This window comes from Copadichromis virginalis, linkage group LG17 (assembly GCF_057382275.1).
Source record: "Copadichromis virginalis isolate Kocher_CV1m ecotype Utaka linkage group LG17, C_Virginalis_male_GT1.1, whole genome shotgun sequence".
NCBI lineage: Eukaryota > Metazoa > Chordata > Actinopteri > Cichliformes > Cichlidae > Copadichromis > Copadichromis virginalis.
This window is the reverse complement of record NC_140634.1, coordinates 34,862,692-34,982,494: the sequence shown is the minus strand read 5'-3', so window position 1 is coordinate 34,982,494 and position 119,803 is coordinate 34,862,692. Positions and strand designations below refer to the sequence as shown.

The window sequence follows — 119,803 nt, the reverse complement described above, 5'->3', positions numbered from 1 at the left end:
CCTGATACCTGCAATTTTGTGGAATCCCTCTTTGATAAATCTTGTGGGTCTATGACCGGGGAACACCACAAACGAGTACAGGAGACGTTTCAGTGCAACTGTAACATTCCTGACTGCCCGACAGACGGTAGCCTTGGAAACGTGTTCAGCGTCACCAATATTATACAGAAAGCTCCCGTTTGCAAAAACGAAGTGCAATACAAATAATATGTACAGAACTGAGAGAATGTCCGCGATGTGTCACATGAGTAATATTAAGCCTGAGGATGTTATTCAAATGAATTATAGATTGTGCTGAAAAACGGTAACATTCACACAGGAAATCATCAGGAAATGATCAAATGTCCAAACGCGCTCTAATCACTCTCTCCCGGCGGAGAGCTCTGCGGAGAATTTGGGCTTCAACATCTACTGGCTCTTCAAGGAAGGGGCACGCCATGTCTGACACTTCCTACAGTCAGGTTTCCGACACAGAGGCGGAGAAAGTCAGGGTTAGTTGAAGTAAACCTGCTAGGGGGCAGGTTAGCTTCACTGAGTGTGTCGTCATAGTAACTCACTCAGAATTAATCTAAACTCGCTTTGTGAAACCGAAAACCCAGAGTTTTCGTTAACTCAGGGTTTACTTACTCAGAGTTTGCACTAAACCGGCTTCCTGAAATAGGGCCCAGTTCTTCAGGTGACACGGTGTTGAAAGCCAAAAGGTGAGAGGGAAATTAAAGGGTATTATCAATGGGACTATTCCACTCCACCCTCATAGTGGTACATCCCATCTGCCTAGTATTGAAAAGTCTTTCAAGATTCAAGATCTTTATTGTCAATACATGAGTATACACAGTTTACAGTGTACCGAAATGCTGTTTCACCCCAAGCCCCCTATGGTGCATTTATATAAGTATATAAAAGATATATCTCCAAGAGATATAAAACTAGGATTTACAACAAATAATATGCTAAATTTAGGGATAAAAGGGTACTAATTACTAACTATACAATACTATAATGACAACTGTACAAAAAAGTCTTTGATTTATGATTGACCTGGAAATTATATTAATTTATACTAATACTTATACTAATGTTTTTTTTTCCAATAAAAACAATAATAACATTAATAGAATACCTTTTTTTTCCTAAGCTTTATTTTCATTTTTAAATTAGAAACGAACAAAAAAAACAAACAAACACACAAAGCAAGAAAGAAAAAAACAAAACAAACAAAAAAACAAAAACAAAAAACAAACAAACAGAAAACTCACAACTATGGGACAGAGCAAGTATCATCAAATAACCACAGCATGGCAGGCCATTGTGACCACAAAAGCACTCCCAGGTGCACACTCTTGTATCTATGCCTTTCAAGGATAACCTCAAACATCTGTAATAGATTACCTTTGAATGTAACTTGCCATGTTAGCCCTCTACTGCATGACTTTTTAATTTTTGGGGAAAAAAATATTTCTCCCTATTTTGGGGGAGCTTTAGGGTCCCTAATAGCAGAGGTGGGACCAAGTCATTGTTTTGCAAGTCTCAAGTAAGTCTCAAGTCTTTATCCTCAAGTCTCAAGTAATGTCAGGCAAGTCAGAGTCGAGTCTCAAGTCACTGGTGTAAAAGTCCGAGTCAAGTCACAAGTCTGAAACTTTGAATTTCAAGTCCTTTCGAGTCTTTAAAAAAAAAAAAGAAAAAATAATGTTGCAGTTATATGCTAAATGTAAATATTAGACCATGTAATTTTAAAATCTGTGTTTTTCTCAACACATACAAAATAGTGAACTTAGAAAATATACACAAATTGTGAAATTGCACCTCTTTAAAATGCAGCTCAATTAAACCTAGCTCCAAGAATAATTTTCACCGACAGTTCTGAGATAAGCTGCATGTTATTCTTGGATGCGGTTGTAGGACCAGCTTTAAAATCGCATGACAAAAATATCATACACATTAAAAAAAACTGTATCACCAACGTAGCCTGGACAACATTTGCTAGTTAGATGAAGTCAGCTATCTCATCTTAGCATATTTATATGCATATTTATAATCATACGGTTCTTGGAGTGAGTGCATACACTCATGAAGTTTAGTAACTTCAGGTCACTGCAACAAGCCCAGGTACAGTTTACCGACGGATGGGTACAGGACCTTGAAATGCACCGTGTAGAAAGTAAAGACCATCGTACGTATCATAAGTTTACCAGTCTCACAAATCGTCGTCATAAATACACATTCCTTAACCGTTTATTAATAGGACCTTTGAGCTCAACGGTAATTAATTAGTAGTGGAAATAATTTCTGGTACCCATCACAGAAATGTAGCAGTGACAATAATATTGTATGCTGTAATCGTACTGGGCAATTAGTGATACAAAACAACTGTTTTATCCTGTGAATAAAAGTATATGTTTTTGTCAATGTACCATAATAACAGAAGCGAAACGCAATATTGTGTCAGGACAATTCACTATTTATGCACAATAAATAAAGGAGCATAGCGCGACAATTTCTGTTCAGCGCCAGACTTGCTTGTAACCTATATCACTAATTATGTTATGAAAATGACGTATTAACTACTAAAAAACACTGACCTTCGTGTAAATGCTTGGAGCAGACTAACCTGTGAGCTGGAGGGTTCTGGGACGTTATATTTGATCTTTGAATGGCTGCGATCCAGGCCATCCGTCGCCTCTTTGTTACTTCGGAAACATGGCTTGAACAATTTCTCTTCAACGACGTAATCCGATAACAACCGATCTCTTTACCCGTCGGCTTCTCGTGGCTGTCATGCGACCGGCTATTGCAGTTAATAATACAACGGCTTCTTGACATTTTTGTGTTTCTTTTTATCGCTGTATAACTGATTTCAATTGAAAGCCTGCGTGCGCTAGTACCGCTTGCCACGAGTTCCCAGAATCCTTTGCGGTTCTACCCGTGAATGACGTCACATTTTCAATCTCTATATATTATGCATGTTAAATTTTATATTTGGGGTAAAATATCAAGTCTTTTCAAGTAAACCGGTTCAAGTCCAATTCAAGTCCCAAGTCATTGGTGTAAAAGTCCAAGTCAAGTCACAAGTCTTAGAACATTTTTTCAAGTCAAGTCTAAAGTCATAAAATTAATGACTCGAGTCTGACTCGAGTCCAAGTCATGTGACTCGAGTCCACACCTCTGCCTAATAGTATATAAATCATAAAATTTGACACCCTGCCCCCCCCCCCTCCAAACAGATATTGGTTTGTTGCTTCAAGACAACACTGTGCGACAAGGGTAGTCAAACACCAAGTTATTCTATAATAATTTTTATAAGTACAACAAGGATGAACAAATAAATAAGCAACAAATAAACAATGTAAACATTTCACAGAACAATGAAACACCAAAATACATCCAACATTTGACCCTAACCCCATGCACATGCACGCACACACGTTGTGTTTCCATCACTTTTGGGGACAATTGAATTGAAATTGAATGATTTACCTTGCAATTTGTCCCCATAAAGTAGGCGAGACCTCACAATGTGAGTGTGTAAACAAATTTGTGTCCCCACAACAATAAGTAATACACGACCACACACACACACTAACACACACACAGACACAGTTACTTTACCAACTGACCCCTGAGCTCCTAAGTGTCCGTCAAACCTGATTCAAGGACCCACTCCTCTACTTCACTGTCACTCTATGATAGCTCACTGTCCTCACTTTCTGAGGACAGAAAGTGCACATTCCCTTGGTTTCCTTCCATAAAAGGTTTTTACGTCAATGTCCTGTAATTATGAGTAGATTGCAAAGTAAAACACATTGACTATGATCATATAAATGCACACAAACACATCTCTACACACATATGCTAATGCATTATATTGCCTGAAAAAAATTAGGCTAACTGCACAGTGTTGCCTTGAGGCAACAAATGAAAATTAACAGTTTTACTGTATAAATAATTTTTAAAAAGTAGAACAAACAATCAAATATGTTTCTTAACATATTCATGCACATACAAGTATTTTTATATACATTTATTTCACTATAAACATGTAAAATAGTTATCTTTATCTTGCCTCCTAATGGAGATGCCTCTCATGGAGTGCAGCTTGCAGAAAGGGGTCCTCCCCGCCCCAAAAATAAAGTCACACCACCTTCAACTCATCATTTTATTGGAAAGATATGTGCCTGGTAGCATTATTTGAGAAAAATTTAAAAAAAAAAGAAAGTTTTTTTTTGTTTGTTTGAAGGGCCAGTGTAAGGCATGAAAATGTGGTTTGTTGCCTCAGGGCAAAACTATGCAGTAGAGGGTTAATATAAGCCACATAAGCTTCGGCGCCTAATAAGCTCATCACTGGACCCACTTCAGTTTGCCTACCAGCCTGGCATTGGAGCGGATGATGCCGTCATTCACCTCCTACATCGTTCCCTCTCTCACCTGAAGATCGCTGGAAGCACTGTGAGAATCATGTTCTTTGATTTCTCCAGTGCCTTCAACACTATTCTTCCCTCGGTTCTAAAGGACAAGCTGGTGAACTCTGGAGTGGACCATCACCTCACTACCTGGATCCTGGACTACCTCACCGACCGACCACAGTATGTGAGGACTCAGGGCTGTGTGTCGGACAGGGTCGTCTGCAGTACGGGGGCCCCACAGGGAACGGTTCTGGCTCCGTTCCTCTTCACCATCTACACTGCAGACTTCTCCCACAATTCCACCCAGTGCTTCCTGCAGAAGTTCTCTGATGACTCTGCAATAGTCGGCCTCATCACTGATGGGGACGACAAGGAGTACAGAGGTCTGACCCAAGACTTTGTGGACTGGTGCCATCTGAACTACCTCCAGATCAACGCCAGTAAAACCAAGGAACTGGTGGTAGACTTCCGCAGGCACAAGCATTCTCCACTGCAACCACTGAACATCCAAGGTATGGACATTGAGGCTGTGGACAGCTACAGGTACCTTGGTGTTCATCTGAACAATAGACTGGATTGGACTCATAACTCAGACGCCCTCTACAGGAAAGGGCAGAGCAGGCTGTACCTGCTGCGGAGACTCAGGTCGTTTGGAGTGGAGGGCCCACTCCTGAAGACCTTCTATGACTCTGTTGTGGCTTCTGCTATCTTTTATGGCGTGGTCTGCTGGGGCGGCAGCATCCCTGCTGGGGACAGGAAGAGACTGAACAGGGTGATCCGAAGGGCCAGCTCTGTTCTAGGATGCCCTCTGGACCCAGTGGAGGTGGTGAGTGACAGGAGAACGGCGGCTAAGCTGTCATCCCTGATGGACAACATCTCCCACCCCATGCAGCAGACTGTGACAGCACTGAGCAGCTCCTTCAGTGGGAGACTGCGGCACCCACGGTGTGGGACGGAGAGATTTCGCAGGTCTTTCCTCCCCACTGCTGTCAGACTCCATAATAAAGACTTTAACTGATCAAGCACACACATCCATACATATGCAATAATACTAAGTGCAATAATCCTTTCTGTCATCGTTGTATTTTTACTCAGTTGTATATAGTATTTGTATTTGTATTCTATTTTTATCTTATTGTATATTTATTTTATTTTATTCTACTGTATATAGTATTTTATTTTATTCTATTCTGTACAGTTGTGTACTGTATTTATTCTTATTGTATTCAAATTTTTGCCTCATAACTTTTGCACTGTCCACTTCCTGCTGTGACAAAACAAATTTCCCACGTGTGGGACTAATAAAGGTTATCTTATCTTATCTTATAATATCTCGTCAAAATATCAAGTCGTTCCATGTGTAGTTTGTCCTCACCAGGACACCGTAAACGCGTTAAAATAACGCGGTGCCGTGTGGGTATTATATGGTATGTGTTTTTAGCTGCGAATACACAGACAGTCGACAATCCCTGCTAATATGTGAGCTTTAGAACACAGTATGTGTAGCCTTGTTTAAATCAATAATTTACTGTGTGCGGTTATCTTTCTGTTGTTTTGATAAGACCCGCCACAGACCATGGAGTGTTTTTTTACGCGTTTAGCATATGCACAGTAAAACTAGGCTACGATGCTAACGTAGCTTCCCTAAAGGACAGAAATGCACTTTAGTTAACTAAAGCTGCTGTACAGTTAAGCAATACTGCGTGAAGCATGAATGAACCTTGGTTTTAATGCAGTAATCGTTTAATATTTATCTTCTTTAAGTCAGAGGAATAAAAGCTGTTCTTTGTTTTCGACTGTAACGCTAAGTGTGTTGATTAACTGATTGAAAAGCTCGGGTAGCTGTAGCGACTGAGACAATGGACGAAAGTGCCGAAACTGCTGAAAACGACGACATTGTCATCATCGTGGAAAACGAGGCAGAAAGTTTACCAGCGGAAGAAGAGAGACTGAAACAGCAAGCCACATTCGGGCTCATGGATACGTGTCCTGTCTGCAAGTTGAGCTTTCACAACAGGGAGCCCAAACTCCTGCCGTGTCTCCACTCCTTCTGCAAGAGGTGCCTACCTGCCCCCTTCATGAGTGCCGAACCAAGACGCGACACCCAAGGCCAAGTTGACAACAGCAAGTCATGTGAGGAAAATTGGCTCACAGATAAAGTTTGTCTGTGATAAGCAAACCATGACGTTTTGATTATGTGTGGGCTATTCCACATCAATTCCCCCAAATTACTGTGTAGTCATGTAATGTTAGATTTATCGGGAGGCGCACAGTGGGTTAGGTGGAAGGTTACTGCGTGGAGTTAAAAGGGGTCTAGTCTAAATCGGGCATCAGTATGGAGTGGAACAGTCCATGTCCATAAAGGAGAGCAGTTTTCTATGATCTTTTGTCCCTTATTGACTCACGGCAGGAGTTTTTGACTCAACTCCTGCTGTCTCTCCACTCCAGCCTCTAGACTTTGGCCAATGATGTTGAAAGGTTTGTTGGTCCTGCTGTCATCTCTAGGACTGACAACTGTCCCCGCTCCCCCAAACATGCGCACACACACATACACTGAAATGGATAACAGCTACTACAGATTGATAGATAATCTCCAGCATTATGCTGCACACTTTAATATGTCTTAAAGATATGAGAGTTTGAAAATTGCAACAAAAAAGTTCCAAGTTTTAATAAATAAACACAATAAACAAGTGATATAAAAATATGAATTTTTAAAAATTAATTTTAGGAAAGTAGGGAAGAACATTATCACAATTTTTTTGAAATGTTACTACTAGAGACAAAGTCTATTTAGAAAAGTCTAATTGAAATTGTTATTTTTTTGAAGTATCACAATAAACTTCATGGTTTAAATACACCTCATGTGTTTTAACATATCTGATTTTTAAAATTCAGCCCCCTATATTTGAAATGGCTCTTTCTACAAGCCTTAAAAGATAAAAATGCAATCATTACTATTAAATTTTTAACACACACATACATGCTCTAAACACTCCATTTCAGACAGTCTGGTTCTACTCTTGATTTTCTCCCTTTAAGGACTTTATTTACAGGATAATGCAGAACTGCATGAGATCTATATGATGTCTAAATAATACTGTAATGAAGACTCTTTTAAATCAACTGATTGTAAAGGTCGTATTATCAGCGCTAATTAAGCCTGTTTCAAAAACAGAAAGAACAGTTTGAAACTGCTGCAGAGAAATTGAGATGACACAGTGGACTTCTAAGGAGTCAGAAATAAATCAAGCATAACTAAAACGAATTTATATATATATATATATATATATATATATAAATTCGTTTTAGTTATGCTTGATTTATATATATATATATATATATATATATATATATATATATATATATAGAGAGAGAGAGAGAGATAGTGCTTAACTCATTTATTAGCCCATCACCCAATGTAAAGTTTATGTAACAGCTGCCGTAAATTAACAGTAGTGATAATTACCAAAATCATTTTTTTATCTTTCTGTAATGGTTAATCCACCAGAATGCGTACGCTCTTTACTCAAAATTATATTGTTATTGCTGAAATATAATTTTTCTTGTTATGGATGAATTTTAAAATTTTACAAAAAACAGGCATTATTATTTTTTGATTTAGATCCCAAATCACAGCTATTTGCTTACGTTCCTGAGCAGAAAAATTCGTTTTAGTTATGCTTGATTTATTTCTGACTCCTTAGAAGTCCACTGTGTCATCTCAATTTCTCTGCAGCAGTTTCAAACTGTTCTTGCTGTTTTTGAAACAGGCTTAATTAGCGCTGATAATACGACCTTTACAATCAGTTGATTTAAAAGAGTCTTCATTACAGTATTATTTAGACATCATATAGATCTCATGCAGTTCTGCATTATCCTGTAAATAAAGTCCTTAAAGGGAGAAAATCAAGAGTAGAACCAGACTGTCTGAAATGGAGTGTTTAGAGCAGTCTGAGGGATGAGCTTTGTTTTAAGCGGCCGTGTTTCGTATGGTGTTTTTTGAGCTAATGTCTTTAGTAATGTCTGTGTTCACTCCAGTGGTGGGCATTCGATGTCCAGTATGCAGACAAGAGTGCTGGGAGATGGATGTGCTGGACAATTTCTTTGTAAAGGATTCTGCCGAGGTGCCAAGCAGCACTGTGGAGAAAACCACGCAGGTTAGTCGTTGAGCTTATAACCTGAGCTGTTCCTTTCCCTGAGCTTTGATTTTATTGTGATACCACATTCCTGTAACTACACAACTGATTTTATTTTTACCCTTCCATTGATTTTTGTCTTTAAAGGTGTGCATGAGCTGTGATGACAACACAGAGGCAACAGGTTACTGTGTGGAGTGCGTGGAGTTTCTGTGTGTCACGTGCATTGAGGCACACCAGAGGGTTAAGTTTACCAGGGACCACACCATACGCCAGAAGGAGGAGATGTCTCCAGGTATTTTCTTTCCAGGAAAGCCACCTGTTTTTCCTGTAATTGTTAACATGGTGATTCTTCTCCGTGACATTCCTGATCTGTGACGTTACGCTTCCCTCCTTGTTTATACACCAGATGCTGTCAGCCTATCCACACAGAGACCCGTCTTTTGTGACATCCACAAGCAGGAACCGCTGAAGCTGTTTTGTGAGACTTGTGACCGACTTACCTGCCGAGACTGTCAGCTCCTTAAGCACAAAGATCACAAGTATGGAGAATGTATTTCTCTATTCACAGTAGGTTTATAGCTGTTTAAGACAATGGTGTTGCAGCACAATTAAGTGCATTGTGGTTAAGCCTGCCACAGCTTTTAAACACACAATTTTTCCATGTTGTGTTGTTTGATAACAGGTGTCTATTTGTACCTGATTATTCATGCTTAAACATCTTTGTGTTTAGCTACCAGTTTTTAGAGGATGCATACAGAAACCACAGGCAGTGTCTCGAGACCATGACGCAGCAGCTGCAAGAGAAAAGAAAAGCCATCGAGGAAGTATCCAGCTGCATCAACGGCGGGTAAATTTACTCTGCACAGCTGGAGCTTGATCAGAGAACCTGTTTTAGCTCCACTGCAGATATAAAGCGTTTTGCCATAAAAAATATTGAAGTGGAAAATTGAGCTGTATGAATTTAGGATTTTGGTTTTAATTAAATTAAAAGGGATTTCCACTTGATTTATATTCTTGGATTCCACTCCAGTAGCTTTACGTGACTTGCTGTTTCAAGTCATCTTTATTTAACTTTTCCTGGGCCTCAATGCGGACTCTCAGTTGATCCGCTTTCTAAAATTAGCAGTTCCCCTTTAAACCATCCTTCCTTTGATTGGCTGCGCTTTGTAAACAGCAGTTGGGTGGGGCCGCTGTGCTCACGGCCAGCTCTGTGTGCTTGAGATGGCCATATTAACAACATCCACCTGCGTAGAGTCAAGAGTAGAAAACACTGTTTAAATCTGGAGCTTATGGCTACAGGGAATTCTGGCATACACGATGACCTGATCGTTTAAAATTAACATGTGGAAAAGAAAAAGCATAATAAAGTCCCTTAAAAATTAGACTGAAATAAAATCCAGATTAAAGTGAGCATTATATGAATTTCACTTCACAGACTGCAGCAAGTTGAGGAAAATCGGAAAGCTGTAACTAATGAAATAAAGAAGTCCATCTGTAACTTGATAATGGAGATCAACAGGAAGGGAAAGATTCTGGTTAACCAGCTTGAGGTACGTGTGACCTGATTTCTTTAGGTGTAGTGATGTTTGGGTTTCTTTTAATTTTAATTTTAATTTTTTTAAATAAACTTACACATTTCCCCCCAGGCTTTAACTAAGGACCATGAGTTGGGTTTGAAAAAGCAGCAGGAAGAAGTCAACTCTCTAGGCAGGCACCTAGACCACGTCATTAGCTTCACCAAATGGGCCACAGCTAGCCACAGCGGGACAGCTCTGCTCTACTGCAAGAGACTGGTGTGTAACTTTTAGCATCAAACAGCAATGTGGATTACTGTACACTATAAAGTACATTGTAGCTATTACTTGTTTTTGTCATTTTTCTAATATGTAATATTATCTGCAAAACTTGGTAATCTCAGTGACCTTAAAATGTCCCTGTCTTTTTCTCCTCCTCCTAGCTCCTTTACCAGATCCATTACCTGATGAGAGCACACTGCAGTCCCTCCATCGTCCCTCAGAGCTCAGTTCGATTCCAGTGTCGCTCCGGTTTCTGGGCTACAAATGTAGACCTCGGTAAGGCTGTCAGCTGCTCTCATGTATAAGAGGCAATGTATACTGATGGTAGCAAGAACAAAAGCTAACTGGCTGCAGAACAGCACATTTGAAAGGATCATGTGGGCCCTAAAAATTCAAATCCATTTTTATAGTGCCCGATTTCCACACTTTATAACATGAGGCAAAGACCCTACAGTAGAAAGGTTATGACTGGGTTGTTCTATGGTCAAGCATTTGATAACAGAAATAACTCCAAATTTTATGTGTACCTTTGCTCATTAGTGTTATTTATTCAACAAATTTACTGATGTTTTTTTTGTATGTTTTTAAAAGTTCAAATTCAATTATGCTTATCAGTGCTGAAAGTGATTGTTGTAAATTTTATGCATTTACAGCTATGGTCTAAAATGGTTTAAAACATGGTAGTCATAGAGCCTTCATCTCACATTTATTTTCATATTTGATGATGATGATCATGAATGAATGGTCCTAATTCTTGACAATCGTTTGCTCCCTTTCTTTAAAATCCAGATAACGTGCCAAATAAATTAAGATAGTTATAGTATGTCGTATTTAATTACTGTCAGCTGCCTGACAACAACAGAGCAACTAGTGTACAGATTCAACATTTTAGGATTTACTTACCTGGATGATTGAGCATACATCAAGACAACTGGTTAAAAAATAAATGTGGAGATGTGGCTGTAAATATATTTTATAAAAGTCTCTGCACAGCTTAAGCATATAAGGACAAAAACACAAACCTGCAACCCCCACACTCAAAACTGGAGAATTTTTAGGTTGGGTAAATGTTGCATAAGATTAACATTGTTGTATTGAGTCATTTGTTATCTTGCTGATGCACGTGCATGAACCTACATCAGTTGTAGTCAGAAGTTTACATGATTGATGATTAATGATGACTCACTATGGGCATGACTGTACTGGTAATTTTTGGTTTTGATGATTTCTTTGAACTGTTCTTTTTGCAGGATGCAATGATTCGTACAGCATCCGTCTTTAACGATTTAGGGAAAAAAAGAACTGGGCGCACAAGTTTGAATTTATTCCGGATTTTCTCTAATCTACACTGGGCATAGATACAGACTTAAATACATATAAACACCCCCCACTAACATCTGGTTAAATGTCCCTTAAGAAGTTGCACCTCAACCAGAAGCTTGAACAAGTTTCTGGCGTAATTCTGGCTGGATATTTGACAACTGTTTTTGGCAAAATTGTTATATGTCGTTTAAATTGGTTCATTTCATGGCACAGGGCCCGGCCTTTAAGCATAGTACACAAATTTTCAGTATAGTTGAGGCTTTGGGAAGCTTAAGGCTAGCCTGCTTTATCCATTTCAGATTTGGAATGGCTTGTTTGGGATGATTGTCCTGTTGGAGCACCCAGCTGATGATCAGAGTTGAAGTTGATGAATTTGTAGGAAAGTCCTACTCCTTTGGTATTCTAACCAATCTGTACAATAAACCAGTAACACTGACAGCAAAACAGTCCCAGAGCATCATGCTGCAGCCACCGTGCTTGACAAGTGCTGCAGTGTTCATTGCTATGAAAGCCTTATCTTTACTAGTCCAAACATACGCCTTGTTTTTGAGGCCAATTAGATAAAACTTTGTCTCGTCTGACCATAAAACTTCTCCCCAGAAAGCGTCCAAGTTGTCCACATGGACAGCTGCAAGTTTCAGTTGAGCCTGAAGGTGTCGATTTTGGAGGAGAGGTTTCTTTCTTGGTCATCACCCTCTCAGTCCATGGCAATGTTAAAGTTATTTCACTGTTTTCAGTTTACCTGACCATCAGCACATAAGAGCTGCCTCAGTCACTCCATCATCCAATCAGAGAAATGGTGACATTAGTCTGATGTTCAGACTGTTGTCATATTGAGTCATTTGGTATCCTACTGATTAATATTCGTGGACTTCTTTGGGTTATTTAGGTTCCATATATTGGGGATGGTGGCATAAACTGCATGAAGAAAAAAAAATAGTTCTGCGTCTTCAGTTTATGTAGTAGTTTGTCTTTTTTGGGGCAGGTTCCCTGGTAGTAGAAAGAGGCCCCAGTAGGCCACCGATCACCAACCACCAGACAGGTCCCAGAGCAGAAGCACCCACTGGAGCTCTTTCACTTTCAGCTCAGCAGCGACAGAGCACACTCGCACAGCTCCAGATGCAGGTAAAGGGATCTTTCAAGCTGTCCTTGGCTGCCTAAGAATGAAATGTAGTCATAGATATTCTTAAATATCGTGGACTTTTCTACATACTGTAGCCTTTTAATCTTGCCGAATACTCCTTTGATCAAGGTTGACAAGCTTTCCCAACAGCACCCCAGGGGGCCCCCTCCTAACTCGTGGTCATGGCACCAAAACGTCAGGCTACCTGGCCCCCCACCACCAACCAGACCTATCCATGGAGGTTCCTCTCCCTCTCAAGGTGTCCCCAACATGGTACAGCAAGGACGCAGGTATGGAAGTTTCCACCCCAACCCTCGAAGCCCCACATCATCTCTGCTTAACAACGTGAGCTTCCCAGCTGCTCAGGTACGTCAGGTTGTGAGGTTTTGTTAAATTTAAGTACATCAGTGTTTGTTTTTCCTTTACTAAATGAAACAGTGGGACAAATTGATGCATTTTTTCTTTCTTTTTTAAATCTTTAAGTCTTTTAAGTGTTCTTTGAACTTGTCTTTTCTACATATAGTCTTTGAGAGATCTGATCCATACCTCCAGCTTCCCCCCTAAACCTACAGATGGGTCACAGGGTGTTTCCCGCTTTCCACAGCCTCTCACGTCTGGAGCAGCTACACAGATGTCACTGCACCAGGTTTGTAGGACCGTTATCATAAAGATTTTCAGTCTGACACAACATGAGTCCAGAAAGTGAAAGCATTTGCTGATAACTGAACTTTGTTTGGCGTTGTTTCCTTTAGAGATGCCTACCAGAGTCATCTTTCCTCAAGAGGAGTGAACCTGGTGGATCGGTCCCCTCCATCACTGTCTCTGTACCCAAACCCAATTTCCCTCCTATTCTAGCTTCAGCAACTGCTGACAAAACAGCCATGCTTAATCACATGGCAGGTCATTATCTGTACATTGATCTTTTCATTTACAAAAAATGGCTTTTAAGGTCTGAAGTTGAGTTAAAAGCTCCATTTTGGGATTGGTTTTCAAATAAATAAAAAAATTTCCTCCTTTTAAAGGTCGAGGGAGGCAGAATTCCCCCATGGCAAAACCATCATCTTCAGACAGAAGCACAGGGTAAGAAGTGAGCAGAGCATCTGTCACAGTGCTACTTAATCCTGTAGTTTATTATTGTGATCATGGATTAACTGTGAATGTATAGCAGACTTTTTTTTTCTTTAAAAAAAAAATCAAACACTGCTCTGTGGGAATCTGTATTGAAGGACGACTTCTTGGAAGCAGACTGCCGAGACACCATCAGCTCCTGCATTAAAGCGACGAAGGAGAACCTCTCCGGGTCCTGTTATTGTCATAAAGGACGAACCTGAGGACGACGACGAAGTCCGTTTCGTAAGAGTGGCATTTATAAACTTAGGATATTTACAGATTTGCCATTTTGATCCAAATGTATCATTCCTAAAACGTATTAAAAATCGATCTTTGACATATTACCGGCCCATTTTCAAAAAAGGTGGTTATTCTTTTTGAAATATAAACCGTCTGTGGATAAGAGACAAAGTTGAGAATCAACACAGAATGCTTGTGACTACACAGTATTATAAATACAGTGTATAGTTATACAGTATACAAACAGGAAAATCTGTGGTGAAAATCACTGCATCTGATTGACAACTCACTGAAAACTATTGTTGGTATCCAGACAATGCAAAGGGTAAGTCTTGCATGCAAAGAAAATGTAAGTAAATAATATAGCATTCAGGCTATAATAACTCAAGCCTAACTGCTCAACACTGCTTTTACCTTTTGAAGTTCAGGCTCTGGCTGCCGGGCTGGGTTCAGCATATAATCAGATTTAACAAAGCTTTGTGTTAGCATGCCATTTGTGGAGCTGCTTGTAGAGACTGAGTTTTGTTAGCAGTATTAAACAGTTGTATCTGTTCTGCATGCAGCTTGCATTTCACCTTTCATACAGTAAAAATAAAAGTAATGCCCATATATCCGCTGTAGACCGTTGCACTTCATCTGACTTTAGCGCAAATGGGCAGGAAGGAAAAAGCTTTTTATTTGCCTAGAGTGCAGATAACTGGAGAACCTTTTGCAATGCCAGTAAGAAAATAATTGTAAATTTTGCATAATTACTGAATCTAGTACATTATTGCATTACTGAAAATGTAAAGTGATTACAATAACTTGTTACTTTGGTATGTGCAACACTCAACTCAACTGAGCAGTAACCTCGATCTCCTTGATGCCAGCTTATTCTGACAAAACTGATATACAGCAGCAGCGTTTAAGCTACCAGTTTATGCACACATCCCTGCTGGGAAACTTGTCATGTTTTAAAAGATCAAGAATTGAAATTCATTTCCAGGAGTCTTCTGTCCTGAATAGAGAAAGCATTCAGCTCACCATTGGAGAAAAGTTCAAATTCCAGAATGTGTGACAGTATAGAGAAGCATAATGCTCAGACATGTGAATGCACCAATGTGTTTTTTTTTTTTTTTTTTTAGGACTTCCTAATTTTAGCAAGACAATCCTAAAACACATTCTGCTCATATTACAACAGCATGGCTCCAAAGTAAACGTTGGAGGCGTTAAACTGGCCTATCAGCAGTCCAGACCTATCATCCATTGGAAAATCTTTGGCAAAAATGGCCTGAACTTATTGAGCATTTATCAAATAACTATGAGAAAACATTACTGCTCTCAAAAACACAGCTGGTGGTCTCACTTCCCAAACACAAAGGAGCAGGGATGCAGTATTAGTACAGTAGTAGTGGTGATTTTGGCAGCATGTTGCTTGCATCAAATTTAAAATGTTTTCATTTTTAACCCTTATCTGTAAAAGACTGAGCATCCAAGTTTGTGAATGCCAGAACTTGAGAAAAAGGCGACATAGGATTATTGCATCTGCTAGGAGGCTGAGGGATACGACTGGCTTCCGCTGCTATTTTACATTAGTTCAGCCTCAAAATCATTGCTCCTTTTTCACTCTCTCCCACCTACAGGTGCAGTCCAGCGTCGGCTCTAGCCTGCCAGATAGCAGCACTGGAGCACAGTCTAAGCCCCGGCAGCTGCAGAAGGTCTCCCCACCAGCACCACCCCCTGGATCAGACTCCAAAGACAGGCGTCCTCAGCCCCAATCGCAGCCAGAGTCTGAAAAGAGAGCCGAGCCCGAAGAAGATCCTAATGAGGACTGGTGCGCTGTCTGTCAGAACGGAGGAGAACTGCTCTGCTGCGACAAGTGTCCCAAAGTTTTTCATCTGGCCTGTCACATTCCCACTCTGAATGAATCCCCCAGGTGAGAGATGCCTTTTTGGGATCATGCATAGACACACATGAATAAACAAGAGGTGGACAGGGTGCATGAGGAGGAGTGCATTTCATCCCTAAAACCTCTGTTAGACTATTTTAGCTGGTCTGAACATTGTCAGAATCAGAATCAGAATACTTTATTGATCCCTGGGGGAAATTATTTTTTGTTACAGTGCTCCATTTTAAACCAACATTAAGACAAGACAGACAATACACTAACTAAGAATAGTACAATATATACATATATATACATACATACATACATAAGTCACTCATAAATAAATAGTTGGAAAAGAAACATGTGTAGTTGTAGCAGCAAACAGTGTGTTAAGTGGATGCGTTGTACAGGGAGATGGCCACAGGCCATGTGTAGTTGAAATGGTTATTGCCTGTAATAGTTGTTGTATATAAAGCATATTGGACCATCAACATCATAATAAAATACAGATTTTTTTTCTTCAACCATTCTGAAATAAAAAAAAATTCTGTACCTTCCACCTTTTTATCTTTATAGAATAAATGTAGAAATTGGTCTTAAATCCCTTCTCCGTTTGGCATTGATGAAGTCTAAAATCTCTCTGTTGAGCGCATGGTTATTATTCTTGCCCATAGTTAGCTTGTTAGTCTGTGCAGGCTGCTCTATGCAGATAAAATGTTAATCTTATTCAGCAACAGGTGTCCAATCATTGGGCGTTTCCTAACTGCTTTTCTTCACCGTACATCTTTCCTCAGCGGCGAGTGGTTCTGTTCATTCTGCCGAGACCTTGTCTCTCCCGAGATGGAGTACGACTGTGACAGCAAGGATGCCCCCATCTCTGAAAAGTTTCCACCTGTTGACAGAAGGGTATGCTAATCAAGCTGCCATTTACATTTATGTCCACGAATTAGTTTCAGTCCTTCAGCCTGCACCCTCTGTTTTACAACTGAAAAGATTTTAGTTTGAGTTTCTAGTGCATTGTATCATAGTTTCTTTTCTTTTTAGTACATAATGGAAAAACGAAAGGTCTGACTTGCCATGAAAAACATGTCTTACAACAGCGGTCTCCAACCTTTTTTGCACCACGGACTGGTTTATGTCCGACAATATTTTCACGGACCAGCCTTTAAGGTGTCGCGGATAAATAAAATGAAATAAAACCAGTACCGGTACCAAAAAAACAGAAGATGAATTCATAACACACGGGAAAAGACCCAGGGAAATTGAGTTAATGATAAAAATTATTAAAAAAAATAAAGATTAAAACCCTGAAAACCATAAATTTCACACCCAAGCCTAAATTCTTGCGGCCCAGTACCGAACGACGCACGGACCGGTACCAGTCCGTGACCCGGGGGTTGGGGACCGCTGTCTTACAACTATAATTTGGTTATTTAACAGCAGCAGGTCAGGTTGGATTTAAAAAGAGCATCAAAGAAGTCTGAGCCTGTTAAAAGTCTCATTGGAGATAGATTTCCTGCTCTGTGGGGGGAAAATGGTTAAATGACTTCAGAATAGCATTTCATAATGTTCTCATGTCCCTGAAGCAACATTGTTGCTGTTCATAGGGACAGCAACAATGTTGCTTCTAAACCCAAAGTTATGTAAGATCTCTCTGGTCACTATCATTTAAAATCAATGAAACTGCATTCCATAGAGGCTAAAGAGGAGAGGGGACAGGCCAGTGCACTGTTGGTGCAGCAGCTAATATCTGCAATGGTTTTGTGGTATATTAGTGCTAATGGCTCAGGTTAAAATCACAGACGTGAAAGCTGAACAACTTTATCAGGCAAACATCTCCAAACACAGCCAACCTAAATGGGTATCACTGTCAACATTGCCTTAAAAAAACATCTAGCACTGACCAAAGTGTGAACATAAAATAAAAAGCCATCCATCCTGGCCATCCAGCGTAGATGTTAGTGAAACTGTTGGGAAGACAACGTTGGAGAAACGTGAACATTTTATTTGTACTGTATAATCTGCAGATTCTGACAGAAATCTGCAACTATCCTTTGAAGCACCGTTCCTCTCTAAAGCAGCAATAAGGATCATTATTAGGTTATTTACATTGTTATGTAAATAACAAAATAACTTAAAGCAAAAATTGGGAAACGTAAAGTCCGAAGTCTTTATATTAAGGCCATCAGTCAAACAATATTGTTTGGTCTGGTTCTAAACAGAGAGACTTCTTGTGTGACGTCTTCTTTTGCGCATGCACTAGAGCACGTTTGCTGTCGCATTTTATTTGTAGTGTGAACAAGCAGACAAAAAATCAGAATTGAGCATTAAGACCTGCAGTGTGAACTTAGCCTTATTTAAACTGTGATGTGATGCAGAATTTTTCTTTAATCAATATTTGATGTGTTGTCTTTGTACTTTGTACATTTTTCAATTAAATTGTAAGATTTACATTTTTACACATTTTCACCGTTTTGTTTTTTAAACTTTACACAAAGTTTTACATTTTTTTAAATCTAGAAATGTGAGAGGCTGCTTCTTCGTCTTTTCTGCAACGACTTCAGCACCGACTTCCAGCAGCCAGCTTCTCCTTCAGTAAGATGCATTCAATGTTCAGTCAAAACTTCTGTAGAGCATTCTGATATGTTATTTATGTTATTTTATTTTAGATATGTTATTTTACGGTGCTATTATTTCAAGTAAAATGAGGCAAAAAAAAAATCTATAAATTTTTATTTACTATAATAAGTGGGGTTTTTATTCCCACTTTTGCCAATGTGTTACTTTTTTCTCGTGTACTTTTTAATTTTACTCATTCCACTCTCAGTAACTTTATATAAATTCTGTTGTAACTATCTTCTCATATGAAAGTGATTCATAACTTTTGAGAGAGTTTCACACAACACTTGGATTAGGTGCTCAACTTTTATTGTTCTTCTTCTAAACGTAGGAGACGAGACGGTACAAAGAACTTATAAAGACCCCGATGGATTTGTCAATAGTAAAGAGGAAGCTGGAGTCAAAGGCAAAAGACGGTGAAAGTTATGTCAGTCCTGAGGGCTTTGTTGCAGATGTCAGGCTCATATTTTTCAACTGTGCTAAGTATTACAAGGTTGGTCTGATTTATGTATTTTTTTTTTATTTTGTAAATGCCAGTCATGCTTTATTTAATTGATATTTCCTTTATTTTGCTTTAACTGAAATTTTGTTTTTTACCAGCCAACCTCAGAGGTCGGCAGTGCAGGTTTGTACCTGGAGGACTATTTCGAGGAGCAGCTGAAGCTCATTTACCCAGACAGGGTCTTCCCCGGTGGGAGGGAAGAACAGATGATCCCCCCTTTAGAGGACGAGATAGACGAGGAAGAGGAGATGATGGAGGACGGTGCGGCTGACGTTAAAGATAAGCCACAAAGCCCTGCAGAAAAGGGGATCCCCCCAGTAGAGGAAGACACATCTCCTCTAGAAGACAGAACAACACCAGCAGCAAAGGAAAAGTCGGACGCTGAAACGAGCGAGAAGATGACGGGCAAAGCGATAGCTGCCACAGAGGGAGACGCACCTCCTGCAGACGAAGTAAAGCAGGAAAATGTTGCTGCTGTAAAACAGGCGGAAAGCTCTCCAGCAACTCAGAGCGACACAAAAGACGGAGTAGCTTCCAGCTCCACAAAAGAGGTAAAACCTCGGATTACTACGGACACAACAACAGAGCCACCTGAAGCTCCGCAGGAGACGTCTGCTTCTGTGGACACAGCCAAGGAGAAGCGATAGATGGATGTACAGCAGATAGGAAGAGGAACTGTTGATAATGACGATGGATGAGTCCAGTCTTCCACAGAAGGGGCCCCAGTGGGGACCTACATTTGCTGCAATCATGCCTTTGTTTGTTTGTGTTTTGTAGTATGAATGTTGTTTTTACGATTGTATTTTTATTTATGTTTTATTTGATGGGAATGGTGCAGATTAGCATAGTTTATAGAGATTGCTCAGCTATTATTTATAGTTGGGATTTTAATAGGAAAAGAACTGCTGTACTAAATGGGCTTTAGTAGCAGTTATGCTTTAGATCCACAGCAAAGATCTAAAAAGCTCTGTGTTCTTCTCTGAATGGACATTTGATATCTTGTAAAAGATTATATTCAGTGATGATGCCACTGAAAAGCACATAAATGACATTTTGTTCAATATGTACAGGTTATCAGTCGTCACGTTGCTCGTCACCTGTACAAAATAATGATGTATTTTGAAAGCAGCCAAAAATAAAAGTTTAAATTGGTAATGCATGTAGAATGTGTTAATGCTAACATTTCTGTTTAGGCTTTTACCTTCATGATCAAATAATGTTAAAATGCAAAGGCTTTGTTTTAGTATGGTATTAACGCTACGTATGCAACAAATAAGTACTGTAGTTTCTGTACAGAAGGAAGTCCCACATTGATTGCAGTCAAACCATCTCTTGTGTTTCCACTTTCCACAGAGCAGTATTCTGTTGTTGGTATCGAGAAAAAAATGCTTCAGATTTCAGACGTCAGAATCTGTCGTCATTGTCATGTTTTACAAATTGTGCTCTACAAGATGAGAATGGCTCAAAAACTGACACAACATCATTAGCGTTAATATTCTCGCCTATATTGTTACTTTATTACTAATCAAGCATACTGTAAATAACTTAACCATGTTGAGCATAAAAATACCTGAATTTACAGTATTTGTAATAAACAGGGCTACATGAACATCTGGCTTGTGCTTGCGTCCCTCTGTGATAATCTGTTGGTTGTCATTTTAGAGTTCATGTTTTGGAGCTATGAACCGACGAGCCATTTGTCTACTGCAGTACATGCAGAAAAGCATCTCTAAATCTACAAAAGGGACAAATGGGCTGCAGCAGCAGAAGACCATGCTGGGTGCAACTCTGAAATGCGCGTGTTGTAGATTGTAATCGAATCTTTTATAAACCACCATCTCCATGCTAAGAAAATTGTTGTATCACTGGTTTAGATTGGTGATGGTGGTTTAATGGTGTGTTATTTTTTATTATTATTATTTTCTTGGCACATTTTGGATCCCCCGTTAATCATTCTGTCATTTAAACACAGCCTACCTGAGTGTTGTTGCTGCCCATGTCCATCTGATTAGACACCATGTTTCTAAGATTTTTAGGGCCGAGTACAGTGGGGTCAATTTTATCTGAATTTATAAGCAAGAAGAGGATCGTCCAGTCTTTAACAGAAACTTTGTATGTAATTTTCAAACTTGACCCATTCAATCACAAAGTAAAAGCAGACTGACTCTGTGTTATTCCCATCTTATTACATCAAAGTCGCTCTGAAAGTAGCAACTGACGAGTGGTTGCAGATCTGGTCACAGTCATCGAAGTAACCATTTCAAAGGCATAGCCAGATTGTAAGTTCATTATACACTGGGTCAATAGTTTTGGTCATGGTGCAATCTTCAACCACTATTTTCCCGACTGTAGCATTAAGTGGCCATTCGAGGAAAAGTTTTTGACCCTTCCAGATTAGCTTAATTTTTCAGTCCTTCAGGTTGCTCCACAAAATAGCACAGGCTGGTATATAGGACAGACTAAGACTCGGTTGGACCGTCTATACAAAGGATGGGCTATCTATACACCCGTTCGTGGTTTACTTTGGAAAACATGGCAGATAGTCACCCAAAAAAAGTAGAAAGACGGGTAGTAGAACGAACCGACAAAAGAAAAGCAAGCACCAAAAGAAAACATGGTAATTGTAACATAAAAACCCCCAGAAAGACACAGGACCAAAACTAATGGTCACATAAACCCTCCATAAGTCAACAATTTGTTATTTAACTGAAAAATCTATGAGGATTGCAAGCGTATTTGTTACAGTTTGGACACACTGGAATTATATCCATTTTCCCCCTACTCTTAGTGAGAAAGCAAAGCAGATTTTTAAATTATTTGTAATCTTGATATTTGTTCTGAGATTTCTTGTTACATGTCTTTTAGAATATTAGGAGACCCCATAGACCACTAGATGGGGCTTTTAAGTTGCCCTTCACCATGTGAATACTGTTTGTATATTCATAAAGTAGTGATGGCATCTCACATACACAAAGTTTCCTTTTAATACATTTATACACCCGACTCTTTGTGTTTGAAATTAAAGCTGCGAGATTAAAGTCGCTTTTTGCTCTCCAACATTTAAAGCACACAGATACACATTGGCTTTAATTCCTCTCAGTACTCATTCTTCCTCGGCTGTGGTCATTTTGAACCCTGAAACCAATTTTTCCGATGATCACTTCCAAGTGGCCAAAAGATCAAAGAGGCCTCGCCTTAGAGGAATGCAAGAAAAATAAGCGTGGCTCTTATTTATAGGCACCTGGGGCCCAGCCAAAATGGTGGGCTCAATTAGTGGTAGAGCAGCATTTTAACTCATTTGATGGATGATCCTTTTAGTGTTGGTGTTGGGTGGCTATCACTTAATTTGCTGTAATTGATACCAAAAGCCCAGTAGCTGCATTGGTCAGCTGAATAAATGCAACCAGACAAATTTTCCCCTCTTCCACTTTCCTCCTGCTGGTTTTCGAGGTTTGGTGCATGTGAAGCTGATTGAAAGTGCCAAGGTATGAAATATATGTCAGTGTAATTCTGCAATATCTTTGGATTATATAACAATTTCCAAAAATGGAAACAAATGGAAAATATAGTTTTCTGCATGGAAAAAGTAATATTACCTGCTTGTGGTGGCCTTAATTCCTTAATGCTGATTCAGTTGCTGATTTTGAGTCGGTTTCCTTTTCTTCCTCAGAAATGCGAATGTGCCATTGGATCACAACAAATGACATTCATTCTTACATACCCTCTTCTAAATTTTTCTCTGCCTGTTTTTCCTTGGTGGCACTGCAGTGGTGTGGAATACCACACAATCATTTCTGTGGCTTGGCCCCGTTTCGGAGCGAACAACTTGGACTCACCTGCTTGCTTGTAATTACATGGCTCAGCTCCCTCTACAGTTTTTGAGGTCGTGTTGTAAAAGCACCACTGTCTTCACGTTAGGGGAACCCTCACCCACTTGATTCTAGGGTTTGGAATCAGGGTTTGGCCTCTTTTTAAGGCGCCCATTGCTCGGCTTACCATAGAGGTCTATGGGACTATTCAGGTTTTGCCAGGTTCTTCTTGCTCAAGGCGGCTGTGGGGCTTTAGTTAAAGTCTTTTTATATGATGACTTTTGAATTCTGTATCAGTCACACATGTCCCTCAGATTGCATTACAGATCCCACTTTTTCCTTGGATATTGTCTCTTACTGATGGCTCCTCTCTGTCACACTTAGGTCCGACAGTATCACAGCCACTCAGTCGCTGTGATGTGCTAAGGCCTGCCAGCCATGTGACACCAACTGTGTTTTTAACCTCATCTCTCTGCCAACCTTCAGAGACTGTGCTGAACTGGAGGGTAAAGAAAAGTGGAGCAAAAATACATTTCATCTATGTGTGAAACCGTGTGTGTCTCTGGTGTCTGGTATCATATTATTAAAGAAGTAGGAACTTTAATCCAGGAAATTATTTGCAAGCATCATGACTCTGCTAAAGATAACATTTGTCTCAATCTGCAGAACAGTTTCTATATCATAATGTAAAAATGTGTGTAAAACACTGAATGCACATTGTGGTTTGCTTTTTTAGTCTATTAAAAACCTTAAACCTTCTTTTTGCATTACAAATAGTTGTACTCAGGACAGCTTTAGAGGTTAACCTTTACCAAGGTGCCAGTGGTGTTTCTTTGAGAACCTGGAAGCAGATGACCACTTCTCTTTCGATGTGGTGAAGTACTTCAAACAAGCACGATTGTATAGGAAAGACAGTTATGGTTACAAATGGCAGTCAGTTCTCTATAATATATAGGGGTTTTTTTTTTCAATCAACTGTGCATTTATGGTCTATTTTTACATTTAGATACTATATAAACTGAAAACTTACTAATTCAAATCTGTCACTAATCACTCAGGTGAAATCCAGCAGAATCTTATAACTGGTCCCAAGAACTTTGTGTTGAAGGTGACTCTGAAACCATCCATGCCTTCGTCTCTGAATTCTGCTTCTGAGCTGAGATAAATAAATAAATAAATAAATAAAGCCATTGACCACAACATTAAAAGCGCTAGCAATTTACTAAAGCAATGGGTTCTGGCATTTTTGACACATACCACCTAAACACTGTTGCGTACCAAGCATTCACCTCCATTGCAAAAACATTCCCCAACAGGAAAATGTGGTCCACTGAACCTCGAAAATACTTACAAATGGCTTGAGAACATACTGAATTAACACTTTACAGTCTCTGAACATGAGTTATTATGAGGTGTGCAGTGGGTCCTTAGAGCAGAGGGTGGAGTATGTTGTCAGCTAATGCTAGCAAGCTTAGTTAGCAAGCCACAGGGGGCTTGTTCAGATTAAATCGAATAAGATATAAAGCATTCTTTCGTCTTCTTCTTCCTCTTCTTTTGTCCCTAGCTGGCGGTTGGCAGGGAGGTTGTCCACGAAGCCAATACGTCGCTGTGGGTGTCGTAGGGTTTCCATCTTGATCAACGATGCACTTACAGGTCTTGTGGTCTCTTGCCTTCACCTTTGCTTGCTTGAGGGTTAGACGTTGTTGTTTAAGATCATCTTCAATTTGCTTGATCCAAGTCTTCTTGGAGGTCTCTCATCACTCTCACTCTGATGCTGCTGCATCAAAAGGCGGTATGGCAGGCGATGGTTGCTCATGCGGCAGATGTGGCCAAACCATTGCAGTCGTCGCTTCCTAATCAGCTCTTCCATTGAGGCCTGCTGGTGACATTGACTACGTATCACGCGTTGCTTAGACTATCACGGAGGGACACACGGAGAATCTGATGCAAACAGTGCGTTTGGAAGACCTCAAGTTTGTTGAGGTCGTGTTTGAGGATGACCCAGGTCTACGACCCATAGATAAGAATGGGGAATCCCAGTGTACGGTACAGGCGGATTTTGACCAATTCTTGAATTCAAGAATATAAAGCATTAAAACACATTAAAAAGACAACAGCCTTAATGAACACAGTGTAGTTTGAACCCAGAAGCAGGGTTTTATACATCATCATTTCATAACAGGATACCCAGAGATGCTAAGTACCTCTTGGATTAGGTGTTTACACAATAAACTGCACAGAAATCAATATAATTTTACAGAAGCTGATTTTAAAAAAAGGCTCCACCACCACAAATGTGCTAGAGAAGTCCACTTGAGTGACCCCAGTCAGCAGAGGTGATGTCTAACAGAACGTGAATGGGCATGCTCCATCTACAGCCTGGTTCTGCTGGAGACTGCTTCTGGTTAAAAGGGAGTTTTTCCTTCCCATTGCTGCCAAGTGCTTTTTCATAGGGGGTCACCTGAGGGGTTTCTCTCTGTATTACTGTAGCTGTCTTTACCTTACAATATCAAGTGCCTTAAGGAAACTATTTTGTGTTGTGTTAACACTACAGTATCCTAAATACTTTTACTTTTTTTTCATGTATGTCACATAACAGAGATTTTCATTCATTCAGAGCAGCAAATAACTATTCAACCGCAGCCTTTCACTCAAAACCACAAATTAGAGCACTCGGGGGGATGAAAATTAGACGGTTACATAATGTTGAGTCCACGAATGTCTGAATTGAAGCACGTCTTCACAGAGCCACACTTCACGCATGGCTGAAAATGTTCGCACCACAAATGAATTTCTCCTTTGTTAGCGCTATGCCAGATGTGTTGAAACATGGATTTTACAAGAGTGGAATGAAACAGGCTCTGGTATTAGACCTTCAGGGTGCAAATAAACATTTATAATTTCCTTAACCACTGTGCGCTGTGTTTAGGTTCAGCTCAGTTTGCTGTCGTGAGTGCCGCTGTGACAAACTGCTGCTCGACACAAGGAGCCATTTCATTTCTCCTTGCATTTTTCTCTGTCTTGGAAGACCAAATACGACATGATTCACTTGGTATTAAAGTGTTTCATTTAACAACGCTGATTGTGTTTTGTACAGGAAAAATGCCCGACCATCTGTGAATAATAAAAACTGTGTGTGTGGTTGATTGTCTTGATGTTTTTGTTTTTTCTTTTTCCGAGAGAGCTAGATCGTCTGCCACAGCAGACTAAACCAGCCGCCGTCTAGTTAACATTACTGAGGTTTCTAGAATGGCTGAACCCTGATAGGATGTCCTGTTTTTCCTGTAACTCAACTCTTCAGATTCCCCGATCATGCCACAGCATTTCCAGTTTGTGAGGATATTTCCAGTTATTCCACTTGAAAAATGAATAATGGGAATTCTATAAAGGGAATGTTTGCTTCTTTCATTGCCTCATTTTAAGGCTGACAAATTGCTTGAGGTGGATGCTTCCTACCATCCGTAATCAACTCTTCTCAGCAGCGAGCTGCTTTTCACCACTGCTGTGCTGTTCCAGGCCAGTGGAAATACAAGGGAGAACCATAATGGATCTGTAATCTAAAATTTGCCACTCTACATGGAAATCACAAAGGCTTGTTTTGCGGCTTTGCAGCTGCAGTTGCAGTAGCTGTTCTATAAACTATCTGGGTTGAATGGATTGACATTTGAACTTTTCAAATGTTGGTTTTGGTGAATGGATTTGAGATGTGAATGCAGCTGCATCCTATAGCAATTTTAGGGAGGTTATAATGGGTACAAAATTAGACTAGTGTAAATAGAGTTTGGTCTCTCTATTTAAAAAAAACAAACAAATTTAGTTAGTTTTCCAAGAAAACAAAATAATTGCAGTTAGTTTTACATTTAAGTCTATGTTTTATTTGTTTTATTTTAGTCAACTAAAATGTTATTTCATATGTATTTTTAGTTTGTACCTTTTTTTAGTTAACTAAAATAACCTTGGTCTCCAGAAGCTTGATGGCTCTCATCAGTTCTATTTTTACTTCTGTCTTTCTCAGTGCTAAGTGCTTAATCAAATCATTACAGTGAAACACAGAATAGTTAAGTCATTTTTACCCACAGTTTTATCCAAAAACACATGAAAATTCATTCTGTAGAGTCTATTTGCAGTCACAGCCTTCATTACACAGCAGTCTAGGAGACTCTTCTTCAACAAGAAAACAGCAGCACATGCTCAGTCCCCGCCCCATACTGATTTGAACCAATAATGTCTTAAAGAGTTTTCCGGACGTCCCGCCCACAAGCGTGAAACAGGCAAACATGGCAGCTTCCACCGACATCATTTTGGGGACCTCAGCGTCCATCGCTGGCATTTTAAATGAAAAACACGGACCTGAACACTTGCAGACTTTAAAAACATTTACAGCTGCGCTGCGGGATGTCGAATACAGGTGAGGTCTGGGTAATTTATTTATGTTTTATACGGAAATGGGCCGTATCAGTGCGGTCCGGCTAAGCTAGCAGTAACTTGAAAATACCCAACTGTCAACTACGCACAGCCAAATATAACGGCACGCCCGGTTTCTGAACTCAGACCTAATAATTGTCGCTGCAGCATAAAAAAACAAAACTAACACATATCAGCAGTATAGCTTCAGTACGTGGTTTTGTACTAAAAGCACATTTTTAAGCATTACTGGCATTGTTTTTCCTGTGCAGGAGCTAACTCTGCTTATTAAAATTTAACGGCCTGTGCACGTGACATTATGCTCCCTTCTGTAGAATTTGTAGCACAGGAGTATCCCGCACATTTGGATTCAAATTGTGAACTTCATTTTTATTTTTTTCTTAATGGAAAAAAGACAGTGTTTCACGCAAGATCCAGCTAATGTAGTGCAAATACCGCGTTATTAACTACATCTGTGTTTTATATCTGGTGGTCTCCCAGTGAGAGTACTGCAAATGAAATGAATATTGTGTATTTGTTCACCTGTTTGTCGTTGTCAGAGATGCTGTGGAGGAGAAGACATTCTCCACTCTTGTGAAGGTCCTGACCAGACTTTGTGAAGAGCTGCAGGCTGCCGGCTTGGACAGTGAGGATGTGCAGACCTTTACCCTGCAGCTCCAGCTGACCGCAGAGTGCTTCAGAGCTCAGAGGAACTCCTGTGTCCAGAGTATACGTAACCAGAGTCTGCTCAGGTATCCCCGACATCACAAAGCAGCATGAGGGGGATCTTTCAGTAAATACAAATTAATTAAGTAAACAATGGTCATAGAGTTTAGTGACTGATTTATTTGGAAACTCTGCTAAAAATCCTTCTTGAGCATTTTTCCTGCTAAAACTTGGCAGTTTATGTTTAAGGAACCTGTACAATTATATCTTTGCAATTGCAGGATTTGTTGAAGTGCTATTTTTGCAGTTTATTATAATATTATGTCAAAGTTTGTTAGATTATTGGGCACCTCCTTTCTTAAGACAAAGAAACACTTGACATAATGTGTCTTTGTCAACTAGGGAACTTGGTTTCATTGATGTATCCCTCAAACTCCTGAGATTTTTATCTACTGTAAATATGGAGATTCCAGATACCATCTTCGAACGTAAGTCTAAAATTCAGCTACTGATGCTTAAGGTACAGTACTTATGTGTTTTTCCTTTGTCCCTTTCAAAGCCAACTAAATTGTTTTGAAGTGAGCTATAGAGGTTGTTAGAGATGGAAGTAGATTGTGCTGTTTTTGTCTTGTGGTGCTCAAATTGTAAAAGAAATTATGACTTTGACTAGTCAAAAAAATATTATGCCTTTTGTGTAGGCAGTTTCATATAAGAACTATTTTCTGTCAACAGTCTACATCCGCCAACCAGAAGAAGTGTGCATCCAGCTAATATTACAACTCAGGTTAGGGGAGGATGTCATTAATGTTTACATCCTGTCACGATGTCACTATCAAGAGCTGTTTTTCTTTTTTTAGGGTTCTTTGAGTTTTACAAGAAACCGTTCTGTCAAGTTCTTTTGTATTCAAGAGTAGGCAAAAAACTTTAACAGTCTAGAGGGACATAAAAGCAATACACCATGGAGGAAAATGAATGTTGAATGTTTTTTCTTATTTTTGATCGGTTTTCTGTGGCTCAGCTCTTCGCTGTGGCATCCAGTTTCTTGGTAACTTGGCTGTTGGTAACCAGTTGTGCAAAGATGACATTTGGATGATAAGCTTCCCAGACCTTTTCCTGTAAGTTCTGTGTGCCAAAATCTCACCCTCATCTTTTTGTTTGACTCCAAAATCACATGCAGATTCTATATTGGTAATTCTGTCAACCCGAACGTATCCAAACAGGCAGCTGCTTAGCACTGACGATGAGAAGACCGTGAACTACACCTCGATGGTAATCCACACATGCCTGGATGAGGCCAAGGTGGAAGATTTGTCCAAGCCACAGAACATTGAGCTGGCTCTCAGGGTGATGGAGCTCTGCAGGACTCAGCCTGAGCTGGACTGGACGTAAGTGCATCATCATGGTACTAACTTGAAAACTGTTGTTATGCATTAAGGGCATATTTAAGTGCTACTTTCCCTTTGCTATTTATTGATTTTTCAGAGTGCTGATTGCAACACAGCATTTCCTGAAGTCTTCATCGCTGGTGGAGAACATGTACTCTGAAATGTCTCACCATGATAGGTACTTCATTTTTGTTGTTTGGACAAAAACATGAACAATTCATTCAAACAGAATTGTAAAAATAAAGATATGGTTAAATGTATGCTACAACACCTTTCAACCTATTATTATTTTAGTTTGTTTGGTTTTTGCACTGCAGAGAATTGATGCACAGAATAGTGGTAAAAACAGCTAATATTTAAATAAAAACTATAGATGCTTCATATAGATGTACATTTTGTTTTTCAGAGTTACTTTATTAGAGCTACTTTTAGCCCAGCTAAGAGAGGAGGGCTCAGAAGACTGTGGCATCCCTCCCAGTGTGGCTCATTTCCTGGCCACTTCCTTCCAGAAAGGTTGTGGTGCTGTGCTCACACTTGCTACGGGTTCTGCGTCCAGTGATGAGGTACAGATCATAAATTCAACACAATTTCCGCGGGTTTTTCACCCTGCGTTTGTTAGTCTTACCCTGTGTGAAATGAATTAACCTATGTTTCAGTCATTTTGACTCAGTATTGTGTCTCAAAAGATTCTTACTCTGTGGACTGCCCCCCGTTTGTTGCAATCCCCTGCAGGTCCTGCAGGAGGCACTAACAGTGATTAGTCTGCTGGATGTGCTGTGTGAGATGACCTCAGACCACAAGCAGTTCATGTTCCTACAGGATCATCCAGACCTTCTAGTAACTACTGTTGGTAAATGAAAAACAGCCATTAAGTCAACAACCGAGCAACAGCAGACATTAAACAGCCCGCAAAGTCCAAATGCTGGAAAGTTTGAGGTTTATCATTTAATCTGTTTCTTAAAGGAGAAAAGCAGAATCTCATTTGTCAAAATCAGCTATAATCTGAATAGCTTTATGCTGCTTCTCAGAAGGTGTTCTGCTTTTCCTGTTGTCTGTCACAAACTGTCCATGCAGAGCTCCTGGAGCAGGTACACGCCACTGGGAAGGCCAGTAAGAATATTTTCAGTGCTGCTCAGAACTTCTCCTTCAGTGGAGATGGAGACTCTTCTTCTTATTCTCCTGTCATCAGCTTTAAGGCACATCTCATCAGGCTCATTGGAAACCTCTGCCACAGCAATACCAACAACCAGAACAAGGTTTGGACAAATGAATGAGTGCAGGGATGGAAGTTTGTGGTGGTACTTGATAACAACTGTGACGAAGAGTGAATGAAAATTTTGCTGTAAGCCATAATTTCCAGATCAGAGGTAGCTCAATGTGCTGAGTCATATTTCCACTTGTCCTCTGTCTTTCCTTGACCTAAAAATCTTACTTCTGCACCTCAGAGTCCTTCATATGCTGCCATTTTAAATATGTTGAGAATTTACATACAGTATTTCATGATTATCCTATTCGTGGGACATAAAGAGAACTTTATGTCTGTCTACCTATCTGTCAGAGACAGACACAGAGTCTTGTACTTAAATCTGTCACATCTGAAGCGTTTCTTTAAGTAAAACTTCAAAATAGCTGCCCAAATAAGTACCCGGAGGCATTTTGAAATAACTGTTAGGTGGGGAAATCTGCTCAAGCACTTTAGCTATTTTTTTCTATCTATCTAGTAGGGGAGAGGAAAAATCTATGCAGTATGGTATCACAATATTTTCCTTGCCATTATTGTCAATAGAGGTACAGCAAAAAATCAGTATTTTATTAAATAATACTGTGAGGATACTTCGTAAAAGATGGCTTATCTCATGCACCATCTTCATGAGATAAATGTTAGCTGAGCAAACAACGCTACCTTCTAATTCAGAGCAAGCTAATGACTCAGTCACAGTAAAAATAGGACAGCAACCATCTTGCATCTACAAAAACATAGCTGGCTGACTGATGATTGTATTGACTTTTTTCATATTGTACTAAATGGCTGCGCAGAGCTTAACAGTCATGACCACTTTTGGTCACAAGGTGATTGCACAGGTCGCCTGATAGGAAGCTGTTCTGCAAACGGTTGCAGTCTGACTTGGAATGACTGCAGTCACTCTCTGAGAGATTATTTTAAATAATTGCTGTTTAATTTATAAATGCAGGAAGACTACCAACACACTACTATGAGTCTGAATGAGCACAATTTGAGGGGACTTGACTCAGCTGAGTGGTTGCATTCTGGTTATATTCCTGTAGAACAGGAAGGTTGCTGAGAGCAAATGTGATAAATGTTTTTTTTTTGTCTATGCAGACTGCAACAGACAGCACTATGTGCCTATTTATTACAGATAATTGCTGTATTGTCAGAAATGGGTTACATGTAATTGCTTGCTTGACACCATGTAATTGTAAAGTGACAGGAGACGGACTCTGTCCGGCAGCATGGGTGGCAGGTTTCGGTGACAGTGTTTGTGTGCTTGAATATCTCATTTTGCACTAAAAAAATAACTGAAGTGAGATAACTTTTGTCAGTATCTTTTTATCCGAAAAGAAAGTTAACTTTAGGACATCATTTTCGGCTACAAAAAAATAAATCACAAAATATGTTATTGCAACACTCAGCATATTGCAAAATGTAAAACATCATATTGTCATGATATCTTATCACGTGGTGCCTGTTGATTCCTACCTGTACGTGCTAGCTGTGAAAGATGAGCAGCGGTAAGGTTTTATACGTGGGAATATGGATATTCTCATCATTAGTAAATGTCGGTGCTTATATGCTTCTCTTCCTTGTCTCTCTCCCATCCTCAGTAGGAGGAGGGTAAGACACAAGGACGAGTCAAGTGAAGGAAGCGGGGAGACACATTAGCATATTGAAAATTGCCCAAAGCCTCTTTGGTTAGTTTTATAATATGTACTGATAGTTCTGTCAGGAAATTATGGTTTAGAACAATTATCGAATTTAGAAAAGGAAAATATTTACAAACCCTAAAATTTAAATGTTTTTCTTTGCTTACATTTATTCTAGCCTGCTGGTCTGCCCTTCTAATGCGATCCTTGGTCTCCTAGCATTTAAACAAATACCCTTAATCAGTCCAACACAGTTGGAGGGTCAAAAGTGTAAATGTGACTGCGAGGTTTGGGAGGCCGACCTGAATTAGTTTGCTTTGTTTGACCTCTCCACTAAATGATCATGCTCAGAGGCAGGTTTTAGTAAATGGGCTGCTGCATGCAACCTCAAACCAAATCTCCTGAGGAGTGCAAACGAGTGCAAAGTCTAATTGAGCGAGAGGCTGTGGGTTCTTTCAACACAACTCGGTTTTCCGCTCAAATGTGAAACATTAGCTTCTTGTTTATTTTAGAAATCTTATCAGTTTTTCTCAATTGACATCTTTCAGCATGCAGCTATCAGCGTAAAGCACAGATGGGTAATAAAGCAGACAGTATCAACATCACTTTGTAGACTCGGTTGTACTTAATAGGAACAGATTTGTGGAATGCTTGTGGGATGGCCACCCTCAGTTGGCCCCTGTATAATATTTATGGATGCTGATCTGTGGTCTGTCAGTGGTCAGAAATCACCACGTATCTGTTTTCACCCAGATTTCTTCCAGTAAACCAAATGTCGTTCTGTTCACCTTTGGGAGAGATTGTAATTTAAGATGTGCATGCAAAGCGAGGAACTGCTTGTGCCGGACTGAAAGTCAGGGTCCAGCTGCTTGTTATTCATCCCTTTTATGAGTTTAAATATAATTACAGTAACTTCAGACAATGATTCCTAAAGTGGAAAACGCAGACCTGCGTGCTCTGTGTTTCTTTGACAGTGTAAATGACATTTCCATTTTCTGTAACTCAGCACTTTGTCTTGTTCTGTTGCTCCAGTGTGTTTGGAGAGTAATCGCAACGGCGTGCGGAGGGCATCAGAAAGCAAATACAACAATTAAGCCTATAGAATGAGACACATGATAAAGAACAGATTGTCCTGTTGTGGTGCTCTTAGACTAACCCACAACCACACTGCTTTGTTTGCATGGATGTGAGGCTCTGCTAAGGGCATCTCTGTACTGTTCCTTTGTCTGCTGTTTCTTAACTCGAATCGTGAACCTCGATAAACGTCTCACAAATTCTTTCAGTGTTTAAGTAAGTTTATACAGATTTATTTCCTCCTGAAAAAGAGATATAAAGTAACTAGAGACTGTACAGCAAGACCTTTTGCTATAGTTTTGTTCACTTAATAAGTCATCTCATTAAGAGTATCTGGTTTTATTCTTGCATAAACAATAGACAGTTTGTGGTCTTGATATGTAAATGTTTTTACTTCAGTAGATGCTGAGTACTGATCCAATACCAGTGTTAAATTAAAAATAATGTGTTATTCAAGTTGGTCCAGTTGACATACCTGAGGTATGAGTGGTACTGGTTGATTTTTCAAGAACAAAATTGATGTGCTGAGCTGTAGTAGCTGCAGTGACAGGGATGGACAAGACTGGGAAAGAGTACATCAGAGGGACAGTTCAAAGTTAGAGACACAAGGCTGAGCTGGTTTGGACATGTGCAGAGGAGGGACAGTGGATATATTTCATTAAAGATATTGACGATGGAGCTGCCAGCCTGGAGAAAAAGAGGAAGACCAGAGAGAGACGATTCATGGACGTAATGAAGGCGGATCCACAGAGAGGTCTGGTTTAAAAAGAGGATGCTGAGGATAGTTTGAGATGGAGGTGGATGGAGCAGCCAAAATCATTTTGTATCAAGCTATATCAGGCTCTATTTTTTCCTGATTTTGGAAAGTAGAATTTGGGAATAAATGACCTCCAAGGATAAATATACTAAATTGGCATTTGACGATTTATTTACACTGGTCTCATATTGGTTCAATGTGAGAGTCATCAGGCAGCTGCTTACTGCTGTCATTTATAGTTGTGCTAGTTTTGCCTCATTCAGCTCTCAGTTTCACTGCGAGTACACCTGCTGAGCCGACAGGTGAAGTGATGATAATGAATCAAGTAGTCAACAACGCCTCACGTTACGTTACAGTAATATGTTACCATTAAAGTTGAACAAACAACAGTGAAAACAAGCAAAAGAAATTGGGTAATTAATTCTAATTCATTAGAAGGTAACACTGTGAAATTAGCTGGGGACCTGGCAGCTGAGTTACTCTATATTTGATATCATTTTCTTATATCCCATAGGTGCGAGAACTTGAAGGCATCCCCCTCATCTTGGATAACTGCAACATTGACAGCAACAATCCTTGTATCCTTTCTGTGAAGTATAAATATGAAGCTGTGGTAATGTAGCCATATTTCATGTTTATTTAAATCATTCTTCATATTTAAGCAAAAAGTTTGTGGGCTCTTTTGCAATTAAGCTTTGTATATTTGTACAGTAAAGGTAGTGGGCTTGCCTGCACAACTTTGCATTGAGCTTTAATTGTTGCAGCGTGTACTGGCTGGCAAGGAAAGAGTGCCGAAATGTGAAGAGAGTTATGTTGCTGTTAGGGGTGGGTTTTTATAATCGATTCATCGATTAAAATCGATTCTGGCTTGGATAACGTAAAATCGATTCATTAAAATCCTGAATCGATTTTTTAATATAAATTTATTTTGCCCAAAATGCCAGAATCTCAGGTGACATCTCACAAAATTTTAAGAACCACCAAACAGTTAAGACAGTAAATGAGAGCAGGAACACGGCTTCTGCACATAGACTTAAACACACAGCGCGACCCGCGGATCAGAATCAGTTAGTTGTCGCCTTTCTCACGGTCGGGGCTGAAAGCCGACAGCTCGCTGATTCTGATCTGTCGGCGGGTCCGCGCTTTGTGTTCACGCCCTTTATAAGCCGATTCTAAAGCTGTTAGTTTGATCTCTCTCCAAACAATATTGACCGAACCAGCAGCAAAAGAAGATCCAAACGCTTCACATAAACACACACACATAAACTTTTTAAAATTATTCAAAATGCAAAACGCTTAGCCGTGTCTCTAATAAAACCGCTGTAACGTCAGAGGTGATGTTCATATGTTGATTAATGGTTTTCTTTCGTTTTTGATGTACTGCAGAATATTTTTATAAAATCCCAGGCCAGGAAAATCGCCTTCATGTTTTTCTGTGTTTTATCTTCAGCTACTTTGACACAAAGGCATCTGCTGTGACGCTTACACCTGTGATAAAGTCTTGCGTGTGTCAGCTTCCTTTTTATTGATACAAAAATATGTAAATGTACTGATCTGAATTATAATATTTCTGACTGTCAAAATTTCCCAGATTTAAATCGAATCGAATTAAATCGAATCATGGATCGAATCGATTCGGGACCTTGTGAATCGGAATTGAATCGATTCTAGAAATCAGTGACGATACCCAGCCCTAGTTGCTGTGCTTGCAGATGGTTGACAGTATCATGTGATGGGTTGCAGTTGGTGTTAAAATGGCTAATTCAACATGCAAATTTTGTTTTGTAAACTTTAAATCCAGTTTAATACACAACCAAAGTAAAATGCTAAACTTTCTTCTTCTATCCAGTGGAGTTACACTTTATTGGGCTTGATTCAATTAGCTGATGGGTACCAGCAGACCTTGGAAGAAAGAAAATAAACAGTTGGTACACTGCGGAGCTCCAGTTTTCACTTATTTATTGCACTAAAAGAAAGTGACGCTTCCAGCACCGCATTCATCAGACCCACAAACCCTGACTTTAAACTGGAGGGAGCTCACACATAATGTATCTTTGTCACAACTTTTTGACAGTCTTTGAGAAAACGCATATGTCTTCAGGTCATTGATTTTGTTCCCATGTTTATCTTTCATGTCTGCTTACCGACACATCCACACACACAGAACCACAACCCAGTCTATCTACCATTACATCCAAAATGTAGTTATCTAGAAAAAAAAGTGTGTATGGGGTGACCTGAAATGCAAAGTATACACAACCTGTCTGCAAACCCGTTTGTTTGTTAGGCTGTCTTTGAAGTCAATGACCCAGGGAAAATAAAAACTGCTCATGAGTTGAAAGAGCTTGATCTATTTTCCAGGTTTTGTTGGTATTGTATTTTCTTTCTATAACAAATCATTTCCTAGATCCATCTTGCATGACATCTACTACCTTGTAGCGCGATGCAAAGTTGTTGTTGTTGTTTTTTTTGGCTTTTTTTGGGAGGGGGGGGGGGGGATGCAAACTCACCGGCTTTTATGTACAAATGTACAAATATACAAAACTTAATTCCAAAAGAGACTGAATAAGACCACAAATTTTGATTTAAATTGATGCAGCAGTGTTAAATGGATGCTTGTTTTTAGGCAATAGTAATGTGTTTTGTTTTGTTGCTCACTTTTAATCTGTTCAAAATCATCCATAGTTCTCATAAACTTGGCTGTGGTGTAACCCCTCAGTTTGTCCTTTGTCTGAAATGAGTAGTTTCAGCTATTCATCTCTCTTTAAACCTGGTTTCTTCTCATTGGCTGCCCCTTGGAAACACAAGGTTTGAAGAGCAGGTGGGTGGGGCTGCTTTTAGCCTTACTGTATTATGGAGATCCCCTCTCTATGAGAAAGCCAGAAACTGATTCCCAAGCTTTTGTCTAACAAGGATTGCTTCCACATATGCTGACTGTATTATTTGTAACGTTTCCCATCTTTAATATGAAGAGCTACCTCTGAAGCTGTATAAATATGAGGAGAAAATAAGGAAATAATAAGTCATTGAAAAATATGTTTAAAAATAAAAGATGGAACAGCTGCATGTTCCACTCTCTAAAGCAGAAACTTTGACATTGTTGTCCTTAACCGGGCATCTCTAGTCATCAGCCAGTGGGCAATCTTCACCATCAGGAACCTCCTGGAGCACAACTCGGAGAACCAGAAACTGATTGCCACTTTGGAACGCTGCGGCACAGCTGACTACTCCGCGCTCAGGGAGTTGGGTTTCCTGGTGGAAGAGCGAGATGGAACCTTGCTGCTCAAACCTGTGAGGAAAGACTCCTAAAAAAACATCTGTGAGGAGAAAGAAGGTCCTCAACCCATAAACAGGTTTCCATGTAAAGTAGAAGGGAATACATGAAATGTGTACGCTAATGGGTGAACATGCAGCTTGTGTTAAAAGCCTCATGAATGTTACCAAGTACTTAAGCAGCTTCTTCAGGTTATAGGCCTGCTTAGTATTAGACAAATATTATCTGCGCCTGCCCAGGATAGCTAACAGTCACATTGCTGCCCACACAATAATCAAAAAAGTGCGATCAGAAAAGTATGTATTATGCTCTATAACGTACTTTTCTACCTCAGTAATGCTGGTACTCAAGCCTAAACTATTATGTAAACAAAAGATCTGTGGTATAGAAGCAGAGGTCAGGATGCCAGGAGCTCTGGCTTTGTCTTGATCCGAGTCTGGGAAATGAGTTTGTTAGTGGCGAGCTCATGCTGGTAACTTTTGGCAGGGCTGATGCTTTGCGGTTTAATCCAAAGACAAAGAGCACTGCAGTATCCTGGCTTTTTGCTTTTCACAGACACAGATGATACCAGCAGGGGTTTGGGTTTAATCCCAGGCCCATAGTGACTTCTGCAGTAACCATGAAACAGAAAATGACCAAAACATGATGTAATCTACCCCCTCCCTGCCTTACCTAATTAAATGGAGGCATCTTGGTCATGATATGAAGACCTTGTTCAAGTATTTCCAATATCCACTTATCTACACAGATATGGTATTCACGATATTATAAGCTAAGGCGATTTAAGGGGGAAATGCAGTAATACAAATGCATGTGTCATTATTTAAAAACAAGGCCCAGTGTGTTTACCGTGTTTTTGCTTGCCTTTCCAATTATTCTTGTTTTAGGATTATAACAGTATTAGTTAAATACTTAACATAGTTTTGTGAATTTCACCCTAATCTTCTATTTCTATCCATTAATGATTAAAACTAAGTCATTAGAGAGATCATGGCATGCAGGATGAGTTCTAACCATTCTAGAATAACACCAACTTACACTTCACAATACTTTGAGCAATCTATTATTTATTATACCAGACTCCGGAGACTTTTCCGGGAATATTTCATCAATATTGTATTTCCTGTTTAGCTGTAGCCATGTTTGGTCTGCTGACCTGTGATAGCAATTCTACATCAGTAGGCAGTAGATAAAAACATACTGGAATTGTGCATCTGCAGAGCGAGTGAGAGGAATCGGACCATAAGCATTAGTTTGCAGAATGACATCCCTCCTGCTGCTGGGTAAGCTGAACGGTCCTGACAACTCAACAAAGCAGCGCTTTATGCGCCTGCCAACACCCTGCTCCACCCTGTTTGCTCTGCACCTGATTTTTTAATGACAAAATGTGTTGAAACAATTGGTCGGACTCTCCTCTCGATCCGCCAACATAGTGAAGGGAGCTTATGGGGTTCCGGTCCCCAGGATTTCAGACGGCTAACAAAACAGCTGTTAGTCGCACTTGACTGAATGGCTGCAATGCTTTTCAGCCTCACAGGAAAGAGCCTGTGCAAGTCAGCCTGGCTGAATGAGGTGGCATGGCTGCAGCCATGTGGTCATCTCCTAACACATTAGTACCACATTGGTCAAGGTCATGATTTCTTGTTTCCCATGTCAGCATTTTACACCACAGGCCTCTACTATAATGTACTTGTGCCTTCTGGTTGGGGTTTCAAAGCTTCATTTTCTTTGGGTCGTACTATGAGGTTATGAATAATGAGTTTAATGCATAATAAAGGACTGCGTGTATCAAAGAGCTCTTTGTTTTTATTGAAATATTGTTGGCCTTTTGTGACACAAAACAAAAAAGCTAGAGGTGCCTTAGAAATTTTATTGGGAAAAAAAAGAATGAAATACAACTGTCAATGTTTGTGTTGCAGACTCTAATTTTGCAACAAAACAAATAAAATACAGATTTAGTTAAATTTCTTTAAGTTATAGCTATGCTTTTAGGAAACTGTTAACCAAAAGCACCATCAAGACAAATACAAAATACATGCACTTTGTTTTACACTACCCATGTACTGTCTATAAGCACCTTCCATGTACCTTTTTATTTTTATTTTTTTATAGGCGACCTATTATGCTTGTTTTCCAGCTGCATATTATAATACTTGGACTCTAGAGTAGCTTTGAGTGATTCACAGTTCAAAATAATCATCATTTATCTTGTATTCATCCATTTCCTTTAATAAAACCCTCTCATTAAGTCAACTTTCTTCTGATTGGATGCCAATTTACAATGCCATTTACAAATACAAGATTTGTCCCTTAGATGACCATATTAGGATGCCCCCTCTCAGTGAATACTACACAGAGTCGAAGTTGGAAAAACACACTAAAACTAAGTGTTTAGTGCAGTCTGAAGCAGGATTTCAGGCTTCATTAATTGAAAACCTTTCCATGTTTAATATGAGCACCCACCATTGTAGCATTATATATGTGATAGAAAACAAGGAAAAGCACAATAGGTCCACTTTAATAGTGGTTTCCACTTGCCTTTGCATTACTTTGATTTGACAACTAACTATTAGAGCCCACTCTGAGTTATGAAGGATCATGTGAAGATAGACGATCTGGTCAACTTTTGATAAAACATGTAGAATATTTACAGTTTAGGAACCTTGAAGAAAAACAAAAATTCCAAATAACTTAAAGCTTCTCAATCTGTATACAATGATGTCAGAAAGCACTCCTAAATAGTGACTTTCTTTCCACCTTAAATGACATAAAGTGCCACGTTCCTCATATAAAAATATACTCTTCAAAATGTTTTGTAAGTTATATAAAGCCTAAATAAACATTTCTGAATACATTAAGGGTTCTGTCCAAAAATAGCTTTGAGGCCTTTGATCCTCACATACCCTCTTCCGTGTGGTTGGGGTACATGCCATCCACCCAGGCAGGCCTAAACCGCGCTGGAAGGCCTTGTGTAAGCACAGACCATGAATGTGGAATTCCACGTCTCTGCCGTTCATGGGAATGCTGGATGTATCTGAACCTGATTGCACCTCTATAGAGTTCCAATGAGGCTTACATGGTTTTCACAGAAGTCAAGAGCCTTCCAAAAACAAAACAGTGAACACAGTCAAGACGAGGTGCCGTTCAAACTGACAAGTACGGTGTTTAAAAGTACTTCATGTGTATTTTTCTGCCTCTTTGGTTCTTGGCATAGGAAAGCATCGGCGGTGAGTGTATGTCCATGACCCAACAGCTCCCCAAAGTAACCAATGTCTCATGACATAAAAAAAGAAAACATAACCACGTGAGTGCAAAAAAAGAGAATAAAGCACTAGTAAGTTGCCCTTTATGGGAGGAAAAAATGGAAAAAGATCATTTTTGCTGTTTAGTTGCTGTAATTGAGCTTCCATATGACAAAACCATTGTGGCCCGCATGAATTAGAGAGAGGAAAAAAAATGCCAGAGCACGTGAATTTGCTAACCATCCTCTAAGTGTGAAAAATATTTTGACATAAATAATTCATTTTCAGTGTTCAAACTGAGTACAGTGTAGAGCTGAACGCATTCCGCTGCAATCTTACTTCATAGTATTTCCAGTTAGCGTGTTCCAGACGTTTTCCAAGATCCAACAGTCGCCTTTCTCTTCTTCTGTGGAACATCTGTAGGATACGTCACTGATATTATCTTAAAAATCCTTTCACTGTCATGTCACTTTTACTCTAGCATGCAAGCAGTTACGTGTCTTAAATATTTATGTCTGTTGCTCCCAATCAAATTCCACTTTGTTTTCCATTCCAGATGGGATGTCAGAATGTGCAAAATGTAATAAATACCTCCAAAATTCTTCACTTCCAATTCCAGCTTCTCATATTCCCTTCCCTTCGTACCCTTGTCCCTTTTCCCTTCCTTTCTCGGTACCCTGCCTCATTGTTTCCTCACTTGCAAGTAAAAACCTCTGATTTCTCACTGCATGTGTTGCACTTGACGAAACAGCACCAGTGGAACTTGCAGTTGCACTGCCAGACTCGCGTGTAGTGGTGTGTGTTGTGACCCCGACCACAACACATCACGTTACAGCCGTCTGCGAGGCTCGAGGTGCCGTTGCACAGTCTTCCTCTTGTCCCTGTGCTTCCTGTGGCCCTGTCCTCTTCGCAATAGTTGGGAGAGCGCTCCAGGTACACCAGGTCTGTGTCTGTGGGCTTTTGGTAGCCTCGAGCCTGTTTGAGACGCAGGAAGGAGGGTTGGCGAAGCCGCGTGGCTCGAACTGGCTCTACTTGAACTGCATCGCTGTAGCGTTCCTTCAGCAGGTTACCGATCTCTCTGAAATTTGGCAGGGTGATCCAACAGGTCTTAGTAGTACAGGAACCAGATACACCATGACACTTGCACTCTAGCTTCATTCTCTCCTCCAGGATCTGAGCGCACAGAGAGTAGATCTTAGGTTGGTACACATTAATCATGGTGGTTAAAAGCCTAATCAGTAGGATAAGTAACAATTAACAATAAAACTTGGCAAAGAACTTAAGAAAGAGTATTTTGAAAACACAGGTCTTACAATAGAAACTCAATGCAATAAAAATGAATTACACCTGAGATTGCTTACACACAAGAAATCTCATTATCATGAGAACAAGTGTGGGACTAATAAAGGTTATCTTATCTTATCTTATCTTAACAAACTGAGTAAATCCTTGACTTCCAGTTGGCCTAACTGCCGGAACATCCCCCACTCAAAATAAGTTAAGGGAACATTTGGTCATCAAAGTCAGTTAAACTTCATGGATATAAACTTGCCCATTTAGAAAGCAAAAACCATTCTGATTTAATCTGCTTTAGTGCCAATGAAAGTGACAACAGGTGCACTGGAGAGCCAACAAGACAGTCGCCACAAAGGGAATGGTTTTGTAGGTGCTGGCCACAGACCATTCCTCTCTCCTCATCCCACCTGACTGAATTTTCTTCAGTTTTGGCTACTGCTAGTGTCCTCGGTGGTGCTTGGGGGTGCTGGTACGTAAATCCTAACCCATTCAGGGTTGATCCATCCAAGAAGGGTTGCTGTATTTCCCAGCACACTCTCAACAATGTGGAGGAGATACCAGGAGATGGACCGTTACGCGAGGAGAGCTGGACACGGTTGTGTAAGAACATCAACGCACTAGCAGGTCTGGTATCTGCTCCTTTGTATGAAGAGGTGCAGGAAGTTCACTGCCAGAGCCCTATAACATGAACATGAAAGCTATTTATGCATGTTTTTCTGAGCAAACACTGTCACACTGAGCACATGTGACAGATGCAGAAGAGTATGGAACTGGTGTGGCAAACGTTACGCTGCCTGCAACATCATACTGTATACAGGGATGAGGATAAGGAGACAGCAATGGTCTGTGGGCATCACCTGCAAAACCATTCCCTTTTCGAGGATCGTCTCCACATGTTATCACTTTGATTTTAATCAAAGCAGATAAATTCATTCAAAGTGGTTCATGCTTCATAACTGAAACTTTAACTGATTTTTGTGTTATACTATGATAATGAAGTGTTCCCTTAATTCTTTTTTTTTTTAGCAGTGTTGATCCCCCACAGCCCTTTTAATGTTGAAGCTATGGGCTGTCTGTCTGCTTGGCTGCTTTATGGCTTCTTATAGAGTAGAATTGCCAAAGGAATTGAAAAATAGGTTGGAAAAACATGGAGAAAGATCAGTAACCGACTCAAAAGCAGTCAAAACACAGCTGCAGCACTAATCAAGAGTAACAGAGCCAGCCATAGTGCCACTAACCTCCTGAAATGTCACCACAGACCATAGTCTGTAGACTAGTTAAAATCTGAGAGGTAACTTTTGAGCCTCTGTTTATCTTATCAGTGAAAGTCAGAGTTTGTGTGACATCTGAGACAGTGCGAAAGGACGGTGCACACTCTAAGGATGACTTCCAAAAAAGGTCCTGCTTGCTCTTCCACACAAAAATTGGTTTTAGGAGAGCATTCTTTGGTCAGATGAAGCCAGATACATTTATTTGCCTTAGATAGGTTCCAATGTGTTTGGCGCAAACTCGTCCGGGACCCCCACACCAGCAGTGAAGCTCCAAGGTGATACGGGGCTGAATGAATGCAAAGGAGGTTGAAGAGATGACATTTATAGATGGGCCATGGCTACCCGTGGAAATCCCAAAATACCGGCTGACAAAATGACTGGCAGAAGACGAATATTCCAGCATGATAATCATCCAAAGCACACAAAAGTTTCTAAAGGAAGGAAAACTCAAAACTATGACCAGGCCAAGTGTATTGCCTGATTGGAATCCAGCAGAACACCAACAGCTGAAAGAAATGTCTCTGAAGAACGGCACAGCATCTCATCAGAAATCTGTGTGACACCGATATTCTTCATGCCAAAACGGATCGAATCTGTTATTAAAAGTTGCTGCTCTGGTTTCCTGTATTTTGAATAGAATCGGCCTGTTTTTAATTTCACATGAGAACAAACACTTGACCATTCAACTTAAAAGTAAGCAGCTAGTACAAGTTCATCATTTTGAATAATTCGACATTTAATTGACGTTGCGCGGGGGTGTACACACTTCTGTGTGTTGCAAATGGTCATTTTAAATTTGCAGGTCCATTGCTTAAAATGCTTAATAGCATTCGCTCAGCCTTCAAGTCTGTCTGTTCTGGTGAGCTGGGTTTTCTGTGGGCACTTCAACTTTCAGCACAGCAACATATAGGCCAACTTTATGTCAAAACCTGGGGAAAATAACTCATACCCCCGAACTGTAGTCTCTAATTAACTTTACCTTTGCTGAGACCACAGAATAGCATGTCAGCCCGAGAAAACTGACCAGAGCCGTTGTGCAACCATGCATGTATAGAGTTACATTGTGGTTTGAGCCAGATTTATATTATATTGCCATACAAATATTTTCAGATGACAAAATTGACAGGTGACTGTTTGCCTTGGTGACCGAGCTGTATTTTGTTTTCGATGCATTTTCAATGTGAGATGACTTAAAGCTCATAATTACATCATGTTGTAACTTGTTTGTCTACAGCTCTGGTCTTAAGAGAAACTCTGTCTTTCCCCTCGTGGTTATCGCATTTTTGGAAGTCCCTCCAGTCGGTTCAGTATTTGTGGTGGCGCAGAAGTGTGGTCTTTGGTGCTGCCGCTGAGAAAGGAGGCGGGGGATAATATCCTCAACTCTGACTTAATGCTTAGTAATTCATTGAATGGGCTGTAGGCCTGTGGCACAGCTCTATTTAGGAGTCGTCCTTACCAACGCTCACGTTTTATGTCACACATCGTTTAATTATTATTTGCTTTATTGTTTAGTTTACAACTGGTCAGATAGAGTTTTGTGATCATGTGTTACCTTTCGCCCGGCCTCATTGTTGTGCAGGTTCATCAGCCTCCGGGCGTTTTTCTTGATCTCGCGGGCGTCCATGAAACGCCGCGAAAACTCCACGCCGTATTTGACATCAGCTGAGCAGCCTCCCCATTTCCAGCCCTCCTCCTGGTCATTGTAGCCCTGCTTGTCCTGGTCACAACCACACTGGCTCAGATTGCCTTGGCTACACGCTGCGGTTACTGCATGGGCAACTCCAGCAGCCGTGATGGCATAAGTGAACGCTGCTTCCCTGCTGCCTGAAGAAATAGAATCATGTTAATATACCGAATCCATTGTTATTCCAATATTAGGTTCATAGAGATGCTGATGGGCGTGAAGGAGGCCATCATTAGTCTGAAAAACCAGACCTATCAGAGAGACAGCAGAAACTTTAGGAGTGGCCAAATCAACAACCTGGTTCACTCTTAAACAGAATATATGCACTGGCCAGTTCAGCAACACCAAAACCAACACAGAAGAAAACTGAAATATATGTTTACATGGTCAAGAAAAACCTCTTCACAACTTCACAACAAAGTCAAGAACAGGTGGACCTGTTGCTGTTGTCAAAGTCTACAGTCAAGAGATGCAAAAATCTAAGAATCAGAGTGTTTACACTAAGGTGCAGATTGGTTAGGAAGACCAGATTAGACTTTCCCAAAAAACATCAAAAGAAACCTGCAGAGTTCTGGGAAAGAAATCACTGGACAAATGAAACCAAGATGAATTTGTACCAGAATGATGGGAGGAGAAAAGTATGCAGAAGGAAAGGAACAGCTCATGATCAAAGCGTACCACACTATCTATCAAACATGGTGGAGGCATTGTTATGGTATACTGCAAAAGCAACCCAAGAGTTTCTCCAGGCAAAGAGAATGGTCAAATCAGTCACCTGATCTTAATGTAGTGGAACATACCTTTCAGCTCATGCGGACACATCTGAAGGGATTTTTAACATTTCTACTTGAAAAACTGAATTGAACTGAGCATTGAAAGATTTAACAGAGAACCCTTCAATACTATATTCATTTTTATCAAGGCAGCAACCTGACAAGATGTCAGAAAGACATTATTCTCTGTCTTTCTGACATCTCTTCAAATGCTCTTAGCAAAAAGTGTTGCTATCAGGAAAAAGTTGGGCTTAAAGACAATATAGCATTCAGCATTTCTGGACTGTGGCCCATGTTTGTAAGCTTAAAGGCTTTTGTCTTGACCCATTGAAAGTCACTTCTGATGTACTGATTCCTTGACACTACCAAGTCACTCCTTTTAGCTAATTAGCCCTCTGCTCAATTAGAGGTTATGCAGACCTATGGTAGAATTACCATGAGGTCACCAAACCGCTGAAGATCTATTTTCTCGGGACACCTTAAAGCTTCAAGGATTCCTCCTATTAGGCTTTCAAGGGGTAAAGAGTTAAATCAGGACCTCTCCAAAACTAGCGTTCTTTTTTGAAAAAAAAAAAAAAATCATTTGAAAACACATTTTATGTTTTTGGCTTTTAAACTAGGCTGAATATTTGGCATTTGCATATGCATTGCTTGTCTTGTTTTAACTTTTCCTTTTTATTATTATTTTATTCTCTTTTAGCTGTGAAGTCTGTCCTAAGGTCCGTCCAAGTAAAGCTTGGTCACCGTGCATGCTTTGTAGTGTCCTTTTTCTGTTTTTTTAATGATTTGATTTGACTTGACGTCAAATAACACGCAAGGCAAAAATAAAAGAAAACACTTCTGTGTGGGCAGACAAAAGGCCTTTCAATTTTATGGGGTTACCCCAGCAGCCAAACATTTGTTGCATTTCACGACAAGTTCTCTAGTCCCTCGTTTCCAGCTTTCCGGAAAAGGCAAAAGCCCTCAAAATGTATTGATGTGCAAAGCTGGGTTGCTGCTCTTTGGCTTTAGAGAAAAAAAATATTCACTGCTTTAAGGACATGATTAAATATGAAAGAGAGCAGTGGTGTATAACAGTATTTGTTAATGCCTTCCGTAAATTTACTGTAAGAGGCAAAATAATGAGCCTAAGAGTAAAGGCACAGTTTCATAACTCCATCTTTTCTCCGTAAGCCTTGTTTCATGCTCCATCGCTGATCTGCACAGTTAGTCGGTAACTGTTGAAGCAGTGATCACCATGGTGAAGAAAACACAAGTGACATCTACTGGCTGACTGGAGGAGCTTCTTTTTTCTTTAAAGATCAGCACTCGCAGTTACTTTGCTTAATGTTTTTCATCAATGGGATTTCTCACGCAGCTCAAGTGTCATTCTGTCTCTGTCTTAGGCGGTCCGCATCATTCCAGCAAATGATACCGCTGTGTGTTGCATGTTGAAATAATCTGTGGCCAGGCTCGACTGAGATGTGCCCATTTCCAAGCTTTTTGCGTGTCACCAATTGAACTTCAGAATAAACACGTTGATATTTATGGGGTGGGGGAGGGGGGCAGAAAGGGGATGGATTTATTGGCACAGAAGCTGGTAACAGGATATCCCCGCTCACCAATAAGGATAATGCCGGGCCTCCGTTCTTCTGAGCAGTCCCAGAGTATTAATCCATGGCGTCTCTGGTGGAGGCGATTCTAATGGCGCGCCTCCAACCTGACAAACTCGCTCTCGCAAACCATCAGGCCTGCGGTTCGCTCGTTCCATAACTCAAAACAAACTCTTTAGTCGTCTCTCATCAGGCTGAATCTGCGACCCATTCGGATATATTGTATGGTTGAGTCTTTCTCCAGGCATCAGGCGCATTCAATAGCCAAACAGCCATCTCTTCGCACTGTGATTTGTTTTGATTGTACAGCAGTGCATGCAGGGTTCCATTGTTGCCATCCAGCTGCTGGAGCTGACTTCAATTAGTGGTTTTGCATGAATTTCGCTGGTCTTTCTCAACATTTAATGAGTTCACAGGCTCAGCAGGTCAATCAAATAAAGTGGTGGATGGCACATTGGCCACATGAGAGGGGGCTAAGACCCTAGCTCACATTTCTGTCTTTAAGACTAAAGAAAATGGGTAAGAATCAGGTGACAGATGTGTGTGATTTTACAAGAAATTATTTTACAACCCCCCCTCCCCCCAAAATATCTAGAAAGCTCACACATTTGTTGCAGCCTGCTAACTAGTTTACTTCTTATTAAAATAAAGTCTTTTAATTGTTCCTCATGGAAAGGGCGCGAGGATCAAAGTAAGGTCTAGAGCGTCTCTCTGAGTCTTGTTCACACACCACAAAAGAAAAGAGACATTTCCTCTGACAAAAGAAATAAAGCGATCCAGACGTCTCGTCTGCCCGTCTCCCATGTTGAAGAAAGTGATTGCTCCCAGAGATGCTAGATTAAACGTGCATCCAAACCCACAGCGAGACCGCAACAAAACAGCTCCAACTACAATGTGATTTACATGAGAGGTTCACATTAGGAGCAAACACGCTCCTGTGAGGAATAAAACTGGGAAGAATGAGGACTAAAAGCGGGGAGGTGTGTTCGTGTCTGTGTTTATGCATCGCTTTCAGAGATGGACCTAAAGCGAGGCTTCACAGAGAAAGTCTTTGCCCCATCAACCACGATGCATGGCAAGCAGAGTCGCTTAAATCCCCTTTGGGAATACTAGCAAAGCCGTTAGAGTTGGAGTTTGTTCATTCATTGTTCTCTCGTGTGTGGAGCTCCAAACAGAAATGCCTTCATCAGTGCTCCAACTTTTTCCTCTCAGCGCTGACAATAGTGACAGGACGTTCAAAGGCAACACTAGAAGAATGAGAAGAGATTCTTGTGGCAAGAAGAATGGCTTCGTCTACGCACTGATGTTCAACTTTCAGTGATGGGAAATCTTGGCTGGGCTTGGTTTGAACAGTCCACCTGTTATCACATCTATCATTTCCACCTGTTGGACCTTATTTAATTTAATCAGACTGTTGTAAAATGTTAGCCAATAAACTTTCTTCTGTCACCTTTTTACTCTCAATAGGTCATATTATATTAAATATTGTCAATCTGTACTTGATACTATGTCAGTATCTCAAACACCCCTGTCTCGTCCTTGAAGCCGTTCAGTCTCAGCCTACTTTTCACATATTCTACAATCTACAAGCAGCAACCTCCATGGTAGAACTGGAAGTGTAAAACACTGCTGTTCCTCTAAAGGCCACTAGGGGCTGACTCCAAAAGATACTCATGGTGAATAAGTTGGAAATTGTGATTTGGAAATTTTTTGTGGAAAACCCCCTCAACTTGGATTTACCATTCAGAAAAGTCGGAGCAGACCAACATACCCTGAGATGGCAGCAATAAACATAAACAGTAGAAAAACGGTAAACTTCTCATCTGTACTACCACTATTCTGTATTTTTGACTCACTAAATAAGCATTTTCAGAGCACTCAGGCTCTATCCATGAATGTGTTTTGTAACACAAAAAAATATATGCATTATGCAGTGTTGCTAGTAATACCTGCATGGCTCTACCTTGCTAAGAACCAAAACAAATGCTGATTTTCCTGTCTTTTTCTGGAATGTGCTAACTCTGGAGTGATGTCACTCCCAAGTTTTTGACTAGAACGCATACATCAGTCCATACTGACTCGGTTTTGAAATAATCAGCATTAAAGATGAAATTAACAATGTTTAGAGCATGATACGAAACACGGATTAAGTCTCTAAAGCCAATTTTCCTCTTCATAACAACTGTCGGAAAGCAGAATATTTCCTAACTCACCTGTTTGGATCTTTTTAAGACTTAAAATTTGGGACACGGCCTCTTTGATTGAAATGAGCATTGACACACCTCTGCTAAGTTACTGAGCTGAGATTCTTGGTATGTTTGCACTAATGGTGTATACATAATTTCCTTAGGCATTATTAAAGGATTCTGATTCTGGTTATCTTGGGATTAACTGACAAACTATTTTGGCCAGCTGTGATGTCTATCTCATGAAATATTTTTTGCTTCAGTATTAGAAATTTAAATTCTAGCATATGTTAGTTAGCACAGATTTTGCAGGTTCGTATAGCAGTATATTTTGTGGCTGTAGCTTGCTAACCAAGTATGCTACCATTAGCTGATAACTTATTTATTGACTTGCTTGTCTTTATGTAGTCACCTCTGGCTCAAAAAATCCAACATGGTGCAAGCAGAACAAAAACTTATCTACAATCTTTAGGTAACCATGCAGTGGCTGCCTCCATCTTTTGCATACAGTCTATGTGTCTATGCAGAGAAAAACTGTTAATACTTCTTGTAGAAGCTGACTTTCAACCAGACTGACCTACTCTCAGCTCTTGTCCAAACACGGTCCTCTCTCCCAGGGCTGAGCAGTTCCACCGGCCGTAGCGGAACTGGTACTGACACTCGTTGATGCCCAGCTGGGCACCTTCACCAATGACGATGATGGCATCGGGGCGACTCTGACAGAGGGCTCTCTGACGTGGGGCCAGTCCAGGTATCTTGTTGCAGATGATGTTGGCACCCAGAGCTACCACAGAAGACAACGCCCTAGGCAGAGAGTAATGGGGCTTAGTGAGAGAGAACAATAGAAATTATGGAACTGAAATCTGAGTGAAATCAGAAAGATTTGAATTCTTCCCCCAACTTAAACCTTGCTTGGGTATCAAGATGTTATTGTCAAGAGGAGAAATGGGTACATTTGTCAAGATAACTAAATAAAAACATAAGTCTTATCATGTTTGATTTAATGGACTCTTATATAGACATAAGAAAGTGCCGTATTTAATTAGAAAAACTGGTTTTCAAATTCAGACATTTCTGTCCACCTCTCTTTCTCTATATTATATAAAACATGAACCAGCACAGCTACTTTAAGGCTTCAGAACCTGCCCTTAATATGAATGAGAGGCATGTATGGTGCAGCAATCATTCTCTCTGTGAGGGTCTGGGTCTTTTAATGTTGTAAGAAAAGAGCTCATTACATAGGCCTGGGCCTGTGGGCAAAGCGTGGAGTAATCCAAAAATGAGGCTTTTCCATATGCTGCTTTCCAATTATGGCCCTTGTCTGACGAGGTGCTTCTATGACAAAGTGGTTCTGGTGTAATGTGTAAATCCACGAGGGCAGGTCATCTCATCAGCGGCGCACACACTAGGACGTGCACAAATCTTGCCGATTAAATATTGGCTACATGCATACACTCAAGCGAATTCATTCAATCTTTATGACTCAATATGAGACGGAAAATGACACACGTGGCCATATGTTGAAGGAAAAATCCACAGCTCTTGTTCCTTGGCAGTCTATGATAGGATAAAATGAAATTAACTGTACGTCACAAATCACGCATTTCCTCCCCATGTTTCCCGTATATTGAGGGACTGGATAGTCCAAATTTCATTTTACCTCACTTTCTAAAATAAAATCTCTGCCACACCAGAACGAGATGCAAGCACGAGTCGGATTTCTTCATTTTGCAAAGTCAAATGCTGAGCTAAAAATAATAATCATTATAATAATAAAAAAATCAGCTGTAATAAATAAACACCTGCACTAAAAACAAAACTTCGCTCTCTGTTAGTCCAATTTCCCTGTGCGTAATTGGCTAATTTGCGCACAAGGCACTACTACCTGCTGGAGAAATTACATGTGTTCATTCAGAAGAAACCTACAGGTAGCTACCGCTGGTGAGGATGAGGAAGATCTGTGGGTAGTAGACGGACAGCAGCGCACTGCGAGATGAGATGATGAGCATGGTTGCGCATTGAACACAGCTTGATTTGCTCGCTTGGGTTTAAGAAAAAAAGGGAGAAGAAGAATTGAGAACAAATGTATCCTTTTTTTTAGAGTCCACGCAAATGCAGAGCTGTTCGTCTTCTTTAGCTAACGGAGCCGTGGCTGTCGGCGGCTGTTCCCAGCTCCGCTATCCGTGTGTTGTTGGAGATGAGAGTCTGCATCCCTCGGCCGATGTGCGCTCTGCCACCTGGACTGAAAGCGGGCTAGGTGTTAAAGGCGAGAGAGAGAGAGAGGAGAGAGGGTAGGGAGGGGGGAGGCAGATGGGATTCCGGATGTCCGGATGCGTCTCCAAAAGTGAGACTGTTAAAGTATTTGGAGGGGAGAGAGACGGTGGCCTTTTTTTTCCCGGTGCACCAGCCCCCGGGATGAGGCTGCATACCCTGCATCCTTCTGTGTCCCACCCCCTACACACCTCCTACCCACGTCCACGCCTCTCCCACTCTGCTCTCTTTCTCGCGTTTTTTAAAATATATTTTTTAAGGTTTTTTGTTTGTTTTGTTTGTTTTTTTTGTGGCAGTCAATAGTTAAATGTGTTTCTCGTTATTCCTTTTTGTCCTCATCCCCCCGTTGTGCTCGGACCCGTGACCACTGCAGGGTTACAGTTAAGTCCAGCACATCCAAAACTCAACCAGTAATATTCTTAACTCTGAAAAACAACAATGCCAGTGAATAACTGCATATTTGAATTACCCAAAATTGGTTTCAGTGTTTTAAAAATAATAATCTTCTGGGTTTTTGGCAGTGTATATACATATATATTTTTATTCTTATTTTTTTATTTATTTTTTTTTTTGGAATAGCTTTTTAGCGACTGTCTGTGGGTATCACCAAACAAATGGCTTTAATAACCATTACTTGCACTCCCAAAGAGACAACTCTTGGAGTTCCAGTTTCTCTCAGCTGGTTGGTGTTTGCTGAAATGCTTCAGATTTGCAGTGTCTCCGACTCTTCAAGCTTCCAGCTGTGTTGTGGTTGTACCCTCCGACAACACGCCCTCATGTGGTGACATGAAGGAACAATGTCACTCAGCTACATAACCGGTGCCAGAATGCGCAGCAGTTGGTGTTGCATCTGCAGAGTTACAGAGAACTGCTGTAACTGTTTAACAAAAGAGGTTTATAGATTAGTTTTCAGTGTGGGCAAGCAGAAAATAAAGATACTGATTAATCGGGACAATTTTCTGTGTGGTGAATGCATGCAGGAGTGCAAACAAGGGCAAACACTTGTACTTAAAAGTGCTGTGAAAACAAAAGATCTTCACCAGCACTCGGGCTAGGCTTTATAGGTCTGTCTTACAGACTGGACGGAGAGGAGGGGAGAGGATAAAGTGCATATTTTCCTGGCTTGCTGACATTTTGCAGGCCGAAATGGAGCCTTTCAAAGATTTACTTGAACTGATGAAATGACCACAAGGAGATAATATTGATAGAAATCTGTTACTGAACAGGGTATCAATCATGTGAACAAAACTAAGTGGAATAATTGAGGGTATTTTTGTGGAAACGAACCGCTTAATTTAAATTCCCTGTGGCAACCGGCGAAAGATAGCAGTGATTCAAATAAAATACCTTTCATTCCTTGGCTCGTGTCAGATGGGCCTGATGGTTGTGCCCACTCAGACTGTGTGTGTGTGTGTGTAACTTTAGCTGCAGGCAGATATAATGTAGCTACATGCAGCCTTTCCTGTAAACTGGACCTTTCTGTGTATGTGTTCAACACTTTTTCCCTGTCTCATGCTCCCTCGCCCTCTCTCTTTCTGTCTAAATAATCCCCCTAAAACCACAATTTCCAAAGCCAAGATAGCACTTACACAGCATGCACTCAGTGTCCTGGCGCTCGCGCGGCAATATCTGTTTCTCTTCATATTTCTGAGCAGAAGGCGAGGTGAACGGGGAGACACGAGAAGCACGGGGCCACGCAGGAATTCCTCATCCACTGCTGAAGCTCGAGTTTGTGATGTCAGCAACTCGAAATCAGACCGAATTTTGGTGCGATTGTGTCAAGAGTTTGATGGGAACTGATTTTGTGGAATTGTTCACGTCATTTACGATGAGCGGCGGATCTGGAAGTCAGGCGCGGAGGGAGCAGCAGAGGGCTCGAGCTGGAAGCAGGCCTGAAAAGTCCACATTATTCATAGTGTCTGCAGGGCTCTGAGGGATTTTGGGCCTTTCTTTTCCTTAAACCCCAAATCCTAGATGTCAATGAAACAATATTGTAAAATATAATATTAATCATTTGACAAATGATCTTACATTTTTCTGAACAATAGCAAACACACACAGGATCACACTCAGAGCACCAAATTCATGTGAAACTGCTTCACAGTCACCATGCCAGTCTGAGTTGACTCAGTGTAGCCAATATTATCCTTAATGTCTTTCTGAGCTTCATCACCAGCATTAAAACATCACTGCAACCTCTCTATTTATATATCACCTCCACCAGACATGTCACATCCATTCCTTCAGAGGATGAAATGTGTCCCTGCCTTAACGTTGCCTTTCACAGCATTTCATTCTGCTCCTTGTGTGCTAAATTTCTCACTCTAACTTAAAAGTAAACTGTATAGAAGAAGGTACTTTTTCTAATGAAATGTAAACTATTGGTGGGTAAAGATGTCGACATTTTCTACTTCATGAAGATAGTTATGTTGCAAGTTTTTCCTCACATCTTTTTTTTATAAGTCCCAGACAGTGATGGTGTGATGCTTTAGCCCAGCAGGGAGTGATATATTGTTTTATTTCTAGAAGCTTTGGATGGCTTAGCAATCATCCAAAGTATGTGTCCACCGTCTTTTCTCTTTCTGAGGGGAGCTATTGCTGTCTGAGAGATCTTCTGCCCAGTATAATGAACCCTGTGTGTTATTTTACATCCAATAAGCTGTTTGTTGGTGTTGTTGCTCATATAGACAGTGTATTAGTTGGGAGGGACTGATAAATTGTGCATCTATTGTACTGTAGCTCTGGATATTGGGCATTGATTGCTATTATTTTTTTAAAGTGGTATTTTGGGGGATTTTTTGTGACAATGACTGTTCAAAGTGACAATAAGAGACGCATAAAATAGCTCAGCTTCTATTAAAAAACATCTTTGCTTTGTGTTGTACACATAAAATCCTCCATGACTTTCTTTTAATAAATGTAGTGCTGAAGCCAGGGACCCACTCCCACCAGATAATTATGAGGAGGAGCAGATCCCCAGTGGAGGTCTACCTGGAGGCCTAACCCTACTAACACTTCTTTCTTCCTAGAAAAATAAAGGTGAACCTAAACTATGTGTTCATTCTTGTACCTACCATGAATCCAAGTTTATATTTAAGCTTCGTAGCTTTCCAGGAACTATAAAAATACAGCTACGGGACATTTTTAGACTGTGTGACACATCATCATGAGGCCACAAATCAATCCCATGATTAGTGTTATTACTCTGACATTGTACATTTTTTGATGATGCCAACATCGTGACAGCGCGGGGGTGGGAAGGTAGGTTGGGTAAAATACTGACTTGCTCTCAATGCTCCTGGCGTGTGAATGAACGTTAGATAGAAAGGCGTTGGACACATTAGAAAGTGCTTGCGTGAATGTGTGTGCGAATGAGACCGTTTGTAATAAACACTTTGCGTAGGAAAGTGCTACACTGGAGCCCTTTCTTACTCGGGCAGTACACCGACAAAATTTGAAGTAGATGAGATGAATGGTTCGCGAGAATACCGATGAAAGCATTTATGTCCAGTTAGATGATTAGATCGTGTTTCCTGTACACAATTTTGATGCTGAAATGAGTCAGCAGGTGCACAATGAAACTATACATGGTGGAGCTGATTGCCACAGACACACTGCTGGTTTGGGGATTTGTTAATAGTAGGAAAAAATATAGATTTATGCCAGCCTTATATGTAAAATGTGACATTTGAGCTCATAGGAAAAGACAGGCATCAAAGAGCTCGGTTCAACATATGGCATGTGTCTCTGATCTGCTAAGACAAACTGATGGGTTCAATTTGTTTAGCTCAGACAAGTGCATATGGGCCATTTTAACTCACTGCTACGTGCAACTCGAGTGACTTTAAAGCTTAACCACAATGTCAGAGGCATTGTTTAGACCCTAATACTGCGAGACAAACACATGGTGCTTATATGTGTAATGGGCTAAAACGCATGAGAGAATGCACAAAAGATCTGAGGCGCGGTTGGTGAAATGAATAAGACCCCCTGCACTGTGAAGGGTTTTCAGAGATAAAAAAGGCACAGCCAGGCCTGGGGGTGAAGAAGTAAGAGAGTATTTATGACACAGCTACAAGAAACTACTTTGTAATCAAATCTAATTTACACCGTCCTGAGTATCCCCCAAAACCCGACAGCTGACAGGAGGGGAAATTATTTCCATGTTGACGGGCGACATTTCTACTTTTTCACGCAGTCGTTGCCTTCGAAGCATCTTGAACCTTTTTCCAGAGCAGATTATGGCAGGGCTGTATTTTTTAACGGTGACACGAGGGACATAAACGTCTTCAGAAATGATCTCTTTTATGTAAAGAAGATTTATGGGTTTTTTGGGTGCACAAATGCACATTTCAAGCTGTAAACATGTTGCAGATGTGGGGGGAAAGGCTAGATGGCGGGAAGGGTTTCGAATTCACCACCATGAGAAGCTAAAAAGGGGAGAATTTTATCCTTATGAGTTTGTAATTTAAAGAAACAAGAGACTAACGGGTTCTTTTTTAAAATCTTAATTTTTATTTCAAAAATATGAATTGTTTGGAATCGCTGCAACACTGCCAAGATTTTTGCAACAATCTGCTCGCTAATGACTGAAGTGGAAGCTTTATGTACTTTTATGCTGTAGCAATCATGCAGCGTTTTTATCCCCAAGTATTTATTCTAATTCTACTTGTTTTGTTTTGTTTTTTCCCCAAGACTTTTCCCCTTTTTCTGTTTTCAAATGGCTTCTTCTATCTGTCCTTACCCAGCTAGAGCTGCAGAGGGAGACAAAGGACCAGAGAAGCTCTCACTTCAGGTCAAACCTCTCTGGCTTGGGTCAAGCTTGTCCTCTTCCCACCAGCACTCTGGTCTTTCACGCCGTTAAAAAAGCAGATCCCCTACTTTTTGATATAGAACAAACTTTACTTTAACCACTGTTTCCTTATTTCATTGCAGCACTGTCGGTCCCCCCACTGTTTAGATTCTAATGAACATTAAGCAACGTGCAGCTCAGAAAATTCCTCTTTCTGATTCTGCCGATATTGTTTCACGTGTCCGGTGATTATTCAGCGAGCCTGGTGTAGTTCAGTGTCACTAGCAATGTTGTGTGTGTCTGACATCCTCAAGGGGGCTCTTTACTCCCTTGTTTCAACGCCGTACATCCACCCCCATCATCCCCACCACCCCTCAGTCGTTCCACCATCTTGGTTCCTGCCATCAGAATTTCAAAATTTAACGGTCGTGTTTATTTGTGCGCCTTTAGTGAACATATATTCCACTTCTCACAAAGTCCCCCCGCTGAGCACACAAAAGCAAGCACTTTTTGACAAAATTGAAATATTTGTGCACTCTATTTAACCATCAGCTAAAGGAGCAAAGACCTGGAATTTAGTAAAATGTATCGGAAATTAAAAGAGCAGTGTGTGTGTGTGTGTGTGTGTGTGTGCGCGTGTGTGTGTGTGTGGAGCCACCTTCACCAAAACTTTGGTTTACTTGTTTCTCTGATAGAAACACGAGCCTGTTATTAGAAATTGACAGTGGGTTTTGGTTTCTATCGGATCTGCTGGTGTCTACAGCAGCTACACAAACAAACTGAATTCACACAAAGTGCTCTCTGAATGCAAACTCCAAATGTCCTGCTGTTCCACACAGTGGCATTTTGCAACTTTGTATCTCCTAAACAATTATGCTTATTAGCATGATTTTTTTCAAAAGTGCTAATCCATGAACGTCCACAGAAAAATAAAGCAAGGACAAAAAAAATAAAAGAAAAAAAGGCGGAGGTCATACGTGGTGGTCATCGGGGTTCGTCTTCCCCCTCTGTGTAATCCGAGGTTCAAATCCCATCTGCTGCCTTCTGTGTGGCTGTCTTTTGATGGCGATCAGACTCAAACGAGGAACCCAAAACTACACTCCTACACTCACATCCACCTAGTGACTTTCAACTAATAACATGTCATTTAATTTGCCTCGCTGTCTGTATTTCGACAAGATTCGGCAGTCACGAGTGGCCTGGGAGGAGGCATATTAATAGCTTATTATTTTCATGATTTTTTTGTGTGATTATAGAGCACGTTTTAAGATTAATTCTGCATGATCAATACGCTGCTAGCAGGGCATCAAGTAAGAGTTTTCCTCAATATCCGGCTAATCATTGCTTTTTTAATATAATGGATTAGAAAGTTGTTGTATAGCTGGAATATTCTAATATGCTTTGTTCATTTTCCACTTAAAAGGGTGGGTCTGCTACAAGTGTCGAAATTTTCCCTTGGTGGGTGGGGTATTTTGTGTAACAAAACACAAAACTGCATGTGTTAACATTATTCAAATGAGTCCAGATTGTTTTTAATTCAGAATATGTTCATTCAGTAGTTATTGTTCATTTCAGTACTACTACTAAATTATTTCCCACACCATTAAAACATCATCAGCATGAGCTTGAAATGCTGCTACAAGGCAGGATGGAGCCGTGCTTTCATGCTGTTAATGTCAAATTCTGACACTACTGTCTGAATCCTGCAGCAAAAATCGACACTCACCATGCAAAGTTTGTCCATTATTGGTGAGCTCAGGCAAACTATTGCCTCAGTTTCATGTTGTTAGCTGACAGGAGTGGCATCCGCTGTGGTCCTCTGCTGCTGTAGCCCATCTGCTTTAAGGTTTGATATGTTGTGTGCTCAGAAATGCTCTTCTGCACACCTTGGTAGTAACAGGTGGTTATCTGAGTGACTGTTACCTTCTTATCAGCTTGAAGCAGTCTGGTCATTCTCCTCTAACCTCTTCCATTAACCAGCTATTTTCTCCCAGACGATATTATCTCTATTTTCGGACCACTCTCTCCAAACCCTGGAGGGTTGTGTGGGACAGTAACCCATCCACACCAGCCCATCTACCACCAACACACCAACAACCATTCAAAGCCACTTAAAATACCTTTCTTTCTCATTCTGATGATCAGTTTTTCAGTATTCCATCTTGACCACGTCTACATACCTAAATGCAATGAGTTGCTGCCAAGTGACTGGCTGATTAGATTTTTTCAGTTAACGATCAGAGTGTGTGTAACCTTGGCAGAGCAGAGCTAGCAAAATGCCAATAGCTTGTCTAGTGTGGGCTGTGGGATTGATTGCTAGCTGTTGTTGGACATGGAATCTAAGAGTTCGGCCATACAATCCCAGGTCTTTATGGCACTACTTTCACTTGTCACACTCTAGCTAAAAATAAAAAAGGAAGGCATCACCATGCAGCTCTACTAAAAAATATGACTTTGAAATGTAATTTGTAACCATGCTGATTTCTTAAAGAAGCAGAGCACTAAAATAGCTTAAAAGAAAACGGTCAACGTCCGTAGACGGCAGTTCATAGATGAACAGCTTCCAAGTCTTCAGAGGTGCTTTACATGTGCATTCTTTCTAAATGATTGATTGTGTAGAATTGCAAAAACAGCCCTCAGCTTCCTTGTTCTACAACCTCTACAAATCACTTTCCTGATAAGTTTGTGGTTTTAATCATTACTTTTAAACCTTACTGAATACATCCAATTTTTTTTTTAAATTGTATATTATGGTCTCATTATAGTCCAAAGGAGGATAAAGCAAGGTCCACATTGTCTACTGTGTGTTTCTCAACCAGATTCTCCCTTCACTCGTCACAGGTTGTTTCAAACTAAACACTAAAATGGTATTTTGAAAGAAGATGTGATGGCAGAGCAAACTCTCAGCTTGAGGCTTCACAACAGGACCTCAGTAACCACTGGGTGATGTCATAGTGGGTAGGTCCATCTTTTATATATAGTCGATGTAAAAGCTCTGGCCCCCCAAAAAAGTAAAAATCCATAATTCAGAGTTCTTTATTAAGAGCCAACTAATATGGATGTTAATAATCAAGTAGTTAATGATGAACACCTGTACTGATGACCTTTACTTAAAGTGTTACCACGTATACGCCTATAAAGGAGGAAATATATGAGAAGTGTAATTTTTTTAAAAGGAAACTTGGTTAATGATGGTATTAACAGCGTGAATGGTGATGTGAACGCTCACTAACACATCAGCAGACCTGTAAATCCAGCGCAGCTGTGTGATCCAGTACAACTTGATTTGATTTGAGTAATTCATGTGTGAAGAATTATTGCACTGGGGCTCTGGGAATCAAACATGTGTTATACTTCTGTAAGTCTCTATTCCCTTGAAAATACTTGGCCCTTAATGGGTTGGGTCTGACTGTTGAAACACACTAGAAATCGCTCCCACTCTCTTTCTCTTCCTCTTGCACTCTCTCTCGGGCGCACACACAAACACACACACAAACACACACAAAAAAAACAACGCACAAATTGACACAACCGCAACCTCTTAACCGGTTTTAGCAGGCCCTATTAGCTCAAATCAGAGAAAGTCAAGAAAAAAAAGTCTTTTGTAAGAGTCACATCGTGTTAGTGCTGACCTTGCTGATTGAGTTTGCTCACAATCACATGGGTCAAGGCTGGGGTGAAGCTCACGGATCATTTAGTTTAATGGCTGTTTCCTGCCTGCTCAAATGTACGTGCCATATTGTAGGAAACAGGCAGAATGTAATGCAGCATGCAGCTATATTATTTACAGGACATAATGCAGAAAGGGGTGGGGGCATGGTGATGGTTGTGGGGGTTAGAAAGTATAAAGAGAGGAAAGAAAGGAATACCGAGGAGCGCTGAGAGAAAGCAAAAAGCAACAGCAAGAAAGAGAAAACCAGAGGGGAAGAAAGAGATGGTGACAAAGGCAGAGGGAGGAACTCTACTAATTTTGTGGCCTGTCTGTGTCACTAGCACCCTGTTGGGACGACAGATGTGCGGATGATGTCATGTAGAAAGGGGATAGGGTGGGAGGGTGGAGCGATGGAGGCGCGGGAGGACAGTCGACAGGCGGAGCCTCGATCTGAGAGAAAGGGAAGGGTGAGGGGGGTGGGGGAGAAGGAGCCGGACTGTGGCAATCTTGCATTGCCCCGCAGTCATGCAATTATTCATTTCACAAGATGTAGTTTACAGAGAGACTCCAAACAAAAACTCAAACTGCTTCTTAACAGCTCTCAGTGTTAGCTCAAAGTGCTTACACGACTATGAACCGCTCTGGTAGATCGAGAAGAAACCAGCGAAACAAAAAAAAATGCAAAAAAGTCTGCCATGCTATCGTCAGTTTTTCGCTGCAGAGTGCAGCGAATGTGCTGAACCGGTGGTTTTACTTGCAGGACCTCTCACAAAGCGCAGCCTCTCCAAACCACACAGGCCATTGGAGCTATAATTTACTTAGTGCAGTCATTGCCGAAGTTTACCCTCCCATCCCCTGACCAGCCACAGCATAAGAACCCAATTGTTCTCGTGGTCTGCAGCGACAATGGCTATTTGTGGTCATCCGGAGAAAAAGAAAAGTGAGAAAGAGAAAGGGATTCAAGAGGGGAGAAAGCAGAACCGTGCGATCGAGTAATTTGTACCGTTCACTGCTAAAGATATAGTCAGGGTCAAGCTCAGAGAGAGAGAAGGGTCAGGGTGACTGCCGAGCCCGGCTGGGATCGCCTCAAGGACACGATTTTCCCAACCAGCTCCCGTGCTTTAACCCATCCAAGCCCCCTAGAACAGTTAGAACTGTGTGAGCGACTTTAGCAGCAAGCCTACCAGCCTCCTCTGCCCCCCACCTGTGCCCTTTCAGGCCAATTGTGCTGGCACGGCAGAGGGAGAAATTGAATGAATTAGGCAGTTGGATGTTGCCTAATGGTCGTACTGCACAAATGCAGCCATTCCTGGCATTGTTATGTGTTCGAGTGAGACTGAGAGGGATTGTGCTCCTCGGTCCAGTGCAGGAAAAGCAGCTAATAAGTGACACAATCTGTGGGAATCAGCTCAAACCAAAAAAGAGGACTGAGGCAGATCTTTTCTCCGTTTTTGGAGACGTTATTGATGAGGAGGGAAGGTACAGCTGTGGATTTAAAGCGACATCATGTGAAAGTTTTAGTGCCTCCTGGTTTTAGAAGCGACTGCTTGAAAGCCAAATAAAAAGATCCCATCCTCTCCTCATAAAGTAGCACCGGCTACTGGAGTGTGGCCCCTGCCCCCTGACACAGGCCACATGCCCAATGTGAACACAGTGCCGCTTTTCAACACTCAGGCCTAGAGTTACACACGGCAGCTGCGGCGCACTGCTGTCCTGCTCTCTCTCTCGGGGAACTGACTATGACCTGAGCTTGAGGACACCCTCGGCCCTCTTGGTAATCATTGACCTGTTACCTGTGGCAACTAAGCCACAACGAACCGTACGACCACAGGACTGCTGATAGCGAGGCGATAACGTCGGCGTGTGGATAACAGCGCAGGCATGCGTGCTCACGCTTTTTTTTTCTAAAGGAGTTAGATTACGTATTTATATATATTGGGCTGAATTATCAGCGTCACGGTTATCCCTGTAAGCCCCAGAAAATCCCTAACTCCTGTTCATTATCTCCATAAACAGGGCGTTACTGTAAAAACAAGTATGCTCATCCAAGCTTTACTGCATACACAAAACTTTATACTTTGTGAATACCAAGCACAAAGGCAGCGGAGACTTTTTGACCCTTGATTCTGACTCCAATCTTTGAACTTGTGCCAACTGCCGATCGGACACCAGCTTCCCTGCCAAATTAAAATCTGTCGCACTCAAAGAGTTAAAGTATTCAAAGAGTTGGGTTGCTGTGGCACTAAAGTCTGCCACCAGAGTGACTCAATTTTCACTTTTACAACTGCACCATGAGATGATGTGCCATGTATTACCCATTTGGTGCGCGTGCCGAAGTGAGCTGTTGAGGAGTTTATCAAACTTCTTACACTCGGCATGCTAATCTCAAAAGAGCTTTTTTGCTCCCGTGAGCTAAAAAAACTAGAGATGGTGAAGGGGAAGGAGGTCATGATTGGCGTGCCCCAGTTTGAGTGGTGTGATCGATCATGTCTCAAGTGTTTTTCGTGGTACTAGGTGGGGCGTGGCACTGCACTGCAGTAAGTTTGAGGGCGGGGGTGGGGGCCAGGCCAGGGGTACCATCCAAGGAGAGGAAGGAGCAGTGAGAGGAGGGTAGGTGGAGGAGGGAGAGACAGAGACAGACAGCAGTTTGGTCCTTGACAAAGCCTCCTCCCACTTTTTTTCCACACCTCTTCCAAACTTGCTCCTTCCTCCTCTTCCCTCTCTGTGGCTGCTGTCTTTGGGTACTCCATGCAGAATGGTCTGTGTCTGAGAGCAGTGGCCTGAAATAAAACTAAGAGGGGCCTTGGGCGGTGGAGAATGCTAGCTTTGTCTCAGCTGCCATCCACACTGTCTGGAGACGTGGGCTCAAAGAGAGGGTCTGATTGCAAATTAGAAGTGCCGAATAGAGCACCCTGGCCAACTCCACTAGATTCAACACTGTTTACGCCATCTCGTCTCCTCGCCCGTCCTCCTCGGACACTTTGCCGGTTCGATTTTATGAAAAAGTCCCGTAAAAGAAGGTTAATGGCGGGACTCGGTGCTTTTCTCTCGTCAATACTTTTCACGTAATTGATGCGAGTGAGTGTTCAAATTCAGTCAAATGAAACATTGATGAGTACTGAGTGCAAAAGTCAATTTGGGTGTAAAATTTTGGATGATAAGTGCCAAATACGACATCTGCAGCAAATCCACCAGTGACATTAACATCTCCTAATATTTGTTTTACCTGAAGCTCACTTTATTATTATTGGAGCATTTTTTTTTCTTCCCAGGCAAAGGAAACGTGGGGATTTTATAGTTTCAGGTCCACTTTTGAGGGAAAACAGACAAAAAAGATCATTAATAATTAAATATATTTCCTGTTGAAGGTATTTTATAATTTGAGCATGTTCATTTACAAAATTTAAGGAACTGTGAAAACATTTCTAAAGGTGATTACAAAGAAAAAAAAGTTCAAAAGTGCCTTATGAAAAATGCTTTTCTACAAAGAAAGGACATGGTGAAATAATAAAATACAGAATACTTACATTACACAATAACTTCACACTTCTGTGCTGACCACAATTACTAATATATTATATTACAATGAATATGTTTATTAATATCTAAGAAATTTAAATAACAGGGTTGTATGTGTGTGTGTGAGAACAAATATGAGCCTGAGCCCTACATAAGAATTTGATGTTTCTTCGCTTACATAAAATAATATATTAAGCAATTACTATCGCCTATGTGTGTTAATAAAATATTATCATCTCTATAATATATATATATATATATATATTAGTTATAAACATCACAACTGTAAGTAAAAACATTACCCTATTTTTTTTTATAATTGGCTTTAGTTAATAAAAGTTTACACACAGCCTTTTTTCATGAACTATTGCAGCTTTAAATATGTGTGTGTTTGTCTTAATAATATGAACTCGTGTCACCTTCTAATCCCAGTAAGCTATAGCCTACATTCTCAGGCCATAGGCAGCTGAGCTGTAACATCTCTCTCTCTCTCACACACACACACTCCTAATCCTATAGTATGGCTCCATGCTCGTGAATATAGGTGTTCTGTACGCTTGTAAATACAGGTTTACGTGCACTCATTGCACACTCTGCTAGTTCACAGTGTGATGCTCCAGTGCTAATGTGCACAGAGCTTAGAAAAAACAACTAACACAAGCAGTGGTTTGATCACGAACTGAGGGACAAACATGCTTCTGTTCAACTTCTGTTACTAGTGTTAAGTTTTTTCCCACAAAATAATCACATTGACATATTTCCACCTGTGTTTTTAATGTTTTTCTTCCTATTAATATTATTACCATGATTTTTAAGGGAGGATTTTAATTAATTAGCTCCCTTAATAATTGACTTTTTGGTCCCCCTTTATTAATTTACATTGAGCAGTTGATGGTGAGGGAGTGTGTTCTTACACATTCCAGAGGAATATTAAAAGTTAATTTTTTATCCTTGCCTTCAGAGAATCTCATTTCTCAGTAACATACCTGAGGAAAAGGTTAAATCTTACAGGGAAGCCACTTTTGTGTGTGTTTACATTATTAAAGAGTGACTGTGCAGAGCTCTGTGTAAGGAGTATAACGTTTAATGAACTTTCCATGTTATTATAAATAATTTTAGATTAAAAAAAAGATTTAGACCTAAAGATGCGCACTATTTATTTTTAGTCCAATCATAAAATTCCCCTACAAACTCTCTCGGAAAACATTTCCCCCCTAGTACACGGACTCTATTACAGTTTCATTTCCTTACATTAAACTAGTATGACCCAGCATGAAAAATCAAATTATTAGCTATTAAAATATCTCCCACGTCCCCTCGCTTTTGCCACTTGGGTTTTTTTTTTTTTAATTTATTTATTTATTTTTAGCAACTTTTCAAAATGTCGGGGACGTGCTCCAGCAGCTCTGGTTTGACTCATCACCACAGCTGATTAATCAATAAAGTGTCTGTGAGGCAAACTGGCTACCTCAACAAGTCCGGGCTTGTCTGCGAGTCACCTGTGGCGTCGAATGAATAAGGAGGTCTTCATTAACTTGCAGAGAGGACAAAACTGAATGAAGCTCATTAACTGCTGGGAGGGAACAGGTGTGTGAAGTCCCGCTTTCGGGGAGTGTGTTTTAAAAGCTAGCAGATGAAGAAAATGAAGTAGCCTAGCTGTGGAGGTTAAGGTCTAAGCTAACATGAGAATTACATTTAAGTTAATGTGCTGTTAATAGAGCGCGGACGGATGGTGACGCAGCACATTTTGCTTGTTTTGTAGCTATTTTTCTTTAGCTTCACACTTGCAGTTTGTTTTAAAAGCACACACTTTTATGAATAATACTTTACAGCAAAGCTACTTACCAGAGTAATTGTTAATTACAAAAGCAGGGGTGGTGCAAGTGGGGAAAAAGGCATGGTATGTGTGTAATAATTCAAGGTGGGGCATAAAACCTGTGTGCCATGGAAAATATGTGACTTTACAGTGACCTTGGTGGTTGTTTTATAGCATTTTTGTTTTTAATTCTTTAATATTCTTTTACTGTTGTAAATAATTTCGCGGCAGTAATTTGTGCTATTTTCAGCACCAGTAAAAGTTGACGGCGGAATTAAAATAGTCTTTTTCACGAGGCTGACAAAAGTTCACGCCAGCAAATAGTGCTTTTTAGGTCCGCGGAGGGGGCAGGAGGGGAGGGAGTGAGGCAGCCCTTAATAATCATCTGAACGCAGGCTCGTTTTTGCTGATATTTCAGAGTGGTGGCTTTTGTTTTTCCCCCCCTTTCCCTTCGTATTTTGGAGTCTTTAAATAAGCAGCACGGCAGAGCAGCCTGCACCGCACAGCGGTGTGGTTGTATAACTCGTGTTTCACCTCAGCTGAACTTGACGCATCTGGTTCACCGGCGGCGCGAGTCGCACGGCGCAGTCTGCTGTGTGTCCCCACTGAACCGAGCTGCATGGCCGGCCGAGAGAGACGCGGAGAAAGAAAGGGGGGAAACGCAACACTTTCGTGACATAGCAGCGGCTCTCGGAGACCGAGTCACGGGATGACTCCTCCACATCTCAGTCTGCAAATATCGTCCCTTTCTTGCTTTTTTAATTTCCTGCTGTTTCGTGGCTCCAGACACAAAAAGGAAGACGAGTCACCGTGGGCTAAAGGAAATATAAAGCCGGCCGACTTGGACACGCCGGAGCAGACCATCCAACTTGAACTTGAGACGAATCGGTGCGTATTAAAATGCCGCTCTATACGTTTATTTTTAGTTTTAAATTTGCGCCAATTGCGTAAAATTACATCAAAGGTTTTGTTTTAAAAGCAAAAGCAATACAGCGTGTGTGAATTGTGGCGGTGCGTCTCCCCTCCACCAACACCCTCCCCAGACTGAGTCAGTGGATATTGACACTGTTATGACTGAAACAGTCCTTAGGGGAAGTTTCCAGCGTGCCCGAAACTGTTTAATAGCTTAAAGTCTTTAAAATTGAGAACAAGTCGCAGACACCTTATAGTCTATACGCGGTGATGGAAATGGTCGCCAGGCTGTAAATTCTCCGTCGCAATACGAGAAAAGAGGTCGCCTTCCCGTGCCCTAGTTTCTGCTAGCTGAGAGGCATAATCTTCCACCCTTTGTTGTCCCCGATGCAAACACAGATAGGCAGCCGGGCGGATCGCGTCAATCCAGCGGAAAACATCACCGCTCTCCAAGTGATCCGTTTGAAGGATTTGATGGGGGAAAAGGAAAAATGTGCGTTTAATTAGTAAAAACTGCGTCTCCCGGAGCTGTGCGCCCCGAGTTGATGAGCGTATGTAAGACCCGAGAACATATGGTAGAACTGTGCGGTTTCCCCCTGATGTGTCACTGTGGTTTCCCCTCAAGAGAAGTTTTTTGATGAAATTAATTCATTGAAATCCGAGAGCAGCTAACTCAGCAGTAGCTGAATGTATTTTTAATGCTCTAAAGGCCCGTTTGGTGCTTCCTGGCTGTGTCTCAGGTGTACACTGAGCTTCTCTAAAAAGACACATGCTTAAATTCCCCGTGAGATATTAGATTTGTGATGCGTTTGATGTTACACGTGGATGTGGGCAGTAATAACAGGTGCTTTACACTGGCCAGGTAGCAGCACACAAAGTTCTTTTTACAGCCTCGTTCTTTGATTGTTTTTGGCTGAAGATAATCACACAGATTCCTGCTAAATAATAAATAAAGTGGGGAAATCATCGTCCTCTTCTAAAAGCAACTAAAGCAAAAATGCAGCCTGCACATAAAGTCATAAAAGCATGGTTGCTTTGTAATTTGCACTGGGTGTAAATTTATTAAATTTGACTCTATTGATTTAAAGCACAAGTCTCCTTTTTTGTTAGCTTCATACTCAAATTTACTGCTGTCAGTTTATCTTGGATATATCACTCAGGCCACACTTCACCGGCACGGAAACGCATCGCAGGTTAAAGGTTAAAAAGTGGCCCACGCACACCTTAGAGAATTGCCTCTCCTTTCCAGTTCATCTCTGCTCATCTGGCTACATTTTTTTCTTTTTTGCTTTGTGAGTGTATGTGTGCCTGTGTGCTCTCAAGGCTTTGTGTGCAGCCTGGTTGGCCGGTCGGGTAAGATTCTGTTCATTCTGGAGTGTCGGTCAAATTTGCAAAGAAGCAGCAGCGTTTCCCAGGAAAAGATCTGTGTTAGCTGACAAAACACGGCGTGTTGTGCTATTGCCACATTCTCACCATGAAAGAGGAACACAACTGTCAGGAGCCAAAAATTTGAGCGGGGTCAGAACGACCTCTTGGCTGCAATAGCTTGGTCACAAACACAATTTTTTTCCCCTCTGTGTCTTATGAGATTTATGTTTATAAGGCACAATCATGGTTATAAACAGGAAAATGTGCCTTTGAGAGAATGCAGCAGAAACACAGGTGGCCTTTAGACAATGGGCCGGGGTTCATTTCTCTACAGTGAGGCAGTGGGACAGAAGAAAGGACATGGCTGTGGAGTGAAAATTGACGTGATTATTTTCAGATTCAGTCCGCCACCCTGTAGCTCTGAGCTCCGTTGTGGGCCATACTGGCAGTGGCCAATATGGTAGGAAAGAAGAAGGCTTGGATTCAGCAAAAAAAAAAAAAAAAATTCCTCTCATTTGCTTTCAGAGCAGCTTCATCCTCCCTCCCACACTCCCTGCCACACTCTCATATCTCACGCAATTGATTGAAACCCTAAACGGCAAGATCAGGACGGAGCGCAATCCAGCCTTTCTATGAATAGTTGATTGGACGTGATGGCGATGTGGTGTGTTGTTACTTTAAGGCCATTTCAGGTCAGAGGGCGGGGGGCGGTGGGGTTTGGCGAGGGGGATTTTCGGCGTGCACGGCCGATGCTGCAGTGTGGCGTCTTGTGCTCGCCCACCCCATCTTTAGCTGTTTCGTATAGGCGCGCAGAGTCCTGTCGCTCCCTAATCAGGTCATCTGGCGTTTTGAGAACTCACACATACTCCTTTAGCTTTTTGCCTGAGAAGGGCTTTAAAATGTGTTTGTTTTTTTCTCCTTACCCCCTTTTTAATTCGTCATTTATTTTATCGTGTGTGACAAAGCCACCTTGTCATGTTCTAATCTGCACAGATGGATGGTGTGTTAACAGTAGGTGGGCGTCTGTCACTGATTATTTAAGTTTTCTCTGGTATTAATAATGTGGAAAACCATGAGATGTAAAGTGTGTCACTAGTGTGTGTATATCCCGAGTGCAACAGGCGTTTGTTTGCATGTGTGTTTGTTGCTCTGCTGTGCTTTTGCTGTCCCCACCAAACACTTCACATTTGAAGTCTCTGTGCATCTCAGCACAGGGCATTTAAGTGCTTGACCTAATTTCTCTGGCAGCGAAGAATCCACTCGTGAAGGCCTTCTTCTGTGTGTGTTTGTGTGTGTGTATGTGCGCACGCGCGTGTTGCTCTGGGTGTTTCCTCCTTGCCTTTCTAACAGGAAGCTGATGTGGAGTTCAACTGAGGACAGGGAAAAGGCCTTTTCTTTCCACTGTGAATCATTTGAGAGAGAGAGAGAGAGAGAAAAAAATGAAAAAAGAGTGGAGAGGGAAAAAAAGAGACCAGGCTGCTGCATTGATTCAGCCCTCTGCAATCTGGCCTGCCTCTCTTTCTGTCCCTCTCTCTTTTCACTCTCTGTACTTTAGTGTCTATTTAAGTTTTTTTTTTTTTGTGTGTGTGTGTGGAGTTTTTCTGATTCCAGATGAACAGCAGTGTTCTGGAGGGACTCAGGGGTTTATGGAGAGTTCACAAGTCCTGTGAGAAGACTGGGTGAGGGGGTTGCTTTGTGGGTAGGAGTGCATATTCTTCCGGTTCAGTTATAAACTAAGTGCAGCAAAAAGGGGAGGTCCATTAAATACTTGGAAAGCATTTAAAGTATTTTTAAGTATTTACCATACACACACAAACCGGGTTTATCAAGGCCAGTGTCGAGACACTACAAAGCATTTGCCCTTTGTATTGCTGAAAGCTAAAAAGTAAAGAACAAAAGATAAAAGTAGCCAATGAATCTTCTGAGTGATCTGCGGAGTGATAAATGGTACTGTACCACAGAAAAAGAATGACTGGAAGCCGGCGTTATAGATCAACTCGTTGGCATCCCAAAAATGTAATAATTTTGTGGAATAAACGTGAGATTGATTCATTTGGTTTGAAGGTCACTGAGTTTAAATTTGTTCTTAGACATATTTCACGTGTGATGACACTTATTCCAAGAACTACATGCAGACCAAGGCAAATGCTAGAAATGTTGAAACAGCATGACCTAATCTCATCTTCAAGGTTTCATGTACATATTTTAGTGTGGAGGGGTGGGGGTGGTAGGAATTAAATAAGGCCAGATACTCTAACTAAAAACACCTACTCAGCCTCTTTCATGTTTTTTTTCAATACCTTTTGAACTATCTACAGACTATTCTAGAAACATCGTCACACACCCAGCAGCTGCCGAGAGACAGAAATATTCCAGAATACCTGTTTCGTAAGGACTGTATCGGTCCTTCCCATACGGAAAAGAAATAGTAAAAACTTATATGTGATTACTCATGAAAGTGGCCACTTTCCCATTACTTTCATACATTGTTTTAGTAAGTATCCAAAACATACAAGTTTCATTATATAATTTTTCAAGGGATCTTATATCTGTTTTCACACTTATATGCTTTTCATACAAGTTTCACACAAGACAGATAAGATAAGATAAGATAAGATAACCTTTATTAGTCCCACACGTGGGAAATTTGTTTTGTCACAGCAGGAAGTGGACAGTGCAAAAGTTATGACGCAAAAATTAGAATACAATAAGAATAAATACAGTACACAGCTGTACAGAATAGAATAAAATAATATACTATATACAGTAGAATAAAATAGAATAAAAATATACAATAAGATAAAAATAGAATACGAATGCTATATACAACTGAGTAAAAATACAACGACAGATACAAACTTTATAAGATTTATGTATATCTTTTCCATATGGGTTACGAAACATTCTATTCTATTCATTAATGAATAGTCTAGTCTGCTCAAGGAGTAGTCAAGGAACCATTTTTTCCTTGTGTTTTAATATCTTGTTTGTGTGACTACAGCAGAGGGGTTTTCACTTGCTCAGTAAGCAAGCCTTGGCCGGGTGTCTTTAACCCTTAATTGGACTTTGCAGCATTAGCCCTGAGGCTGCAACTTCGTGGACAGAAAAAAAAAAGCTGAAGTCTTGAATAAATATGTTGAGTCAGCAATTTATTATTGTTGTTATTATTATTATTATTATTATTATTATTATTGGTTAGTACATAGTCTATATAGAAAGTGGTCTTCTCAAAATGTTGAGTGCAAATTATATAATTTCAATATGAGGTATGCTTGATTTTGTACACTCCGAGTCATTTCCAATCAAGTCTATTTATGTAAAAAATAAAACTTTTTTTGATAATGCATTATTTATTGTCTGTCTATAGAATGCTAGCAGGATTAGCCTTAGCACTGAAAGCTGGACAGACACTGTTGCCCCTTTTTTTTTTTTTTAAACTTTCACATTATGTTAACTGACATTAGAGGTCGATATTTCATTTTAATCACCAATCCTGTTTGATGAAACACATGAGCCACCATTGAGAGCTAATACTAAATGTAAATGCCTCCATACCTTGGTCACAATTCCAGTAAATCTTTTACAAACAAGCAGGCTATGCCCTCAGTGGTAAAGAGAGAGAGAGGAAGACTTACATTGTGCAGGTTTTTATAGCTGACGTGGTATAAGGAAGAAATAAAGGAACGCGGAGCACTTCAGGACACGCTATCATTGTAGTAGCATGCTGTAATGTAGATAACAGTAGGAAAACTGTTAAACTAACAGTAACTTGGTGGCAGCCCTGTTTTATTGTTAATGTACATGCAACTCTTTTACAGTGCAGAATAGGGCTGCCACAAACGATTATTTTGATAGTCGACTAGTCACCGATTATTTTTGCGATTAGTCGACTAATCACATCATCATCCATTGGACATACAGCGTACAGCTTATTGCACCAGCAGCATCTGCTCTTATATAACTATCATTAGCTTACAGCTTTAAGTGTTTAAGTTAAGTGCTAATTAAAAATAAAGACAAGATGATAGTTTATTAAAGTTTAATGAAGTTTGCAGATTGTTTCGGTGAAGTTTAATAAACTCCTTGCTATCTAAAATATAACAGGACACCGGAGTAAATTCTCGAGCATCTCACACTTCTGATAATCAGCTGTCTGCTTGACGTTTATTCAGCTGTGTAAAAACTATAACTTTAATCTCAGCCAAACCGATTTACTCAGGAACAAATAAAATACTAAAAAAAAGCCAAACAATAACATTTTAAGCTAAGTGACGGCAGTGGGTTTGAAAACGATTTGCCGGGAGTCCGGTGTTCTCACGGCTCTAGTTAGCCTAGCCCCCGGCTAGCTAACGAGCTAGTGGGTAACAGACGTCTCCGAAAACGTCGGAGCGCTTTTGAAAATATGTGGTGTCTTGATAAACTGAGCAGATATTTGAGGTTTACACAGCTACATTCTCGCCTGAAAATATGTTAAACGTTTATTTTGTGACCCGGAAAGAATAATAAGAGTAATATAAAAACTAACTAGCTGCCGCCATTGTTGACAACAGAGCTGGGCTGCGCTATGAATTCTGGGACGGAGCTACTTCTTCTTCTTCGGGGTTTAACGGCAGCTGGCATCCTTGTACATGCAGTGCTGCCATCTTCTGTTTCAGTCCGTTATTACACTCTTAAATCCTGCTACTTATTCCTGCGTCTTTTGTGATCTTACAAAGCTTCAAACGACGCGTCGACTATTAAATCAGTCGTCGACGATTTTGATAGTCGACGTAATCGTGACTAGTCGACTAATCGTGGCAGCCCTAGTGCAGAAACAGTAAACGTAACAAGGCTTCTTGCCAGACTTAATTTCCACAAGTATCCAAGTGTCTGCTTGAGTCCCACTGTAAACTTCATAATCAGACTGAGCGTGAGGCTCCAGTTACACTTTAAAGAAGTTTAACAGGAATGACTCCTTGTTTGTGGTGCGTTCAGTGTCCCTAACCCAACAGCAGGCATCAGGTGATGCTGAGGTCAGGGGAAAAGACTGAATGAGGGTGGGGTTGTGGGATAGATCACTTCTAAGCTGCAGCAGTGTCTGGCGATGCAAGAAAAGGAGACCCTTAGCTCTGATGTGCTTGTGCTCTAGATGCTAAAGAGTGTCCTCCTCCTATAGCAAGGTGTTGTGCATATTGCACCTTTTTAAATAAAATTATATTTAAGTTTGCTCTGTAAAGTTGCATTAAAGTGCAATAACAATTACATTAAAATTGTGGCTAATATTTGATACTACTTACATATTACATATTTATATCTATCTATCTATCTATCTATCTATCTATCTATCTATCTATCTATCTATCTATCTATCTATCTATCTATCTATCTATCTATCTATCTATCTATCTATCTATCTATCTATCTATCTATCTATCTATCTATCTATCTATCTATCTATCTATCACAAATTATTTTAGTTTGCTTTTGAATTCTTGATAGACAAATATGACGCCCCATAATGGGTAAAAGTTATAGTTTTTATGCTGATTTGAACAACTCAATCTGTACTTCATGAGGTATATCAATGTCCTTTTTTGTATATGAAAATATATGTTAACAGATATATTTAATATTTATTCTTTATGATTGCAGTTAAACACGATTATTTCATGAAAACGAAAACTTATGGTTGAAACAAAGTGTAAATATTATTGTTCTGGTCTTCTGCCATACAGCGACGATATGTAGCAGCAGAAATGTTCCAGTATCGATGTGTCATTCCCAGCTTCTGCTGGCACACTGTGAGAGAACAGCACGCAACAAAACGGTGCACCACAAATCCTAATCAATCACAGATCTCGATCATTTTTTCACAGTGCAGGTTGAAGCAACAGAGTGGCGATCATCCCCAATGCTAATTTGTAAACTGACCCTTTTCTCTCTCTCTCTCTCTTTTTAAGGTGCAGGGCAGCACATCGAGGAGAACGAAAACCCACAGGGCCTCAGACATTGTAAAGCAGGTGAGCATACATTTGTTTGAAGGGCACAGAGATCCATGCTAATTTATTCAACACTCTTATGCCTGCTGAAAGGGTAGCATATATATTTTTTTGTATTATAATAAATGAAAATCAAAAACATCAATTCAAACCTATATAACTTTTCTGTCTTTGTCCATCATCTCTTTATAATTTTTTAATTATAAAAGGGACGAAAGTTTGAAGGCTGAAATGGGAACTGAAATTTAGTCACTGTGAAATCTGTACTTCGTAATGTCATTGAGGGTTTTCAAGTAGAGTTTGCTCAAGATGTATGCACACTCGAGGCATCTTTCCTCATCTTTTGTGAAAGTCAAAGTGGCAGAGTGACATAAAATGGGATGATTAAGAGTCAAACTGCATAATCAGATTTGAGTGATGAGTCACAGTTTGTCCAACAGGACTGCCGAACTTGGAGATTCCCACTGAAAGCCACATGGGCCTGCCTATAGGGGTGGTTATGTGTGATAACTAATCATTTTGGTTCTGTTCTGTGAAGTATTTGATTCCTTGTAAATCAGAACAAATGACGTTGTCATGCATTTGTTGCAAAACTGAGTTTTCCATGATCTGTGCAAGGAAGGAGAGGTTTTTTAGTTAATAAGGGCACCTATGGTTATCCTTGGGCATAAAGTGCTGAAATAGAAATTAGAAGGAGACGATTCAAGACTTCTTTTGTGCCAAATGAATGTGGGTAAACTTTGAAGGCACCTGAATGAATAACATTCTTGACGAAAACACAAGGGATTACTGGAATTATGTTTGTTTTGACTTGCATAGAATACCACATGGGTGGAGTTGGCTGATTCATTGCCATGAGATCAATATCAAGCTCACAAAAGTTCACTGAGTTTACTCGGACCACTGGTAATGTGATGTTCCTCTTAATCTTGTTTTGTGCTTCTTTTTAAGTAAGAAAAAAACGTCCTCCAAACACTACTGTGTATTTCTCATGCAGTACTCGGCATAGATGCCACAGTACTTACTGACTGTATTGAACAAAGTATCGAACCCTAAAGTGCTCTTGTTTTCCAGCCCCATGGTTAGATTAACTGCAAAATATTTGCATGTTTCACACATCGGTTTTCCAGCACTTTCTCATAATTCAACATGACTTTGAAGCTCCAGATGCTTCCAAACATACTAAACATACATGTTTAGTATGTTTGGAAGCATCTGGAGCTTCACTAGAACATGAAATAAAGTTCTGTGCTTTTGAACAGTGCTTGGCTGCAGGATATGCTTTTGACTGGAGTCGGCCAAAAGAGTTCATTATAATTTTCGTTTAGTTGTGAAAGCTCAGTTTGCTTCTGCGTGTGACCTGTGTCCTTTTTCTGTGATGAGTGGAACTAATCCACTTAAGTTTAAAGTTAAAATCTTGTGTAAAAAATTAAAATGAATTGGAAGCAAAGTATTCCAAAAATTAAGAACTTAATGAACTCAATAGGAAGTAGTCCTCTACAGTATAATAATAACTTTATAATGTAGACTATTGATTAAAGCAGTGGTTTAATGTTGGAGCTGCTCCAGGTGTCCGGCGATGGAAATTAAAAGTGTATCCATGTGTCTTATGTAAGCTTCGTGTTTTGTGTAAAAATCTGGTACAAAGACATGTAGAGAGAAATGTTAATGTTAAAAAAAGACAAGTAGAAAGTATAAAAACATGTTTTGGGAGGAGTCAAAGAATAAAAAGTAGTAAGTACAATTTATATGAATATTTAAATAGAAAATCACTAATTATTTAACCTACTGCAGTCATTGTGTTGTGTTATGTAGCGAGCTTTTCAGGCCTGCAAAACAAACTTTAACAGAGCAATAAAAAGTACTTGTAAATGGGGTTAGATGTCTGATCTGTCTCCTCGGTTTCTCCTCTCTCTAAATTTCCTCTGCTCTTTTTCTGCAGAGTTTTAGCTCATGTGTGACCTCTGCAGATGTCACTCCTTATACAGCATGGGCAGCACATCTCAGCTTCATGTTTACACATTGAAATAAATCCCAAGTTTTAACGCTTGTTTCCAAGCATATATATATATATATATGAAAGAGAGAGAGTGAGTTCTGTAGCTGTAAATTCTTTAAATAAAACAACATCTGTACATCAAATTAACCATCAAAATTGAACTTCTACATGTTCACAGAGTATTGGATCTAGGTCGCTACACTGAATTGCAGTAGTTGGTCTACATCCCACTACATCCCTTCTTTGGTATAAAACCCTTCATTTGATAAATCCAGTTTAGTGGAGGTCCAGTAGGCAGCTTCTCTCAGGTCAGGTGTTGTCCATATGTGCGCGTGAGAGTCATCCTCAGGCTCCCACTAATCTCCTGCTTGAAGAAAGGGGATGGAGCAAAAGAGCTCTACTTTATTTCCACCCTAGCATGTTGTATTCTGTTAAAAGGCTAATACTCCAATATCACAATGAGGTATTTTGTTGCTGTGTGTTACGCATAAAACAATTTTAATTTAATTGTTTTTAATAGTTGCTTCTTAAAACATTATAGTGAAGCTGAGCTTCTAATTTGTTTTTTGTTTTTTTTAAACATTCTTACACACTGTGCACAAGAAATAAACACAATAGATGTGTACAGACCGGGGGGAATCGCAGAGACATGGTCTTTTTTAAAAATCATTTTTTAATCCTAGGCTTCCCCGCAGTGTTTTGGCTGCATTCCTTTTTAGCATTTTAACGTTGTTTACATACTGTAGATTTTTGTTTTCATAACCCAGTTGTGGACTGACTCATACAAATATTGTATCTCAGTTTGAATACCTCAGCTCATGCTCTTATTATGAAAAACCTCAATTGGATTGTCTGGCTCTTTTCCATTTCTGAGGCTGTAAATATCTTACTCATACTTTCATTTTTGACATGAACTGTGATAGACTTGATTGTAGTCATTATTGCTGTTACTGATAGAGTTATTTTTTTTCTGTTTATTCATATAATTTATCTGTTATTTAGCCTTTGAGTTGTATTGCTCTGCCACTTTCTTCCAGTCTCTATTCATTTCTTTACAACTTCATTTCCTGTTCTGTGCTGGCTGGACAGACTTAAAAAGTGATTAGTCATTGGGGCACAGTCAGTATCTTTGCGAAAGCTAGAGTGTATTAACCAGTGTGTCATTATCAAGGATGAGTGGTGTCATACTTGATAACAGGAGCAGTTCGCGTCCACTAGCATCCAGTTACAAAGTATTACAGACAAGGTAATTACAGGGTAAAGTTCAGTGCAGTGTAACAGTGTGATTTAGTAAGCACAGAATTACAGGAGAGGTGTAAGGTAATTTTATCTTGTGAGTGTGTGTGTGTGTGTCTGTGTTCATGAAGGAGAAGTAATCAGAGTGGATGACTGCTCTCTACCAGACAACTGGAATGAACTGTGCAATGGCAAAATGAATCTCTGTCTGTCTCTCTCTCTCTCAGACTGGGGGCTGCCCAGCCTCCACAGAGTGCTCGGCCACTGCTTCATTGTGGCCCGGGGCCTCATTTGAATGAGCCTTTAGTATGTTGTGTGAACAAGTCAGCGCCATTTGCATTTGTTCCAGTCACAAAGGTTTAACAGGTCAATAGGGACTCCCTGGCAGAAAACTAACACGCTAGGGTAACGTTTTTTTTTCCTCCCACCCTCACATCTCCTCCATCACTGAGGTTGTCAGGCACCTAGTCATCTTGTTCTGAAACATGTAACTGAAACATGTGGTGGCTATACATTTGAAAGTCTGTGTGTGTCTGCTCGTGTATTTGTATATGTATTTTAAGACGTGACTGCTGAATGGAGGGCGCAGGGTCGGAAAATAGAAGCTAATACTCTGACAAAAGTTTAATTAACATACAACTTATAGAGGCAACTTGTTTGAGGAGGGCTGTTTTGTTTCTGTGTGTGTGTAAGTGTGACAGACACCAGCACATTTCTGTCTGAAGCCCTGCAGTTTTATTTCCCGGTCCTGGAGTATTTAGACTCTAAAATTTTAACATGGTGTGGAACAATATGTGGGAGCTAATTGCACCTCACTAGCTCATTATAAGTGTGATGGCAGCATAAGTGACCATTGTGTCACTTCTAAGGAGATAAAGTAACACCTTCTTTTAAAGGGGCTCTCAGTTTGGTACTTGTCTTCTCTGGGAACTAGGGCTGCCACGATTAGTCGACTAGTCACGATTACGTCGACTATCAAAATCGTCGACGACTAATTTAATAGTCGACGCGTCGTTTGAAGCTTTGTAAGATCACAAAAGACGCAGGAATCAGTAGTAGGATTTAAGAGTGTAATAATGGACTGAAACAGAAGATGGCAGCACTGCATGTCCAAGGATGCCAGCTGCCGTTAAACCCCGAAGAAGAAGAAACTGTGTCCCAGAATTCATAGCGCGGCCCATCGCGGCCCTGCTTAGTTTCCAACAATGGCGGCAGCTGGTTAGTTTTAATATTATTCTTATTATTCTTTCTGGGTCACAAAATAAACGTTTAACATATTTTCAGGCGAGAATGTAGCTGTGTAAACCTCAAATATCTGCTCAGTTTATCAAGACACCACATATTTTCAAAAGCGCTCCGACGTTTTCGGAGGCATCTGTTACCCACTAGCTCGATAGCTAGCCGGGGGCTAGGCTAACTAGAGCCGTGAGAACACCGGACTCCCGGCAGATCGTTTTCAAACCCACCGCCGTCTTTCACTACTCAGGTTAAACATGATATATAAGTCACTTAGATAACTTCAAAATGTTGTTTGGCTTTTTTCAGTGTTTTATTTGTTCCTGAGTAAATCGGTTTGGCTGAGATTAAAGTTATAGTTTTTACACAGCTGAATAAACGTCAAGCAGACAGCTGATCATCAGAAGTGTGAGATGCTCGAGAATTTACTCCGGTGTCCTGTTATATTTTAGATAGCAAGGAGTTTATTAAACTCCACCGAAACACTCTGCAAATGTCATTAAAATTTAATAAACTATCATCTTGTCTTTATTTTTAGTTAGCACATACCTTAAACACTTAAAGCTGAAAGCTAATGATAGTTATATAAGAGCAGATGCTGCTGGTGCAATAAGCTGTATGCTGTATGTTCAATGGATGATGATCTGATTAGTCGACTAATCGCAAAAGTAATCGCTGACTAGTCGACTATCAAAATAATCGTTTGTGGCAGCCCTATTGGGAACACAACACATTATAGAAAAAAGTGCTCCTGTATGTCCAAAACCAGAAATCTCTGTCATGTCGGTAGCATTCATAATGGAAAGTAATGGGGGCTAACATGGAGTCATTTTCTGTGTTGAAAATGGTTGTACAGGAAAGCAGCTAGTAATTGTTCTTATAATACAAGTGATGCAAACGTTCAATGTCTTCTAGGGCTGCCACGATTAGTCGACTAGTCACGATTACGTCGACTATCAAAATCGTCGACGACTAATTTAATAGTCGACGCATCGTTTGATGCTTTGTAAGATCCCAAAAGACGCAGGAATAAGTAGTAGGATTTAAGAGTGTAATAACGGACTGAAACAGAAGATGGCAGCACTGCATGTACAAGGCAGTGTTGCCAACTTAGCGACTTTGTCGCTGTATTTAGCTAGTTTTCAGACCCCTTAGCGACTTTTTTTCTAAAAAAAAAAAAAACGTTAAAGCGCGTATCGCTTTTACTCTCAACAAGCAGCGGGTGCTGTAACGCAGTCAGTTCTTCTTTTACTCTTTGACTCTTATGCTGTTTTGTGGATCACAAGGTTTAAAACTACTTATAAACACACACACACAAAGTAACTCCACCAGAGTGCCTATTTCGGGTCACTTGCCGGTCCAAGCCCGGGTAAAGGAGCAGGGTTGGAATTGTGACATTAAAAAAAACAATAATTGCTAAAAGAAATTTAATTTGTAGTTCTAAATAAACTCTTAATGCATTTAGGACGTTTTTTACTCACTTTATGTCTCTTCCACAATGTTATTTCTCTCTCCAACAACATAGGTTACAATTAGATTAGCATGACCAATTATGCAAATTAGGCAATGACATCATTTAGCGACTTCTAGCGACTTTTAGGACAACCAATAGCGATTTTCCTTACTGAGGAGTTGGCAACACTGGTACAAGGATGCCAGCTGCCGTTAAACCCCGAAGAAGAATAAGCAGTGTCCAGTATTGTAGCTGTGTCCAAATTCAGGAACTGCATCCTACTGTGCCCGCATTTGTAAGCCGATTGCGTTACAGCGACACGACAAAGACTGTCCAAATTCGAAGACTCCGACAAAAGCGGCCGACAAATGCGTCCTCCTTTTCCCCAGATTTGAAGGATGGGTCCGGGTGTGTACTTCGTGGCCCAACCTATACCAGAATTCATAGCGTGGCACTGCTCAGTTTCCAACAATGGTGGCAGCTAGTTAGTTTTAATATTACTCTTATTATTCTTTCTGGGTCACAAAATAAACATTTAACATGTTTTCAGGCGAGAATGTAGCTGTGTAAACCTCAAATATCTGCTCAGTTTATCAAGACACCACATATTTTCAAAAGCGCTCCGACTTTTTCGTAGACGTCTGTTACCCACTGCGGTCTTTCGCTACTCAGGTTAAACATGATATAAGTCACTTAGATAACTTCTTTTTTGTATTTTATTTGTTCCTGAGTAAATCGGTTTGGCTGAAATTAAAGTTATAGTTTTTACACAGCTGAATAAACGTCAAGCAGACAACTGATTATCAGAAGTGTGAGATGCTCGAGAATGTCCTTTTATATTTTAGATAGCAAGGAGTTTATTAAACTCCACCGAAACAATCTGCAAATGTCATTAAAATTTAATAAACTCTCATCTTGTCTTTATTTTTAGTTCGCACATACCTTAAACACTTAAAGCTGTAAGCTAATGATAGTTATATAAGAGTAGATGCTGCTGGTGCAATAAGCTGTACGTTTCATGTCCAATGGATGCATGATCTGATTAGTCGACTAATCGCAAAAATAATCGGTGACTAGTCGACTATCAGAATAATCGTTTGTGGCAGCCCCAATGACTTCATATTAAAATATTTTCATTTATCTTAATATTTGCACAGAGGTTCTCGTATTGGCTCTTTTTTTTGTGCCAGTAATCCTATTTTGGGAGAAGATCTAGAGCAGGGGTGCTCACACTTTTTCCGCATGTGAGCTACTTATAAAATGACCAAGTCAAAATGATCTACCCACTACAAAAATCCAAAACATATACTTATTTATAAATATATTGAGGATTCTTTATATCTACAATGTATACATGCATAACCGCAATATCCAATATTTCACAACACAATTAACTATGTAAATTTTTTGTCATTACCTGAGTTTACTCTGATGACTTGCACTGAATTGAATCAGCCAGGGATGCATAGTCCGGACAGTAGCTGCTGACTATGAGGTGCCGTAAGGGACATTATTACTGAAACGCTCTCACACACACTACTGAAATTTTAGCTCTCACACACACTACTGAAACGCTCTCACACACACTACTGAAATTTTAGCTCTCACACACACAACTGAAATTTTAGCTCTCACACACACACACACACAACTGAAACGCTCTCACACACACACACACTACTGAAACGCTCTCACACACACACACAACTGAAACGCTCTCACACACACACACAACTGAAACGCTCTCACACACACACACAACTGAAACGCTCTCACACACACACAACTGAAACGCTCTCACACACACACAACTGAAACGCTCTCACACACACACACAACTGAAACGCTCTCACACACACTACTGAAATTTTAGCTCTCACACACACTACTGAAATTTTAGCTCTCACACACACTACTGAAACGATCTCACACACACTACTGAAACGCTCTCACACACACTACTGAAATTTTAGCTCTCACACACACACTACTGAAATTTTAGCTCTCACACACACTACTGAAACGCTCTCACACACACTACTGAAACGCTCTCACACACACACTACTGAAACGCTCTCACACACACACTACTGAAACGCTCTCACACACACTACTGAAACGCTCTCACACACACTACTGAAACGCGCTCTCACACACACTACTGAAACGCGCTCTCACACACACTACTGAAACGCTCTCACACACACACTACTGAAACGCTCTCACACACACACTACTGAAACGCTCTCACACACACACTACTGAAACGCTCTCACACACACTACTGAAACGCTCTCACACACACACTACTGAAACGCTCTCACACACACCACTGAAACCAGAGGCATTTCTGCTGAACAGGAAGTTGTTTCCTGACAAGGAAACTGATGGAAAAAGTGGTATATTTCAAAACACTACAAGGATTTCTACTCAGCAACCTGCTAGTACAGCAGTCCCCAACCTTTTTTGCGCCACGTAAACAATATAAGAAATAAAAAAACGATAAATACCATGAAAACCATAAATAGAAATGTGTTCGAATTTTTGTGGAGGAATAAAACCCATTACATAGAAAGATCTCAGCTTGTGAAGGGATACAATAAAGGTGGTATCAAAACTCCAGAATTGGAATTTATGGTTGGCACCCTTAGAATTAAATGGTTAAAATCTTGTCTGTCACAGCCAGACTCTACTTAGCTCCACATCCCATGATTCTTGTTTAATAAAATAGTATACAGGATTAGACTTTATTTTGAAATGTGATTTTGCGGCAAATAAAATCCCCATAAAGATATCAAACTTTCCAAAACAGACGTTGCATTTTTGGGAAAATGAGATTTACCCACAACTTCTCCCCATAATTCAACCTTATGGAATAATAGGGTAATAACACTTAATCAAAAATCAATTTTCAAGAGTGACTGGTTTGAACAAAAATATTATATTCATAACAGATTTGTTGGATGATAACGGTGTCATTCTAAGTTACACAGACTTTTCAGAAAAATATTGTCTAAACTGTTCTCAAAGAGAATATAACAAATTTTGTGAACTGGTCCCACTGCCTCTGCTTCATTTGATTAAAATTTTTATGATATACAATAATTTCTCATCAGTGCTCCCAAATTTATTGCTAGGGCAATGTCAGCTGTTTGATAAAAATGCAATAAGAAATTTGTTAGTAGTTTCTTCAAAGACAAAATATTTCATAGTTACAACAGAATGGTTACATGGCATGGTTCTAATTTAGTTATTTCATATACACTGGATAAAGCATACTAAAAATTTATGAAATAGCCTATTCTACCTAAAGTTAAAGAAACACACTTTAAACAAAACTAATACTGTGGCAGAATTTCTAAAAAAAGAGATTTGGCTTTGAGGTGGATCAGTGTTCTTTTTGTACTGATGAAAATGAAACCCTAGAACATCTTTTTTTTTTCCTATGCCCTATCACACAATGTATTTGGTGCAACTTAAAAAAATGGATTTCCCTAAATATTAATGATGTGCCACTGTTTGAATTACATCATAATTTTTTTATATGGATCATCTAGCATTGGATGTCTCAGACATTATTAACATCATCATACTTTTGAGTAAATATCATATCCATTGTGCTAAATGGAGGAACGCTAAGCCTTCTCTCCCTGGTTTTATTGATGATTTTAAGATATTTTTCTTTGCTAAAAAAGACAAAAAACACATATGCCAAAAAAATAACCAGGATAATGCACGTCTCCCGCTATTCAAAATTTTGACTTATGCTGAGGCTAATATATTGTTAAGTAATGCAGCTGTCTCACTAAGGTCCAGAATCGATTTGTTCCACGATTCGATTCAATTCAATTTGATTATGGGGAATTTTGACAGTCAGAAATATTATAATTCAGATCAGTACATTTACATATTTTTGTATTTAAAAAAAGGAAGCTGACACACGCAAGACTTTATCAAAGGTGTGAGCATCACAGCAGATGCCTTTGTGTCAAAGTAGCTGAAGATAAAACACATAAAAACATGAAGGTGGTTTTCCTGGCCTGGGATTTTATAAAAAATATTCTGCAGTACATCAAAAACGAAAGAAAACCATATGAACGTTACCTCTGACGTTACAGCGGTTTTATTAGAGACACGGCTAACGTTTTGCATTTTGCATAATTTTAAAAAGTTTAAATTTATTCAGTATTGAACGGCAGAAATTAGGTTTTCTTTTCGGAAGTATGTAAAATGAAAAAAAAAAAAACAGCGGCCGACTGCGCTGTAAACAACAGTAGACTTGTGCATAACAAGCAAGCGAATAATACAGAAAACAGATTTTTAGACGGGAAACTGTTCTTGAAGTACAGAGAGAGAGAAAGAGAGGGCTGTGCATGACGTGCGATTTTATCGTGGTGGAAGCAAAACAGTGAGGGAATTCATGACGATGTTTATGTGAAGCGCTGTTTGGATCTCCTTTTGCTGCTGGTTCAGTCAATATTGTTTGGAGAGAGATAAAACTAACAGCTTTAGAATCGGCGCAAAAACGGCGTGAAAACAAAGCGCGGACCTGCCGACAGATCAGAGTCAGCGAGCTGTCGGCTTTCAGCCCCGACCGTGTCCGTGCTGTCGGGTGAGAAAGGCGACATCTCACTGATTCTGATCCGCGGGTCCGCGCTGTGTGTTTACGTCTTTGTGCAGAAGCCCTGTACCTGCTCTCATTTACTGTCTTAGCTGTTTGGTGGTTGTTGAAATTTTGTGAGGTTTCACCAGAGATTCTGGCATTTCGGGTAAAATAAATTTATATTAAAAAATCGATTCAGGATTTTAATGAATCGATTTCACGTTATCCAAGCCAGAATCGATTTTAATCAATAAATCGATTATAAAAACCCACCCCTAACTAACAGGTTGCTGAGTAGACATCTGTGTAGTGGTTTGTTTGAAATCTAACACTTTTTCCTTCAGTTTCCTTGTCAAGAATTAACTTCCTGTTCAACTGAAACACCTTCCTGTTTAACTGAAATGCCTTCCTGTTCAACTGAAATGCCTTCCTGTTCAACTGAAATACCTTCCTGTTCAACTGAAATGCCTTCCTGTTCAACTGAAACGCCTTCCTGTTCAACTGAAATGCCTTCCTGTTCAACTGAAATGCCTTCCTGTTCAACTGAAATGACTTGGTTTTTCAGTTGTGTGTGTGAGAGCGTTTCAGTAGTGTGTGTGAGAGCGTTTCAGTAGTGTGTGTGAGAGCTAAAATTTCAGTAGTGTGTGTGAGAGCGTTTCAGTAGTGTGTGTGAGAGCTAAAATTTCAGTAGTGTGTGTGAGAGCGTTTCAGTAGTGTGTGTGAGAGCGTTTCAGTAGTGTGTGTGAGAGCGTTTCAGTAGTGTGTGTGAGAGCTAAAATTTCAGTCGTGTGTGTGAGAGCGTTTCAGTAGTGTGTGTGAGAGCTAAAATTTCAGTTGTGTGTGTGAGAGCGTTTCAGTAGTGTGTGTGAGAGCTAAAATTTCAGTTGTGTGTGTGAGAGCGTTTCAGTAGTGTGTGTGAGAGCTAAAATTTCAGTTGTGTGTGTGAGAGCGTTTCAGTAGTGTGTGTGAGAGCTAAAATTTCAGTTGTGTGTGTGAGAGCGTTTCAGTAGTGTGTGTGAGAGCTAAAATTTCAGTTGTGTGTGTGAGAGCGTTTCAGTAGTGTGTGTGAGAGCGTTTCATTAGTGTGTGTGAGAGCTAAAATTTCAGTTGTGTGTGTGAGAGCGTTTCAGTAGTGTGTGTGAGAGCTAAAATTTCAGTTGTGTGTGTGAGAGCGTTTCAGTAGTGTGTGTGAGAGCTAAAATTTCAGTAGTGTGTGTGAGAGCGTTTCAGTAATAATGTCCCTTACGGCACCTCATAGCTGACGGCCAGGTTTAAGAGAAAAAACCGAGAGCTAAAAATTGGAGTTAACTCGCTGACTAGCTTGTCAGTTTTACTACACTTCGCGCCGCTGTTTGCGCATGCGCAGCGACCTAAGCGTCAGAAAAAATCTGATGTCATCTGACTGGCTTCCCTGTATCAATCAAGTGACGGGATGGATGATAGGCTGGCATCTATTTTTTTTAATGCCATGCGATCTACCAATACTACCTTTGCGATCGACTGGTCGATCGCGATCGACGTATTGAGCACCCCTGATCTAGAGAGAACAGAGTATTTCTCATTAAAGATTAATTGTTATTTTTGGAAGGATAGCAGAAGTGACTTTTTATGGCTCTATTTTCTTCCCAGTGTAGCCTCTGTCGCTTGGGTCTTTGACAATCCAAAATCAACAGCACAGTGAAACAGTATTTTTTTTTATTGACTACAAGCTTACATGTACTAAAACGAAAAGCTTTAAAAAAAAAAAAGTTATTTTTGTACAAATAGTGGGCTGTGCGCTTGAAATAATAGACTAATGCTGGTCCACTGCAGAATTTCCATCCACTTTATGTGGGTTTTAAGTGCAGTCAAAGCAGCAGTGTGTCCCAGTCCTCAAAAATATTGTTATGCATTTAAAATGTCAAAAGCTTCATTCCTCGTACCAGCCAAGGGTCCTGCTTTAAGACAGCAGACAAGCCAGCAGCCTCCTGATAGCACGGCAGTCTCCTTATGCCGGTTTTATAGATCCTGAATTAGCTAAGCTTCAAGAATCTGGATGAGTTGAACATCATCATCGGAGATTGCATACAAGGCTCCGTGTGAATATCTGCAATTTTCTGTGATCACGTAGATTAGTCCCCACTGCTATGAAACTATAAGGACACCAGCTATGTCCTACACACAGACTCTACAACAATAAAAAAAATCATATAAGAACAAGGTGTCTGTGGTGTGTGCAGGGGAATGTAATCCCTGCCTTAGTCTCAAAGACGTGGCCAGAGGCACAGACGGTCGATGTCATCGTGATCTCAAAAACTTATTCTTTTTTCATGTGTAATTTATTCAATAATAAATTACAAATGTACAGAATTTCTCACAGATGTTGACTGGGATAAATAAGGTGGTGGCATTTTATTTCCACAGGGTCAAAGGTCAAGTTCACTATGATATAATGTTTATCTTTCTGCACATTAGTCAACATTATATGTAAGGGAGAGACAGGGGTTCAGATACTGAACTGGTTACTCTTTTTGAGTTCCCACATTCAAACAGTTTCGATTATATACAGTAGATCTTTATTGCTGTCGTTGAAGGTGTGTAAAGCATTTGTGTTTTAGAATTTATAACATTTTTCTTTTGCAGTAACAGCTCTATTATTATTATTTTTATTAGTAGTAGTAGTAGTTGTAGTGGTAAATATTAATAGTCAAAATTAAATTAAATCTTCTACCTGTGAGTGTGTATAGGCACGAGCCTAAAAACAACCTGACTGGTTGTTGGAGGCTTAAAACTGCAATGCTTTTATTTTTATTCATAAAAATATAATAACCTTCCAAATGGCAAATGCACAGAACTGGTATTTACAGCAGTTACACTGTCCTGAAATGTTTTTATTTAGTGTATGCATAATATATAATAAGTGTTAATGCTCCATTCAAGGTCAAGTGTGTGTGTGCATGTGTGTGTGTGTGTGTGGCATTTGGGTAAGAAGTTTATCTTGTAACTCTTACTTGAATGATATACTCTTAGAGTCTTTTGCATCTGTGTGAGAATCCTGGTTTGTGTTTTCCCCAACAACGAAATAAAGAGCATTATTTTTCACTGAAAAGCATTAGCTTGACTTTGTGCAGCTTAAGAAAAAAAGCTGTTAGCTTAAAGTGGACTTTATGCTCGACAACTGATAGGATATGTAGCAATGCCCTGCGCACAGGCTTTAAATAGTTTATACACCATTGTAAAGCAACACCATAAGGAACTTCCCGTTGTCACTTGGTGGACGTGATATAGAAGATAGTAAGATAAAAACTGTTTACACTTCATGCACAACAGTACTCGTGATTAAAAGTTTATTGGCTGTGTGTATGTTAGCATATTTCAAGTAGTCTTGGACAGCACTTTTCAGGGACACTTGACAGACAGCAGAGGAGGGAAAAGTCAAATATTTTGCGGCAGAGATAAGTGGGAGCCATGCTTACAGTGCTTCTGTCTTGCCTGCCTGGCTGTGCTCTGCTGTGCCGTGTTTCATTGGAATTGTTTGTGTTGAGCCGTGTGACCCACTATTTGGACTTCTGTTCCATTATCTTTCAAAAACTCGCTGCACTTGGGTCTCACGCAAAGAAAAGCAAAGTGAGAGCCCAGCGTCAGGTGCTATAAGCTGCTAGCTAGGCCTGTAGCCAGGCCCAGAGAGCCAGACCTGGCAGCTCCGAGGCTGCGACGTGTGAAACGCTGCACACAGGCTGCACACAAAGGAGCTCACTCCATCTGTATGCACCCTACATAGGCAGGCTTTTGTTGCAGCCGACAGGCACATGACTGCTAGCATCTTAACCCCTGAGAGCCAGCGTCTCTTTTCCCCTTTTACTAGACTGCACACTGCAGTAGACACCACAATGAGTCAATACTTTTAGCAAAAAACAACACTGGATTTTAAGCAGGAGTCAGCTTGATAGTTATTATGTGGCTGCTGTTTCTGGCCAGAGATTGAATTTAAAAAGAAAAAATACATATGTGTGAGTATAGGTTTAGGGTTAATATTGGTGGACAGATAGTTGAAATGCTCTGATCATTCTCTTAATGTTCGGGCACAACTTTGCCAAAGTGAACTGAATGCTATACATTTTTTTAGGAAAATCATTTAATGTTGAGGTCAGCCATGAATAAAAGACCACAAAACAAAACAAGAAAAAGTGTTTTGACATGAAATACATGTAAAAATATGCAGATTAACATATTCTGTGCTTGTGCATAGCTTAAAAAATACAATACAAATCAGAGCACTTTTAACATTGATATGTCATTTTTTTCTGTTTATCTGTAGTTTTTTTTTGTAAGGTTTCATAGAGAATTCAGGAATGAGACTGACATCCCCAAATGGGAGGGGTGTCTGTAAAATCACTACCATCAACATTTAACAGCTGCAATAGTTCAGAGAAACTTCAGCCTATTAGCACTCTTAATTTTTCACGTTTAGTGTGATATAAGGTTGTCCTGATGTGATCATTAAGTTTCTCACACACACACACATTCACACACTCTTTCTCTTTATAAGCATTGAAAATGTCAGTGAACCAGCAAAAACAAAAAAATATATTTTTAATTCATAAACGTGTGAAATCCCTGCTCAGATACTGCTTACTGTTGGTTTCATGTGTGCCTTGTGTTACCTTCTGTAACCCAGACAAATCCAGACGTGTGTGTGTGTATGTTCATGTGTGTGTGAAGCTGAGAGGATGTGCATGTAAACTCGTTCCTGATATGAAATCAACCAAAACACTGCGTTTGGAGCATTTTTGAACCCTTAGTCAGCTGAATTGGATACGGGCGACTAAAAGGAGGGTGCTGTCAGTTCAGTCAGACAAGTGTCTGATTTTTAGAGATGAGAAATGAAACACGGAGCAGGAGGCTAATGGAATTGCTCAGTTCAAATAAAACACAGCTTCCCACCGCCACCATCTTGCTTGTATGAAACACGGGTCCCGATGGGGGTTGTGGTGCGAAGGGTTCCTGTTTGGACCGAGCTAGGTCACGCAGGCCCATCCAGGCTGCAGTGCAGCCCTGTGACGTGGCAGGTCCGAATGCTTTAAAAGGTGGTACCACTCCCAGAGAACACCAGGGAGCTGCATGTGAGCTGATGATAAGAGCTGCAAAATTGATCATTTATTAATGTGGGATGGACCCGAAATGTGAGCAGTAAGGAATCAGGAGAGGCGTGTGTAGGTGTGTGTGTGTGTGTGTGTGTGTGTGTGGGTGGGATGTGTGTGTTTTTCTGTGAGGAGATGAGATGAGCGGTAAGTTTTAAATGTGAAGAATGCATCTTAAAATATGCTTTATTTATTTAATATTTGTGCCTTTCTGCAGTTTCGTGATTTGCTGTCATTCTTACATTTTTAGTAATGACTTAGAGCCACGTGTGATCTAAAAAGACAATTGTTCGAGCCGAAAATGTCATAACCTTGAGAGCACTCGACTTTGCATTCAGAACAGTTTTTTCCCCTTGACAGCTAGCACTACAAAATGTTTGAATAACTCACTGAGAAAAGCTATTTAATGCAAGTTAAAATAAGTACACACTACCAAGGGCATGCTTGAACTTATTTCAACTTAGTTTTGTTGTAAATGTCATTTTGCCATGCTCTGCACAGTAGAAAAAAGCTTTAATTTTTTTTTAACCAAAAATCACTTTGACATTTCCATTTTCCCTGAAAAAACATCATTAATTAGATTTTTTTAAAACCCTCTCAAGATGGGCAGTGTTAGCTAAATTAGAAACCAAAGTTTTCCAATAAACCAGACAGTTGCAGAATGACCTAGAGAGGAGAGTCTCATGGTTAACTGAAAGTAGGACAATGATTCTCCCAAAGCTCTGTCCTTACTTTAATGAAGAAGAGCTGCAAAAAAGGAGAAGCTGTCAAAGTGCTGCCTGCTTGCGATTTATTGTCTGTTTGGCCGTTTTAAAAGCTGTTTAGGACACTTGTCTTTAGCGAGCGCAGGTCCGTTCCCTCTCTCCTCTTTTCCAACCTTTGCTCTGCCATGTGGCCGAATAGGCTCCCTCCACACAGAGAAGCTCGTTTTTCAGAGGTGAGTGGCTTAATGATTGAAAAGAAATACATCTGAAACAAAGTGCTCAGTTTGTGCCCCTGAGAAGTGTGAACTACGTACGAAGAACGCTTGAGGACATGTTATTTTATCCTTGCTGGCTTCTTATTTGTTCAGAGCTTCTGTCAGTTGCTTTACCCTCTTGTGTTTTTATTAAGTACGAGTTTTAAAAAAACAAAACATTTTTTAAAGTAAAGAAATACAGAAATGTGTACATTTATTTACTCCTTATAGTTCTCATGGGAAATAATTAAAACACATTGCTGTTGAGATCTGAGGAAATTTGAATAATGTGCTTTTGAAAGAACATTTTCTAATCACACATTCAAAACTCAAATGATACTGAGCACAAATTTTGCTTCTTATTTTCCGAATAATTACAAATTTTTCCAGTTTAGTGCAAATATGTAGAAGGATTTAATGTTTCAAGTGTTTCCTCTACTTGTAATTACACAGGTTTAGAATCTTCATTCATTTCAAGGGTTAACTAAAAGTCAACCTCTAATAGTTAACAAAATCGACAGTTTCTTTTTTAAACTGTGATGTTTATACTCTTTATTTAAATGACTCTTTTAAAAAAACAAAGGGAGAGGAAATACACCGCATTTTAAGCTTTTCCATACATCTCTGTGCAGAGATGATTTTATGAAAGAGGTCAGAGATAAAGTTACAATAAAATGAGTTTCAGCAGAATGTTTAACAACTGAAATTATCATTCATTTATGAATGAAGTGTATCTAACCTTTTCACAATAAAAGTTTGTCCTTTTCCAGGCTTCAATTTGGGGAAGAAGTGTCATCATGCAACCTGTAAATGTAGAATTTAAATTTGAGCGGTTGTCACATTTCAAGTTGATCCATAAATTGAGTTAATTATTAAAATTGCATTAAAAAAATCTGGGAGTGAAAAAAAAGACCCCTGAATGAATTTAGCTCCTTTTTTTTATTTGAATCTGGAGTGATTTCTGCTTGTATTGGTTCGCATTAAATTAGAAATTGCCCACAATGTGTTTTATGTTTTTACTCTTAACAATACTGAATAATATAATATATTAAAACTAGTAGTTTTGCATAAATGATGTGAACGTGTGTGTGTTTACCCCTATGTTCGTTTATCTTTTCCTGTTTTACAAACACTGTTTATTAAATATATTATGAAAAAATAAATAATTCAGTAGTTTCCTCTTTTCTTCATTATAACGGTAAAAAAATTAAAGTTAATTTATATTATATAAATTTCAAAGTAACTGAAATACTTTAGTGTGATTTGAGCGTTAAGAAGGCAATCTTTAAATCCGACATAAACGAATGAATCTTAATGAAAAAGCGTACGTTATGTCTCCTCTCCGCCTTTGCTGTTCTGGACATCACCGGATTTAATCCTGTGACTTTTAGTTCCCAAAGTGACTAAAATGAATTCAGATCTTTTGAAGCATCTTAAGTCGTCTCTGTTTTGACAAATGTTTAAATTGGTTTTAAAAAATGAAAAAATAACACATCGAGAGAGATCGCACAAAATACAACGTTTTTATGGCGATTTGACACGTTACAAGGAGTGTGCGGGTGGCTGCATCACTCGGGCCGCCATCTTGTCTCCTCCTGTCCTCCATTTTGTAATTTTTCTCCCTCAGTTCTGGCCTACCTGCTTTTATTAAAGTTTTCCTGAGTGCTCTGAGCCTGCTTTGCGTGAGGTGAAAAAAGAAAAATCAGCTGTACTCACATGATTTTCAGTTATACATTACATTTTGGGATGACCTGTCAGGTTGTTGTTGTTGTTTTTTCTGTTTGCTGACCTGATGCTGAATTACTGCTTTTCACCTTAAAGGACCTTTTCTGAAGACTGAAATCTGCCAGCTGATGCAACAAGTTACCTGCACAGGCACAGCTCCTCACAACGAGGACTGAGTCCTGTTGACAAGGTGTTAATCTCTCAGAACAATTTGTACATATAATGAGCAGCACTCAAGTTAAAGGTTGCATGTGATTTAGGTTTTACAGATGTGCAGCGTAAGTGACTGTGACCTATAGCCTTATAATGGCCACCGGGGGTCACATAGGTTAATAGAGACTGATGTTTGAGGCCCCAAAGTGACATCCCAAAGGGGATGGCCCCTTAATCCTTATTAGGCCTGTGTGTTAGTGATCCTTACCTTTCAAAGCAAACAGCACGCTCTCTTTGCTGTGGGGCCCTGACCTGCCCCTGGCGTTACACTTCTGACCCTAGGGTCGTGGCCTTTGTTCAGAACCCTCAAGAACCTGACCTTAGGGTCACGGGTGTAATAGAGAAGTTGTTGAGGCACGTGCTGCTGAGGGGCCCCTCGACGGACCACCTTGTAGAGGGAGCGGGCCCGCCGCGCCGGCCACCGAAGAAAGAGGGAAAGTTTGTGTAAGTTCGCCAGGGTGTGAATGTGTAGACAGCTATAACTCTCAGGTTCACAGTAAAACATAGATCTCCTGTGCGACTTTTTCACCCTTCAGAAGAACATCTTTGACGTGCAAAAAATACCCAAATGTTGGTCTTTTTCAGCGCAAAATCAGTGCAGTCACAGAAGTAGATCCCTCAGAGGGTCATATGTCTTTTTACTGGCAATCCCAGGTGGTTCTACTTAACCCCATTAATTCTTCGCTAACTAACAGCGAAACATAATACACTGAAGAAAAAACATTTTTGGTTAAAAAGTGGATAATAGATTTATTTATTTTAGTTATTGCTGTGCTTAATGATGAATTTCAGTTTGATAGCCGATCTGCTGTGATTTCTCTCAACTACTTGTTGGCTGTTTAATTGCAGTTCATGTTGCGATTTGTTTGTATTTATATGGTCCTGTAAAGCTGCCAGCAGTGATTATCAAAAATATTGTGGTTGAGTTAATTTCACTTTGTGCATGTGTGTGTTGCTTGCCCTGGGGCAGTGCAGCATCGAGCAGTGTCAGCGTGCTGTAAATTTTATACTGTGTGTGTGCTGATCGGCTGCTTTGTTGCAGTAAATTTGTGGGATGATTTATAAAGATGTGAAGGCATTCTGGGGCTGATAAGTCAGCGACTTAAGAGTTATAAGTCATTTTCACTGAGACTTGAGCTCTGTGTTGCAACCATGACACATGTATTGTCACTTTTTTATGGTTGGGTTATTTGATAATGTTTGTATTCGGTTTTCCTTTTGCATCTATTAGATTTTTTGTGAATATGTAAGACTGTGCGGTAAAGCTTCTGTTCTCTTGCATTTACATGCATATGAAATGTTAACAATGCTTTTACACCCTGGCGTTACGTGTGCTGTAAGGCAGAGTGCAGCTCAGTTTTAACGAAGAGATGAAGGGAGCTGATAAGGGGGGAAAAAAGCGGTTGTAGACTCGTGGAGATGTCATAAAGGAGGTTGTTAATATTGGAGTTTCATCAATGGCAGCATTACGCAGGCCACTCCTGCAGGGGCGAGGCTGTGCAGAGGGCTACAGTGTCAGAAGTTGGCAGCTGAGCCAAAACCAGAGCTGTATCCTCAAATGAACTCTCCGCGACGTACGGTGCAACAGGCTCTGCCAAGTTTTTTGAATTCCTGCCACATGTTAGATGGTAAACAACTGACTTGCAGTAACAGTATCTTAGATAGAAGATAAAGAGCAAAGGGACTCTTCTGATTCCAGATGAAACACGAATTTGTCTACAATAGTGCTTGATATATATTCAGCAGGCACTCGTAACAGCGTTTAATGATTTCAGCGAGAGCAATTGGTTCAAAGACGTGGCGAGATGTGACGTCACAGGGTTCAGTCTGATCACTGTTTGGTGCTCGACCGGGGTTTTGCTCATCAATGCCCACGAGGGAATTTATTGCTTTTTTGATAAAGTGCATTTAAATCACCAGTTGCCTCACGTTGAACCTCGGGAGTAATCTCACTCCTCATTTTTCACGAGTTTGCACATTGTGCGTCATTGAAATGCGGATGGTGCAGCAGTAGTACACACAACACAGGGAAGCCGAGTTTTTATTTGACTGTGTGGAAAGGTGAGGAGAGAGCTAGGCAAGGCAAGTGCACCCGTTCGCCTCCTTTCTCCCACTCTTTCTCTCTCCAAGCCCGTCCTGCGAGGTAGAAAAGGCGCACACACAGCAGCGTAACGCCTTTTCTTTCAGTCTCCAGGACTAAGAGTGCAGGGTCGGTACAAGTAAGCAAGCAGCCATATTAGTTTGCTCTTGTGTTGCTCATACTCGCTGTTTTTCATCTACTTGTCGCCTGTTTAAAATGAAAAAACAAACAAACAACCAAAACACCACACGTATTGAAAAACTCTGGAAATACTGATGTTTTCCCAGCTTTCATTTGTTTAAATTCATGTTAGTCCTCTTTAGACTCTGCGAGCATAAACACAGATTGACATGGAGTCTAGCTAGCTGTGTTTCATGATGTGAGATTCGTCGTTTTGTTGGACAGTCCCCCCCCCCCCTCTCTCTTTTGTATGGCTGCTGCTATGAGGAGAGAAAAAGGGGAAAAAATTTGTCTGTGCTGAGTTCTGGGTTTCTTTTGGGAAAGCGAAGACTAGAGGGGAGGGGAATGGTGTCCAAAAAGGAGGAAGTTGTTTCTTTGCCACGGGGGAATCTGTTGCAAACAGTTACGGGGCATTACAACAATTTGGCTGCCCAGAAAAGTTTTTGAGGAGGGAAGTCGGGTGGAAACCGGACGGGTGTGAATAACCTTCAGCATGCTGATCCAGAGGTTGGTAGGTGTGCATGAGAAGAGGGGAGAGAGGAAGACAGCAGGGGTAGTATCTGGCACAAAAACGTTACAAAAAAGATCCTTCTCATGCAGGCTTAAATTAACACTAGCTGTTCAGAACAGGGCTGTTTATTACTGTAGGCTAGAACAGTGCTACCGAAAGGACAAGAAAGGGTGGGAGACAGAATAGACTCGATGCGGAGGGGGAAGGAGGGTGTTGGACATGAGCAGAGTCATCAACAGAGTCCATTTTATCGTTCGGTTACTGCCCGACATTTCTCCTCTCCTTAGTCGCACGCAGAACCGGCTGCTGTTGCTGCAGTTCGCTGCAAGGCGAGGGTGGCCTAGTAATGGCACATGGCGGGCGCACTGCGGTAAATATTACAGGATTTTTACAGCGTGGTTCAATGCCGCAATCATGGTGGGGCAGTCGCATCCAGGTGCTTATCTGGCTTTGATTGCGTGCCAGAACAGTTGATGTAGCTTTCCTACGTATTAATGATTAAGCATTAAAAAAGCCCAAACAAACAAGCAGTAATCAAAAGGATATTCATCACTGATCATACCCTACACTTTTGGCCTTCGCTAGGGGAACGCCATTGCTTCAGTGCCAGCTGGGAGTTTAGTGATAAAGACGTGTGGGTCAAAGCCAAATGGCTGATATTAAACTGAAAGGCCCAGCAGCTCTGCAAAGAAAAGATACACTATTAATCTTTCCCTCCAGTCTCAAAGTTATCCTTTAATCATTTGTGAGTGTTTGCTGTGACTCTCGTCCTCAGCAGAAGTGCACCCCCCCCCCCCGTAGCCCAGCTCAGCGCCCTCCCCACCCTGCCTCGTGCATGCGCACGTCATACTGGGTCTGTGATGAAAACGCGTAGTGCGCACGCACTCTCACACGTCCCTGTTTCATCATCAGCTGAGCTCTTTCTCCTCCACTCACAGCTCTTCTCCCCTTCCTCTCTTACCCCCTCCCCTCTCTCTCTCTCTCTTTGCTCTTGCTTCTTTTTCTATCCATCGCTCTCCTCCTCCTCCTCTCTCCCTGGGTCCCGGCCACATGCGAAAGGGTAGACTAGGACGCTGCAGCTCTGAAAAAAAAGAGGGGAAAAACGCTCTGCTGCTATTTCTACAGGCAGGCCCTCCCCTTTAGCTAGTCTGTGCCAAAAGAGGGAGGGATTTTTTACTACTCCCAGTCCCAGGATTTTAACCCTCTGCCTGCTCTCACTTCTCCCTGCAAGATCTGTTCCTCAATATCATGCAACAAGTGGCTTTGCTTTACTCCTACTTCGACATTGCTGCGCCATTTGCAAGGGCATTTTTCAGATCCTTGTTTTCACGCGCTTTTAGTTTTATCACGTTTTTGCCTCGCCTGGGTTGTTGCTAGTAGAGATAAACTGGACCTGGGAGTTTTGCGCCGTGCCATAGCGTTGGTGCAAAGGTTTTTTTTTTTTTTTTTTTTCTTCAGCACGTTTCTTGATTGCTCAACATGTCAGATTTTTTTTTCCTGGATGAATCTGAGTATGAAGGCTGCAGTTTGTTTTGTGTGCTGTTCGATTTCATGTGTCTCGCGCATGGGTCTTAAATTGAATTCCTTATTGTTTTCCTGTGCTCTTATCTGCTTTGCCCTCTACCTTCCTAACCCTTTCCATCTCCAAACCTGTCCCTCTTTTTTGGTTTTTTTCTGCCCCACCCTCTCTTCCTCACGTTCTCTCTCTCTCGCTCTCTCTCGATCTCGTGGGCAGTCTCCAGTGAAAGGAGAGCAGGAGGGCGGAGCAGCAGCGGGGCTTTTTCTGGGACAGGTGCCAATTCCAAACAAAAGGCACAAAAAACAAAAAAAAAAGAAAAAAGAGTGTGATAGATCCCAACGACAGAGGGAAAAGTGGTGTATTTAAAGAACTGATTTGTAGTAATTAGATGTGTGTGCATGTGTAACTATTCTTCTCTTGCAGGTTTTTTTTTATTGCATGAGTGAATAGCAGCAGAGATCTTGAATTCTCTCTTTCCCCCCTCTCTCGGCTCTCTTGCTCCCGTGAAGGCATTTGAGTTTCGAGCGGGGAAAAGAAGGAGGGGTGGGTGGAGTTGGGAAGGGGCACAGGGAGGTGGAGCCTTGTCTCCTCTCCTCCCTGCCGAGTTTTCTGCATTATTCATATGCCCGGGCCAGCGCTGCGATCTGACTGGCTGCCTGGCTTAGCATTCATCCGACATTCAGCAGCTCTGTTTGCTAACATTCCTCATTCAAAGCCTTGTTAACTGCCAGACGGGAGGAACACGCGACTCCATGGGAAACCCACATGGCCTCTCCATTGTGGCGGCCCTGACAGTCTCAGACAAGGAGCTGGCAGACAGGGGAGAGCGAGAGGAGCTGGTTTGTAAATATTAGAAAGCAGTTAGCTCAGGTTGGGGAGGTTACCCAACACTCAGAGATGGGTTTGGGGTGAAGTGGGCAGATTATCGTGGGCAAATCCCGGGCAGAGGCGCAGACAGACATTGTAGGAAAGGCGCTGAGGCAGACACGGAGGCTGGTACTTTCTGGGACTCTGAATGGGTCTGTCGTTGGCGTGCCCGCCTACTTCTTGCAGGGAGTGCAAAGCTGTGTGACTGAATCCAAGCTCCCTCTCTGCCCTTCTCTACAGAGAGGATATGTGGACATACTGTGTGCAGCCGCGGATGGGTCCAGCACAGCCGCTTCATCCAGGATAGCTCATTGCTGTGGTGTGGGACAGTTACTTCAAAGTCTCAGTGGGTAAGTCAGAGAGAGAGTGTGTGGGTGTGGAGGTAAGTGTGTGTGTGTATACTTAGGTGTGTGGTGCTTGCACACATGCAGTGGTTTTCTTTTTTGTCAAAAGATGAAGACATAACAAATGTGGAGAGCCGCATCGTGTGACCTGATCACCACGTTTGTGTGTATGAACATTGTGCCTGGGTGTTGTTTCCTCCAGGGCTACATGACTATCCAGTGAGAGCAGGCTTAACTAAATATAGTCAAACTGGTTAGAAACGTGGCATTGGCTTTGAAATTTCGACGAAACTGAGCAAATCTCTTCTCTAGTGCATTCCTACCTGTACTTTAGCACTCCGGATCGGCCTTTCGTGTGTTTCAGAGAGAGAAATGCTTTTTTGGAGGGAGCAGAGAAGGAATAGTGCTGTAATGTTGGGCTGATGGCCAGGGAAGGCCTGCTACACAAGGCCGAGCCCCACCACAATGCTCTCTCTATCTCTACCTCTCCCCCTCTGTCTGTCTGTCTCTCTCTCTCTCTCCCCCTCTTCTCAGGTCTATCAGAAAATGATTAAACACCACTCGTATTGAGCTCTGCTATTAAAACCTCATCTTAATGAATATGTGCCTAGTTTATTCCCTGGAAGTAAAGGTTAAATATTTGAAAATGGGTCAGTGCTGACACGTGGCCCCACGTCGCTTTAATATGGCTCAAACAGGCCTTTTTGGACACATCGTTTATGATGCTTTATTAAAACGAAAACTTTTTCCTAAAATGAACTCCATTAAGGTCTTAAGATTTAAAGCTTGCCCGCGTTCGCTCGGTTACAGACTATGGTTTGATTAAACTGTAAACGCACACGGTTTGAGAGGTACATGTTGACTGTAGTAGAGTGCTCTGCTTTTTAAAGGAAATTAAAAAGGTTATATTATTATTACCTGATTACAACTGCTACTTCATCCATGACGATGAATATCGGCTCTAATTTTGTCCGTATTATATTAAAATTTCCACATAATTAAAACACTGAGTGCGCCACACCCCTCAGCAGTGCCATTCAACTTGGCATCTTTTAATTATCATCCATAAATCAGTTTTTGAAAAGCTCGCTAATTGAAAATCTTGCTTTTTAAAATTTTATTTTTTATTTTAAATCGATATCACTCCACGTTGAACACCTCAGCACATCAGAGTCGACCATGACCAAAAGGTAGGAGTGGAGGCAGCGTGAGTCATCACAGATAGCTCTAGTCATCCCACCTACATCCTACGTTTGACAGGCCTATTCAACCGCCACTCTCACACTACTGAGCCTGGCTTAAACTCCTCCATCACTGTCACACTGACAGGAAATCCTGACGTCGCTTTAGTGCATCCAATCCCTGTTCTTCAGACCCTCAGTCAGGTGAAATTAGGAGTTATATAGCAGCATTTAGACACATTTACTCTTTAGGTGTAGCAGTGAAAACTGCAGGAGTCAGATACAGGATATGGCTGTCTTCTCATTTCTGCTCTGACTTTTTGTTTGTTTTTACCTTCCTACATTATCTGTTTAACTCTAATGAACACACATTTCCTAGAAACACAGTACAATCCAATATATTTGTGTGAGGAAGCAGTGGAATCCGCTGTCCTGTCTAAATAGAGAGAAGCCCGCTTCAGAATGTTTTTAGCGCCTTGAAAACTATCGATCACCGTTTGGAAACATATCAAAATATTTTTCTAGCGATTTTCTTTCGCTTTTTGTATACGCAAAACTCCTCATTTATTAGGTCTTTTTATTTCATCGCACATCGTACGTTGTACAGTACATGTCCACAAGATATTGCCAAGTCTGTAAATAATATTTCATCTGGGGAAAATGAAGGAAGCAATCCTGGCCAGCTTTTGAAATTGATAAGCGTTACTTTTTTCCCTTGCAAATCTGGCAGTAAATTGTAGTTTTTTGAGCGATTTAATGCAGCGCACATTGTTTTCCTATGTTTGAAGAGCCATTAATTGTTCCTGCCGTGATTCCTATAAGCAAGTAAATATTTTTTGTTTAAATATTTACTGTAAATGTGAATATAACATCGAAAGCTTGTAATCGAAATGTTGTCATTACAAAACATTAGAAAAGTAAACGACATTCAGAAAGCGAATATAAAGACCATCACACAACATCTTGCGTGCGCGCGTGTACACACACACACACACACACACACACACACACACACAGGCAAACAACCAGACACATTCGATGCTGTGTACCCCACAATGAACCCTGGCTCCTAAGATGAATGGGGTTCCCACGCCTCTCCCAAGGAGTGCAGGGCACAGCCTCCTCCTCTGAGCATTCACACACACACACACACACACACACACACACACACACACACACACACACACACACACACACACACACACACACACAATGCACTACAGTTGGCCACACAGTCTCCCTCAAACATACACACAGGTGCATTTCAGTAAAATACAAAGGCACACACATAGTAAAATAGCATAATGACCCATTTTTAAAAACTACAAGTATACATACTTTAATTACTTACTTTGTGGTGTAAAAATAAATAAATAATATGATGGAAGTGTCAGTTTTATAGATGGAGTCAGTTTGGTATGAAGACGACTTAATTTGTATAGCAGCAAAGCAGAAATGAGACGTGAGAACACACAGATTGTTTTTAGTTTCAGTTACACTTCTTTTTGTTTCAATCCCTGTTTGTGTGTATGTGTGTGTGAGAGTATGTTGTTCATGAACTGTTTTTATTTCAGGGAAGGTTTTAGATGAATTTGATTTTCATGGGAGATTCCAGCTTTTTATTTTCTGAAGGTGTAGCAAAACAGTCCTTGAGAAAGAGTGTGTGTGTGTGTGTGTGTGTGTGTTTACTATATTAGTACACAATTTAGTTTATTAAGTGAAAAATAATTATTTTGTTGTATTTGTTTTTTTTAATCGTTGGATAACTCTAGTGTAGTTTTTAAAAGACTTGAGAATTTTTTTTGTGTTTTCGTTTTCTTATGAGAAATACATTTGTAATTCACTGATGTATATAAACATTTAAATATGTAATTGCTTTACATTTTTGTAAATGTACTTTACAGTTGGCGTTTATTATTTCTCTAATATGTTTTAAGGATACTGTGTGTGTGTGTGTGTGTGTGTGTGTGTGTGTGTGTGTGTGTGTGTGTGTGTGTGTGTGTGTGATAGAGAGAGAGAGAGAGAGAGAGTGAAACAGAGGATGGTGTCCATATTATTTATTTATTTCAGGCTTAAAATGTAGATTTAAAATTAATTGTTAACATAAAAAAATATTTTAGCTATAATATTTAATTTTCTGCTTTTTGTTTTTGTTTCTAATTGTTCAGTTACTGTCGTTTATATTTAAATATTAATATAAGCACTTTAAAAAATTCCACATTTTGTTTAATAAAAAGTAATATTGGACCAAAATAAAGACGTACGAATGCCTAAAAGAAATGCCGAAAACAAACCAAAAAAAAAGGCTAAAGGCTAATTTGTCTTTCTCTGGACCTACAGTAATCTAAGTTCCTGTAGTAATTTCCTGGAGTTAGTACCTTTTTGAGAGATGAATCTAAGCTGCACTGGCAGTGAATGGTAATGCAGTTATCCCGTCTAAATTCAGCTACAGTATTCTGAGCTATGATCACTCTAACATATGCTACATCAGCCTTAATGATACACTTAAGTAACTGCTTGGCAGGTTTATGACCTGAGCGATACATGGACACCTTGCCGAGTGTGTGTGCACATGTGTGTGTTTTGTGAATAAATTTTAACAATGCTACACGCACAGACATGTGTAACTATAATTATCTGTTTTTCGCTTTCATTTGCAGAGTCATTACTTGGGAGTGACTTTATTTTTCCGTGCCAGACATTGATATCAAGGTTAGTCTAACATTTTTATTAATTTTCTTTAAAATTATATTCTTGTTATTTAATCCGTGTATGTTTTTGTAGCACTTTTGGTGTATATAGCAGCACCTATTTTGTGTGTGTACATGCCCGGACAGTCAAAAATCATTCGGGACTGCTTTCCATGATATAAGCACACAGCTCAGCGACCGCGGTTTGTTGTTAGTTTATCAAACACAACCGTCTCCAGCACACACCAGTGGCCGTAAGCATCGTGTGATGCGTTTTGTCAAAACTCGTATCGGTGCGTTGTGTCTGTCGTGTCATCTGAAACGGTAAGTCTGTGCTGCAGCTCAAAGATAATCTCCTCAAAGGAAATTAGTCAGGAAAAATGGGACAGAAGAGCCGTCAGCCTAAAGGTCAAATGAAGATTAGAGAGAAACAGTACACGAGGGCACACCGGCTGGCACCCCGGAATTACACAAAGGCCTCATTGTCACAGGAGCCCTCGGGTCTGCGCACTCTCTCCCAGCATACTTAGGGAGACATGACACCTGTTGGTGGTTTTGATCAACTGCATGCAGAGCGACAGGACACCTCACACTTAAGATTTTTCTGATATTAAAAGACGACTTTGAGTCGCATACACGTCTAGAACATTTTCGGATCGGCGCTCTTCTGCACAAACACACTCACGGGTTTGGTTCAGGCTCGACTTTTTATGTCACCTCAGTTTCAGGCTTTCCGGCGGCACGGCTGACCGCGTGCCGTTAAATCAAAACTACAAATGAAAAAACAGCAAGCGGTGAAAAAAGCAATTACTCTTGATTTATATTTGCTGATTATTGTAACCCTCCAGACACACCGGCTCCACTCACTTCAAAGGGTGAATTGGTTAATCTCAAATAATTGTGAAGCTCAGTCCTGACAGTTTTACAGTTTATGGCACTGTGTATTCAAAATGTTGGATGAATGTATTTTTGGAAAGTTGTTTGCAAGTTCATGCCTAGATCGAGGATCTCACTTGCGCCTCTCTTTAGTCGTTTTAATTTTTTTTTTTTTGACAAACTGTAAAACAGTTGTGTTATCAAAAATGTTTTAATCACATTTAACAGACAATTATATTTTAATTAAATGCATTAACTAAAGAAAAGTGTTAATGTAATGCTTTTGGGCAATGTTAAAAGCTTTTTGACCCAAAATTACAAAAGAAACGAAGATTTTTGACTGACCTTGTGTTTTTAGGGTTAACGTTTTTGTGCTTTGCTTTCTGTCTCCACCCACTTCCAGTAGAGATTAATAAAATTCTGCTTGTTTATAGTATTTAATAACTTTTAATAAAAGCAGTCCTATGTATTCCAAAAAAAGTCGTCCTTTTCACTCTGGATAATTTAATAATTTTTTTTTTACGTAACATTTCTGAGTAAAATCAAAAGACATTTAACTGTGGTTAGAAATCTCAGTGACACATGCATAAAAACGTTGGTTCAGCAGAAGTAAACTGGAAAATACATTTGTCATAATTTACCTGGAATGACCCTTTAAGTAAAAGGGCCTCTCTTGTGTAAACCCGATACCCTGCATACACGCATTAGCAGTGCAAGTGAAACAGAGCTGCACACACAGTCAGGCCTGCTTATACCTCACAGGGTTGGACAGTAAGTAGCTCATATAGAGATTTGTGTGGCATTTATGGGATAAACGACCTGCAATAAAACAGCCACAAACTGGTGCGTGCACGTGAAGAGTTAAGGCAGTGACTCACTTTTATAAGTTTGACCCCCACCTCGCGCCCTCACGCCTCTCCCCTCCCCTCCGTCGCTCCCCAATTCGAGGGGGAAACCGCAGCAGAGCCGCAGCCTCTCCTGTCTCACTCAGGAAACTCCCTGAAACAACCACAACCTCGTCTGCTCGACCTTTCAGGCCAACACACACTCTGACATACAAATCTGCTCATTTGCAGCGAGGTTTCCTGCGACACACACACAGATGGGTTTACCATGAAGCACAACACACGACTTCAGAGTTTTGGAGTCACTTTTAATGGTGTGACTGTGTGTGTGTTCCTCTAATAAACTGCCAGGTAGCAATAAAGAGAGATGCAACAGGATAGTCATGAATAATACAGCCACAGGATACTTGCACTCTCTACACATTCACATGCAGACATGCAAGCACCTGCAGTCGTGTGTTTGCACACTGGCACTGAAGGAGGCCCACGTATTGCTCTCTGTATCCATCGTGGATGACATGTGTGAACCCGCTGATATAGGTGCTCTGTTGTTTTCTGATGCTCCTGTGTTAGACAAGAAGTGAAAGTCTGACCTTTGAACAGAGAAGCGCAGCTCACTCTCTCCTCTCGTTTGTCAGCATCGAGACGAGGAAACCTGAGAGGAGGCGAGTTGACAGACCGCACAGACCTGCTCAGGGAAGATGACCTGCCAAGCTCAAGTGACATGCAGAGGAAGTGTTTTGAGTGTGTTTTGTTTTGTTTTTTAATTACCACACATTTCGCATATTAAGCCTCTCCTTTAAATGTATAAAAAAAAAATAAGGAACCTCATGATCAGCTGGGGCCTTTCTGCATGGATGTCCTCCATGTGCCTGTGTGGGTTTTTCTGGGTACTTTCCTCCCACAGTGCATCTTAAGTTGGGTAAATAGTGATTATAAATGTGTCTGTGGATGTGATTGTGAGATGTTGTTGTGTGTCTGCGTGTGTTAAACCTCTGATAGATTGGCAGCTGGGTCAGGATTTAACAAGTTTAGAAAAAAAACAAACGGATTGAACAAAACAGAAATAAATATATGTTTCATTTCTTAAAATGTAAAACAAGCACTTTTTTGGACATGCAGTGTTTTATCTGTGAATTAAGTAAGTTTAAGTGCTGCTTCATGATGATGTTTTGCTAAGACTACAGAACTGGCTTTATTTAAAATTTTAAACATTTAATTACGTTACCGTTTTCACATGACATTGAATATAGCTGCCTACATTACACACAGTACAATACACTAACAGTACAAGCACACAGAAGTTCAGCTTTGACCTTTGGAACGATGACAAAATCAACTTTATGAAGATCCACCTGTTTTTTCTGCCTTTAATTGGATGCTATGGTTTTTATCGGCACATTTGTGATGCTGTTGTTTTATTACATTGAATTGTGGTTGAATTTTACACACTTAACTCCACCCATTACAGCTTATCTGTAGTTAGTTTTTTTTTTTTTTAAAGTATTGTCCTAATTTCACAAAGGTCAGTTGTCGTTGAGTTTCTGTTCCCACAGGTCGACTGGGTGCGACTGGAGAGCCGTGCGAGAGTTAAACTGTCCTTTGGGGTGAGGTAGTAGGTTGTATAGTTTTAGGGTCATTCCCAAGCTGTCAGATGACTATACAACTTACTGTCTTTCCTGAAGCGGCTGTAATAACATCATCTTCATCATCGTACCCACAAGAGGATAAGAAGCATGACTTTTGAATTTGGACTCGTTTGTTTGTTTAACCTAAAATAATATGCAGATTTTTGTGGGAAATTGTTCTCTTTTTATTGATGCCTGTTGTTGTTGTTTTTTATTATTTTTTAAAAAAAAGGTAAGTTCTGCTAGTCTGAAGTTGTAACCAGTGAAGCTTGTTCTCACAGCGTGTAGTAAATTTAGCGAAGTAATGTGAAATCTAGCCACTTTTACTTTTGCAGCTTTTTCATGTAACTTTTCCTGCAAGTGCATCCTTTTATGTGCAGCATGTAACATTTCAACTGACATGGCAATCCTCATTGCAATAATAAATAACAAAGTTGCTTTCAGTTTCATTTATGCAGCGATGCGGCTCGCGCACAAATCCTCTCCGTACCCGCCTGGGTGCTTTATGATGTTCGTACAGGGTGAGGTAGTAGGTTGTGTGGTTTCAGGGTTGTGATTTTACCCCATCAGGAGCTAACTATACAACCTACTGCCTTCCCTGGAGGGCAGCAATACATCACAGGAGCGCGCGCATCTTTGTCATTTTCCCTGCCTCTGAAAAATGGGACAGTCTCTTTTACAAAGGCCCACAAAAGACTGCCATTCGATCTCAAGGGTTCATGTGTATGGGTGAGTGGCGCTCACTCACACGACGCATTTCAGAGAGACAATCACTTTACACATTTGTAACTCGCACTGGGAAGATGGCATAAAAAAGGCATTTATTTAATTTTATTAGCATTCATGTTTTAATACTGCTTGTACTTTTCCCCCAGTAATTAAATAAAGACTGGACAAGAAATAATTGCTGAGCAAATAATGGCTGAAGTCTGATCTTTGTGCTGATAACAACTGTGCAACAGTAGAGTCTCCCTAGATGGGATATTTTCTTCGAAATGCTGCTTTAGTCTCTAATCCCTTTAAGGAGCTCATAATGCCCTGAAATTCTAATCCCCAAAGCCTCTGTGTCTGAGGAACATGTATCTTTTTATCTGTCTAGAAAAGTCTCCTAAAAAGCATGCATCATTTCTCTTTTGTTCTTTAAAACAAAAATCAATTGCATGGGATTTCTTCCAATTAAGATGTTAATACTGTGCAAGATTAAAGGCAAGTAAAACTCCAGAAAACAATTGAAGGTAGAGCAAACAGCCAAGAGTCATGCTGTTTTATGAAACCACACGTAGGAGTGCAGCTTTTGCTTTGAGTTTTCAAGCGACATCCCTGACCAAAGCTGATTCTGTAGCTCGCTGCTTAAAAACCATTTCGTATTCAGAAAAAATGAGCTTGTGTTTCCATCCCAGATGGAACGGGAGACCAGGTGCCGAGGTAAAACCAAAGAAAATCATAAATTATCACCCTGCCATTTGTTTGTGGGAGAACACGCTGAGCCACCATGAGGGGTTTTTATCGTCTACACTTACTGTGCAGGTCCACAGGAAAATATGACAGCCAAAATATCCTATTGTCATGCGTCATTTCACAGTAGATGGCGCCAGATATTAAATGCGGTGTTGTTGCTTTGCTGGAGACAATCGCAGTCTACACTAATTTGTTAGATGTACTTTAAGACGGGCTATAAATTTCTAAGGAGTTGGTACAGAATGAGGGTGTCCTGCTGACCTACATGTAGGAGGTCCAGGCAGGAAAGGAGGGCTGCTTTCTGCCAACTAAAGTAACCTTACAGCAGCACTGACACAACATCGTGCTTATGGTTGAAATAAAGTTAATTTTGCCACAGGTCAAGTATGTGTTCCATAGGGTCACAGTTAAATATCAAAAATCTTCCAAGTGTACACCATCAAATAAAAAACACCAGCTGGTAGCCACAGTATGAAGTGCCATTAGCACTAAATTGTGAAGGGAGGCTTTTTGGAGCAACCGTTTTAAAAGCAAGTACACACGCCTACCTTATTCATGCTATTAAATGTGTTTTAAAGAAGATGGGGATTTTTTAAGGTGTAAATAAAAGGCAAACACCTGAAAGATGCCCGTGATTTGTATCCCAGTGTGTGGCTTAGTAGGTAGAATGCCATTCAAACACTCAGACAGTTGTTATTTGGATTGCAACTGCAAATTAGGCTGACACTAAAATGACCTTCACTTTCTTACTGCTTAACTGTGAGCAGCATAACACCAAGAGACAGACTTATTTGTCATTTCCCAGCAATACTTGGACACAACACATATCTCTGATTGTCACCTGAAATGTGTGGCTTCACACAAATGCTACAATAGAGCAAGTTTTACACTAATGAACAAAAAGCTGTGAAAGAGAAGGTTTGGAATTAGAAGCAAAAGTTCATTCAGCTAGTTTGAATGTTTTAAATTGGTGGTGGGTGGGGTGAACCTTTAGACAAATTACCAAAAAAAGCAATGAGTCATCAATTTGCATATATGTGTTTTGCTACATCGAGCATGTCATGTATCAAATATTATATACTTGGCCTTAAAGGGTTTGTAAGGTTAAGTCATGGGTGTCAAAAATCATTTTACACTGTAGGCCACATATATCCCACTTTAGAGGGTAAGTGGGTCAGACCAGTGGAACTCCATGCCAGTGTAAAGAAGTTAAACCATGAACTAAATGCCACAGATTTCAACAGTACGTCTCAGTTTTTCTACACAATAAAGAAATGCTGCTGAAAATGGAAGAAATCTGTCAGCACGACTCTGTAAGTAACAGACTGGTAAAATTACAGTTGAAAATGGCTCGTTGCACACACTGTACTATAGTAATAATACTTCAAAAAAAAAAATATATATATATATATATATATGCAGTGGATCCACTATAAAAAAAAATCTTCCTATTATGGATAATAAACAAAACAGGAACGTTTCTGTCATTTAATTCATTCTGATATTTGTTCATTAAAAATAGAAAACATAGAAAAAACAGAAAAATACTGTTAGAAGTCCCTTCACATTTTTCACTGCTGTCCAGTGGGCCAGGTTGGAGTTTTTGGCGGGCCGAGTTTGGCCCCTGAACCTCATGTTTGACACACTCACTGATACAGTAATTAGCCTGCAAATATAAATATTTACTAACTAAATTACAACCATCTTGAGTATTTTGTAAGGTCCTTAAAGATGAAAAGTGACCACTGTTAACTGCAGTACAATACGTCATAATAGTGTCACAAAAATATCCATTTGATACTTGCAGGATATTTGAAAAGCACACACTGCTTACAGCGAGATTATCACCAGACTGCCTGCCAGCGGGCAGGTCACTGGAAAAGCTGTCGTTTTATTGAGCATTCACGTAATTATTACTCGATAGTATGACGCTGCTGACGTTTTAATTACAGGAAGTGGTTTTGGAGGCGATCGGATGGCATTAATCTTACAGGCCCAGGCAGAGAGATCCAGTCGCCCTTCACCGGGTACAGATAAAGGAGATAATGCGCCACACCGGTTCATCCTGCACCGAGCCACCAAGAAGGGATTGTGTCTTACCGAACAACCCCCCCCCCCCCGCACACAATTCTCGTGTTCCGATTGGTTGAAACCATAGGTGTGTCAGGAGGTGTGTGCGCCATGTTGCGGTCCCTCTCTACGTTATTTCCTGCTGAGGATGACGTTTTTGACGGCAGGGAGGGAGGCAGCAGAGCCGATCAGCAGGCGCATCCGTGAGCGTCCCAGGCCCGAAGCAGCTCTCTCCTCCTCCTCCTCCTCCTCTGATAAAGCACAGGCGTCCATTCCGGCAGCGAGAGCTTGAAATGCTCCGGATAGCAGACTCCGAGCTGAGGTATTTACCAACATTTATTTCTATAATGTTATGTAACTGTGTAAGAAGCTCTCTGTGCAGTTGCCTGTTGATTCAACAAACTTTGTTATTCAATCGCGCAGAAAGTATAAGTGAAGTGGACACTGTGGCTAACTTTGTATCTCTTTTCTCTTAAAGCACACACACAGACACACAAACACACACTTGTCTTTAGTGAGCTGTATTGCGAGTGAGCTCTAGATAAACTTCCTTTAAGTCATGTCTTCATCTGTTGTGACTAAACCGCAGACGCACACTGGAAGGCACGCTTCCCCCTGCAGCCCCAGATATGCTTCTATGTCACACTCTGTGCAGCAATGCAAAGAGATACTTTGATGATGCAAGACTGATGTGGCTTTTACGTTTACTCTGTGCCTGATTTTTAAATTTATTTTTTCAATCTGTGGCCAGTGGATGACCTTGTTTTCGAAAAGTCCAAACAGCCGATCCAGATTCAGCACTGACAAATGTGAGCTGTTGCTTTTTTTTTTTTTTTAATTAACAAAGGCTAAGAAAGGATGTGCAACTTTCCAGGTGACTAGAAATATGATGCCTTGTGTTTTGATTTTGGCTCCTTTGTATCGTCTGACGTGCTCTCTCCTGAGTCCAGCCGACGTCTCTGGCTGCAGCTCCTGTTTCCTCTTCTCCTTTAACCTAAAGATAGAGCCCTAAGGTCTGGGATCAAAGTTCCTCTGGGAGTTAAAACACAATGTCCTCTGAGGTAGAGGGGAAGCATGGGCTGGACTCAAACGGAAATATAGTCAATTAACTTTGCTGTCACCTTGTACTGGCTTTAATACATGAATGAGACAGGCCAGAGTTACAGGCATGATGAAACCATCAAAATACTGTGACATCCAACTAATCCATAACAAATGATAATAAAGTTCAAAATTTTTTAATAAGCTGTATTTAAGCTCTCACATTTTAGAAACTACAGCCTTAAAGTTTCACCTTTCTCCAAATTCCAAGACTTCACCAACAAATCGCCATACCCTCTGCAACATCCCTTCGATTTAACAATTCATTAAGCAGCGTGTAGTATGCCTTTTTAATTTATCTCTTATCCACTGTTACAGTGGTGGATATGGAGGTGGCATGGAAGGGTAGCTTCATTTTTTTTTTTAAATTCAGTCTGATGTCAGTGTTAGCACATAACCTCCTGTTTGTGAGGGGCAGCCAATCAAAAAAATCAAAAAAAGCGTGGGGGTGATTAGAAAAGGAGAGGAGCAAAACCAATCACTGGGTGAACTGAGGGCTTGCATGAACACCTAGTGTAATATTATTAACTACTATTTCAAACTGTGAATTTTATACGTGTGTGTGTGTGTGTGTGTGTGTGTGTGTGTGTGTGTGTTGGACTCTAGACTCCAAGAAAAATAACAATATGTGGAAATGAGTATCATGGCTGGACTTTAACTCGTTGATCTGTGGTTTATCTGCTGTGTATTGTTGCAGAATGTACAGGAGTTGCTCAATCGACCCTTTGATGAAGAAATCTCTTTGAGCACCCAGGGGCAACAAATTTATCAGCGGGCACACGCTCTGCATCAAAGCAGTTTAACAAACCAGTTGGTCAGCAAGTTTGTCAATGACTGCCCAAAAAGTTTGCTGTGTTTTGTTAAAAAAGTCTTTAGACACAGGTATAATACACTCTGTATGGTGCAGTTGATGGCGTGCTGCAGGTGCCGGCACACATCTGTTTGCACACTCGTACTTATTTACCTGCATGGTGTCAGAGTCCTGTCACGACCTGTCCCCTAAATGCTGCAACACAAAGACTAGATAAACATACAGACGCATGCTCGGATCAATATAATCCTTGCTGATGGTGCTCAGGAGTTCACAGAGGGCATGTTTCCTAACACAGACAGGATTTTATCAACTTTTTTCAACCCCTTTTTTGTCATAGTGCATGCTTTAAGTTTAAAGTAGCTTAGACAGCAAAAGTTGTACAGTCACACTTGGGTTTTTTTCATGCGTGTCTTACAGATGTGTGCAACTGTGCAAGCTGAGATTGTGCATCGCAATTTCGGCAGATTTGATGTAATTAAAACACAGGTAAAATGGTAACGCAATACTGTAAAAAATGAATGAGTTGCATTTTAAGAGGGTTAGGAAAGCAGACCATCAATCTGAAACGCCTGTCTGCAGGGAAGACTTGTTTTTCTGCCTTTATCCTACAAACTGTGCGTCTGTGGTCACCTCCTTATTAGGTTTCGCATCCAAAAAATGCTTTGGATGGTTCTAATCTGCTTATCAAGAAAGTCTGCAGTAACATCTGCTGTTATAAATTACTGGAGGTTGGAGAGAGCACCTTACAGAACACGAACATTGGCCGTGGTGTTGTTGTGTTGCGTGATGGTTCAAACAGATGTCCTTTACCCCGCTGTGAGCAGCTGGGAGCTCCAGCAAACACCCACCCACACAACACGCAGCGAGATCCACTCTTGAAAGCAGACGTGCAGAAGAAGAGACAGGTCGACTGTTTACTTCTGTCTTGATTTTAATTCTCAAGAGACAAAAGTGACTTTAAATTGTGTGCCGTAGACCTAAAAGCTATTCACATAGTGTAAACAGTGTATATAATAGACACTATATGCTCCGTGCAGGTTCATATATCAGAGTGAAAGGCTTTGAATTTAGCTGTATGTGTGAATACTTTGGCTGAACAGATCGGGATTAAACGTGTGAAAATAAGTCATTTAGGATAATGTGCTGCTGTTGATTCACAAGGCACGGTTCACTTACGAACATAGTCCTCACAATACTAACTTAATAGAATTTTTCTTATGGCATTAGGACCCCGGTGGAGTGAAAGACAGTGCTTCATTTGCATTTTTCAGACGGTCGTCTCACATGTTTGACAATAAACATGCATTTCATTTTCTGTTTTAATATTTGCTGCTTGCTTGGTGCCTCCTGTGGAGTCATATTATGATGTTTTGTAAGAATGTGGTAAATGTTTCATTTGTGACCCACTGTTGAGTCCCTGAGAGGGTGTCCAGTGGATAAACCTCGGGATGCACTCACCGCTGTTTGTGTATTGTAAGATGAGATGAGAAATGCTTCATATATCAGCGCTTTAGTAGTCTTCATGTGAAAACACACTGCCTGAACTTGTCCATCTGTCCATCAACCAACCAGTCATCCATCGCTTATCTAGCAAATTGCATAACTGTATGAAAAGTTAAGCCAATGCATAAAATCTGATGGCCAGAAAGGGGATGGGGACTTCTAGCTGCACAAAGATGTCAAGTTGCATAGAAGTTAATGAGAAAACTACCATACTGCTCACTTGTTCTGTGACCTTAATAAACACTTTCCTGATCTGCTAATGTTCTCAGTCACTAGTTGCATGTCTTATTTAATACAATATGATATTAATTTTGTACATTATAGTCCTGATAGACTCTTGCAAAGTACGCTAAACTTTATCATATATCTTATACCTTATAAATGTGCAGTGGCTCTTAATTTCCTAGTTCCATCCAACCTTCGCTCATCACATCAAGTTTCAAAATAAACATGATGGAGATGGTCAATACGATCAGTTTGATGTTTAAAAGGAGTTTGTCCAAACATTAGCAGAGGTGTGCTTTCACACTCACAGACTTCATTTTCCTCATCCAAAATCTCTCTCTCTTTTTTTTTTTTACAGTCTGGTGAGTGAGGGTTTGAATCCCTGATCTCTACCATGGCAGGGGATCACTACAGCCCCCCATCCCCACTGGGGGATTCCCTCCTGGGAAGTCCACTATGTGGAGACCTGATGGAGGATCTTCGTGATATCTCCCAGTCTATAGGAGATGATGCTCTGGGGTTTGATTTTCCAGAGTACCAGAGCACTGGTTCGGAGTCCAACAGCTCTGTCGCACTGGGTGAGTATGAGGGGTACCTTCATCACCAGTTGAGATTGGTTTCCAAGAACATATGCCTCAGAGAATTAAAAAGCTATCTAACACCTTCTGTAGGGCTCTGGTCTACCTTGCTGTTTTGGTCAAGATTTGGAGCCTAATATGGCTTTAAATGACAATATTAGAAGCTCATTATTAGATCTGGCTTGACCCAAAGACCCCAATTTTAAAAACATATATTTACTCACATAAGTGCTACCCCAACTTCAACCCATCGGTGCCACTGGTGTACAGAGAGACAGGTAAGAAACTTGGTGGAAAGAATCAGGGGCAGGATCCTTAATCATGCCAAATGTTAAAACTTGTAACCTCTTGTCTTTTTTATCTTTTCTGCTGTAGAGACCTTGACCCCAGCCTCGAGTCCATCATCAGGAGTGTGCGGAGCAGCGGCTGGCCAAGATGAGAGCGGCAGCACCCTCAACCTCGAGTGCCGGGTGTGCTCTGACAAAGCTTCGGGCTTCCACTACGGGGTGCACGCATGCGAAGGCTGCAAGGTAAGAAACATGGGACTTAAACAGGGATCGTGTAGCCAGCTGGAGCACATCGACTGCATCATGCAGGCGTACTTTGGCGCGAGAAAGGCGATTAAAGGAGCGCAAAGATATTAACTTAATGAAAACACAGTTCACCTCACGGTTCTTTTGAATGGCACAGCTAAAAGTTTAAAAAAAGATGACGTGCATGCCTGAACGCACGCAGCACCAAAACACGTACAGAAGCCTGGCAGCGCAGAGGCGCCTGACCTGGAGACCAGTGGAAACTTTCTGAGACACACAGCCGAGTCATGTGGGGTAGAGGACATGACGGCTAGGCCTGTCACCTCTGTCCTGGTTGGCACAGAGCCAAAGTCAATGACATTAATACACACACGCACATTTATAAACACACAGAGCAGCTACTGACACAGTGGACTGCTCTACTTTGCTAAATATTCCCTTTTGGGATTTGATGATTAGTAAAATGTAGTTTTTGCTGCTTTCATTTTTCCTTTATCTATGTTTTTGGACATTGGGTAAGTGAGACCGCTGGCCTCAGTAACCAGCGCACGTGTTAAAAACCATAGAGGACGGTCGCTGCGTTGTTTGTGCAGTCACATGAGATCATTGCACCCTCACAGCTGGCCGCAGGTTGTTGCTGCTAATCTGAGATTTATTTGCTACTTTTGCATGAGTTTTTAAACTCTGACCCTTTCTCCCTGTTGACGTCTCATGCTTTGCTTCTCTTTAATAAAGATCTTTCGCTTTTCCACGACATTGCCACTGATTGGAAATGCGATAAACATGTCTCTACTTCTGCATCTGCACATAGGTTGGGGGGGTTTTCTGATAAAAACCAATGACGGTTGATCACTGTGCTGGCTCTAATGCTAAAAAAGTGCATCTGGTGGATAATCTATTGCTGTCTAACTCTGTAGCTGCCCACGGGGGCTCTGTTTTACGACACACGTCTCATTCATCACCACAGTCTTGCTGTCAGAGCGGCTGCCAGCGTTGGCATGACACCTATCACCGTGTCACACAGCAGCTGCTGACGCAGGGACGTGATGACCTTGAACTGTTGGACACTGCATATGTGACGGGGCGTGCTCTGACGGCACTGCTTCTAAACTCTCTGACTGCAGTAATCTTGCTTCTGATATGTCACAGTCACAGTTCGCGGTTACCATGCTGGATGGGCTCTGTGGAGTATTTTCAGCACCTCGCTTCAAAGAGAGGCGCACCGAGCAGTGGGACTGTGAACGCGCTGTGATGTTGCCCTACCAGGGTTTAAGTCTGTGGTGATAATGGGCCTGAAACATTAGAGCAAAGGAGATATTATTAGAGTCAGGAAAAGCCTTTAGTGATAGAAAATTGAAAAAATGAGAGAGACTTTTGCTCCTAAGCGTTGCACAATCGTTCTCTTTGTTTATGTTGTCAGCCTTGCTGCTCGCCTCCTGGCTAAGATATCGCAGCACAGTACTGGCCTCTGGTTGTGTCTGTTTTTCCAAACACAAACATGCAGGGACATGTATGGCATAAACACACACATCTGTTTTTCCTCCTTCTGCAGCTCTGTAATGTTATGTAATGCATTTCTGATGACTGTAATATGGCCTTCAGTGCTTTCTATTGGCTGATTCCACCCACACAAAAGAGATTCTTTTGCTTAAAATTGACACAAAAGTGGCGTATGACGCATAATAAAACTAATAAAATTATAAAATAGCTGCTATTCAGCATAAATTCAGCCAGGTGTAAGATGATGTCTTTAATGACCATTTGGCCTGTTGGAAATTTTACTGATGTAAGTGGAGTATGCATTAGAATATCACGCGCCTTGCCTTATCTGAGGGCTATAACGTCTCCTCCAAAAAGAGATGTTCTTCAAAAAAAAAGGTCAAATCTACTGCACATCTTTAGAGATCCTTTCCTTTAAGAACAGGTGTAATTTCCCTCAAATGCAATCCAAAGATATTAACATTGATCTTGCCAGAGCTTAAAAGGTGCACATTTAATACAAAAATGCATAAAATATGCAAACTGTTAACTGTTTTGTTCATGACTCTGAGCAGGGTGCTAATGCAAAGGCACTGGATCCCATTCACTAATATGTGCGTATTAATGTACTTTGCACATGCAATACTATGCAAGTCTTGAGCCATATTTCTTTAAATCTTTCTTGTAAAGTGGGAAACAGACTGCTGCAGTATAATGAAACGTGTGCAAGCATACATGGAAATAGAGTATATAAGACAAAAACAGAGTTTGTACAAAGGTGGTGCAAAATGTGTTTGCAGAGTACAAATGAAATCTGGTAAGAAAATATGGATATATTGTGCATTTTTTGCTTATGCAGTGTGGTTGAACGACGACCACTGAGAAAGCTAAGTGATAACGTCTTTTTGTTCTGTCTGTCACATCAGGGTTTCTTTAGGAGGACCATCAGGCTGAAGCTGGAGTATGATAAGTGTGAGCGGAACTGCAAAATCCAAAAGAAGAACCGAAACAAGTGCCAGTACTGCAGATTCCACAAGTGCCTCTCTGTGGGCATGTCCCACAACGGTAATGGAAAAAGTTGAAAGTTTGCAAAATATCAGCCAGTGTAGTCACAGTTACAGGATTAGAGTAAACAGTAAAACATATAATCTGAGAACAAGCTCAAGCAACCAGTGATAAACTTAAAGGTCAGGCTAAGTTTGCGAGCATTAGCTACCATAAGCTAGCTATTATAAGCTAACCAAAAGGGTAAAATTGTGATTCTACCTCTCCGACATCTGTTGATATGGAAAAACTGGTATCATACATCTTTTCCCCATATGTGGAACTAAGGTTGCAAGTATGTAACAAATTACTCTGATCAAAGCACTGCTGAAACATCGCAGTGAAAGAACTTGAGGGTGATTAGCCCGATGCACCGTGAACTGCCAATAAGAGTCTGAACATCCTCAGTCTCAACATGTGCTCTTTAAAACATCAGCAGGTTGTCGTTCCTCGGTAATTTAGCTCTACTTCAGTCAAAATGCTTTTGCTGTGACATCTGGCCCGTCGTCTGCAGTGAATGCTGGAGGGTCACTGAGTTTGTTGTGATGACCTCCCACTAGCAGCATCAGAAACATGAGAGGAACATGGCATGCCTCAGAAGAATAGAAATAGAACAGGATGTACCAGATCTGTTGTACGTGATTTTCTTTCTTTCTTTCTTTCTTTCTTTCTTTCTTTCTTTCTTTCTTTTTTAGGGTACTAGTGCATATTTGAATCCTTGAATCCTTGAATATTTGCTGAGGCAGCATAAGCCTTATGGCTCCATATGTCAATTTATTGTGCAATGTGAGGGGGGGAAAAAAAGAAAGTCCTGTGGCAATTTCTAATGACCAGTGTTTTATGTACCAGCCATCCGGTTTGGTCGTATGCCCCAGGCAGAAAAACTGAAGCTGAAGGAGGAAAGCAAGATGGTTGAGAAAGATGTGGAAAGTCCCTTAATGTCTGACCACAAGTTTCTGGTCAGGCAGATCCATGATGCCTACATGAAGAACTTCAACATGAACAAGGCAAAAGCACGGCTCATACTCACTGGAAAAACTAGCAAGCCGGTAAAGTGGAAAATAAAGTTTGAGAATATTCTCTGCTCTATATCTCTGCCCTCTGCCTCACCGACAGATTCTGTATTTCCCAGCAGCCTCTCATCATCCACGACATGGAGACGTTCCAGCTGGCGGAGAGAACGTTAGCGGTCCATATGACAAACAGCAACTATCCGGAGTCTGACAGCGTCCTCGGACAAGTGAGTCCAGCTGTGTCGTGCGGGGAGCTTCGGCAGAGGGAGGCCGAAGCCAGGCTCTTCCACTGCTGCCAGAGCACCTCAGTGGAGACTGTGACAGAGCTAACGGAATTTGCCAAGGCTATGCCGGGTTTCCAGAGTCTGGATTTGAATGATCAGGTGGGTTTCAGGTTGCCTTCTATGGTAAGAAGTGGAAGGAAGAGCAGATGAGTGTTCACATGCTATTGCTTTTCTATTTACCTTTTAGGTGACTCTCTTGAAGTACGGTGTTTACGAAGCCCTCTTCACACTCTTGGCCTCGTGCATGAACAAGGACGGCCTCCTGGTGGCCCGTGGTGGAGGCTTTATCACCCGTGAGTTCCTCAAGAGTCTCCGCCGACCATTCAGTGACATGATGGAGCCCAAATTCCAGTTTGCCACACGCTTCAACTCTCTGGAGCTGGACGACAGCGACCTAGCTCTTTTTGTGGCTGCTATTATCTGCTGTGGAGGTAAAAGGCCGATAATAGGTGGTAGAATAATAATTTAAAAGAGAAAAAGACATATTTGAATTTTCCTTCTTCATTATCTTGTCCTCCCCCACTGCTCCCAAAGATCGTCCAGGCCTGGTAGACGTACCTGTAGTAGAGCAGTTGCAGGAAAGCATTGTTCAGGCGCTGCGGCTCCACCTGCTGGCCAATCACCCAGATGACACCTTCCTTTTCCCCAGGCTGCTGCAGAAGTTGGCTGACCTCCGGGAGCTGGTCACTGAGCATGCTCAGCTGGTGCAAGAAATCAAGACGACAGAGGATACTTCCCTGCACCCGCTGCTGCAAGAAATATACAGAGACATGTACTGAGTATATGAACTGAGAAATGCATATGAATGTACAGGAAGGAACAGCAATGCAGCTTCTGAGGCTGCTGCACAAACCGGAGCAAAACAAAAATCTTTTTTTAAGGAGGGGGGAGGCAGCTTTTGTTGGGAAAGTGACTGCTTCCACTTCATTAAGAGGTCGCACAGTGGAAAGGGAGCGTTTTTTTTTAACCATAGATGTGCAGAGGTATCATTAAAGGGTTAATTTGGTTGACCAGCAGCACCAGAATGTCTTGGAGCTGAGTGCCTTGGATGCCAGCTTTTACACATGTGAAGAAAAGTGAATCTGAAGCAGGCTGTGCATATTATTTATGTACACATATCAAAAATATACCTGGGTATGACTGCTGACCTCATGTGTGCACTGAGGATAACTATGCCTGTGAACATAACAGATTAGGGCCCTCTGGATGTGGTTTATGTCATTTTCTTGTTCTGTTACTGCGTACTTGTGGCACGTTTGCTTTGACTACCTTGACAACTCGCAGAGAACTGATCAAGTGTCATCGTTACTTGCTGCACGAGTTCAGGTTTCTCCTGTTTTGGACACAGCTTCTGCCTCCAACACATAACAGATAATTAGCCTTACTTCTCCCGCAGGCAATAATCTGTTATTTGATGTGTCATTTTTTTATTCATCCTCTGCCCTGCTGTTAAAAGCCAACACAGCGTGATAGCTCACTTTTTTTCCTTTTAATTCAGATTTTCAGTGTTACAGAGTACATGTTTATGTACAAATCCTGCCATTATGTAAAACTAAATCTCAAGGAGAAAAATGTGCTAACAGCCAGTACTTTATATTTCCAATACAAACAAAATAATCTGTTAATTAGCTTGTGTTGTGTTTTGGAAATATAACAAGACTGCCTTAACCTCGGTGTAAGGGACGTGTGTATTTGCAGGCCTCAAAAAGAGGAGCTGATCACCTTATTTTTCTGTACTTGGACTCTGAACCGCGATGTAGCATTGCGAAGTTGTTGTGGGTCATAATGAAACATTTTATCTTTTATATATATGTGTAAACATGCTGTTGATGTTAAATGTGTTGTAGTCTGAAATAAACTAATCTATTTAACATCACTTTCTAAATGAAGCCATGAGCACTTCAGAACATACACCAAACTCTTTATGGTGGAAGGTTGTTTCTGTGACTTATTTCATTTTTTTCTTCATTGTTGGTAAATCAAATTCTGAGGTATTATGTATAAATTTTGACTTTTAATTCAATTCAATTTTATTTATACAGCGCCAAATCACAACAACAGTCGCCTCGAGGTGCTTTATATTGTAAGGTAGACCCTACAATAATACATACAGAGAAAAACCCAACAATCATATGAACAAGTACTTTGGCAACAGTGGGAAGGAAAAACTCCCTTTTAACAGGAAGAAACCTCCAGAACTGCCAGGCCCGGTTAGGGTGAGAAGAGGAAGACAGGATAAAAGACGTGCTTAAAGTAAAGTGAGTAAGCACAGGGTGGGCCATTTATATGGATACACCGTAATAAAACGGGAATGGTTGGTGATATTAAAGTCCTGTTTGTGGCACATTAGTATATGTGAGGGGACAAACTCCAGATCGGCGCACAGAATTTGCAGAATGGGCAAAACAAAAATTGGAACAGGACCCTCAGTTCACGCAGAAGATTTTGTTCAGTGATGAGGCAAACTTTTATGTGAATGGTGAAGTTAACAAACAAAACCACCGCTATTGGTTTGACACTAACCCACATTGGATGGATCCCTCCAAGACTGTTGGAACAACAAAAGTGATGGTTTGGTGTGGTATATGGGGTACAACGATAGTGGGTCCATTCTTCATCAATGGAAACCTCAAGGTTGCTGGATATTTGAAATTGCTACATGATGATGTGTTTCCCTCTTTATGCACTGAAGCTGGCACGTTCCCTGAGTT

General features: G+C 40.6%; 4 protein-coding genes across 11 annotated transcripts; 3 read left to right on the top strand and 1 right to left on the bottom strand.

Moving 5' to 3' along the window:
- The first annotated feature begins 5,810 nt into the window (after nucleotides 1-5,810).
- On the top strand, nucleotides 5,811-20,731 carry trim24 (tripartite motif containing 24). 3 transcript variants are annotated; one of them, XM_085436497.1, is made up of 19 exons: nucleotides 5,811-6,533; nucleotides 8,442-8,560; nucleotides 8,687-8,834; nucleotides 8,949-9,081; nucleotides 9,273-9,389; nucleotides 9,978-10,092; nucleotides 10,189-10,335; nucleotides 10,500-10,614; nucleotides 12,647-12,786; nucleotides 12,935-13,150; nucleotides 13,308-13,430; nucleotides 13,537-13,684; nucleotides 13,807-13,864; nucleotides 14,011-14,137; nucleotides 15,757-16,049; nucleotides 16,796-16,907; nucleotides 18,522-18,596; nucleotides 18,952-19,113; nucleotides 19,221-20,731. In XM_085436497.1, the coding sequence occupies exons 1-19, from the start codon at nucleotides 6,260-6,262 to the stop codon at nucleotides 19,767-19,769; spliced, it is 3,171 nt and encodes a 1,056-aa protein (XP_085292623.1). In that variant the 5' UTR covers nucleotides 5,811-6,259; the 3' UTR covers nucleotides 19,770-20,731. The 3 variants fall into 3 exon arrangements, with proteins under 3 accessions (XP_085292623.1, XP_085292622.1, XP_085292621.1); XM_085436496.1 differs by having other exon boundaries at nucleotides 12,914-13,150; nucleotides 14,011-14,128; XM_085436495.1 differs by having other exon boundaries at nucleotides 12,914-13,150.
- A 6,434-nt stretch (nucleotides 20,732-27,165) lies between these two features.
- atxn10 (ataxin 10) lies at nucleotides 27,166-105,909 on the top strand. Of its 3 annotated transcripts, XM_085437659.1 has the most exons (15): nucleotides 27,166-27,339; nucleotides 27,896-28,087; nucleotides 28,404-28,489; nucleotides 29,020-29,116; nucleotides 29,222-29,386; nucleotides 29,484-29,564; nucleotides 29,793-29,949; nucleotides 30,119-30,236; nucleotides 30,461-30,642; nucleotides 34,615-34,678; nucleotides 37,225-37,391; nucleotides 73,688-73,747; nucleotides 97,667-97,776; nucleotides 101,612-101,663; nucleotides 104,001-105,909. In XM_085437659.1, the coding sequence occupies exons 1-14, from the start codon at nucleotides 27,209-27,211 to the stop codon at nucleotides 101,628-101,630; spliced, it is 1,629 nt and encodes a 542-aa protein (XP_085293785.1). In that variant the 5' UTR covers nucleotides 27,166-27,208; the 3' UTR covers nucleotides 101,631-101,663; nucleotides 104,001-105,909. The 3 variants fall into 3 exon arrangements, with proteins under 3 accessions (XP_085293785.1, XP_085293786.1, XP_085293787.1); XM_085437660.1 differs by lacking the exons at nucleotides 73,688-73,747; nucleotides 97,667-97,776; nucleotides 101,612-101,663; nucleotides 104,001-105,909 and adding an exon at nucleotides 50,036-50,056; XM_085437661.1 differs by lacking the exons at nucleotides 73,688-73,747; nucleotides 97,667-97,776; nucleotides 101,612-101,663; nucleotides 104,001-105,909 and having other exon boundaries at nucleotides 27,176-27,339; nucleotides 37,225-38,358.
- wnt7ba (wingless-type MMTV integration site family, member 7Ba) lies at nucleotides 40,894-51,525 on the bottom strand. 2 transcript variants are annotated; one of them, XM_085437666.1, is made up of 4 exons: nucleotides 51,355-51,525; nucleotides 49,996-50,222; nucleotides 44,736-45,007; nucleotides 40,894-41,789 (listed from the first exon to the last, which is right to left on the bottom strand). In XM_085437666.1, the coding sequence occupies exons 1-4, from the start codon at nucleotides 51,435-51,437 to the stop codon at nucleotides 41,310-41,312; spliced, it is 1,062 nt and encodes a 353-aa protein (XP_085293792.1). In that variant the 5' UTR covers nucleotides 51,438-51,525; the 3' UTR covers nucleotides 40,894-41,309. The 2 variants fall into 2 exon arrangements, with proteins under 2 accessions (XP_085293792.1, XP_085293791.1); XM_085437665.1 differs by having other exon boundaries at nucleotides 51,345-51,499.
- Nucleotides 105,910-107,875: 1,966 nt separating the features above from the next.
- LOC146689808 (peroxisome proliferator-activated receptor alpha-like) lies at nucleotides 107,876-118,968 on the top strand. 3 transcript variants are annotated; one of them, XM_085437662.1, is made up of 8 exons: nucleotides 107,876-108,840; nucleotides 112,520-112,739; nucleotides 113,115-113,269; nucleotides 115,678-115,816; nucleotides 116,645-116,844; nucleotides 116,928-117,191; nucleotides 117,280-117,523; nucleotides 117,627-118,968. In XM_085437662.1, exons 2-8 carry the CDS (start codon nucleotides 112,556-112,558, stop codon nucleotides 117,869-117,871), a joined length of 1,431 nt encoding a protein of 476 aa, XP_085293788.1. In that variant the 5' UTR covers nucleotides 107,876-108,840; nucleotides 112,520-112,555; the 3' UTR covers nucleotides 117,872-118,968. The 3 variants fall into 3 exon arrangements, with proteins under 3 accessions (XP_085293788.1, XP_085293789.1, XP_085293790.1); XM_085437663.1 differs by having other exon boundaries at nucleotides 107,879-108,840; nucleotides 116,931-117,191; XM_085437664.1 differs by lacking the exon at nucleotides 107,876-108,840 and adding an exon at nucleotides 112,969-113,017 and having other exon boundaries at nucleotides 112,596-112,739.
- The last annotated feature ends 835 nt before the right edge of the window (nucleotides 118,969-119,803 follow it).

What these genes read in the sequence shown, in the direction of transcription:
- trim24 (XM_085436495.1), top strand. Translation starts at nt 6,260, where the DNA reads ATGGACGAAAGTGCCGAAACTGCTGAAAACGACGACATTGTCATCATC. An exon ending in TCCAGCTGCATCAACGGCGG is followed by an intron (nt 9,390 to 9,977) that starts GTAAATTTACTC and finishes TTCACTTCACAG; the next exon opens with ACTGCAGCAAGTTGAGGAAA. An exon ending in ACTCTGAATGAATCCCCCAG is followed by an intron (nt 16,050 to 16,795) that starts GTGAGAGATGCC and finishes ATCTTTCCTCAG; the next exon opens with CGGCGAGTGGTTCTGTTCAT.
- atxn10 (XM_085437659.1), top strand. Translation starts at nt 27,209, where the DNA reads ATGGCAGCTTCCACCGACATCATTTTGGGGACCTCAGCGTCCATCGCT. An exon ending in TCCAGATACCATCTTCGAAC is followed by an intron (nt 28,490 to 29,019) that starts GTAAGTCTAAAA and finishes TCTGTGGCTCAG; the next exon opens with CTCTTCGCTGTGGCATCCAG. An exon ending in CATTGACAGCAACAATCCTT is followed by an intron (nt 34,679 to 37,224) that starts GTATCCTTTCTG and finishes GGGCATCTCTAG; the next exon opens with TCATCAGCCAGTGGGCAATC.
- wnt7ba (XM_085437666.1), bottom strand. Translation starts at nt 51,437, where the DNA reads ATGCGCAACCATGCTCATCATCTCATCTCGCAGTGCGCTGCTGTCCGT. An exon ending in TGGACAAGAGCTGAGAGTAG is followed by an intron (nt 45,008 to 49,995) that starts GTCAGTCTGGTT and finishes CTATTTCTTCAG; the next exon opens with GCAGCAGGGAAGCAGCGTTC. An exon ending in ACAATGAGGCCGGGCGAAAG is followed by an intron (nt 41,790 to 44,735) that starts GTAACACATGAT and finishes CTGTGCGCTCAG; the next exon opens with ATCCTGGAGGAGAGAATGAA.
- LOC146689808 (XM_085437662.1), top strand. Translation starts at nt 112,556, where the DNA reads ATGGCAGGGGATCACTACAGCCCCCCATCCCCACTGGGGGATTCCCTC. An exon ending in CAACAGCTCTGTCGCACTGG is followed by an intron (nt 112,740 to 113,114) that starts GTGAGTATGAGG and finishes TTTCTGCTGTAG; the next exon opens with AGACCTTGACCCCAGCCTCG. An exon ending in ACGCATGCGAAGGCTGCAAG is followed by an intron (nt 113,270 to 115,677) that starts GTAAGAAACATG and finishes CTGTCACATCAG; the next exon opens with GGTTTCTTTAGGAGGACCAT.